Source organism: Hibiscus syriacus, unplaced genomic scaffold (genome assembly GCF_006381635.1).
Source record: "Hibiscus syriacus cultivar Baekdansim isolate YM2019G1 unplaced genomic scaffold, ASM638163v2 tig00110785_pilon, whole genome shotgun sequence".
In the NCBI taxonomy this organism is placed as follows: Eukaryota; Viridiplantae; Streptophyta; class Magnoliopsida; order Malvales; family Malvaceae; genus Hibiscus; species Hibiscus syriacus.
This window is the reverse complement of record NW_024062862.1, coordinates 1,326,595-1,469,004: the sequence shown is the minus strand read 5'-3', so window position 1 is coordinate 1,469,004 and position 142,410 is coordinate 1,326,595. Positions and strand designations below refer to the sequence as shown.

Genomic DNA, 142,410 nt, shown 5'->3' with positions numbered 1-142,410 from the left:
AAATTCTTTTTCTTTTTCTTAAAAAAATTAAACGACTTTGTGGTGCGGTGATAAAAATCAAAATTTTCTACTCAAATATCGAAAAATTTATTTATATTAAAAAATAAAGATAATATTTGTAATAATTATTAAATTTTTAAGTTATTCATGTATAAATATTACCTTATATTTACTCTAAATTAATGAAAAATATAAAATTTTAGATCATTTAGAGTGTGAGCACCAAAATCGAAAGAAAATTATCTTAATTAAAGTTATTATAATTTATATTAGGGTAAAGTATCCAAATGGTACCTCAACTATAAAATACTATTTTGTTGAGTCTAACAACTATTAAAATTTACAAAATAGTCTCCTGATTATAGAGAATTATTTTGTTGAGTCCCTTGACTATTAAAAGTTATAAAATAATCACCCGACTATTCATTATGTTCCAAAATCGTTCTTTTTCGTTAAAAATTAACGATCGTCTGAGCTGGATGTTAACATGCTGACTGAGATATAATAGTCGTTTGAGATTATGTGATCATATTTTATCATATCTCAATCAGTATGTTAACGTCCAACTTATACTGTCATTAATTTTTAAACGGAAAAGGACAAGTTGGAATATAATGAATAGTCGGGCGACCATTTTATAACTTTTAATAGTTGAGGACTTCACAAAACAATATTCTATAGTCGGAGACTATTTGTGTACTTTGTCATTTATATTAAAAGTATATATTTTTAACATCTTACATTTTATGTTACAATTAATATTTTTGTTATTATTAATTTTTATTCGTCTTCCTCGTTAATCTTTTAGTTTTATAACATAAATTATAAATAATTTAAATAAAATTAATATATTTTTTAGTAATACAGATCAGATCGGTTATTATAAAGCAGCGAGAGCTTTTTTGATTGAGTAATACTTTCATTTGCCTTGGAAGAACAATGAAAAGGGTTTCGACTACTTGCTTACCACAGTTAAGATGTGCCAACGACATATCAACAGCTCCATTACGTTGACGTTGGAGATGTGCAATTTTCACCTCCCAATCAAACTGCAATAACATATAAACTTCCTCAAAAATGGCGTTCCCTCGCATCACATTGCTTTACTTGTGTAATATGCGGATAACTTCAATATTATCGGATTCTAATTCAACCTTTGCCAACCTCAAGCGCCAAGCATACTGCGTAATATCGTAAACAACCCATAACTCTGTCATTAACACTGAACACTCTTCTAAGCTTTGAGAATTCAACTGCCATGAGAATCCTGAAGTAGTCCTCCACTCTTGGCCAACCTAATGCTTGTGCTTTCACCTAAAGTGACTAAGGTACTCCTGTTTTTTTTTTCAGGATAAGAAAGGATAAACAAAATGCCCCAAGCCAATATTGAAGTACCAGACGCTATGACGTTTATGTAACCCATGCAACTCCGTAAACGAAAGCTCAGACGAGGTTCAATAAAAGGGTATTTGTACCCGAAATTCACTCAAATGAATAAGTAGAGAATATCTATGAACGTGAGACAACTCTTTATAAGGAACTCGACAAAATAGTCCGTAACTTTGAGTGAAGGGTTGCCTCCTCACAAAGGGGTTCGCTCAGATGTCGTTAATCATTTACTGATGAAGTGTCTGAAGTAAAAATATTCTTTAATAACAAGGCTTAAATATTCAAAATGTGCCCAACGTATGTTCATTTTTTCAGTTTAGTGTCAAATGTTTTTTTTGTTTTTCGTTACTTAAAATGGGTCACGCTGTGACGGACCATTAGTTTTCTCCGTTAAGTGACACATGTCACAATATGATAATTTAAAAAAATTATTTAAAATTAAAAAAGTATATATTTTTTAAAAAAGAAAACACAAAATTTTTGATAACCCCAAAACTTTAAAAACCTTCATTTCAACCCATAACCCCTAAACTGTTCGGCCACCACTCTTCCAAGTTCGTTTTCTCGACGATAGTGACTTACCAAATCGGTTGGGTTTTGGTCGGACAGGCCAGCAAGCTCAGCTTCGGTGGCGGTGAGGCGGCGATTTCGGCCGAAAATTGCAAAAATCGAACGGTGATGGCGACTTTTCGTCGGGCTTTCAAACGCCACTCCTCCACGAACGGCGACGACTGGAGGCGAGTGGATGAATGGGCTATGACCGGCCCGGGACGGCGCTTCCACTGGGCTAGGCGGTGATGACTCCCGACGAGCGGTGGCCGAGGTTGGAGGTGGGCGACCGAATGGTTTCCTTGTCATTAAGCTCGACGGTGACCGATTTTGGGTGCTCTGAAGTCCGGGTTAAGGTCGTCGGTTGCTGCTGAGTTCGATGGGAGCGGCGGTGTACACCACCACCGGTCGGAGAAGGGTGGTTCGGTGATGGGGTTAAAGGTTAATGGGTTGAAATTAATGTTTTCAAAGTTTTGGGGTTATTTCAAAATATTTGTGTTTTCTTTTTTAAAAAATATATAATTTTATTTTTTTAAATTTTAAATATATTTTTTAAAATTATCATATTGTGACATGTGTCATTTAACGAAGAAAACTAACGGTCTGTCACGACGTGACCTATTTTGAGTAACGAAATGAAACGTTAAGTACCAAACTGGAACAAAAAAACGTTAGACACTAACCTGGAAAAACGGACATACGTTGGACATCTTTTGTATATTGAAGCCTAATAACAATGACTGAAATGAAAGTTTTTCAATTTGAATTTTAAATATACAATAATCATCAATGAATCAATGCTTACCCGTAGCAGACCAATACCAAAGACTCTCATTATAGGTATCTTGCATGTCATGGGGAATAAAACTCCTTCTACAAAGTGGACATGTTTTATTATCGTCTCCCATCCAACGGTCCAAGCAGCTCCGATGGAATACATGTCGACAATTCGCCAGCCGTCGAATCTCATCCTCCCCTTCAAAGTCATAGAAACAAACGACGCAGCTTCCCGGCGGATCGACAAGGTCACAAAACTTAACGACAGGTAAAATTTCCCCGAAGAGGTGAACCAAGAGCGGGACATCATAATAGGGCGCAGTGGGAGAAGAAGAGGAGGAAACACCGGCTTCCGTCACGTGGCGGTAAGGAATGTCGGGTTCGATAAAATGCGAGAGACCCAGAAGAAGAAAGAGAGTGGAGATAGATTTACGAAGGCAAACAAGAAGATTGTGTATAGGGATAAATATCATTAGTAGAAGAAGCTGAGAGTAGGCAAATGAAGACGCCACTGAAGTACAATAAGCCATGTGAAAAGCTTTTGATTTCTTTGTGTTTTGTTGTATGAAATAGAGGTATAGGTTTGGACGTATATAAAGAGTTGGGAGTAAGATTGTTATGTTGAATATGCAGTCAAATACTAAAATCATATAATTAAACCTTAAATGAGATATTATTATATAAAAATAGATATAATTAATTAAATTTTTGTTTACACAATACATAATTTTCCAAAATTTTAATATATATATATATATATGGGTTAAATACATATATTTTTAGTTTTTACTCGCTGAATTCTTTTATCCCAAGCAATGCAATTTTCAACTGTTATCTGGATAATATCATATTTCTATTCAACACAAAGCCACGTTGGTTTGAATTTTTTTTAAGGGAAAAGTTGATATAAAACGACGAACAAACAAACAATTTCTAGAAATCTTTTGAAATTTATGGATTTTTTTATATATAAATCAGTTTTTTAGTAATATTTTATTTTTTATATATATTTCGTTTTATTGTTTTTTATACAAAATATTAGTCGATTAATCAAAATTAAATGTTATAAAATTTTATCATGAAAATGACTCTTTTACTTAATTTTATTTATTAACAAATGTTTCACTTTGTCACCTATATATTTGTTCATTTCATAGTTGATAGTTGTTCAAATTATATGATTGAATTAAATTATTAAGAAATAAGAAAAAATCAAATACTTATCAAATCAGTATAGTAACAACTAATGTTATAAATTAATATTCATTTAACCTCGTAAAGAAGTAATGGTCAATTAAAACTACCAGCCATGAAAATTCTCTCTTGTAAGGGATTGAAAATTCTATTTCTAGACTATATTTATAATTTAGATCAAATATTACATAGATATATTATAGGAATTATCATCTTAATCGAATCTTATTTAATGAACCTAACATTTTATCGTGTTAAATTAATTCATCATTGATAACCTAACTTTTATTGTATAGAGAAAACTCAAGATTTTCTAATAATTATGAATAAAATATTATTAAATTTATTTTATTTTTTTAATATTTAGGTTCCTATGATTTGTTAAAAATATTTTATTCTAAAGGTGATTGTTTTGCTTATTTATTATATCTTCTCGATGGTCTTTTGTTTAATTGATTAATATCGAAACGATGCCGCATTATATTAGAATTAGAACGGTGTAGGACCATTAAGATTTGTTAAAATCGACTATGATGCAATTAATTATAGTTATTTATATGCAAAAAATAATATAAGATATAATTTATTGATATCACACAAATATTTTTCTCATACTCAATTTCCTATATTAACCTGTTTTTTTAATAATGGTAATTGTATTCCATTAATAAAAAAAATAGAATGAATTAAACTTAGCACCCAAACATTGAGAGAAAAATGAGAACAATAAAAAAAACTCATATACAAAAAACATTAAACTCAAATATAGGAAGAAAAAGAAAACATTTATTGAGAATGTAAAAAAAACTCATTAACATTCATAAAACTCTGTTTTATGTCGAATGAGACGTTTTACGAGTGATAAAGAAGTAGTGAGCGAACCAAACAATTTGGCAGGCTACTTTAGTACACAAATCTGATTATATCGACAAAAAATATTTTATCAAAGATAGGATATGACAATACGTAATCACCGACAAACCAATCAGAAAACAAATGTCGTGAGAGTTTTTGTGCAAACACTAACACGACTGCAAAGGTATGCGAAAAATGTACAAAAAGCTACAAGAAATATAAACGTGTTACAAGATCATAGAAAAACGTGTCACTAGAACAAAGATTTTTATTTAAAATTAAAAAAAAAACTTAGGAAAAAAAAGAAAAAGGACATAATATGAAGAAAAATAATAATCATTATTCATTGGTGATCGTCAACCAATATTAAGATTAATATCATTGCCGGTTAAATAAAGATCAAAGAGGAAGAGGAAGATGAGATAAAGAAGAAAAAAAAACCCTTAAAAATTAATGTTCTATATAATAACTTTTTTTCTGCTAACGAGTTTATTAATTTCATACATTTCATACAAATATAAGTTATTTATATGATTTTGATGTTTTGTGATATTTAGGGGTGAGGAGATGATTGATTTTTTTAGTTAATTTCTTTAAAACATTTTTAAAAGCTTTGTGGGTCGAAATTATATAAATTATTTATATGAAAAGTAAATTTTCAAATTTTTTGTGGGGTTATTTGACCCACACTTTTTAATGTGGTTCTCTTACTGATTGTATTGTCATTTTATATCATGTTCTTAGAGTTTATAGATGATTGGATTATAATCATTAAATTTTAAGGTTTAAATTGATTAAAATTACGTAAAATTATTATTAAAAAACAGTATATTTAATAAATACAAAAAGTATAAATGTTATATTAATATCAACAAAATGCATACTTGCTAATGTAAAAAGATATTCAAGAAACAATCCTTTGTTTTGCACATTAATTCATAGGTCCCTCTTGTATGGGTTATCTCCATGGGAAAGAATGGTGATATCTAAAGCCTAGTGTATATATATGAAAGGGTCCGTTCGGATTCAGTTGTACCTCCGATTTAAGTCCGGGCTCGGACGAGCGGCGACTGAGGTAAAGGAGAGTGAGGAGACAAGATGCTCGGCGACATGATGAAATCGTCCATTCTTCGAGATAAGCTGAGCTTAAGGCTGGTTCGCCTCCATAATTTGTTCCGATGTGGAATCACGGTCTCGTTGTTCTTGATCATGAAGTTTCTGATCCTAGACAAAGCAACTTCCATGGAGTTATCATCCATGTTAGCAAAGCAAACCCTGAACCACCCCGGTTCATAGCAGTGGAACGAAGATCCCGGCGAAACATTGAGCTTAACATCATTGATGATCACTCGCCACAGTTCCATCTCGGCTTCGAACGTTTTCTCTTTCAAGAGCTTACGCAAATCCATCCAGATAAACAGCCCGGCATTGCTCTTCAATGAACCGATACCAACTTGTTCTAATCTCCAAGTGAAATACTTGTGCCTTTTGAGCAACCGTTGTTTCATTTCGTCGACGAAATCGTCAACGAACTCATCGTCCGATAGCATTGAGGCGATTAAGTGTTGTGTTTGAGAAGACACCAGCCCGAAGCTCGACATTTTGCGGGCACAGTTCATCACTGCGTCATTGTATGAATATACGATGCCGATTCTGAATCCGGGGAACCCCATGTCCTTTGAGAGACTGTAAACGATGTGGATCAAATCACGGTTGCATTCGACTTGTTCGATGATTTCCGATATGCTGACGAACTCGGGCTCCGTGAAAACTGTGGCGGCATATATCTCGTCGCCTATCAAATGGATGTTCTTTTTGTTTATGAAGCTTATGATGTTCTTTAAGGTATCCTTGTCCATGAAAGTTCCCAATGGATTTGATGGATTCGTTATGAGCAAACCCTTGACTCGGAGGTTAGCTTCTTGTGCTTTCTCATATGCAGCTTCCAAAGCATCAATGGTGATCTTGAAATCATTGGCACTCTCACAAACGACAGGAACAAGTTCCACACCAGTTCTCCACCTCAAGTCCCGATCAAATCTGCAAAGGAATGCAATAGATTTAAACCTTAACCCCATTGAAAATCACTTCTCGAAACTCAAACCCAAACTCCAACTCGAATTAAAAGAAATAATGCATTACCCTGGATAATAAGGAGTAGGAATCAGAAATGCTTCACCGGGATCAGCCAAACAAAAGGCAACCATTTCATGAGCACCATTGGCTCCGCCGCTCATAACAATCCGATTCGGATCGAATTTTACTCTATCTCCCCTCACTTTCCCCATAAATTTTGCAACAGCCTGTTGGAAAAGTAATACAGATTAATTCAGTCTATAAACTAACATCTATGTTACTGTAATAATTATAAATTTTCCATACTTGTCTGAACTCAGGCAAGCCATGATAATCCTGGAAAAGTGCCGCCTCCTTGAATTTGTTTACACCTTCAGCAGTACACAGTGAAGCTTCCGGGTGTTCCATGAGCCACTTTTCAATGAAATCAAAGCAAAGCTGAAGGTTGAAAGAGCAAGAACAACACGGGGTTTCCATTAGAGACGAGGAGCAAAGAAAATAAATTGTAGTGAAAACAACTAAAATCCATGGAGATTTCAACGTACCTGATTCTCAGCTAGCCCCATCTGAATAACACCATCTGGTCTATCGACGGGATGAAAAGGGTTGGCCTCGTATGCTTTCCACCCATCGAAATAAGGAGAGTTTTCAGCATGACCATTGCCTGTTGCAATCTTTGAAATGGCAGCCATCTTCAAAAAAAGGAATGTTTTATCCTTGGGGAAGGAAACAAATAGTTAGAGATCAGAAAGAGTAGATTAGTTGTTGGTGTCTTGTTTGGCTGCTGCAAGCTCTATTTATAGTGTGTTGTGATTATCTGTGTATAAGAAAGTTCTATGAAAGTGGTAAACTACAACAGATGCTTTGATAGGGGTCCCCAACCATTAAACAAATTTGCTATTGTCTCTTACAAAATAAAAGTGCATGACAGGGTGTACTAGTAAATGTTTTAAAATTTTAAATATTATTACACAGTTAGGAATTCGCAAGAATAAATAAAAATAAGATGATGTGGAATATTATTAAACACTTAAATACATATTTTAAGAATTAGATTAGTATTAGACAAAGAGGCTATGATGTAATAGTTAGATTAAGTTTCGAAAATATTGATATATAAATTCAAATTTTATCTCCTACAAAGCATGTATAATTTTTTGTTCAAATTTATTTTAACTTAAATATATTGTTGGTTCTCTCCATATTTATATGGATTTTAAATTATACTGTATTATGAATTTTATCTTAATATATTTTGATTATCATATTTGCTTTGATATAGTTGATTTTTATTACAGCTACAGCTGATTATGGAATTGCATCAAAAAATCAATAACAATATGACCATCAGTAAACGGTAAGAGTTTTCGTCTTGTCCGACCATATTTTTGTTGTAATTTTCATGTGTTAAACATGCTCCGTGAACCAAAAGTCCAGCCTCCGATGGCCGTCAGGTTGTTCAAAAAATTGAAGGCTACTAAACACACCAGTCCTGGGTGCTGTCGTCCCTAACCGTTGGACATTCTTCACTTAATTAATGCAAATATTTTACCCTTTTTGTGTAAATAAGACAAGCTCAACAACGCTGAAAATTATATAAAGAAATACAAAGATTAGTGGAATCAACACTTTGAAGCATTGGCTGTAAGCCACGAAAAGAGTGTTCATATTTGCAGTAAGCATGCCGACAATCCGACACGAGGGAGGCAAAGTATTTGGTGTATAATCCGACACTAATCTCACCGACAATATATTAATTAGGGAAAGAAGTCGACCGACTTCAGTTTTTAAGAATCTTTTATGTCAAACTTGCTCGTGTAATATTTTAATCTATCAGATTCAGTACAAAGTCTCAATCTGCTTACCTGCAATGCCCCCTATAATAATAATAATATTTCAACTCGCTTTGGCACTAAAGCGACTTAGTATTTAAAAGAAACACATAATAATAATATTGATTATTTAAGAGGTAATTAACTAATTATGATACTTATTATTACAAGACAAAAATATGTGTCCATTAGAGTGAACGATACCACTTCTTTTAAATTTTAGAATTTCTTATTAATTTTTTAGTATAATATTAATACAATTTATTATTTTTATAAATATCCTTTTTTTCATATCATCTTAAATCAATCATTGATGCAATGTTTGAAATGGTAAAAGCATAAGGTAGAGAGACCATTTCAAAAAAGTTTCTTATAGTGGATGGTGGCACTCAACACCACCACTATATATATATATATATATATATATAATGGATTAGTTGGCTGCTTCGTAGAGTTCTAAAATTGTGTAGTATTTGTTATGTCTAATTATAGTTTTGACAAAAGTTGTCCAATTGTAAAACTGCATCATACTATTATTCTCTTTGTAGTTTACGTGTTGGGAATGGGTATGATTTGAATCGGGTTAAATCTTTATTCCACTCGAATTTGATTTAAAATTTTTATTTTTATTTATTACTCGATTCAATTTAAATTTAAGATTTTACACTATTGGAAATTAAATTCTAATTTTAATGTAAAAAATCGTACTTAATATGATTCAACTTGATACAATTTTATATAATTTTTGTTTTACTAAAATAGGTATCTAATTGGAAAAAAATGCATATATCTATTATTATAATTAACTCTGAATATATAAGGAATGAGTTCGTATCATATATTTTTAACTTTAAACTCGAACTCAACCTAACCTAATTTAATTTTTTTTTAAAAAAAGTTTGATCCTATAAGATCAAATCAAATCACATGCCCATCCCTTAACTCACTAAACTTTATTTCAATAATCATGTGGAATTCATGTCACGCTCCAAAATTAGAACTAAAATATAACCATCTAGTTTGAAAACCGAATTAAAATATTCAGAAAAAGTATAGCTTTTATTTAAACCCAGGAAAAGTTCAAGGACTGTGTGATTTACCCATTTTCCCTTGCATTTCAAGGAATCACGAGAGAAAATGGCAAAAAGGAGAAAAATAAATAAAAACAATTATCGTGTGCGAGAAAACTGGATCACGTGTACTCAACCTTGGCCAACAAGTTTCACAATCGTTTTAGATAAGCACATTTCTACCTCTTTTCTTGCATAGAAAGCCTTCTCCTCTTTTCCTCCCCCCAAAACCCTCACCTTACGTCCGCCGCTGCTATCATCTTCCTTTTCCGTTCCGATCAAAACCTTACCTCCAGTTCTCCATTGCTGGTTGTGACTCCCGTTCTCAAATAGTTCTCAAGATTGAAAAGGTCTTCTGCACCAAATATGAGCACCGCAACTCTGAGATCGGCACCTGCTGCTGCCTCGCCCTTTCCCAATGATACCAAGAGGCTTCAGCATATTAACAGCATCAGGAATGCTACTGTTGGAGCTCAGATGAAGCGTGTAATTGACATTCTTTTTCAGGTTTTTATAACCTTTTTTAATTTAATCTTTTTGTGTTTGATCTGTATAATCAGAGTATTATCCCTTGTTCCCATTTGTATATCATCTTTATTGTTTGCAAGTATCCCTGTAAACTCTTGTTTTACTGGCTCAGACGATGAATCTGTTATGCAATATGCATCAAATTTGCTTTTGTTTGAGAAATTGCAATATGTATTCATTGTTGCATACAAGGCAAGCATTCACACCAGAACAGATCAATGAAGCATGTTATGTTGATGTCAATGGCAACAGAGATGTTCTTGAGGGTTTAAGGAAAAATCCTAAAGTAAATTTCGATGGAAAGCGCTTCTCTTACAAGGTGACATTACTTGGTCGATTCTCCAAACTTGTAATAGGCAGGCATTGCCAGCATTGCTTAGTTTAAAGGATTGCAATTTTGTATATGTTCTTCTTGCAGGCTAAGCATGATGTAAAGAACAAGGATGAGCTTCTTGTCTTGATTCGGGAATATATACAAGGCATCGCTGTTATAGATCTCAAGGATACGTACCCGAATGCGATGGAAGACTTGAAGGTGAAGGTGATATTTTCCTTCACTATCTATTTAATCCTATATCCATATTTAAGTTTCCATATCGTTTTGAACACATTGAACAGATACGTATTGTCATTGAATAGATACTAATTAATAACCCCCAGACTATGCTAAAGAAACACTACATCAAAACAGGTTTTTAGCAGCATTTACTCTCTAAACGTCGCTAATTCTTTGCATTAAAAAAAACTTCACAAATGACAAAATTTGCAGCGTTTGCAGAAATGTGCTGCAATATTTATATACCTTTAGCCGTCATATTTAAGTTTCCATATCGTTTTGAAATTTTCATTTTGTAGGCTTTGAAATCTGCCGATCACATTTGGCATCTATCCGATTTCGACTTTAACGATGAAACCGTCTTCCCCAACGAACCTAGGGTAAATATGGAGGTGGACGACGACATTAAAAGGTTACTCCGGTCAATCGAATTGCCACGAGACATGCTCAATATCGAGAAAGATCTGCAGAAGATTGGAATGAAACCTGCCACGAACACAGCGAAGAGAAGAGCTGCTGCTCAAGTGCAAGGCATTTCCTTCAAGCCGAAGCCTAGGCAGCAGAAGAAGGCCTATTGCACATGATTTATTGATAGAGGGTAACATTTTTTAATTATTCATTTATTATTATTTGAAATTTTGAATACAAATATAATTATAATTTCAAACAGTATATTTCATACTATTTATAATGATATTAATAAAAATATAAGCTTAAATCAAAATAAAATCTCTTAAAATCTCCACGCAAAAGAGTTCAGAACATATATGTTTATTTATTATAAGAAAACAAGGATCAAACACCCAATAATGAGATTTTAAAGCTCAATCTCCCATGAAGGTTCAAGTCTGTAAGTATTTCCATCATTGGTCTTCCCCAGCCGTTTGAGCCTCGGTTTGGGCACTCTCTGCTTCGTGATCGGATTCATCTCTGTCTCCGTCTGCGGTTTTCTTCATCGAAGTTGTTTTTGTGAGGTGAGTGTAACTTCCCTTCTCCTTGAACAACTGGGAGAAATGGTGCTTGCAGTAGAGGAAGCCATCTAATGCAGCATAGGACGATGTTGTAAGAAAGCAACCTCCATGAGCACACCTGAAGCAGTTCTTATGATATATTTCTCCTTCCACGGTCACCTGCAATTAATTTCTCCGATCATATCTTTGTATTCATGTCTAAGTTTATGTCGAATACTTAAAAAAAGTAATCTAAACAGCAGACCTTCTCCAACGGGTAGCAAGTTTTCTTGCAGACTCCACATTTATCTTGAGTGCCAGAGAACATGGCTGCAACTTTGCTTGGAGCCCTTTGCTGTATAAGTAAAATAATATGAATATTTATATCCACATTGGCAAATAATACAAAGTTTTAACCGAGTTTACCAGTCCATTTGGCTTAGGTTTATCTGAAAAATCATTAAAAAAAACCATGGTTAGCCGGAATTTTCGACCGGAGATGAATGTTAAATACAAATATATTTATCTATTTTCTTGATTTAAATCTCACCTTTGGATGTATAAGTGCCGGTCGCCTTGCAGACTTGCTCAAAGTGAGGCTTGCAGTAAAGGACTCCATCCCTTGCACAATATGTGCTCATCTGTTTCAAAGCATAATGAACCGTGATCATCCATTTTCATACCATCAAAGCCTAAAGCTCATCAGATCATCGTCTTCAAAGTATAATCGTATTAATCGAGTTGTTCCATTATCGAATGAAGGGTAAAATATAGATACGTACCACGAGAAGTCCATTGCATTTAGTGCATCTGAAGCAAGTCTTGTGATAAGGGGCTCCATTGGCAGATATCATATCGTAGAAATGAACAGTCTTATCACAAGACGTGCATTTCTCTGTTGTCCCACTGAATGCCATCTTCTTCTCCGATGAAAATCTTAGGCGCAGATGGCGAATAAAAATGGCAATTTTTTTTAAAGAAAAATAGAAAAGGGTTTGCGGAAGACAAGAGGATGAGTTTCTGGAGCTTCATCTCCAAGCATTGATATAGGGAACTGATCTGACTCAGGGCCATAGCATGCAAACTTACTTTAATTAGTTAATGTTGAAAACAGGGAAGAAGCATAAGTGTATGACATGAATCGTCGCTTGTCAAGGGTACGGAATCGAAGGTTCATCTCTAGCTAACACACTAAGAATAGGGTCTTGTTTCCATTGAAGAACGGAGATGCAAGGTTGTATGCTGACCAAGTTTATATATTTAGGATAATTATTTCATATATCAATGGTGGATTTTTTCCCAATAAATCTTTTCTAATAATGTCACTTGTACATCAATTTTTTTATATTAAAATTTTAACATATGTAACAGATAAGCACATTGAATCAGTTAGTCAAATTATTCATATTTATTCATTTATTTTCTCTTAGTTCAAAGTTTATGATTAAGAATAAATTTAAAATTTATCAGGATGCGACTGATACTATCCAACCCATCTATCCATCCATAACTATTTCTATACTTGAGCTGACTCATATGGAATAACACATTGTGTTTACAATGAAGTAACATTTTTGCAGAGGCTTATTCATATAAACTTGGTGATAAAAAATCTTCATATGTCAATGCTTTTCCATTATTATGATACTTAAATTTAATTTATTTAATAATTGTAATATGAAATTTATGAAAACAATTTTAATTTGAATTCTGTAAGATAATAATTAAATTAAATTAAAATATCATTATGGTTAATAGTAAATAATCGACTGCGAAATAATAAAGAAAAATAATACAGATTTTAAAATATAAAAAAATCCTTTTGTAAAGAAACATAGAGAAACGCACAGTAGACCATAAACATGTCATATAAAAGTATCAAACCCTGTCTTAAAACCTAAAAACCATAGATATATATATCTAATACTGTACGTGTATAAAACACTAAATAATAAACTAAAGTACCTTGACATGTATTACATAACCTCATTTTTTTATTTTAATTTATTTCTTCACCAAGAATCATATTATATTTTTTTTTCAATTTAACTAAATAAAATTCAAATTACAATCTTTAACAAATATTTATATTAAATACAACATTGGAAGAACCTATGAACTTGAATGCTCGCCTATGAAACAACATATGAAGCATTGGAAGCACATATGAATTAAATAATAACCAGATCCTTGCCACCATGCAAAGGTCCAAAGAAGTATTCATAAATCAAAATAATGATGAATCAAGCTCCAAATTTGGGAACTTTGGCAGCTGAGATTTGAGCCAAGAAATGCTCTGCCACGATCCTGCGCTGGATTTTGCCGGTGGCGGTTTTCGGCACAAAATCGGTGATGAAAACCTTCTTTGGGACCTTGAAACTAGCAAGATTCTTCTTGCAATACTGCAGGACTTCTTCCTCTTTCAAGCTTACTCCTTCCTTTGGAATCACTGCACAATTTATCTATTCATTTGGAACAAGACACAGCAGAGGAAGAACACTGTGTTAGAGACAAAAACATAACATCAATCCAGGAAAAAAAATTCATATTTTTGCACAATGAGTTTCGTTTGTTCTTTTTAGCATGAAAGAAGATTTCTTTTACCTCTTCCCCGTATTTCTCATCAGGAACACCAAAGGAAACTGCTTGTGCAAGATCGGGATGAGCCAGTAGCACTGCGTCTACCTCAATCGGAGAAATTTTCTCACCTGAAAAATTGAAAAGTGAATAAACCGAACAAAAACCAATCAAAGATTACGAGTCTTTCAGCATTAAATCGTACCTCCACGGTTAATAAGCTCTTTGATCCGACCCACAAGATGCAAGTACCCATCGGAATCGAAAAACCCGACGTCACCGGTGTGGAACCAACCGAATAGAAAAGCCGTTTTGTTAGCCTCGGGATTGTTCTTATAACCCTTTGTCACGTTCAATCCTCTGATGCAAACCTCTCCTTTAGCATCGGCCGGTTGAATCTCTCCTTTTTCGTTCAGAATCGCCATTTCTTGACCCACGGGTTTCCCGACCGATCCGGCTTTATGCGGGCCGCATTCCGGTAACGGGTTCGACGCCATGAGATGAGACGCCTCGGTCATGGCGTAAGCCTCGAGAACCGGTGTGCCGAATGCCGCTTCCAACCGAGCCAAAATACTCGGCGCCAATGATGCGCTGCAGCTCCTGATAAACCTCAGCTTGGGGTAAGACTGTTCCGGCTTGCTCTCGTGGCGGTCCAATATGATCTGGTGTATAGTAGGGACAGCAGTGTACCACGTGGCGTTGTATTTAATCATGTCCGTCCAAAACGTCGACGCGGAGAATCTCCCTGCGGCGGGTAGAGTCACGGCGGCCCCGGATATGAGTGAACTCAGAAAGCCAGCTAACAGGCCATGCACGTGAAATAAGGGGAGCACGATGACTGTGGAGTCGGACTCGGTGAGTTTGTAAACCGATTTAATGTTCAAAACAGAGGTGGCTAGATTGAGCTGAGTCAAAGAGACACCCTTGGGGCGGCTGGTGGTCCCGGAAGTGTGGAGGAACAGTGAGATGTCAGCAGGGTCATTTACGAGTGTGTTGACTGAGTCGAGATTTGACTCGGGGTTAGAGGAGAGAATGATTTTGGAAGTTTCGTGGTGGAGAGTAGCCGACACGTGGGGGATGTTGAGCTTGGAAGCGGCAGCTTGAGCCGGCTTGATGCCTTCGGCTGGGACTAATAAAAGCTTGGATTCTGAATCGTAAAGGTAGAACTCGAATTCCTCCGCCGTGTAAGATGGGTTTAACGGCGCGGCGGTTGCTCGGCAACGAATTACAGCCAAAAACATTATTACAAACTGTAAAAAGAAATGGAAAAATATAAAAAAAAAAAAACTAATTTTATTTCATCACTTAATAAAACAAAACAAAATGAAGAAAGTATACGAACCTCGACGGTGTTCGGGAAAGTAAGAGCGACGACGTCACCGGAATTAATCCCGGAGGCGATGAGTAGAGAGGCAGCGTGATCAACGAGTTGTTGAAATCGGGCATGAGTTAAATCAAATTTCCCGGCCACCGAAACAGCTCTCCTTAAGGGAAACTCTGCAGCAGCTTTCTTCAGTAATCCTGTTAAAGTTACGGTCTCCATAGTCGAAAAAAAGGAGAAGAAATCAACAATTTCGTAATCAAAATTCGTGGATGAATGAAATATTTTGTTTGGGGTGAGAGAGCTATAAAGGAAATAAAGAGGGAGGCTTCAAGCGGGGAAGGTGGCGAATGGTTTGACGGTCAGTTTGGGTGTGCTTAGCGTTGAGAGGTGTGCATGTGTCGGCCATTCTTCAATCAATCTGCACTGTTCGATTCCTTTAACTGGTTTGTTTTCTTTTTGCTACGGTGGTTGATTTGGTCCTCGACTAGAATATCAGATGGGGCCCGAGCTATAGAGCAAGGGAATTATGGGAAGGAAACAAAGAGAGAGGTTCCAATCGGGGGAGGTGGCGAAGGTCAGTTTGGGTGTGCAACGTGGCTTCCATTTTTCATTCGATCTTGCACTGACCGATTCCATTAACCAATCTGTTTTTTGTATTCTTTTAGCAGGGACGGTTGATTGGTTCTCGCGAAGACGATCAGATGGGTCCCGAGCTCTCCCGTGTTTGCCTACGACACGGAAGTTCTAAACGACCATAATAACGTTATGGATTTTTGTCATTCTACGTTAATACACCAATGATCTTTTGATACCGTTTTGTTGAATTTTTTATTATTAGAAGTTATAAAATATTTTTAATTATAAAAAAATTATTTTGTTGAGTATTTTATCTATTAAAACTTATAAATTGTTTATTTGATTATTTATTACGTTTTAAATTCGTCATTTTTCGTTCAAAATATTAACGATAGTTTAAGCTGGACATTAACCTGATAACTAAAATATGATAAAAATTTAATCTCATATTCTCAAACAACTATAATATATCAATCAACATGTTAATGTCCAGTTTAGATGACTGTGATTTTTTAACAAAAAATGACGATTTTAGAACATTAAAAATAATCATGTGATCATTTTGTAACTTTCAATGAATTCAACAAAACAACTCCCTATAATTAGAATTAATTTATAACTTTTAATAGCAGAAGGAAAATTTGTATACTTTACTATTTTTTCTATAAAATTCATTTCTTTTATTTTGGAGAGTGATTATTAAATTTTTGTTAAATTTTAGTAGTAATGGCAATATTATAATATAATAATAATGATAATTTTTTTATATATATTTTATTAATTTGATTTTAATTTAAAATAATTTAATTTTTATACTTAAAAATTTTACCAATTTCATCATTATTTAATTTTAAATAAATTAATCATGAATAATATTATAATATAATAATAATGATAATTTTTTTATATATATTTTATTAATTTGATTTTAATTTAAAATATTTTATTAATTTGATTTTACCATTTGCCTCCCTTCTTACAAAGCGTACTTGAAGCCTGCTATTATTTGCTAATAAGGCCTACGCCTCACGGAGATGAAGACCCACCATCGATAAATCTAGTTTTTGCCTCACAAGCTTGTTAACGATACCCGCTGCTTCCCCTTTGACTCAAATTAGATAAAATTCGATATAATTCAATCATAATAAATTAGATTTTATTAAAAAAAAAGAGTTTATATTAGGTTGAGTTCGGATTTATAATGAAAAATATCAAATTCAACCCAAAAAATAATATAATTATGTTTTATATTTTAGAATAATTACAATAATATCTTTTTATATATATTTTTCAATAAATTAGTTGACTCTATTTTCATATGTAATAGGGTAAGGAAGAGGTAAAATAGTAGGCTGCCCCTAACTCCAGGTTGAGAGCAGCTTCCGTGAGAGACCTCCGACAATCAGAATTATTAATTGTTCACCGTGAGACTAGATCCTACGACCACAATATTAAAAGCCTTACGCTTTTACCAACTAAGATGGACATACAATTAATAATATATATATATATATATATATTTCAGTCAGATCGAGTTAGATTTAAATTTTTATCTTAAAATATGAGTCAGATAAAGTTACCCTAAACCTAATTCGGATCAAGTTTTAGATAAAAAAATATTTTTTAAATCATATCAACTTGACTAAAAACCCGACCTCACTAATTGACAGCCAGTCCTTTTGAATCGCAAGTTTGATTCCCTCGGTGAAAACCCGAAGTTCCACTATCCTAGGGTCTAGACAGCTGCTTAACTGTCTTGTATGACCCGCCACAATCATCTATTTATGATCTAAAAATATTTTTTAAGATAGTAATATATATATTTATTAATATAATTTTTTTCGAATAAACATAAATAAAATTTTAAAATAAAAATAATTAATTAATTGAAAAAAAATTAAATTTGTAAGTTAATACATCTCCGCTTTAAACTAACGCCAGCTGCCACCTGAAAGGCTCGAGCTTTCCCCACCACCAGCACTATATGCTGAAACTTAATAATATGATTTGATATGTCATACAATTTGTGATATGTGAGTATATGATACTGTCTGAATGAATAAATTCGATAATGATTTTTGAATATTTTTGTAGGTGTTGATTCTTAAATATGTGAAACAATAATAATCCTTTTAATTAATAAGATAAATTATTTTGTGTATATATTTTGTAGTTATTTTAAATATATAATTTTACTTTTGAAAAATAAAATACATTCGAATTAATTGTGAAATTGAAAGCCGACAAATTCAATTATTGTATAAAATAATTCATAAGTCAACTAAAATTTTAAATTAAATAATATTTTTTCTTATTAAAATTATATTTTATTAATATTTTGGTACCTCACGTGATAAGTTTCAAGAGTATCACTTTTTTTTTATTAACGCAAATATAAGTAAAATAGCGTGTTTCACGAAAAGAAAAGGTCAGAATGAATAAAAGAAAATTTAGGTACTAGAGTGAAAATAAAGTATAATTTTAGGGGGCAAACTAAACAACCAACCGATCAAACACCGCCAAGGTGAATGTGCAGCTGAAGAAATGAAATGAGTAAGGGGAACGCAAGTCAAACTAAACAAAGAAGGAAGGTAAGCAAAAATTAATAAAATAGAGAGGGAAGTATAAAGATGAAGCTCAACGTATATGCAGATCGCATGTCTCAGCCAGTTCGAGCTGTCCTCATCTTCTGCAAGTACTTTTTTTCCGACCTTTTTTGAAATATTATCCGGGTTTTTCTTCTCATTTGAAAATTTTATTAACTTCTCTCCTTTTTTTTAATTAGGGTAAATGGTATAAACTATGAGGAGGTCAGAGTAGATATCGCGAAGCGTCAGCATTTAACTCCTGAATACGCAGGCCGTTCATTCTTCCCTTATCATTTGAGTTGTTTTATGAGATTCTAGAAATTGTGAATTTTTGGAAGGAATTGACTAACGACAGAGTGTTATTGTTTTATTTCAATGGTTTTGTTGCAGAAATTAATCCCATGAAGCAGCTGCCGGCCATTGTTGATGGAAGATTTAAGCTGTTTGAGAGGTAATTGAAGACCCCCTTCCTGTTCCCTTTGTTCGAAGATTCCAGATATGTTAATTTTTTTTTCTTTTGCAGTCATGCTATTCTTACCTATCTTGCTTGTTCATTTCCTGGAGTTGCAGATCATTGGTAAGTGTAATTGCTTTTTCTTTAGCAGATTATTTGTTATTTATTTTCTATTTGACATGGTGTCTCCGACAATATAGCGGATTGAGGAGATGGATAATCATGTTGAATTTGAATTTCTTACTAGGTTATTTGTTGGAATTTTTGCTCAGCATTTATAGGCACGGATACTTATTTATTAGAATTTGAATTTACGGTGTTATTCCATGTTTTCATATGGATGGCTGAACAACTTCGATGGTATGTCGATGGCTTGGTGTTTTATGATGTTAACATTGGAAGGAGTAACTAACTTATGTGCCGCTATCAGTGTGCTTATGGGTTACTGTGTTACTGAAAATTATGCAGTTCAATCTTGGGACTATTGATATAATTTAGCATACTTTCCATTCAGTTCGGATATGCCACCCTGATTGTTACAAGTTTTTGTTTCTGTGTTTCAAGGTATCCAGATGTTTTCAAGAGAAGTAAGATACACTCCGTTTTGGATTGGCATCACTCCAACTTACGTCCTGGTCCTGGTGTATTTTTAATGCTACAATGGATTAAACTCTTTAAATTTTTCTTGCTTGTTCACGGTTATTAGTAATTGAAGTGGTAGGATAATGTTGTTTTGTATCTGCTTTCTTGTTTTATAGCATGTTTACCTTTGTGGATCAATGCTGTTACGAATAGGGGTTTCAAGCATTAGATCGGTGCTCTTTTTTTCCTTACAACATTGGGATATCAGAGATGCTAAGACCTTCTATTCTGTACTTCTGGCTTCTCTTGCATTACTATATGTGTGCTTTTTTGTAAACATGAATCATTTTTGGTTATCTATGTCGATATGTTAACTTGTATGTAAATATGCTTCTGTTGTGGTTATGCATATCAATGCCTCCTTTCCTCTGGTGAGATATGGCTTTTGAACTCGATGCTTCTGTTTTTAGTCACAATTGTTCGTAATACTGTTCTGGGCTTCTGGCGCCTGTGCTTGGCCGTCCATTCGATCCAGAAGCAGCTGCTGAAGGTGAGAAATTTTTATCCGCATCTTTGTCAAAGATAGTCTATTTGGCTCAAGGATAATGGCCGTTTTTTGCTCGGTGGAAACCAACCATCTATAGCCGATCTTAGCCTTGTTTGTGACATAATGCAACTTGAGGTATATTTGTATTGAATCAATATTTTTGTCCATACCTGAATTCTTTATTTTTGTCATTTGCATTACTTCTTTGGTGAAACATAATATTCTATGATAAAGATTGAGCTGTGCTCCCATAAATATGTTTCTTCTCAAAACATACTCATAATTAACTTTTCATGCCTCTCGTGTGATTTATACAATTTCTTCGGTGTAGCTTTTGGATGAGTCGGATTGGGATAGGTTATTGGATCCTTACAAGAAAGTTCAGCAATGGATTGAGAATACAAGAAATGCTACAAATCCTCACTTTGATGAAGTGCACAAGGTTCTGACAAAAGCCAAAGAAAAACGACAAGCAAATAATGGAGGGGGTGGATCCGACATGAAAAAACCTTTGCTTTCAAGAATCTGAGAAATGAAGAAACTGCATTACTAGTATGTATCATAAGAACTTGTGTTGTTTCAATCATCTTTTTCTTTTTCCTTTAAAATTGAAGTTACAGTAACGGTTGATCGAGTATTGCAGTTGTTTTAACTGTTGTTTTGCTATACCGCGAGTTCTTTGGTTAGCTGTTTTATTCGAACTCGAAGTGAATGCTGGATATGTGTATGCTTGTTCATTGATCAGATCTTTTTAATCTTTTTATACAAATATATGCTACAATAATGGATGATGAGTAACACTTTTTTTTACTCAGATTTGAAGACTAAAAGTTTGACTCAATACACGAAACTCAAAGTTCATCCTAGTTTACTTTCAGATTTCAGGCTCGATTCAAGGTATAGATACAACTTAAGTACATTCGAGATCGGTTCAAGGTAAAGATAAACAGTTTAGAATAAACTACAGCATTAGTTATTAAATAAAATTGTATATCGATTTTAACGTTAAACTTTAAATATTTTAATTTTAAAATAAAGTGCACAAATGATTTCTCGACTATAGTTTGTTGTTTTGTTGAGTCTTCCGACTATTAAAAGTTATAAAATGATCTCTCAAAACATTGTTTTGTTGAGTTCTCTGACTATTATAAGTTATAGAATAATCTTCCGATTATTCATATGTTTTAAACTCGTATTTTTCTGTTAAAAATTGGTGAACTTTTGAGTTGAACGTTAATCTACTGATTGAGATATGATAAAATATGATCTTCAGAATCATTTCATGTGTATTTTGCGAGTTAAATCCTTATTTATATTATATTATTGATTTAGTACTTGAAAGCAACGACGATGTTAATAGAGATTGTATAAATATGGCTTTATTATATTCAGTTAATAAATTAATGATCAGTTTAAACGATCGCCAATTTTATTATAATTTTTAGTAAGTTTTATGACTCAATAAAGCAACACTTTGTAGTCTATTCTTAATTTTAATATTGAGTTTTGGTTTACTTTCGATTAATTAAAGACTTAATATAAAAAAATGTTTAAATTATACCTTTTTTAAAAAATAGGTGTTTAATTTTTTTTATTCATTTTGGTATTTAATGTTACAAATATTATTATTTTATGTGTTTAGGTCTAACGGCTGTTAAAGAACACGTGTCACGATTTGATAATTTTAAAAATTTTATTTTAAAAAAAATTTCATCGTCGGTCGTCTCCAGCCATTATCTTTGTCATCGACCACCAAATTACCGGTAATCACTTTTGTTGTTATCTTAAACTCCTAAATATATATACATATATGTATATATATAACCTTAAATTTAATGGGTGAGAGATTTAATCCCAGTAATCCTGAAGGTTTAAACTGGGGGAGGGGGACTGGCGACAACAGTGAATTAGTAGCCATTTTAATAGAGCCATTAAACTGTCGGTATTTTTTTCCCACCCATGAAGCTGCCATGAAGCAGAGCCATGTAAGGAGGAGGGGGAGATAAGGGGGACGCGGAGTGAGGGTGAGGATGTGGTGGGTCTCGAGTTATTTTTAAAAAAATAATTTTTAAATGATTTTATATTTTTTTATTTTTACAAATAAAAAATAAAATTTTAAAATATATGAATATAACATGTGTCACTTAACATAATTTTTAATAGCCGTTACGGTCGAGATACCTAAGTGATAACTTTTGTAACTTAAGATACCTAGACAAATCGGAAAAAATTACACACTTATTTTAAAAAATAATATAATTTGAATAATTATTTTTTAAACAAGCCTTAAATTTAAAATGAAACATTGATGTGGTGGTTTAATGTTGACGTGGAAGACAAAAATAATTTTTTGTTTTGCCTTATCATTTTCATTTAAATTAATATAGTTTGAATAACTTTTTGTCCGAGTATAACACACTTAACTACCATGATTCAACAATCTGATTTAGTGGGATTCAGAAAATAAATCAACTATTTGAGTTATATTGAAACACTAAAAATTGAAGTGAGACTCTAAAATGTAACACCCCAACCCGTACCCGACCCGAATACGAGTCTGAAGTGTCACATTGACTTTTCAAAACTTGACACTTAAAGAAAAAACCCCGGGTAAATTTAAAACTTTGTTTAAATCAAAATACTTTAATTTACATCAGAGAGACCACAAAATACCAATTTGATCAGAGTACTCATAATTAACGACTTATTACATGCCAACACTCTATGCACAACAAAATACATACTTTGTCAATTACTTCTGATCTGATCTTCAAGTAATAATACTGTCCTTGCTACTTCTATTCTTGCTCTTCACGTTTCTTGGTACCTACGTGTAAATCACTTACACGCTAAGTCATAGACTTAGTGAGGCAATAAATAAACATTTAACAATAAATTCATGAATGTGCATTCATATCATTTGATCACGACATTTCAACATGCATGTATCTATTACATGATAACATATATAAGCATGTCATGCACATGTAACACTTACCTTCTTGTGCCACTTTCACTTTAATTTATCTTTCAATTGTACTGCCCATGTATATTATTGAGAATAGAGGTATGTGAGTACATTGAGGTTGTGCACTAATGCTGTCACCACAGCTCGTATAAATTCCCTCATGGGGCACCGAACATTTGTTCAGTATTCGTCCCAAAGGACTGCTATATATATCACGTAGGACCATTACGTCCCGAATGACTACGTCCCGAAAGACTACAGAACCCTCGACTCTTGGCATGCCAACTATACCTATAGCTCTCGTATCATATACTATGGGCATTTATGATGAATACATTTCTCATCACTTGTTCTTTCTCTTCTGTCACATACTACATGTATGTGTAACCATGTATTTCATATCATATCACATGTATCACATATTGCATATTCATACGTCATTTCATATATTCTCATAGCTTTTCTCATTTCACATGGTCATGTCTCATAACATAATCATGTATGCATGTATATCATGTAACATTTATAAAAATCATGAAATCAAATAACAATTTAGGAGTCACTTCTTACCGTAGTAACTCCATCACTGGCTCATCGCAAGCCAATGTTCGTTCAATAATATAAGTACAATAAAAATTGCACTCACCTTAGCCTTGTTTGATTTGAATCGATTATAATCCTTTGATTATTCCAGAACTTGTTTAGGCTCAATATCTACATAAATATAACATTTCAAAACAACTATCAGAAGCCTAAACCATAAACTTGATGTTAACAACTTAAGCCAGATTATTGAACCCAATTTCATTTTTCCTTTAGGGGGGAATCGATTCCCCCCCCCAGGGGAATCGATACCCCCTGGACATTCTGGAAAAATTTCGTCCAAGAGGAGGAATCGATTCCCTTCATAGGGTATCGATTCCCTCTAACCAGAATTGGTATTTTAACCCCGAAAATCATCAATTCTTCACTTAATTATTCTATTTTAAACCCCTATCATGTCATTAAATTCAACTACCATCACTTAAACCAACTTATATCCATGAAAATCATCTATAACTTCAAAATCCTATCCTTCATATGAAATTCAAGAATCATACTCAAATTTCAATATGTTCTAAATAAAATTCTAACACTTCATATTCCTTAATTAGGATGATGACAAGTCAAATTTAACTTTAAATTCAACTTATCAACTCTTTTCCATGATTTCATATAAAAACTCATTTTCTTTAATCTCTTATAACTTCTTCATCTTTTGATTATAAGACAACTTAAGCTTTCCTTAAGCTTAGTTATCATCTAATGATCAAAACTTAACCTTAAAATCAACAAATAACCAACAAATCAGAAAATCCTTACCTTTACCTAGCTTTCACGGTTGAGAGAAGAATGAAGGGAGAAGAACGAGTTTTCAGATAACTCTCCCCCTCAGCCCACGTTTTTCATTCATAATAGGGAAAGAAAAATATCTTTCATGCTAAATGACCATTTTGCCCTTTAATTCCTTTTATAATTACTAATAACTTTCAGGAAATATTTCTGAACAAATCATTGAACTGTACAAATATCCTACTTAAATCACCAAACTCTGAAGTTTTACAATTTAGTCACTAACCCGTATTTTGGGATGTTACAAATCTCTCCCCCTTAAGAAAATTCGTCCTCGAATTTTCATTGTACAAAGAGAAGGGGATATTGTATCTTCATGTCCTCTTCGCGTTCCCACGTCGCTTCTTCCACCTTGTGATTTCTCCACAACACTTTGACTAATGGAATAGTCTTGTTCCTTAATTGCTTGACTTCGTGAGCCAATATTTGAACAGGTTCTTCCTCATAAGTCAAATCTGATTGAACTTCGATCTCTTCGGTAGTCACAATATGAGATGGATCGGATCGATATTTCCTAAGCATGGAGACATGAAAGACGTTGTGGATTTTCTCCATTTCAGGTGGCAAAGCCAATTGATATGCCACTGGTCCTACTCTCTTAACGATTTCATATGGTCCAATGAACCGAGGACTCAATTTTCCTTTACGTCCAAATCTCAATACTTTCTTCCACGGAGACACTTTCAAGAACACTTTATCTCCAATTTGAAACTCAATTTCTTTCCTTTTTAAATCGGCATATGATTTCTGTCTATCAGCTGCAGCTTTCAGATTATTCTGAATGACTTGAACTTTCTCTTCCGTATCCTGAATCAACTCAGGACCAATAACCTCTCGATCCTTAAGTTCATACCAGTTCAAGGGTGTACGACATCTTCTTCCATATAAAGCTTCATATGGAGCCATTTTGATGCTTGACTGATAACTATTGTTATATGCAAATTCAGCAAGTGGCAAATACCTTTCCCATGATCCTTTGAATTCAATTACACAAGCTCTTAGCATATCCTCCAGAATTTGGATAGTTCGTTCAGACTGACCATCTGTCTGAGGATGAAACGCCGTGCTAAAATTCAGTCTTGTACCCAATGATCCATGTAAAGACTTCCAAAATCGTGACGTGAATCTAGGATCCCGATCAGAAACTATGGAAACAGGTACACCATGTAACCGTATAATCTCTCTAATATACAACTCAGCATATTTATCCATAGAGAAATCAGTTCGTACCGGAATAAAATGGGCTGACTTAATTAACCTGTCTACAATCACCCAGATCGAATCCCTTTTGTTCGGAGTTAAAGGCAACCCCGTCACAAAATCCATCGTTACATTCTCCCATTTCCATTGAGGAATTGAAATTGATTGTAACAGTCCCGAAGGAACCTGATGCTCAGCCTTAACTTACTGACAAGTCAAACATTTAGATACGAATTCTGTAATGTCTTTCTTCATTCCCGGCCACCAATATCGACTCTTGAGATCCATATACATTTTGTTTCCTCCCGGATGCATTGTCAATGGACTACAATGAGCTTCCGTTAACAAATCATTCTTTAATTCATCATCATCCGGAATTACCAATCTCTCTCGATAATACAAGTTCTCATCAGACTTGATTTCATAATCTGTACACTCTCCATTATTTATTTGCTGCAACTTCTTTGAACATTTTTCATCTTTTTCATGCAATCCTTTAATTCGATCTAACCACGATGGTTTAATAGTCAATTCTGCACAAATTGCACCATCTCCGCTTAATGATAATTTAGCATCCATAGCTCGTAAAGCTGCAAACGTCTTTCGGCTTAAGGCATCCGCTACCACATTTGCTTTTCCAGGATGGAAATCAATCACAATATCATAATCTTTGAGAAATTCCACCCATCTTCTCTGTCTTAAATTCAACTCTTTCTGAGTCATCAAGTACTTTAAACTTTTGTGATCCGTATACAGGTAGCATTTTTCACCATACAAGTAGTGACGCCAGATCTTTAGAGCGAACACTACTGCAGCCATCTCCAAATCGTGTATCGGATAATTCTTCTCATGAGGTTTTAATTGCCTCGAAGCGTAGGCCACCACCTTGCCTTCTTGCATTAACACGCATCCCAAGCCATTATGAGACGCGTCACTATACACTACAAAGTCCTTGCCAGACTCAGGTTGGACTAACACTGGAGCTTCTGTCAAAATCTTCTTTAACTTTTCAAAACTCTCTTGACATTCTTGAGTCCAAACAAATTTTATTTCCTTTCTCAACAGCTTAGTTAGAGGTAAAGCTATAATCGAAAAGTTTTTAACGAACCTTCGATAATAACCAGCTAACCCCAGAAAACTTCGAACTTCTGATACATTCTTTGGAACTTCCCACTCCAGAATAGCTTTAATCTTTTGAGGATCCACTCGAACTCCTTCTGCAGAAATTACATGTCCAAGAAATGTTACTTCATTCAACCAGAATTCGTATTTAGAGAATTTAGCATAAAGTTTCTTGTTTTGTAAACTCTGCAAGATAATCCTCAAATGAGAACTATGATCTTCCTCGGACTTTGAATATATTAAAATATCATCAATGAAAACCACCACGAACTAATCCAAATAGGGTTGAAAAATTCTGTTCATTAGATCCATGAAAGCATCTGGTGCATTCGTAACTCCAAACGGCATCACTATAAACTCATAGTGACCATATCATGTTCTAAACGCCGTCTTTGGAACATCTTTCTCTTGAATCTTTAATTGATGATAACCCGAACGTAAATCAATTTTTGAGAACACTGAAGCTCCCTTTAATTGATCAAATAAATCGTCGATTCGGGGAAGTGGATATTTGTTCTTGATGGTCACTTTATTGAGTTGTCTGTAGTCAATGCAGAGACGCATTGAACCGTCCTTCTTCTTAACAAATAAAGTTGGAGCTCCCCAAGGTGAAACGCTTGGTCTAATAAAACCTTTGTCCAGCAATTCTTGTAATTGAATCTTTAATTCTTGCAACTCTTTTGGAGCCATTCTATATGGTGACATTGCAATGGGCGATGTTCCCGGCATTATCTCAATATGAAATTCTACCTCTCTGTCCGGAGGTAAACCTGGCAATTCTGCAGGAAATATATCAGAGAACTCTCTAACGATAGAAATTTCTTCAATCTCTTTGTCTTTGGCTCTTACATTCAACACACTAGCAATGAACCCTTAACATCCTTATAACAGTAACTTCTTTGCCGTCATCACTGAGATCACATTTGCCAATGGATTCCACCCTTCACTAAACACCACGATTTCTACCTCTTCTGGACTTCTCAACGTTACTCTTTTCAGTCTACAATCGACATTAGCATAATAATGATATAACCAATCCATTCCCAGTATCACTTCAAATTCTTCAAAAGGTAATTCCATCAAATTAGCAGGGAATTCAATTCCCTGAATTCGTATGGGACACCCTCGACTCACCATATTTACCCGAGCACTGTGTCCTAACGGATTCGTCACTATCACTTCATTGTTAGTAGCTTCTAATTGAATGTTCAATTCTTTCACTAACTTACTAGTAATGTATGAATATGTAGAACCCGTATCAATCAATACCATAACCCGTTTATCAAACAACAGAAAGGTACCTGTTAAAATCTCCGGGTCATCCCGATCCTCATTGGTCCTGAGATTATACATTCGAGCAGTGGAACGTATCTCTTGTTGAGCAGAGGACTCTGACTAATTTCTTCCTCTGCCTCTACCTCTTCCCCTTTGGCCTGTAGAAATAGACCTCTCTGGCTGTGCAGATTCATCGACTACTCTAGGACAATCCCGAACAAAATGTCCGGTCTCCCCACATCTAAAGCAAGCTCCAGAAATCCTTCTACATATCCCAGGATGATTCTTTCCACAATGTTGGCATTGTCTATCTTGACTCTGGTTAAATCTCCCAGCTCCAGATCCTGCTGATTGAGTTTGTCTGCCTCTCATCAGATTTGATCCTCTAGCTGAGGATACCACTGACTCTGATCTAGCTTGAGGTCGAGAACCAGCATCTCTGCCTCTTTTTGACGGTGTGGAACTCGAAGAAGCACCCGTTCTCTTGACTGTTTGAGTCCTTGAATTTTCAAATCTCTCATTCTGAGCTCTTTCCAAAGCTTTGGCATGATTGACTACCTCTTGAAACGAGGATAGATTCAATACAATCAACATTTCCTTCAACCGAGGACGTAACCCCTCTACGAACCACTCACAAGCATCCTTCTCAGTAGGAACAAGCTCAGCAGCAAAGCGACTCAACTTATTAAATTCACACTCGTACTCATATACAGTGTGATTCCATTGCTTCAGATTCATGAAGTCTTGTTTCATTTGACGAACAAACTGATCTCCGATGTACTTATGTTTGAATTCTTCTAAAAACAATGACCAAGTTACTTGGGCATTAGTCATCCTCAATGTAACATTGGTCCACCAAATCCTTGCTTGTCCTCTCAACAAGGAAATTACTCCATCTAGCTTCTCAGCATCGGAACAATGAAGCCCCGTAAGCATGACCTTCACATCATTAAGCCAAAGGTCCGCAGTAACAGGACCTTCATCGGCTTCCCCTCTAAACTCTGGAGCTCCTAATCCCTTCAACTCTTTCGCAACATTCATTTTTGGAGTTGAAGTAACAGGAGGTTGAAAACGCGTCAATACTGCGTCTAAAGTTCTAAAGAATACATCTTGATCATTCACAGGCACTCTAGAGGGTATCTGTTCTTCACTCTGCCTGGCCAGGGCAGGTGAATTACTGCTTTCAGCGGGTATATCATCTCCCACTTCATTTCTAGAACTACCTTGTCCGGACATCTATAAAAATACAATCATACAGTTCTATTAGCACAACAGTATACTTACTATTCCATCAGATCAGAAGTTTTCACTATTTTGTTGGCATGTATACTTTATAAAACACTCAAGACTCCGGTTTATGCCGAGAATCGACTAAACCTTAGCTCTGATACCATTAATTATAACACCCCAACCCGTACCCGACCCGAATACGAGTCTGAAGTGTCACATTAACTTTTCAAAACTTGACACTTAAAGAAAATACCCCGGGTAAATTTAAAACTTTGTTTAAATCAAAATACTTTAATTTACATCAGAGAGACCACAAAATACCAATTTGATCAGAGTACTCATAATTAACGACTTATTACATGCCAACACTCTATGCACAACAAAATACATACTTTGTCAATTACTTCTGATCTGATCTTCAAGTAATAATACTGTCCTTGCTACTTCTATTCTTGCTCTTCACGTTTCTTGGTACCTACGTGTAAATCACTTACACGCTAAGTCATAGACTTAGTGAGGCAATAAATAAACATTTAACAATAAATTCATGAGTGTGCATTCATATCATTTGATCACGACATTTCAACATGCATGTATCTATTACATGATAACATATATAAGCATGTCATGCACATGTAACACTTACCTTCTTGTGCCACTTTCACTTTAATTTATCTTTCAATTGTACTGCCCATGTATATTATTGAGAATATAGGTATGTGAGTACATTGAGGTTGTGCACTAATGCTGTCACCACAGCTCGTATAAATTCCCTCATGGGGCACCGAACATTTGTTCAGTATTCATCCCAAAGGACTGCTATATATATCCCGTAGGACCATTACGTCCCGAAGGACTACGTCCCGAAGGACTACAAAACCCTCGACTCTTGGCATGCCAACTATACCTATAGCTCTCGTATCATATACTATGGGCATTTATGATGAATACATTTCTCATCACTTGTTCTTTCTATTCTGTCACATACCACATGTATGTGTAACCATGTATTTCATATCATATCACATGTATCACATATTGCATATTCATACGTCATTTCATATATTCTCATAGCTTTTCTCATTTCACATGGTCGTGTCTCATAACATAATCATGTATGCATGTATATCATGTAACATTTATAAAAATCATGAAATCAAATAACAATTTAGGAGTCACTTCTTACCGTAGTAACTCCATCACTGGCTCATCGCAAGCCAATGTTTGTTCAATAATATAAGTACAATAAAAATTGCACTCACCTTAGCCTTGTTTGATTTGAATCGATTCTAATCCTTTGATTATTCCAGAACTTGTTTAGGCTCAATATCTACATAAATATAACATTTCAAAACAACTATCAGAAGCCTAAACCATAAACATGATGTTAACAACTTAAGCCAGATTATTGAACCCAATTTCATTTTCCTTTAGGGGGAATCGATTCCCCCCCCAGGGGAATCGATACCCCCTGGACATTCTGGAAAAATTTCGTCCAAGAGGAGGAATCGATTCCCTTCATAGGGTATCGGTTCCCTCTAACCAGAATTGGTATTTTAACCCCGAAAATCATCAATTCTTCACTTAATTCTTCTATTTTAAACCCCTATCATGTCATTAAATTCAACTACCATCACTTAAACCAACTTATATCCATGAAAATCATCTATAACTTCAAAATCCTATCCTTCATATGAAATTCAAGAATCATACTCAAATTTCAATATGTTCTAAATAAAATTCTAACACTTCATATTCCTTAATTAGGATGATGACAAGTCAAATTTAACTTTAAATTCAACTTATCAACTCTTTTCCATGATTTCATATAAAAACTCATTTTCTTTAATCTCTTATAACTTCTTCATCTTTTGATTATAAGACAACTTAAGCTTTCCTTAAGCTTAGTTATCATCTAATGATCAAAACTTAACCTTAAAATCAACAAATAACCAACAAATCAGAAAATCCTTACCTTTACCTAGCTTCCACGGTTGAGAGAAGAATGAAGGGAGAAGAAAGAGTTTTCAGATAACTCTCCCCCCCCCCAGCCCACGTTTTTCATTCATAATAGGGAAAGAAAAATATCTTTCATGCTAAATGACCATTTTGCCCTTTAATTCCTTTGATAATTACTAATAACTTTCAGGAAATATTTCCGAACAAATCATTGAACTGTACAAATATCCTACTTAAATCACCAAACTCTGAAGTTTTACAATTTAGTCACTAACCCGTATTTTGGGATGTTACAAAAATGTCTCTAAAAATAGCCAATCACTAGGCTATTTAAACGCTAGAAGGGAGAACCAAAGGGGAGATACCGGTAAACACGATAAAAAATACGAGAACGAGGAGCAACCAATTCGAACTTAAGAAAAAAGGAGAGATAGAGAGAGGGAAAATACCCCTATTTCCACCGCCGAGCAGTGTCCTACGTTTTCATTTAGACAAAGCTCTTGACTTTCAAAGCATGCAACCTTGATCGATCTAAAAATTAAGAGAGGAGAGTTCCGTTTTTTACCTTGGCCTTTCGAGGTTTGTTCGTCGAGGAGGAGGTCATCATTCGTCGGGTTTTGAGTGTGGAGCGGCCACCAAGGCAGTGGTCAGCCGTTCGACCTTTGATTTTCCTCTGTTGGCGTTGCATGGTGAGTGATGTAGAGAGAGTTAGGGTTTGGACTTCGGGCATATTGAACAAAGGGGAAGTTTTTTTTAGCTTTGCAAGTGAAATTATAAGAGTGGGGTTGTGTGTTTTAAATTTATGGGTAAATTTGGAAGTAGGTCCCTATTTTCCAGGATATTTCATGCTTTTGTCACCTATAATTACAGGTAAATCACTTTTTCAGTTCTTGTAAGTTGTACTCTTTATATTTTAGCCACTAAATATAATTTTCATCATTTTAATTTGGATTTTGAATTTTATTATTTTTCGCATTTAGTCACTAATTTATGTTTTATTCGAAAATGGCCTAGGAATTTATGCATGTTTTAATTTAGCCACTATTTTCCTTTTTGATTTAGCCACTGTCATTCTAATTGTTTATATTTTGATCCTTTTTTACTTATTTGTTTTTTTCGGTTTTTTGTTAATATTTATTATTATTATTATTATTATTATTATTTTACATTTTTCTTTTTCTTTTTATTTCAAAATTTAACCTGTTTATTGTTTTTTTATTTGGTTTTTAATCCTTTTTATTTTTTATTTTATGTTTTGTTGCTAAACTTTATTTATTTATTTATTTATTTTATTAATATTATTATATTGATATTTTTTATTTTTTTCATATTTATTTTTTTATCATTTAACATATTTTTGACTTTTTTCAGTAGTAATTCCAATCGATCAAATGTAAGCTATTCGAATCGGGCTTTTAAATTTTAATTTAAGTTTTTAATTTTTGCGATTAAGACAACCGACAAATTAAAACGGTAGTTGAAAATATGTTAAATGATAAAAAAATAAATATGATCGGTGGCAACTCTAACCCATTTATTCAAGTCGAAGCCCAATTCTAAGCCCATCCGAAAGACGACCGCGACACCGTAGTTGAAAATCAGTGTAATGTGATATTTTTGTTATTATTTTATAAACTGATAAACTCGTTTCATTGTCTAATCACTTTTTTCAGTTTAGAGATTTTTTAATATCTCTAAAGTTTAATAAATTAAATATAAAAAATATTTTTTTTGGATTTTGAAATTTTCTTTAATTTTAGGAGTTTATTTAAAAATCTAAACAGTAAAAAAATTCTTTTAAGAAGATGAATAATATACTTTAAATTAGTCTTGTTGATCTATTATTATAATATATTAGAACATTTTTTTAAAAAAAGAAAAAGATTAGAACATTATTAAATATCTATTTAAGTTTTTATCAATTTTGAATAAATTTATTATTTGTATCTTTGTGAATGACGTTCAATGACGAATTATAATTGATTGACAATTGTAATTGAAAATTTTAATATTTTTTAATAAAAATGAAGACATTATTATTTTATTGATGATTTATTAATTTATTATTTTAATTTAAATATTTTTTATTAAAAAAGTAATATATGTTTTAAATATTCTCAATATTAAAATTAATACATAATTTAAAATGACTTATGTGTGTAATTTATCCAGCAATTTAATTACTTATTATCCGATAAAAAAAACAATTACAATAATTCCATGATCATAGTATTAAAAAATAGCACATTATATATTGAAAAAATAAAGGTAAAGTTTTGTAGTTCCATTTATTAAAAAAACACATTTTTTAGGATGACATTATGGTAATGTATTAAGGAAACAAGGTTTGCTATTTAAAAACCCCTCGAAAGTACCCGCAAAAAAAAAGCCTTGGTACGAAATGGGAAACCGAAGGTTCTCTCAGGTCTCCACTAGCGACGACGAGGACGAAGCTCCGATACCTCCCCGACGGTCCCGACCCGAAGATACGAGGCCGGAAAGGAAGAGAAAGAAAATGAAGCTACTAGAAGAGGACGATGAAGAGGATGGGAAGGAAATGAAGAAGAAGAAGAAGAATAAGAAGAAAAAGCAGGACGAGGACACGGAGGAAGAAGAACAAAAAGAGGAAGAACATGAGGAAGAGCCAGTTCAAGAGGATGCGAAGCCGATAGGGGATGTTGTTAGGGTTTCCGGGAAAGGAAGAGGGAGGAGGAGTCATTATGAAGCTTTTGAGTTCGATGGCAATCGATATGATCTCGTAAGTTTCTTACTGGCAGTTTGGGTTTTTAGGGGTTTTGCTCTTTTTTTGACTGTTCGGATTCTGAAGTTAGGGTTTCTGTTGATGGAAGCCTGTCTTTTGCGCGGCATTGGTGATAGGTTTTGCTGGAATTGGGGCTTTGGACATTTTAGCTTGTTGGTTCATTTGTTTGAACTTCTTTATATAAACTAATTATCCGATTTGCTGGGTGTTTTTATAATTGTCAGATTGCTTAATTGATTTCAATGTATTGTCAAGTGCTTTTTCCTCTTTGAGTGGGTTGGTGGCTTCCCTGGGTCATTTTTCCAATTTTAATTTTGAAGAGTTCAGTGGATAAGGCTTTTGGTCTTAATATTTCTTTGTGCCAATTTCGGTTTTTGTGTTATTTTCAGTTGTGGTTGGAAAAATGGATACTTTTCTCTTACCATTTTGGACTTTTGTTTATTGATGTTTCCAATCTTGTGAAGAGTGATAATGCTTTCTTTAGCTTCTCAGGGATTGTGCCATTGTGGTCAAAGAAAGCTGAAATGAAATATTGATTCCTGGTATAAATGAGTTCTAATTTTGGTTCTGTTTTATGTTTTTCAGTTACCCTTTTAAATAAGTATAATTGTTATGAATTATGTTTATTTTGTTGCTTTTTCGGTTCATTATGATGACATTCATAGCAGTTGGAACTAATATTTCGTGAATCTTACAAGTGAGTATGCTTGTAGAACTGCTTTGAGAAAAGTTGTTACCGAAGATTATAGTGGCTCATTTTTTGTGGCATTCTGTTTTATTTTGTTTGCAGCTGTAGTTAGGAAATTTGGATATTGTTACTCTTCACTATAATGATCAATTTTGCTATTTTGTAACTTTGCATCCTTATGTCATTATTTATGTTTTCTAGTGCCCCTCTACAGGAAGATCCGGTTCTTTTAGTTCCTGAAGATCAGGAGCAGAAGCCTTATGTGGCAATCATTAAGGTAATTGCATTGTTTGGTATTACATTTTTAGTTTCTTTGTTTTCAAAAGACCTTTTAGTAGCTTCCTTTGCATATAACGAAGCTTTGTTTTTTTGATAGGACATTAGTCAGACTAAAGGTGGGATCATTATGGTTACTGGCCAGTGGTTTTATCGCCCTGAAGAGGCTGAGAAAAAGGTGGCGGAAGCTGGCAATCACGTGATACCAGAGAGATGTTCTGTAGCTTCCATCGGGATGAGGTTCCAGCTGAATCTGTGATGCACAAGTGTGTTGTGCACTTTGTTCCCATACATAAGCAACATCCAAAACGTAAACAGCATCCAGGTTTTATTGTGCAGAGAGTTTATGACACTGTGGAAAGGAAACTTTGGAAGCTAACTGATAAAGATTATGAGGATAGTAAACAGCATGAGATAGATCTACTTGTTCAGAAAACTTTGTCACGTTTGGGAGATCTCCCTGACCTTGAGACTGATGCTGCTGCTGCTGCTGTAGTTGTCGATCAGGAAGAGCAGTTGAAGTCGAAAAGAGCTCTCAGGAAAAAGAACATTTCACCTCTTAATGTTACGAGGAGTGATGAAGGAACTACTAGGTCTGATCAACACCTGAAAGCTGAAACTCCTGGAAGCTGTTGTACAAGTAATACTAGTGAATACTACACAATTTTGTCAAAAGCTAAGGTGCTAACTGGAGTAACCCATCGCGATAAGTGGATGGAGAGGCTTCTCCAAGCTGTTCAATACATGTGTAGTTCTCCTGAACTTGATGACAAAACAAAGGTGGTTCTGATAGCTTGGAACCTGAAAGAGACACCAAGAGTTCAGGAACTGCAAATGGATCTCAAGAGAAGAGTTCAAATGTGTGCAGCGACTTTCTTGCCTATTTTTACCTTTTATAGTGGGGATATCTTTCTCCCCCCCCCCCCCATGTGATGATCAATAGGAGTAGGTAGTTGTCGATTAAAGAGATGCTATGGTTTGCACAATATTTATTGTCCTCCTCCATTTGCAGGGTTGAAAGTCTTTTCAGTGGCCAGATGCTGCTGTTTCTGCTGTAACTGCACTTGAGAAGTCCTCACATGATGCTTTTTCACCTGACATGAAATATAACCAGAAGTTACGGCAGCTTATGTTCAACCTGAAGGTCGAGAGCTTTCTGCTTATGAGCCTAAATGGATATCTCCCTTGTTTCGATTTATGATGACATTCTTGTTTCTTTTTCACAGAACAACTCATTGCTAGCTCGACGTCTACTAAACGGAGAATTGGAACCTTCAATAATACTTAACATGACACCTGCCGAGTTAAAGGTATAATCTATTAGGGTGTTGGTTTCTAATCTTTCATGTCAGTTTAAGCTACCTCATGTAGGTGGAAATGGGTTGGCTCTTAACGTGGTTATCTATTGGCCATTTATTAGCCTACTAACTGGTTTCAATACGTCAAGGACTTGACGAAATTTAACCTTACAGTCTGACTAGTTTTTTTATGCCACTCTACTTGGGTTCTGGGGGCAGCCCACTGTGAAACAGAGTATTGTATTGTGACTAATGTGTTCAACTGTAGGAGGGTTTAACTGTTGAAGAGACAGCCAAAAAAGAACCCGATGAATTTGAGCGCATACAGGTCATTCTCTCCGCCTAATTCATGAAAAAAATTCTGATAGCATTTTTGTTATTATGGTTGACATGTGCTAACTAATCTTTCTATTACTCTTAAAACAGATGACTGATGCCCGGTGCTCAAGATGCAGTGAATTTAAAGTCCGTCTAAGGGACATTATCCAAGCAGGACATGGAGACCGCTACCAGGTTATCTCATATTTTCTTCTCTGATTCCATCACTATTACTAAGAATCAGTTTGGATTGCTATTACGGCAACCAAATTGAGTTAGTACATCTTTGTTTGTGTTTCGCTCTAGCTAGTAGCTAGTCATGTAAATGCACACATTTTTAACTTGTTTATGTACAAGATATTAATAATCCAAACTACAGGTTTGGATCTGTGATCCCTATGCATAATGTTGTCAATTTGATCGTTGTCTTTGTGCAAGATTTCAGACAATGACTAGAAGTTCACTAACAGTGTCAAGTAAGAGGACAATTGTTTTTGGATAGAGATTACATGTTTATAAGAGCATCATATAGACAAGTATGTATCAGGCGTACAAGATGGTATTGTAAATCTTTCCTGCCTGAAATAGATGGATACAAAAGTATCATATTATATTTCTTCTAGATAGTTTAACTTGAAGGACGAGTATTATGACTGTACTTCTCGGTAGGTATTGGGTTTCTCGACATCTTCTGGAAATCTTGGGATAACTGCATAGTGACCACATTTGTTCTTGAATATATATTCAGATATTCGTTTTCATCTATAACCATTAAACCTTCTTTAAACTTCCATATTTCCGTTTCAGTTGGAATGTATTGCGTGTGGAAATTCCTGGTATGCTTCTAGAGATGAAGCATCTTCACTTACAATAGAGCCATCATCGAGTTCTGCCAAGGGAGTTGGCTTGGGACAACCAGCCACGGGGAAGCCTGAAATTCCTGAGAAGAAGTCGGTTAGCCCTTCTGCCAAAGGTGTTGGTTCGGGAAAACCAGCCATGGTGAAGCCTGAAATTCCTGAGAAGAAGTCAGTCAACCCCCGCGAATCAGAATCTATGAAAAATTTGGAGTAGGAAAATTTTGCTGGGGTTATGAGCAAAATTAACCTTTTGTACAGTTGAATGTATGCATATCAATTAGAAATAGTATTAGTTTTCAGTTGATCTAGTGGGATGAGGCATTAGGTTCTTTAAGCAAGGTCAGGGGTTCGAAGCCTAGCGTTTGCGAATAGAGCAAACTGGGTTGGGAGGATTGCCTTCGCCTCTGCAGTATTCGATCTGGATTAGTCGGTCAATAGATCGGATATCAATGATTAATTAAAAAAAATCATATAAATGTATACATTTATTTAGATGAAGGTTAGTATAGCAGCAAGATTTCAGCAAGAATTGTTGGTTTATATTCTCAAACATAAGTTGAATTAGTCCATAGTAGGGGTGTTCAAATAACCGAATTAATTCGGTTAACCGATCGAATCGAATTAGTTCAGTTAATTCGGTTCGGTTACCGAATTAGTTCGGTCGGTTAACGGTTAAGAAAATTTTTAAAATTCGGTTAACGGTTAATTCAGTTCGAATTCAGTTAATTAATCGAATTAATCGAAATTAAATTTTAAATATTAAATATATTATATATAACATATGAGTTCAGCCCAATTAATAATTTAAAATCTAATAATTTTTAAACCTAAATCAATATTAATTAATTAAAAAATTATATAAAATTTTTATTTTATAATTATATATTATTTAAATTAATTGTAAACTATTTTTTTAATTAAAAAATATTAAATATATTATATATAACATATGGGTTAAGTTCAAACCATTTAAAATCTAATTAATAATTTAAGATCCAATAACTTTTAAACCTAAATCAATATTAATTAATTAAAAAATTTATCTGAAATTTTTATTTTATAATTATATATTATTTAAATTAATTATAAACTTTTTTTTAATTAAAAGCATTTAATTTTTATATAAATTAGAAAATTTTAAAAAAATTTCGGTTAATTCGAAAATTAACCGAAATTTATTCGGTTCGGTTAATATGTTTGAAAAAAAGTTCGGTTCGATTAACGGTTAAAGAAAAAAAAAGTTTGGTTAATTCGGTTCGGTTTAGCCCGAATGAACAGCCCTAGTCCATAGTACTTTCAAATATCGCGATTTAGTTCAGTTAAGTCATTCTATACCTGATATATATTTAGATATTGCATATTTGTTCATTCGGATGAATGATACGTTTCATACTACGTAAATGCCACCTCGGGGAAATTATTTGGATCATGCACATCGGATGTGGCTTCATTAAAATCTAAGTTGAGGTAATATGCATTTGTTGAGGGATCTTTTGATTGCATGATTGGTAGGAATCCTCAACAAAGGAAATGTATTATTTTCTCAGGGTGTCTTGGATTTTATCTTTCGACTCAGGGTTTTAAAACCATCTTAATTGAAAAGGGCGTGATTTGTAGATCATGTAGTATTTACTGTGGCTTCCTTTGAGTGCCGAGCTACTGTATGATTCATTCTCCGAGCCGGAAAACTTTGTCAAAGAGCCATGCGGGACATAATTGAATAATTTAGAGACTTGGAGGACTTGATTGATGAAATCAGAAAAGTTGAAGGACAACTTGACGAAATTGAGGAAGAAAAATACCCTGGCGTAAAGGGTTATTTTCTTTCTCTACAATAGCTAAAATGACAGATTGGGGGATGTAATGATGATTGAACGTGGAGTGTGCAGTGGCAGTGTACGATGTAAGGCAGTATTTACCAATACTGATGTTATTGCTTACTCTTTCAACACTTCTTCTGCAGCTCTGTCATAAACCGAACATGTCAGAATAACAAGATCCAAGGTTATTTGCTTTTTGGTGCTTTTACTCGAGACTTCAATACATTTTTCCTGATTGGCCATGGAGATTCCCATGGTAAAAGCTTTTAATTCATGCAATCACTTAAACAGAAGAAGCCATAAGCAGAAACAAGCTTTGTTCAGGCTTAAAACAGAGGATGAATGTTTTGAAATATCAAAGCAACGGTTGATTTAATTTACAGGAGCTGAAAATATCAATGTACAAAAACACAGATAAATTTATGTAGTGAAAGGGTTTTTTCACATGCTGTTGGCCTAAGGATCGGCTTTTCCGGCAATTTCCTCGTCATCGGAGGCAGCAAATTCATCTTCACTCAGCTCTTCATCACTGGACCTGTCTTCTGCTTTTGCTCCAATGTCTTCTGGCTTGGCATATTTCTCGCAATATTCTGAAAAACCCAAAAAAAGACATCAGCATTGCAGATTGATTGGCATATATTAAAAGGCTGAAAACCGATGAACGTTTCTGCAGAGAGAACAATATTTACAATGCCAGCAAGCACGTCTTCGAATCTCGTCAAACTTCGAGTTGCCACAACTTATCAACTTCTTAGTCATCCTATAGTAATCTTAAACAATTGATACTCACTAGAAAATTAACTCATTTCTCTTACGAGAACTTTTTTTACTTTTTTCAATCAAGAACACCTGAGGTTTACAGCGTACGTCGAACCATGAAAAGAATCAAAGATTTTCCAATTTCAAATTACTTTAGGTCACATACGTACCAAATCCACCTACCTCCAAGTTTGCAGAAGATTAAATAAAATTATTGTCACAAGGTCAACAAAAGATTCAATTTGCATGATAGCGATTCTAAAGTAACTTGCGGGTAACGAAAACCACCACTGAAACAAAACCTGCTAACTCGAAAAGAAGAGTAAATGATCCACAAGTATCCCGTCAAATGGAACAAGCAGAAACGAAGAAAAGGATATGACACTGATAAGGAAATGTTGTATGGACATATAAGCCAAGTAATTTTCAAACATCAAGTACTAGTACCATAATCAACCTTTTTGCCTGAATGGAAAACATGTAAATGATACAAAATTATTCATTCAAAAACTAAAACTACAACTAGTTCAGACTAATGATGAAGTTCGAGATTGGTGTCTGCCAACTTTAGACTGATGACAAAGATCAAGACTGTAGAATCATGTTGTTCCAACTCTTCATTTTGCTTAAGTACCCATTTCTGACACATATCCGGACATGGGTGTGGGGACATGAACTAACAAAGAACCTCCAAAATACATAGAAAAACTTGAAAAAATTGAATATAACAGTGTAAAACAAATACTCGTATTTGACACGACCAAGTCCAAGTAACATAATTGTTGACAACTCAATAAAATGGCCATTACTCATTGGTCAACTGAGTAGAGCAAGCAGTTATGTGCTACTTATAAAAACACATTTCATTCTCCCAACATATGAGATTTAAGATCTCATGTAGGTAGCCGAGAAAAGTTCTTGTAAGCTCACTGGCCAGCTGCCTGACTATGGCTTCATTGGCTTTAGAAAAACCAGAAATTGAGATAAATACCTTAACTTTTGAGTTAGGCATTCTTAAAGTGAAATGAAAGCTTACATAACGTATAAAAGCTTATGCAAAAATTATTACCTTTAACTCTTTGGTCATAGGCAGCACGGTCACGCATCATAAGAGCAGCAGCTTCTCCATTCAATGGGTCTGATGGGTTGGGATACAAAAGAAGTTGAGGAAGGAATACTTCAAACACATTTACCAGATCTGAAATTGAACATAAGGATTGTCAAGTTCAACAGTAACATCAACATACAATTAAAGCAAGAAAGAATAAGGAAATCGAATATCGTGCAACATTTACCGAACATAGGGCTCCAAGTCTGGTTGATGACATTCAAGCAAACAGAACCAGACCTGAAACTCATAGCTCAAAGACATCTTAAACCATAATAGATCATTTAAAAGTCAAAACCAGAGTTAATCATTCTAAAATTTCCTCATAATGTTAATACTGCCACTAAAGAAAGCTAAAAACAGCCAAATTTAGAAAAAAAAATAACATATAAGAACCTTACATTTCATCAACATTTGGGTGGTAGATCTTGTTTATAAAGCCAATTGATGGAGATTTATAAGGATAAGCATCTGGGAGCTCCACCCTAATCTTCCACACACCACCATGGTAAGGACCTGTTACATTTCATATCAGATAATACGTATGGAAAAACAATAAAATAATCATCCTTATTTGGCTCTAGTCTAAAAATACCCAGAAACAAAATCTATTAACAAACCCCATCCTCATTTAGAAAATTCAAATAACTAAAGAAAATACAAAAGTGGCAGCTCAGATAAGAACAAATAAGCCAGAAAACACAAATATATACAATTACTAATCTTCAAACTTCAAAATCATCAAAAAAGAAAAAAACCCAGCAAAAATAATCAGATAAATGAGAAAAAGAACGCAACTTTTCAGATAAATAAGAAAACCCAAGAGAAGAAAGCAAAGAGATAGATCACGGAAATAAAAGAAAAATTAAAGAACAAGAGGAAAAGGGCTTAAAGAAACGATGTTTTTACTGTCTTTTGGTCCATTGAATTCAACATAAAATTCCTGCATCCCATCATTGATCATCTCGACCTTGTAGTCACTCATCATCCTAGTAAAAAAATCAAAAAAATTCGTCAAAAAAAAAAATAATAATCACAAAACCAACACAAAAATAATGGTAAAATCAACGAGATAATGCGTTGAAATTTTTTTTTTCACGAGATAGTGGGATCGCCAGATTAATTGCTCAGGTGGTGTGGTCTACAGTTCCGGGGGTAGGTCGCCATGCACGCCCGGCGACCTACTAGGTCGCCATGCACGCCCGGCGACCTACTAGGTCGCCATGCATGCCCTGCGACCTACCAGCACCTCCATGCACGCCCAGCGACCTGGTAGGTCGCCATGCATGCCCTGCGACCTACCAGCACCTCCATGCACGCCCATGCACGCCCAACGACCTCCATGCACGCCCATGCACGACCTCCATGCACGCCCAGGCACGCCCAACGACCTCCATGCACGCCCAGCTCGCCAAAGGTCACCATGCAGTCCATGCTTGGACTGAACAACTTTGGGCCATGCAGGATAGGTAGCCATACAATCCTCTCCACTTGCAGCTGCTCAGGAGAACCTATTCCTCGCGTGATTCCTCTTACATCTGCTCAGGAGACTCATGCATGCAGCTGTAATAGCTGTATTATTGCAGCATGATTTGAGCTGCAAAGTGTCATAGATTCGTGCCCTAGCTTCTAGCCATAGCTGGTCCTCATGCCATAGCTTCGAGACTGTTCACTATTGTTATCATAGCTGTATTGGTGCAGCATAAAATCAGCTGTGTTGTATTATTGCAACGTTCAACGGTTGAAAAATTTACAGCTTTCAACGTGAATTATACAGCTCAAATTGATTGCAGCTTACCTACCAACCGTTGAAATATCATTATATATTGGATATGAGGGGTTTAGGGTAGAATCATAAGAAAGAAAATTTGGCGAGAGAAAGGAAATGAAAGGAAAATAAGAAGAAGAGGAAATGGAGATAAAGGCTCAAACATCGTTTGTGATGTAATTTTTAATTGTTTAATTTAGTTTATTAATATGAAATTATGAAATAATTAGTTTGTTAGTTTAGGGTTTAGGATAAAACAGAAATTTAGTTAATTAGTTTGTTAGTATAAATTATTAGTTTGTTAGTTTAAGTTATATTATATTAAATTGTTAGTTTAAGTTATATTAGATTATATAAAAAATTAGTTAATTAGTTTCTTAGTTTAAGTTATTAAATGTAAAAAATATTTAATTAATTTGTTAGTGTGTTTAAACGTATATTAGGTTGTTTGTTGAAGTTTAAGTTAAAATATTAAAAAGTTAATTAGTGCTTAATTAGTTTGTTAGTTTGTTATTTTAACTAAATTATATTATAATAAAGAAATAGTTTATTAGTTTAAGTTATATTATAATATATTAGATTATATAAATTTAATTTTTTTAATTTATTGTTGTTTAAAGAAATAATTTTTTACACGTACAGAGCATTATTCCACAACATTTTTCCACGTACATATTGATTCGAAGAAAGAAACAATAAAGGAAAGGAAAGGAAAGGAAATGAGCAACAACTTTTTCACGATTGTCCATTATAATGGACAGATTATGGAAAATGAGATCGGAGTAGTTTTTCAGTCTGAAAAACCAATAAATATGATGTTCAAAAAAGAGATCACATTTATAGAAATGAAGCATAAGATAGAAAGAAAAATTCGAGTTGCAGTTGATGGTTTGAGGTATAGGTTTATGATATGCCCCAACCCAGTCAAATATGCTGCAGTTCCACTTGAAGAAGATGATGATATTGGAACCATGGTTCGATTACATGAGTTAACCAATATAGCAGTTATTGAGTTATTTGTTGATGTGCATAACATATGTGATGTTCCTGGGGTCATCAAGAGGTGTGGCTCAAAATCCATCTGAAATGACTTTATATAGTCAGTTTGAGGAGCCGACATACATGTTCCCAAACAGTTTTATGGCACTATTGAAAAGTGTAAATGAAGTCGGGGGGGACATCTGCAACAGAAGAGTGTGAGACGAGAAACATACCGGAATTGGTTGTTGATATTGACGCTGAAAATCGATGGGGAGAAATTCATGATGATTCAAGCGAAGATGAAGAAACCGAAGAACCCGTTTTGGGCGGTGACGAAAATATTTTTGGTGGAGGTGCAATTGATGAAGTTCCGGCACCGTATGAAGCTACTCCTCACATGTACGAGATAGACTATGATGCGATGAGGGCACCTGAATTCCCAGACATGCCACATTTACCTCCATACCAAATGACTGCATCATTCGATAATTCTGGTGAATTTTCAGTTGGGGTGCAATTCAGAGGAAAAAATGAAGCTACGCTGGCTATTAAAGAGTATTGCATCAAATGCCATGTTGATATCCATGTTGCAGAGTCCAACCAGAAAACCCTATACGCGAAGTGTGTAAAATATGGCCTAGAGTGCAAGTGGAAGATCAGAGTGTCGAAAAATCAAAGGCACGATGTTTGGGTCATCACGAGGTACAATGGTCCACACACGTGTTTGCGAAACTTCATCGAACAAGACCACCGACTATTGGACTCCGATGTAATATGTGAATACGTGAAGGCGATGGTTGAAAAGGATCCAAGGATATCTTGTTCAGTGTTAGCTGCATCTATTCGAAGCCAATTTGGATATCAAGTAAATATGGCAAGGTGTGGAATGCGAAAATGAAGGCAATGAAGTTGACGTATGGAGATTGGGATACATCGTACAATGAGCTACCACATTTGCTACAAGCAATGAAGCGATTTATCCCAGGAACTATAGTGAAGTCTCAAACCATGCCCGCATATGACGAAGAAGGTCAACTTCTGCCAGGGAAGAAAATATTTCATAGACTATTTTGGGCATTCAAGGCATGTATTGAAGGATTTCCATTTTGCAAACGTATGATCCACGTAGATGGTACGTGGTTGTATGGTCAATATAGGCATGTACTTTTGATGGCAGTTGCTCAAGATGGTGAGCGAAATATCTTCCCAATTGCATTCGCCATTGTTGAGGGAGAGACAACAGAGGCTTGGGATTTCTTTCTGACCAATCTACGTCAATATGTCGTTCGTGAAGATGGAGTTTGCTTGATATCCGATAGAGGAACGGGTATTTTGGCGGCAATTGAACGACCAGGAAGTCGTTGGATACCTCCGTATGCATATCCAACATTTTTGTATCCGTCATATTGGCAAGAATAGTATCGACCAGTTTCATAACGCACATATTCGTAGCGAGATAGTCAGCATGGGTAAGTTTTATTTTCAATATTTGTGTATTTTTTACGTGGTTTTTTTAATTGCGGTTTAACACAATATATTATGGAACAGGATACGAACTACGTCGACCAAATTTTGACAAGAGATTGGAGAATTTGAAGGTATTTTACGATGATCAGCGTGTTTGGAAGTGGGCTTCAAAAATACCGCGGGAAAAATGGTCACAAGCATATGATGAAGGTCGGAGATACGGACATATGACCACAAACCTTGCTGAGGCCATTAATTCGGTACTAAAAGGTACACGCCATCTCCCAATTGCGAGTGTGATGAAAGAGACGTACTTTAGATTGAGTAAAGTTTGGTCGGACAAAGGCAAAGAAATAGAGAGTCTTATAAATAGAGGTAAAACTTGGGCTCCTACAGTGGTGGAATCAATGGAAGCAAATGAGCGATTGGCAACATCAATGGTTGTTCATAATTTCGACCGAGTTGGTCATACTTTTGTCGTGTCGTGCATACGCCGTAACGTCGGAGGAGAAGACCAAACATTTAGAGTTGATTTACGACATAAATGGTGTGATTGTGGTCGTTTTCAGGCATGGAAATATCCATGTGCTCATGCAGTCGCAGCATGTATGTATGCTGGTGTAAGCGCATACACTTATGTTGATGAGTGCTTTCACTTACGTAGGATATTAAATGTCTACAGCTATGAGTTCAGACAGATACCAAATGAATCATATTGGCTCAGAAAAGATCATGACGAATGGCTGCCAAATCCAATGCTTCGCAAAAGTCCAAAGGGTCGACCTGAGTCCACTCGTATTCATACCAGTATGGATTTCCATGCTAGAGAGAGAGGTCAAACAAAGAGATGCGGATTATGTAGGGGTGAAGGCCATTCAAAAAACAATTGTCCTAATTTACCAAGATATAGGCCTCATCATTAGTAATCATATATATTTCTATGTATTTATTAATCATTATAAAAATGATTTAATAATGATTTAAATAAATAATGATTTGATGATTTAGTAATGATTTGATAATAATCATTATAATAATGATTTTATAATAATTATTTAGTTATTATTTAGTAATTATTTATAATAATGATTTAATACTAATGATTTAATAATTTAGTAATGATTTAATACTAATGATTTCATAATTTAGTGATGATTTAATACTAATGATTTAATAATGATTTGTTACTAATGATTTAATAATGATTTAAATATTTAATGATTGGATGATTTAGTAATGATTTGATAATAATCATTATAATAATGATTTTATAATAATTATTTAGTTATTATTTAGTAATTATTTATAATAATGATTTAATACTAATGATTTAATAATTTAGTAATGATTTAATACTAATGATTTAATAATTTAGTGATGATTTAATACTAATGATTTAATAATGATTTAATACTAATGATTTAATAATGATTTAAATATTTAATGATTTGATGATTTAGTAATGATTTGATAATAATCATTATAGTAATGATTTGATAATAATCATTATAAAAATGATTTAGTAATAATCATTATAAAAATGATTTAATAATGATTTAAATATTTAACGATTTGATGATTTAGTAATGATTTGATAATAATTATTATAATAATGATTTTATAATAATTATTTAGTTATTATTTAGTAATTATTTATAATAATGATTTAATACTAATGATTTGATAATGATTTAAATATTTAATGATTTGATGATTTAGTAATGATTTGATAATAATTATTATAATAATGATTTTATAATAATTATTTAGTTATTATTTAGTAATTATTTATAATAATGATTTAATACTAATGATTTCATAATTTAGTAATGATTTAATACTAATGATTTAATAATAATGATTTAATAATGATTTAAATATTTAATGATTTAATACTAATAATAATGATTTGATACTAAAAATCATTGTTAAGGTTAAAAAAACTAGTCTAATTTCAATAAATAATTTGTAATAAATAGCAAACGAGTTTACAATTGTTGTCGATGCCGGGGTGTTGTTGAATGATAATGTCGGGGTGGACGTCTGATACGTTGTGGCCGTTGTGGCTCAGGAGTATTGTACCCATCCCCCTCATTCATTGGGGGTATTTGAACTGTCATGTGTTCAAAGTCATACGTCGACGAAAACGTAGGAGAATAGATGGGTGCCTCAGGCTGCACAAACTCTGGTATGTATGCCGGGACAGTAGAATCATCAACTGCGTGATGCAATGATTGTGGTGCGCTATTATCCACATCGGTCATTTCCGCTTCAGGTTGTAGAGATGAACTCCCACTCCCACTCCCACTCGGTAGAGAGTATTCAGCTTTACCAAATCTTTTCTTAAACCTCAAAAATTGTCGCCTCTCTACTATTGTTGTGAGGAACGACTTTCCATTATCCAAAAAATAAGCAAGGTAAGCCGAAGTCTCAAAATTAAAGTCGTCGTCTTGAATGGCGTCAAGAGTTGGCATGAATGAAGCCCTATTGTTCCAAGCATTAATGTAGGTTGCATGCTTCTCAACCCAATTAACGCTTTCTTTACGACGACCATCAAATCTGTGCAGGTCGTCATGCGTCTCAACCCAATTCACTGGACGACGACCATCTAAGTTTTGGAGGAGGTCATGATCCCATGGACTTCGCGGAATAGGTTGGTGGAAGTGGAATTGCCTCAGCACTCTATCCCCAAATTGGATCTCAACAAAAGCAAAATTGATCAATGGTGTAACAGCACACCAATATTGAAACCCATCTAAAATATCGTGCGGTATCAACGCAAATAATTCTTCATTCATGTATGGTCTCCAATTAAACTGTAAAATTACAAAAACAATTTAATGTCGATCTTAATGTTAATTTAAATAATAATTAAAAAATACAGATTATGCATACCTCCTTTTTGGCCTTAATGTCGATCTTCAACCTGAACTCTTTAATGTTATTGTGCACCAACCCTGTGCCTTCAATTTTATGCCTCCATCTGTATATCAATCAAAACAAAAATAGAGACATTTTGTTCAATAATTTTAATCAAAATAAATATTTTTTAATTAATATTTATATTAAAATAGAGGATTCATATTACCTTCCGGCAAGTGGAAAGTCAACCGCAGTCCGACTAATCGGTGTCAAAAACGGAAGTCTATGCCAAGCCCATGATTGTAGCAGCAACAGACATCCACCGATTTCTACTGTATTATTATCATTCACGACCAATGACGCCTTGCACATCTCACGATACAAGAATGCCAATATCGTCGAACCCTAGCTATATTGCCTACAATTCTCAAAATTTGTTAAAAAAAGAAGATACTGAGAGTGAACATAACTACCGGATTTATCAGGCATCAAAATTCCCCCAATCAATTGTAATATATATGCTCGTGTTGCATATATAATTTCGTGCTCTGTACTATTTGATTGAAGTTGAAATTCATTCTTCAACCATGACAACCTCACCCGCCACCCTTTACACTCTGGTGGTACGGGCGCTTTCCCAAGAAACAAGTTGCAAAGTTGTTCCACCTTATTAAACTCATGTGACATTACCACCGGCATCCCATTAGTTTGGACCCCGAGTTGCATTGCCACATCCTCCAAAGTTATAGTGCATTCGCCACACGGCAAATGAAACGTGTGCGTTTCTGGTCTCCAACGTTCAATCAACGCACTGATCAAACCTGGGACCAACTTGTAATCTCGCACAAATGTTATATACCAAAATCCTGCCTCTTGCAAATTTTCTTCTATCAGTGGGTGTGGCTTGGGCACTTTATGTAGTCGAAGACGAAGGACTCGCTGCTCGTCCTCCTACAATTAAATATTTCAAAAAAATTATCACAATCATAAAATAATATTCAAATATTTATTAATTATAATTCATTAAACAAATATTTTTTTCACCATTATTCCCAAATGACTTGAAATATGTTCATTGTCAAGCCTCAACAGTGGAATTTGGTCAGCCATTGGAATGAATCTGTAAAAAAAATTAAACAACAATATTTAAAAAATCATTTAATATAATCTAATATAAACTAACTAACTAATTTTCAACACAAAACTTTAATATAATAACTTATAATATAATAAACTAATAAACTAACAAACTAAACTTTTTAAAATATAAGTTAAACTTAAACACCAAACCCTTAAACAACTAATAAAATATCTTTTTATATAACTAAAACTAACTAATAAACTATTTTTTCATATATATACTACTAATAAACTTACTAACTAATTTTTTATATATATATATTCAACAAACAAATATAACTTAACTATTTAACTAACAAAAACTAATTAAATAATTTTTTTATATAACTAACTATTAACAAAACAAACTAATTAATTATTTTTTAACTATATAACTATCAAACATATACTAATTAAATAATTTTTAATTTATGTATACTATAACTTAAACTAACAATCATATAACCCTAAACTAATAAACTAATTAACATTTATAATAATAAACTAATTTAAATATAAACAAATTTACCTTATCTCCCTTTCTTCTTCTTACTTTCCTTTCTTTCTCCCTTTCTTTCTTTCTCGGCTGCAATCTCTTCTCCCTTTCTTTCTTTCTTTTATGTGAGATCTTTCTTTTATGTTCTTGCGATTTGCACACCCCATATATAACCGGCTGCCTCAATTATTTCACCCACAGCAATGGTTCAGTGCATGCATGGTCTCGTGAGCTAGGATCACATGGCATCAATAGCTGTAGGCATGCAGCGGGGAGCAGGAGCACGTGAAGTAATCTTGGCTGCATGTGCATGCATGGTCTCTTGAGCTAGGTGACGCCGGGGCGACCTACAAGGTCGCCGGGACTACATGGCGACCTACAAGGTCGCCCAGACTGCATGGCGACCTCTCCATTGGCTGGCTCGTCTGCATGGCGACCTCTCCATTGGCTGGCTCATCTGCATGGCGACCTCTCCTCGTATAATACTGCATGGCGACCTCTCCATTGGCTCGTGGCTCGTATATGGCTTGTATGGCTCGTATGTCACCCGTATGGTATGTCGCCTGGATTGCATGGCGTCCTACAAGATCGCCTGGATTGCATGGCGTCCTACGAGATCACTGTAGAATTCACCCCATCCCAGCAATTAATCTGGAATGTGCATTATATCGTGAATAAAAAAGTTCGAGAACATTATCTCGTGAATTCACCCCAAAAATAATATAGAGAAATTCATTTAGATGTAGTTTGGGTAAAATAGAATCATTTACAGTTTCATCAAGTCCATCTCACGGCGTTTGCTTGGTGAAGACATTGTTTTGGGATATTTTAGAGAGAACAAAATAGAAGGAGAAAGGAAAAAGCAACCACAGACAAGTTGTTCAGGCATCAATGAGTGTATCCAGGATCTTATATATATGTGCAGCCACCTGTGTACTTTTTACGCTCCAGTAACTTCCATGTGAAAATGTTAAATATATATAATTATTTGAAATTTGTTAAAATGTATTAAATTAAAGATTACATTTCAATATTAATGATTTAGTGATATACTAATAGGAAAAAACAAGAGTTACAGTGATTATTTAATTAAACGTTAGAGATATTTTTATTATAAAATAAAATATTAAATATTAAAATACTCAAAATAATATAAATTAAAATGATTATTTAATTAAATATTATGAGTATTGTTGACATTATACCTAAAATGAAATAATAAAACCTTAGAAAACATGAATTTTGAGACAAAAAATTGTTAAAGAAGTAAACATGTATGAGTTGAAAATTAAGAAAAATACTTAAAATCTACAAAATCTGCTCATTGTATATCTTTATCATTTTTTTAGATAAAAACATCTAATTGTTGAAGATTCATCCGAGACATATCAGTACATTACTCTCACCATCTTTTTCAATAAAGAATTAAACTCGTTAACGTATAATTGAAATTAGTACACAAATGATCATTGATTATAAGATGTTGTTTTGTTGAGTTGTTCGATTATTAAAACTTATAAAATTATTCTTCGATTATAATACGTTATTTTATTAAATTCTCTAACTATTAAAAATTACAAAATAATATTTGATTATTTATATATTCTAAACTTATTTGACGACCGTCTGAATTTGACATTAATCTACTCATTAAGATATGACAAAATATAATACAATGACATTATTTCGTTGAAGCAATACTTGTGTTAGGATCGAAGAGACTCAAATTACACAACCGAAAAATGTGCAAAGGGGTTGAAAATATAAAATTTGTTTAAGGAGTAAGCAGAGAAAAAGATAAGACAATGAACACATGGATTTATAATGATTCGACTTCTCAATCAAATTTACATCCACTACCTTAGCTCCTTACTAAGGATTTTCTAACAAATCTACTAATTTGTTCTTTCTTTTTCAAGGATCAAGAGTAACATTTACAACTCCATATCTTTTGAATTGGCTAAGATAGAACAAAAACCTCTTTACAAAAGGATAAAAGATGTAAACAAATAAACCTCTCAAAGGTAGGTGTTTACAAAAAAAATAAGTTCACTAAAACACTAATATTTACAAGAGAAATGAAAATAAGATTGGAAAACTATTCTCTTGTGTTTGATTGTTTGAATAGTTGTTTCTAACACTTCTTCAAGTATCCTCAACTTATATTTATATGTTAGAATGTTGTTGTGGCCGTTGGAGCCGTTGGGGATCAATTTTCGCGCAAAATAAAATTGCTCAGACCAAGGAGTATCAGTACTCTTAAAGGGAGTATCAATACTACCTTTGTTATATTTAAATTCAACTAGCCGTTACTAGCTGTTGGGGCCTTATGATATTGATATTACTATACAGAGTAGTATTAGTACCCCTTTGGGTATCGGTACCATTTTTGCATTCTGAAATTTAAGCAAAACTTGTAGTATCGACACTACCTAGTGAGTATTGATACTTCTCTTACCTTTGGTATCGGTACCATATGAACAATATCGATACTTGTTCAATTGATATCGATACTATAAGAACAATATTGATACTACTTGTCCAGAAAAACGTTTTGTGCTCAACTCCAAGCTAAGGACTTTGAATTATTTTTGAAAAATTTGAAAAACTTTGAATAAATTCAATTCAAGTCCAAAAACATTTTGCCTTAAATTGTTATATCAAAATATAGTTCAACAATCTTCCCTTTTTGATATAACAAAACATTTGAAAAATTGTTTTTGACAAAATTTCCCCTTAATTAAATATTTAATGAAAAAGATGTCAATTGTTGAAAATATATGAAAATGTTCATCTCCTCCTTTTTCATTAAGAAATTTGAATATTTAGCTCCCCTCTTTCATTAAGAAATTTGAATTTTTCAAACCATATTTCTCTCCCTTTTTGTTAGATAAAAAATAATTCAACTTTAAAGTTTAAAAATAATTTTGGAGAGTAAGTTGTAAAAACTAGCATTAAAAGCATTTAAAAAAATCAAAACTCTCTCTCAAAAAGTGCATTCAAAACAAAATTAACTTTAAAATCTTGACACTTAAATAAATTGATTTTCAATCAAAGAATAACAAACATGTTAGTAGCACTTGAAATTCAATATATCCAAGTCTAAAATACTTTATGAAATACCAATATTTTAAATTAAGTGCATATGCATAAAACTTTTAAAAAAATGTTATGCAATTTAAAAATTTGATATCAATTGTTAGAAATACATCTTTAACACTTAAAACACATGCATAAACATTTAAATTTAGGTTAAAAATTTAAAATTTGTAAAAACAAAGCATTTGAAAATTTGATATCAATTGTTAGAAAGATATCATTTGCATTGAAAATCAATTTTGATCAAAATTCATTATAATGAACTAAAATCATTAAAAAATTTAAAATGTTCATCAAAAAACTTTTTCAACATATATGAGATGAAAAACAAAACATAGTCATTTAAGATTAAAACTCATGCATGCTTAAAACTAAACGAGTAACCAAATAATCAAAATCAAAAGCATTAAGCTTAGAGGTTACACATTCCTTTTCAAGTGTGGCTAGAGCATCTCAATTTATTCACTTTCATCATCATTGCTCCTACACACCTACAAGAGATATTTATTTGAATTTTGGTATCCAAATTGCTTTGGATCTTTGGACGTTAGTTTCAATGCCCCTTGTTCCCTTAGGAACCCATACTTGTCTAATTTTAAAAGATTTTTATAGGACAAACATGTTCCATATGACCATGGAAATGTCAATGTGAGCATTTTTCCATTTTTAAACATAATGAGTTGTTTTGAGAAATTAATTTTTTTTCTTTTGTTAAGCTCTTAAGGTTAACTCTCAAATCAAAATTTTCTTTTTCTAAATAATTGATTTTGACTTTTGAAAACTCTAAATCATTTTTCAAATTTTTATTTTGATTCTTAAAGTCAACTTTTGCTTTCAAAACCAAATCATTTTCAACTTTGAGTTTTGAAATTAATTTCTTATATTTGGAATTCATGGTTTTAAATTCCAAATAAAACTCATTATAAGCATCTTGTAACTCATCAAAAGAACGTGAATTTAAATCATTTGAGTTAGAAGATACCTCGGAATCTTCTTTGATGGCCATGAGACATAGGTTGGCTACTTCATCTTCATCACTCCAAGCCGCTACAAATTCCTTTTTCTTTGATGATTCATTCTTCTTTAGGAGAGGGTATTCATACTTGACATGCCCATTTCTTTGACAATTGAAGCACACTGGAGGACCCTTCTTCTTGGTTGATTCATGCTTCACTTCCTTGGAAGACATGAATCTCTTGAACCTTTTGAAGAGTTTGGCCATCTCTTTTTCATCACTGTCTTCATCCACCTCTTCACTTGAATCTTGATATCTCTCATTGGTGGACTTGAAGGTAACGCCTACCTCCTTTTTTCTTTTCTTCTTTCTTCTTGACATTCTTTTCTTCATCATCTTTCTCTTCTTTCATTATCAACTCATGAGTGAGAAGAGAACCAATCAACTTGTCGAGAGTGAGAGACTTTAGGTCTCTAGCTTCGATAATCGTCGTATTCTTCGATTGCCAATACTTTGGAAGAGAGTATATCATCTTTCTTACAAGCTTCTCATTGAAGATTACTTCTCTAAATCCCTTTAAGCCATTGACAATCACGAAAAATCTATCTGTCATAGCTTTGATGGGTTTCATCTTAAAATTCTCGTAGCTATGGTTGAGAAGACTTATATTGGTTTCGCTCACTTCATCGGTTCATTTATGAGTGACTTGGAGCTTATCTCATATCTCCTTGGCATTGGAACAATAGGAAACTCTTTCATATTCATTCAGGCCTAATACACAAAAGAGAATGTGCATAACCTTAGCATTAAGTTGAAACTTATTCTTCTCTCCATCACTCCAATCGTCCATCTCACCGGTTGGAATGGTGTAGTCTTTCATGATAGAGTTCCAAGCTCCTAAATCTTTGGCTTGATTGAAGAGCTTCATCCTATTCTTCCAATAAGCATAATTTACTCCATTGAAAAAATGTGACTTGTTGACCGGTTGTGAATTTTTAATATAGTAGGCACCGGAGGTTGAAGCCATTTATTTGTCGATTGAGTCGGGAATCGGTAGAGCTTCTTCGAGGATCGTCTCAAGGTGGTTAAAACTTCTAATGAGTCAAACTTTGATACCAATTGTTAAGATCGAAGAGACTCAAATCATACAATCGAAAAATGTGCAAAGAGGGTTGAAAAGATAAAATTTGTTTAGGGAGTAAGGAGAGAAAAACACAAGCCAATGAACACAAGGATTTATAGTTGTTCGACTTCTCAACAAAGTCTACATCCACTACCTTAGCTTCTCACTAAGGATTTTCTAACAAATCCACTAATTTGTTCTTTCTTTTTAAAGGATCAAGAGTAACCTTTACAACTCCCTAACTTTTGAATTGGCTAAGATAGAACCAAAACCCATTTACAAAAGGATAAAAGAAGTAAACAAATAAACCTCTCAAATGTAGGTGTTTACAAAGAATTGACCTCACTAAAACACTAATATTTACAAGAGAAATGAAAATAAGATTGGAAAACTCTTCTCTTATGTTTGATTGTTTGGATAAGTGTTTTTAACACTTGTTCAAGTGTCCTCAACTTGTATTTATATGTTGGAATATTGTTGTAGTCGTTTCTAGCTGTTGGAGGTTGTTTGGAGCCGTTTGGGATCAATTGTCGTGCAAAATAAAGTTGCCCAGACCAAGGAGTATTGATACTACCTTTGTTATATTTAAATTCAACTAGTCGTTACTAGCCGTTGGGGCCTTATGTTATCGATACTACTATACATAGTAGTATCGGTACCCCTTTGGGTATTAGTATTTTTTTTGTATTCTGGAATTTGAGCAAAGCTGGTACTATCGGTACTACCTAGTGAGTATCGATACTTCTCTTACCTTTGGTATCGGTACCATATGAACAATATCGATATTTATTCAATTGGTATTGATACTGTAAGAACAGTATCGGTACTACTTGTCCATAAAATCGTTTTGTGCTCAATTCCAAGCTTTAATGACTTTAAATTATTTTTGAAAACTTTGAATAAATTCAATCCAAGTCCAAAAACATTTTTGCCTTAAATTGATATATCAAAATATAGTTCAACAACTTGAAACATTATGTTCTTGAAGTAGTACTTGAAAAACAACTACGGTGCCGATGAATATCATTAAAATATAATTTTGTCATATTCTTATCAGTAGATCAACATCTAATTTTTTAATAAAAAAGAATTCAAAATATATGAATAGTCAATTGTTCTTCAAGAAGTTTCCAATCAATTCTCCTGAATAGCAGTAGACATTACATATAGCACAACACATTAATTTTCCTTTATAACAAATCTTAAGCAGCAAGCAACAAGAGAATAGAAAAGGAAACGAAGAATGGAGCTGGAATAGATGCGTTACTAACCTTGTTGTGGAGTGATTTCATATTTAGACCTTACATTGCAGTCTTCTACAGCTCTTTTGTTAGATTGTTTTGCGAGAGTTGTCTCGCCTTCAAATAAAGGCTCCCGGTGTTCATGTGGTGTGGTTGCAGAATCCACCATGCTTTCTTTGCCTTCATATATAGGTTCGCTTCCAGGCACATTTCGATTGTGTATTCTGCCACTAGAAGAATCTGAATCAGCATTTTGTAAAGACACGGATGATGCTTTTGTCATGTCACACCCATTCACATAATCTGGAATGTCACCGGCATTAGTTGCAGAAGCGAATTGAATCTCAAATTTTTCAATCGCTCGGGGAACGTCAGTGTTCTTTCCCCCCATAGAAGCAATACTCCCGTTAACCAACGGTGTCATGACATCACTCTTCTTGACCACATCATTCGGAAGAGTTAATTCTCCTGGTTTAAAACAAGATAACTCATCCTGAATAATCACATCAATCTTCGAGGACTCTTCCCTTTCGAGGGTCTCTAAATGTGTCTTACTTCCACCATCATTGCTCAAGTAAGTGCCCATTTTCTGATAAGGAAGGTTCCATCCGCTGCGGGATCGGATTTCCAACACCAACTAAGGTTTGTGAGTCAGCCTCCGATAATTTCACGACTCTCAATAACTCTGCTTCCTCATCGAGATCCCCTTTTCTTAATTTCCGATCAGAAACAGAACGAGGAGAATCGTCAAAAGATTTGGATTTCAAGAGGCCAGGAGAGGGAACTCCCAGAGTGGCAGTTGTTGCAGCAGCAAAATCCACACAATCTCCGGGCTTATTTTTATGTGAAGCCTCCATATTCCGTGCTTCCAAAGCAACAAGCTTTTCCATGATCGCATTATAGGATTTCGACCCGATGGCACAAGCAGTTTCATAGTCCTGGCACATGTGCACCATGAAAACAAACCATAAAATTCCCTATGCACATAACAAGCTTCCACGGGTTACATGAGGAGCTCGGCAGGATTAACACAACGACACAATCCGCACCCCATCGAGCCATAGAAAATGCATTGCGTACAACAATCATACAATCAACAAAGACAATGAAAGCACATAAAAACACAATTCTTATTAGCTTGAGAGTACCTGGGGATCAACTATCCAACCATGATAGAGAGGAATGTCAAGCAGATCGAATATGGCACACTCGGAAGTGAACTCGAAATCATCTGTTCTGTATGTTGTACACATGATTCAATACAGAACCGTAACCGATTCGTCAAAACATAAAGAGAGAAAGAAATGAAAAGGCTAACCTCCTGAATTTGATATTCACATCAATCCTGCTAGCAAGACGCGGGAGTAAATCGATCGCATCCGCTATATTCAACAGTTGCTTTTCGACATATCCGGCATCTTTATTCTACATTGCCAACAACGAAAGGATTCATGATTCATCACTATCAAACAAACTATCCCAGTGCAACAAGAAAAACGAGGCTAAGCATGAAAAGGGTAAGAAATTACGTCAACATTACTGTTCGAATCAATGACACGCTCAGCCACCAATGAAAGTAGTTTCTCCCGTGAAACTTCGGCTGTATCGGAACTAAGGTTCATATTGTTGCTTAAAAGGAGAACATTGCCTATCATAACATCGAACAATTAGAAAATTTATCGTCTTCATAATTCAAATCAATACAATGATAAGGAAATAAATCAAAATTTAAAACCCAGAAATGTAAGAAGAGGCGATGGAGAGTTTCAGATGGCGAGGAGAGGGCAAGGTCCATTGTCGTTTTGGAGAATAATAGGCGTAGTACGACCTAAGAACTGGATGGCCTTAGTCTTGTACGTGCACTCTTTGATTACCTCTTGCTTTTGCTGTTGTCTTGCTTTCACTGCTTCTTCTTCCTTCGATTCACATACAAAAGAAGGCAAAGAAGAAGAAGCAATCGCTGACATTTTTGTTTTCCAAACAATTTGATCATTGAAAGTTTTATGTTTCTACAAAAATGTGAATCAAAAGACGATCGAGATTTCAATCCAAGTTGCAGGCAAAAACTCTTGTATGGGTTGTTTTTGCTTCTGGTTCAGGCAAGCTTCCTCCATGTTTCTCGGAACCCATTGCCAATTAACTAGCTGGTTTAGACTTAGCCCATAGCTTGATGGACCAGAAGCTTGTGAAAAATTAAATCTTTAGGGCCTTGGATACCAGTTGGAACTGGATGATCATTGAAAAAAAGTTCAAATATACAATTGTTTTAATCGACGGCTCTCAGAGAATTATAATTCTCTTGGCCGTTATTCACACCGATTGAACCATGAAGATGCACATGGTTTGCCTAGGCTCCAAGAAGTACAAACAAAAGTTCTCAAAGGAAAAGAGAGAACTAGAAAAGGCTAATGCGAAATGAAAATGTTCATAGGTCGAGCCAGATCGAAAATCGGATCTTTATTTCGGATTAATGGAAGTTCATATTTGTGCTGTAAGTCAGACCTAAATTCCAGTTTGCAGGTGCAACATTCCAACATATGATAGTCTCCTTGGTTGTGTATGAGGTGATCTTGAAAGAAAGAGATTGGCCTCTAAGAGTTGCAAATGCTTGATATGAAGCTCCCCAGTTATGGCTCATGCTAATCCACCCTGTTTTGCTTCCTTTAATCCACATTTTTGCAATGTCGCCGCCGCCGCCTACGTTCATCACATACACCAACAACCAGTACCCGTTTCCTTGGAACTTAAATCGGAGCCCCCCTTTCGTTACACATGGTACCCTGCGAGAAATTCAAATCCATTAATCATAAAACAACGATATTAACTTTCACATAACTATCGCTATTCGAAAACATACCTTCGGTACATGACGGGGACAATGCCGGCCTTCCACTGAGCAATTTTCATGAAAGCGGGCTTCGACATGTCGAAGTGGACTCTAGGAGGGTTGCACCACCCACCGTCGTTGGAATCCTCGGCCCAATTCGGAGGGCAGAGGTTGGTCGCCGTGACGGTGGTGAATTTAACCGTGGGGTAGCACCACTTCGACTGCACACACTTTATCTGATAACAAGTCCCGCAGGCGAACCCGTTGTTGAACAACGTCGTGCTCAGTGCAGCCGTGTCCGTACCATAACCACTGCTAAACAAATTCCCATAGCCACAAGCTCCCCCTGCAGAAAAAAACGCCATTAACTACCAGGAAACATTATATATTCTCATACTCGTATCTAAATATGAATGTGTATAAAGTATAAACTATACTTACCCATAGTCTCGGAGGCGGTTTCGTCCCCGTAAAAGGTGGCATGAGCCAGCGCCCAAGGGCTCGGCCGGTACGCAGCTAAACAGGGTTTGCCGAAGATTGCCAGTGCTGTTAGAGCCATAAGAACAACCCCAAAGTTCCATGAATTCAATGAAAAAGACATGGCTTTTAATTATCTGTTTTTTCCTGTGAGATCTTCTATCGAACAAATTATGAACAAAGCTTGTGTGTATTGACTTTACATGTTTCGTTTATATATAGTTTGCAAACTCACCAACCATGGGATCCTGGAAGGATTCAAAAACCGAAGTGCATGCCTTCTTACACGATCATGGAGCTGAATTCTCTAAAGTCAAACTCAAATCATCTCAAACGGATATTGTTTATCATATTATATTTTTTGAATAGTTCTCGACGTGCGTGCAGGTTCTATCTGTGAGATTATACTAATTAAAAATGTTAAAAATATATCAAGTAATGTAATGGGTTCAGAGGTGGGGCAACTTCCTGTTAGGTATCTTGGGGTGCCTTTGGTAACCGGAAAATTTATAGAGAAGTATTGCTCAGTTTTGTTGGTAAAAATTAAAGAAAAACTTAATCAATGGTCCAATAAAAAGTTAAGTTTTGGTGGACGGTTGCAGCTTGTTAAAACTGTCTTGTTCAATATTTTTAACTATTGGAATAGGCAGCTGATAGGGAAGCGGTGGCGGGTTAATGAACGTTGCTCTTGTTGAAGAATCAAAACCTAGAAAAGATCTAGACTCGATGAAGAACAATAAGGGATGAATCGGGAAGGTGGCGGCAATAGATAGGGTTCTTTAGGGTTTCTTTTTGGTGCTGGAAACAAGATAAAAATAAGATTAAAACAAGATAAAGAAAAGATAAATGAATTGCAAATAAAATAAGATAACCAAGAAATCAAAAGATCTCCCTTATGAAGGTGAACGATAAAGATGATTGATGACGTGGATTGATATGTGGAAAATCGATGGATAATGTCCTATCGAGCCCTCCTAGTCGCAATGAAAAGGCAAACACGATAATATGGCTCTAACCAACCCTCCTAGTCGCGATGAAAAGGCAAATTGGAGTGTGAAGATTAATCTCCCTCACAAGAACTTGAAAGAACTCAAGGAGAAGAAGCTTCGAAGGCACAAGGCAATCAGCACTTGCAAAAACGAACTCTCGTTGTATTATTAATCAAAGAAATCTTCAATTACAAAGTTTAATGAAGCCTCCTTTATATAGGGGATGAGTTCTAAAGGTCCTAAATAACTAATGAATAAAATAATAATAAACTAAACATATCTTAACTCTAATTCCTAATAAAATAATAATAACTAAAGATAATATTTTTAACCCAACCTTAATTCCTAATAAAAAATAATAAATCTAATCCTAAAAGATAATGCATCATCCTATATTAAGTTATATTACAAATAATCAATAAAAATATTGAAAATTCGTAATATTTACAAAATCCAGTATTAATCCCGTATAAGATTTTCTGCATGCACCGTCTTCAGTAAAATAGCCATATCTTGAGTTCCCAATATCGGATTGATACGATTCAAGAACCGTTGCAAAGATAAGAGACAGACGGTCGTATCTACAGAAGACATATTGACTAAATAAGATCAGGATACCATTCAAAAAGTCGTCGTAAGTCTGCTTCTGTTCTGATCTTCTTTTTCAATGCTTGGACGAGTGGATCATTTGGAAGAGTTATTACTTCTTCCTTTGATGTGAGCCTTGTGATGCATGTATCATCCTCCCTTTCTTCAAAAAGATTCGACCTTGAATCTGAAAACATTAAAGGGAACAACATTAGAATCGTTTAATGATTCATTCACATTATACTTACCGAATAGATATGTTTTGAATCTTCGAGACTTTGTTCTTCTAATGGGTTCGAGTAGAAACATTAGTCCAAAGAAGCATGTATTATGGACTCTGGTGCATGTATCATTCCCCCACTCCTCAAAAGGATTCGTCCTCGAATCTGAAAATCCAAGAGAAAGAGATTTAGATGTGTTGAAAAAAAAACTTGTGAAACATTTACCAGGATCAATGTGATGTGTCTTTATGCGTTTTAGTCGAGGTTTCTTCTTTGTAGGAACTGATTTCTTGAAGTCTTGAAATCCTCTTTTGCATACAAGTCTTGTAATCTGATGTTTTGGTTGAAATTCAACATGGAGCCGGCCACTGTTGGCTTTATGTATGATTATTTCAGATAATTTCTCTATGGTTTTATTTGAGTGTGGCGAGAATGAGTGTTTAAAATCCATGTCAACTGGTTTGTTAAAGTAATCCCTTAAGTCTCCTAAGCGGGGTTCATGAATTAATGATTCCCGGGAGGAGCTTTGTGGACTGTAGAACCTGTTTAGTTGGCAAGGAAACTCATATACAAGATAAAGCTCATTAAAAGCACTTTTAAAAGTATGGGTAGAAATATCAAAAGTACCCGAGTTATCGTGATATAAATCTTTGATATGTTCAATTCTCGGAATAGTAGTATGAGTTTGATAGGTAAGAGTATACCTTCGTGGTAGTGTATCGTCTACTGAGTTTTGCTTACCTCGATATGTTACGCACTTAAAGGAGTTGTGTTTAGTATGGATAACAACTTCACGAGCCTTACCTTGTAAGAAGGAGAAGAAGTATGTTACAATGTCATTAAAATGAGTAATAAAATACTTACCTTTGGACTCTCGTAAATCATGACTCTTCATTGATATAGCATAGTGATTAGGGCTTTCAGGTGGTAACCCGTCAGGAGGGTCACCTAGCAATATTCGACAACTCTTGGCGATAGAAGATGGTGTGGGCCAGTCTCGTGTTGCTTTTACTATTTCATCATTTACATGGATTTTCTGTGCACGAACTATAAAGCATGTAGTGTTGTTCAAATCATGTTTCGTCATTAAGATGGCGTCATGACTAAGTCTTTCCTGGATGTAGCCTTTTTGTAACAAATCCAACTCTTTGGTTTCTTCGAGATTGTATGTTTGACGAGGTATGATGGAACCTTGAATTAGATTGGTTTGGCATTGTTTTCCTCTTTTCAGTGGTAGTTCATTAGGTAGATCACCTAACACTTCTCGAAAATCCTGTAAAAGAGATGAAAACACACTAGGCAAATCCTTGTTAATGTTAGAAATCGAAACAATTGATTCCCTAAAGCGAACAAGGATGAAAGGTTGTTTGTAAAGAAGGTTCTCTCTCAATTCTTTTGTGCTCACACATATATTTTGAGTCACTCTTTTCTTCTAACATTTAGGTTCACTCACCTCCCATGGGTCATTATTCTTTTGGCTTTTATAACTAGTGACTTATTTTGCTTTTGCCTCTTTCTCAACTTTTTCTTTTTTTGCTTTCCCTACCTCCTCACAAATTATCATTTGATCTTTAGGGACTGGAAGTGTGTCATTCTTTGCTGGTCGTTCTTTCTCCTTGTCAGGTTTGTCATCTCTTGGCTTTTTCAGAGAAGATGGAGTAGAAGATGAGGAAGGATTTAAAAGATTATCTTGGTAAGAGGTTGAAGTACCTTGGTAATGTTCACTGAATCGAGATCTCCTTTGGATTTGTGCTTCGATTGTCATTGTTTTCTTTAGTGTATCTTCAAGGTTTTCGTACCCTTGTAGATCAAGAAGATCAGTGATGTTTGAGTTTAAGCCGACGACGAATCTTGACACTGTGACGTCTTCTTTTTTGGTTATGTTAGCTCTATTGAGTAAGGACTGCATCTCCTTGTAGTAATCTTCAACTGAACTTCTACCTTGTCGAAGTCGGTGTAGTCGTTGTTTAACTTCTCGTGTATAATGTGTCGGTAGGAATCGGTTCCTCATGGTTTGTTTGAGGTCGGTCCAAGAAGTGATTGTTGGAATTTGGAAGTTCTGGATCTTTTTCCTTGTTTGCATCCACCAAGTTCGAGCATATCCTTCGAATTGTGTGGTGATGAGGTGAACTTGTTTAGCTTGGGGGCAGTCATGGTATGCGAACATGAGATCAACTTTTCCTTCCCATTCGATGTACATGTCTGGATCATTGTCTCCTTTAAAAGACGGGATCGTGAACTTTGGTTTTGAAAAGATTTCGGGTGCTTGAAAACGTGGTTGTTCTCACTCGGGTACCAAAAGTTCAACATTGTTAGGTCTTGGATTCTGGTTTGGTAGATCCAGTTGTGGTTTTTGTCGTCTCTCACGATTTCATCAAATCTTTCAACTTGAGTCGTGAGTCGGGTAAGTGTGGCTAAGATAGCCGTAAGTGTCTTGTTGTTATTGTCGCCCATCCTGAAATCATAACACTCAAAAGAAAGTTTAAAGTAAATAAAAATAAAAGGAAGAAAATTCAACAAAGCAAGAAACCTCACAAGTCACTCCAAGAAAGTAACACAACGAGAGGAAAGTAAGTCGATCTTGTACTCTTTAAAACTCACTTTACCAAGTAGTCTTTCACAGTTCATATCGGAGTTTGATTACTAGCAAAGGCGATAAGAAAAAACCTAAAAGCTCTAAGGCCAAACAAAGGTTAGACTCCAAGAGAACGAGAATGTAAGAAGGAAGAAGTATGCAAATCTTTAGTCCTACTAACACAAGGAAGATAATGTGTTAGATAATGCAAAAGAACAATAACAGGGAAAAACAAAAGAACCTAAAGCACTAAGAGTCAAAGAAAAAAAAGACCAAACCAGAAAACCTAGAAAACGCTGGATCAACTTGAGCAACGTTTTTGAGGGGGTTATCGGTATCCAAAATTTTGGAAAAAATTCTTGAATGTCTTTATATGCGTCAAGAAACCACCTGTAAATTTCAGAACCAAATATCTTCAGTAGTATCCAGTAGACTCGTTGAACGATGAGTCCTCAAACAATCTATTTTTCTTGATCGTTTTGTTCGAAGTTGTTCTTGATCTCCAAAAATTCTGATATTTTGTGTGAATGATCTCCAATATATGGAGTTTCAATTTGGAAATTTTCACCACAAAATTCCTCCTGTAGAATTTTCAAGAAATTCGACATATTCTAGACCGAATCTGCCGATAAAACTTGAATGATGTATTTGAAGGATCTAATGAAGTCTGATAGAAGTAAATTTTGGATTGGAGATTAAATTAAGACGAATATGATATATGGAGAAAATCAGCCCTAAATACCTTCGTTTGCAATTTTTTTTTGAAATTTTGGCTTTTTTTTGGCTTTTTTTTGTTGTTTTAAAAAAATAACAAACTAACAAGAAGGATTTGAATCTAAATTAAAATTAAATAAAAAAAAAAACTAAAATGATGAATCTTCTCTGAACTAGCTCCGTTGGGGTACATTAACGGTGTTGTGTGCAAGAACAAACAAGATTGCTTGCTTCTTTCCAAGAATCGACTCAAATCTGATACCAATTGATAGGGAAGCGGTGGCGGGTTAATGAACGTTGCTCTTGTTGAAGAATCAAACCTAGAAAAGATCTAGACTCGATGAAGAACAATAAGGGATGAATCATGAAGGTGGCGGAAATAGATAGGGTTCTTTAGGGTTTCTTTTTGGTGCTGGAAACAAGATAAAATAAGATTAAAACAAGATAAAAAAGATAATGAATTGCAAATAAAATAAGATAACCAAGAAATCAAAAGATCTCCCTTATGAAGGTGAACGATAAAGATGATTGATGACGTGGATGGATATGTGGAAAATCGATGGATAATGTCCTATCGAGCCCTCCTAGTCGCAATGAAAAGGAAAACACGATAATATGGCTCTAACCAACCCTCCTAGTCGCGATTAAAAGGCAAATTGGAGTGTGAAGATTAATCTCCCTCACAAGAACTTGAAAGAACTCAAGGAGAAGAAGCTTCGAAGGCACAAGGCAATCAACACTTGCAAAAACGAACTATCGTTGTATTATTAATCAAAGAAATCTTCAATTAGAAAGTTTAATGAAGCCTCCTTTATATATGGGCTGAGTTCTAAAGGTCCTAAATAACTAATGAATAAAATAATAAACTAAACATATCTTAACTCTAATTCCTAATAAAATGATAATAACTAAAGATAATATTTAACCCAACCTTAATTCCTAATAAAATAATAAATCTAATCCTAAAAGATAATGCATCATCCTATATTAAGTTATATTACAAATAATCAATAAAATATTGAAAATTCGTAATATTTACAAAATCCAGTATTAATCCCGTATAGGATTTCTGCATGCACCGTCTTCAGTAAAATAGCCATATCTTGAGTTCCCAATATCGGATTGATACGATTCAAGAACCGTTGCAAAGATAAGAGACAGACGGTCGTATATCCAGAAGACATCTTGACTAAATAAGATCAGGATACCATTCAAAAAGTCGTCGTAAGTCTACTTCTGTTCTGATCTTCTTTTCCGATGCTTGGACGAGTGGATCATTTGGAAGAGTTATTACTTCTTCCTTTGATGTGAGCCTTGTGATGCATGTATCAGCAGCTCATCTTCCCTAAAGGGGTAATTAGGGACATTGAGAGGCTCTGTATGCGATTCTTTTGGAAAGGTAATTACACCTCAGCTAGAGGAGCCCGGGTGAGTTGGAGTCAGGTGAAGGCTCATTATAGATTGATTGGTTAATAAATACTGTTTCAGATATGTGGATTATTGGAATGTAGAGTGTAAGGCTCACTTTAGCTGGATCCTGAGTAAGCTGCTTAAATTGTAAGATGAGGTTAGGAGGTTGTTTTATTCTAATGTTAATTGGATTCAAATAAAGGGCAGTTGGATATGGGAAAACTTTCGAGACAGAAAGGAGAATGTTAACTGGCATCGCCTTGTTTGGTTCCCTACTCATATCCCAAAGTTTTCTTTGATTTCATGGATGGTCATTCTTGACAGATTGCCTACAAAAGATACACTTGCACGGCTTGGAATGGCTACTGATAATGTGTTTGGGGTGTGGGGTACTGAGATGGAATCTCGAAACCATCTCTTCTCTGATTGTGCCTATGCGAGGAAAGTGTGGGGTGCTGTTTTGCAATCTTATGGGCTTCGATAGGAGCTATATTGTTGGGATGAAGGATTTCGATGGATGGTTGTGAATTTAAAAGGTCTCTCATAGTGTGTATTCTTAAGTTAGCTTAGACTGATTTTGGGTATTTCATTTGGGAAGAACATAATCATAGGCATTTTAGAGGGTTTATTCGTTCAGTTGATACTATTGTAAGTAAAATAAAGGAGGATGTGAAGGTTAAGTTGTAAAGATGCTGCATGAATAGGCTTGATGATGTAAATAGGCAATTGTGTATATATTGGGGTTGATCTAGTTGTCTAGTGTTGTTATGTTACTTGTAGCAGCTAGTCTGCTTTATTTTTGGATGAATATAAATTTACTTATCCAAATTTTTTTTGTAGTTGTATTTTTATTATTATTATTATTATCATGATGCATGTTACTTCAACTTTTTCTATTAAAAATTTACGTAACACATAATATATATAAATTAATACTTTAATATTCATAAAAAAATCTTTAAAATCTTTAAATATTTCTAAGATTTTATTAATAATTTTAGGATTAAATGATATTTTAACTACTAAAATTATTTCATTATTATACGTGAACAGTTGTGATAGTACAATAGATTATCATGTCAATATTACAATATTCAATGATATTTTTCGTTAATCAAATCAGGCCAGTTCCAAAAAAAATGAATAAGTCATGTGTTATTATTTTTTAAAATGATATTCTTAAAATATTTTATAATAAATATTAATTTGTCAAATTTGAAATAATAAGGGATCTACGAGTTTTTTTACTAAAATTCATCATATAAAACGTTTAAAAATACTATCAAAATCTTTGTTTGTAATTTTCTCTTACACTTTTTTGAGAATCAAATATAAAATTTGTTTTCCCTACGAACGAAATATTGCTAAGACATAAAGGTTGTATAAATATTAGCTTGAGTGACATTTAACCTTAAATTTTGAGGTCATACTATATATATAGATGGGTGAGTCAAATGCTGACATTGACTTTTTTTTTTTAGATTTAAAGATCACATTTATATTTGATATAAAAAAATTTAAAAGTCGCGTTAATTCTTTTAATATGAGTACCTTGGGAACTATTGTACTTACTTTTTTCAACGAACTCTTACTTTTAAGAAATTAATTATAATTTATTTTAGGGTAAAATATAGTAATAGTCACTGAATATTTCTGAAGTTTGTATTTAGGTCCCCCAACTTTTAAAACTTGCAATACAATCTCCCTACATTTATTACGTTTGCAATATGGTCCCCCAACTTAAATCACTATTAGAAAATTAGGGTAAATTATATAAACGGTCATTGAACTTTTTAGGCACTTGAATTTAGGTCCCCAACTTTTAAAACATGCAAAATAGTCCCCCAATAATTTTATTTTCTTATTAAATATAGATGTATAGAAAATATAAATGATTCAATTTATATTTAAATGTATGAATCATTTATATTTTTGATATATTTTATTTTTCTTGTATAAACTAGTATTTAAAATATGTTTATATTTTAATCAAAATATTTCAATATACGAATAAAATATATTTATAAATGTATATTTATATTTAGATGTATAAATAAAAAATATATTCATATATTAATGTATGAATCATTTATATTTTTTGAATATTTTATTTTTAATAAGAAATTAAAATTATTAATTATATTAGAAATACTCAACTTAAGATTATATATATAATCATGAATTATAAATATGAAAAATATAATTATTAAATTTAGTTTAAAAATATATAAATCTTAAATTTATTCTTTTAAAATATTGTATCAACTAATATTTAAAAATATATTAAATCTATCAAACATTTATCAATATAATATTTTTTATTGTAAAAAATATAATATTTCCCATCATTTATTGCTTTCAAATTTTTTGCCGAAGTTCAAATCTTATTATTTCCATTTTCCATTATATTCTTTTTTTTTTGGCATTGGTCATACTATTAGTATATGTATTATTGTATATCTCTTAACACAAACGATGGTGTTAGTTTAGTGGCTCCACCCTGTATCTTTCATTTGCGTGACTCAGGTTTGAGTTTGCCCAAGACCCAAATTTTACTTCTTTGTAACTTAATTTTCTTCTAATTAGGTGGTGACATGTGTCACCAATAACATATATCATGATCATGTGTTAACACATGTCAGATCCTGGTTAAATGATTAATTTATTAATTTTATTTAATTTAGGACCAAATTGATAGCATATAATAATTAGGTGGTGACATGTGTCACCAATGACACGTGTCATGATCATGTGCTAACACATGTCAGATCCTAATTAAATGATTAATTTATTAAATTCTATTTAATTTAGGACCAAATTGATTATATAAATAATAAAGACTGAATGTATAATAATGTCAATTCCTTTTAACTGCCACTTCATCATTTGTATCAATTGGTAACGACTAGTGGCTTAGTTGAAACAGTTAAATAATTATGTTGTATGATTGATAAATTTAAAAGATCGATGACAAAAGTAAAAAGGGCTAGATAGTTAAGTTGTCAATCTAGTAGTTTACACTTTTATTTATAAGTCAAAATAACATTTTATAAATTTAAAATTCGAATTATCTTCAACCTCTTCTATATCCTAACTACTTTTTTTAATTAAAAAATTTCTTCAATAGATAAGAATTATACTATTATATTTATATAAAAAATACGTATCACATGAAATAATATGAAATTAAATAATAATAAATCTGACATAATTGAATTTAATTGAATTATTTTGGAATTTAGGGTTTAGAATGAAATTGAATTACTTTGGAAATTGGGGTTTAGAATGAAATTGAGAACTGTTTTGCAAGTTTTAAAAGTTGGGGGACCTAAATTCAAGTGTCTGAAAAGTTCAATAACCTTTTAATATAATTTACCCTAATTTCTAACAGTGGTTTAAGTTGGGGGACCATATTGCAAACAGAATAAATGTTGAGGGATTGTATTGCAAGTTTTAAAAGTTGGGGGACCTAAATGCAAGCTTCAGAAATGTTCAGTGACCATTACTATACTTTACCCTTTATTTTAAAATATATTTTTATATAAAATTTTACTTCACCCACCTTACTATATGTACCCGTTTTTTATTATTAGTAATAATAATTTCAAAATAATTATAAGTTAAAAACCAAACTTAAGGACTCCGGTTGGGTTGGGCTTTGACCTTTTAGTTTTCCGAGTTTGGTTTTGCTCTCCTGGCTTCCACCCAAAAAACAAAGAATTATTTTTCAGTCTTACTATATAAATAAATTTTCATTTCCCTTAATCAGAATTTTTTCTCCTTCTATTATATTTATGACTCAAATAATAAAACTTATCATCGTCTTCGAATTTCCTGAATTATCTTTCTCATCGTTCGACGCCGTCCTAAACAATTACAACGAGAAGCAAATAATCTACGATGATCGAATTATCGAGGTATGTTTTACGGGTTTTATTTAGGGATTCAATTTTTTTTTTCTAGGTTTCATGTTCGTCGATTGAAGAAATTTTAGGGCTTCCGCTCTTTTTAATTATTAGTTGACTCGTAATTACTGGTGGTTGTTCGATTATTCCGATGGACTGCTGATATTAACTAGGCTTTTTTACGTGTTAATTTATGAGAATGATTGGTATTTTGTGTAGATTTTTCTTCTGGAAATCTCAGATTATTGATGGGGTTTTCGTTTGAATTAACGTTTGACAGACGAAATTGCATATCTTTCTATTTATTTACATTAAAATTGGTATAAACTAAACAGTAAACGTCTTTGTTCGGGTCATTCTCGAGCTCGAGCCTTGAGCTAATCAAGCTATTAGGAAACAATGAATATGTGTGTGTCTGTATTGATGGTCAGCCGAAACTCGTTGGAGTAATTTAACTTCGACTCTTTCTGATATTTGTGAGAATCAATAAGAAGTAAGCTCTTTTCCTGTTTTTCTCATCCTTGACTTTAGAAAACCGAAGCAAAGGTAAACAGAAGAAGGGAAAAAAAGAAAAGAGAAGAGAAGAAACCATGGGTTCTGAACAGAATGAAGGAACCAGCTTCCCGCCATCTGAGCCGAAGCTATGTGCCAACGGCTGTGGGTTTTTCGGCACAGCATCGAATATGAACCTCTGCTCCAAGTGTTATCGCAACCTCCGGGCTGGTGAGGAGCAAGTTGCAAAGGCAAAAGCTGCCATGGAGAAATCTCTCAGTGTTGAAGCCAAGCGGAACGAAGTGGTTGCGGAGGCATTTAAGCGTGTCGAGGAGTCATCTCATGTGGCATCCTCATCAACAGCCGTTGAGCAACAAACAACCGTTGTTGTTGCTGCTGATGAACCGGCTGATCCAAAGCTGGCAAACAGGTGCTTTATCTGCAGAAAGAAGGTTGGATTGACCGGGTTTAAGTGCAGATGCGGGAGTACCTTCTGTGGTAAGCACCGTTATCCGGGAAAACATGAGTGCTCCTTTGATTTCAAGGGTGCCGGACGAGATGCCATTGCCAAGGCGAATCGTGTCGTGAAAGCCGATAAGGTGAGGCGATTCTGAAAGGAACAGAGATAAATTTGCTCAGGTCGTTCTTGAACGAATTTACCTTTTATGTCTTGCTTACTGCCATTCTGAGGTTTCTACTAGGTTTAGGGTCAATGGAAAGTTGTGGGCTGTTTTAATGTTCTTGCTAGTGTTATATCGGGGTTGGGAATGCTGCTTAAGTTGATTCCATTATCAAAATGGATCAATGAATTATGAATGTGTTTACCATTGAATTCGATTTGACGGTTTCCGACTCGATCTTCATTCTAGCCATATTTATTGTTTGTATGTATACATTTTATGCTATTTACTAGTTATGCTTGATGGCTTGAAATCTATTTGACATTTTGATGCAACAAAATCCGACTTAAGAGAGTCCCTGTGATATAAGAATGGATAAATTAAGTTTTAGTCCCTGAAGTGATATAAGAATGGATAAATTAAGTTTTAGTACCTGAAGTGAGGTTTAAGTATCATAATTGCAGATTCTTCCCAACATCCTCCAAACTAAACATGTGCTTATGCCGCGAATTACGGTACGCTGCCATCGTAGATTAAGGGTTTAAAAAGAACAAATTATAACAAAATCGAAATATCGTCTGAAAAACAAAGGTAAGATGTAATCATCCTATACACATATTTGGGCAACAAAAGCGTGAAATCATCGACAAAACAATGTTTTGTTGCTGTGTGATTAGCCAGCCGGTGGGGAGGATGTGGCCTTACCCAAAATCTTTAGTGTCACCCACTCAATCTTAATCAGTGCTCAACATTGTGCGGCAAATCTCCCTTTTCCCCCCCCCTAATGATTTTGTCAATATACCCAGCCCATGATCCTCTACCAGGGTCATGTTGCATGTAGGATTGTGAGCTCCTCAGGCATGCCTGTATGATATTTTAATTTTTAAGTTCCAACTTGATCTTTGTTATTTCTTTATTTTGGTCTAAGATTCTCGTTATTCAATAGACATATGAATCTCAATTATATTTAAATTCAAAGGACATATAATAAGTATTCAGTTGTTCTTCTGTCTGACCCGAAGCTTGGTTTCGGTTTCCCTTTTCATGTGTTTTTTTTTTCTCTTCGTGGTAGAAGAGACTGCACGTCGGGAACCGGTGGACGACACGGTGGAGCTAAACCGGAGAACGTGTTTTATGACTATACTGCACCTGATTTGTAGACAGTGGGCCCAAGATGTAGGTTGGGGAGTGTTGTGGTCTTGACAGCATGTCATGGGACATCACTCGAATGTTCGAAACTTGAAATCCAACAATTAAAAAACTTATTATAAAAATAATTTAAGTTAAACAAAAAATTGCACAAAGCTTACCTCCACGACTACGTCTGAACTCATGCGCGCATTTTTTACAAATTAAACGCCACCACCGATGTGTTTTTTCTTTAGAAGTATCGATGATCGACGAGCCATAAAGAATGGAGGAGATTTTGTATTACTGATCTGGATAGATCACTACCGTTTATCAAACATACTTACCCTTTGCTTTGATTCTCAAAGTCGAAGAACCGTAAAGCATTTACCTAATAGAATAACAGTGATCTCTCCATAACGGCATTCCGAGCTGGACAACCATGATTGAGGATCAAGACACTCGTGGCATCATTAAAACCAACTACCCTGTAGAACTAGAATGTTTCTGTTCTTAACCACCGAAACTAGAATTTAAGAAAAACAGGTCAGCGCGGGCAGACACTGGGCGGGCTTTACTCGCTCCATTTTCCTTCTTTATTACATAATATAAATACTACTAATCAATGCGTAGAATATAAACCTGTTTTGCAATGTAGGGCGGATTTGCCGGTTGTTGATGTGCAAAATTGGACGGGAAGGGGTTTCTCGGTCGTGAATGTTCACTGCAAGGATCGAACCAAGCTTCTGTTCGATGTTTGCACGTCGACAGACAAACATGCAATATGCTTAACCGTCTTACACATTTTCAGCGTCTTATATATTTTCGAGACTACGAGCAAAAATTAAAAAATAGAACTTTATAAAACGAAAGTATATTCTATTATTTTAAATAATTAATTTAATATTATATTAATAAGTTGAGAAAAAAATTAAATTTTATCATACATTATGTTCATTGTTTTGTTAAGAAAATACCACATACACAACTAAGAGAATAAAAAAAAAGTTGAATGTTTGTATGATATGGATCTTGATTTTGAACAATAAATAAAAAACAAAGAATAGATATTATTTTATCGTTTGATTGAGATTAGAGAAGACTAAGAGTTAAAGAATATTTGATAGATTAAAGGATGTGATTTGAAGAAAAGGAGACATATATGATTAAATTTAATTCAAAATTAAATGAATTGATGAGAGAGATGAGAAATGGACGAGAAATTGAGAATTTTATGGAATTGAAAAAATTAAGGGTTTCAATTATAAAGGTAGAAAGTGAGATTAAATAAATTAATGGTCTCAATTATAAGAGTAAAAGTGATATTAAAAAAACAACCACCTCAGTTACAAAGGTAGAAAGTGAAACTGAAAAAATTGTCTCAAATATAAAGGTAAAAATTAAAATTAAAAGAATTAGAAACCTCGATTATAATGATAAAAAAATTAAAAAAAATTAAAAATCTTAATTATAAAGATAAAAGTTGGTGTTAAAAATTAAGAACTCTATATAAAATAAAGGTCATGAGCAATCGCTAAAGGTTGCTCCCTATTAGGCGGCTCTGCGGGATGTTGTGTTTCATGCCTCCATCGACACGGCAGGGGATAAAGCATATCTGATACTAAGTTGTCTCATTATCTTTAAGATTTTGGTTTCATCATTTCAATTTTATTTACTAAAGATTTAGTTATTCTTGTAACAGGAATTCTATATTAGGCACTCAGATGGAACCCCGATTCGTTCGGAACTGGAAAGACATCGAGTAATCCAATGCTTACAAGCCGCAATCGAAAGGAGAGCATCCGAGGCACATGTCTGTTTCCGAACTCTTCTTGACTTTCAATGTTCATCCGATATTCCAAACTTTGATGCATTAGTTCATGTTATTTCAGGGCATCAGGCTGGAGTAATGCACATCGGATAGGCAAGGTTTATTAACAGATGTGACCCGGACGCTCAGAGAAAACTGTCTGAACGTGATGAGGGCAGAAATATCGACAACAACGGGTGTGGCAGTGAACGTTGTTTGTTGAAAATTCAATATTAGCCTAAATGTTCACACCTAAATTAATTTGATGTCATTGCTTACATCAATTTAGTTTTGATGTCATTGCTTACATCAATTTAGTTAGGTGAAAATTAAGTATTTTTCTCATGTTTTAATTTCAATGGTTTAGATTATTTAGTGTTTATTTTAATGAGTGGTTTAGATTGTTTCTTGTAACCTATAAATACCCTACTTGTATTTGAGTTTTATCATCCAATAATCAAAGTTTAATTATAAGCATTTGAAAGCTTTCTTAAGAGTTCTTCCCTTTTGCAATTTTATGAGATTATTCTAAAGAGAGTTTTTTTTTTGGATCAATTAGAGTTTTTACTCTATTTTGATTCTACGTTGTTTACGTATCGGATGAATCTGGGAGCCTAACAAACCCCGAAGTCATTGAATCAGTAAGACATCATATCGGTTTAAGGAACTTAAAGGTGAAATAATTGGCATTTGGGTATCATCAAATGGCTGGAAGAACATGAAACCAGTGCCGGCGTTTCGTTATAGCCCGGGAGCTTGGTGAGAAAGAATCTGTTTGGGGTTGATCAGATCCTGTTCCTGAAAGGTAAAGCTCAAAGGTAGCAATTTGGTTGAACAAAATAGGTCATTATATTATTTGCTTCAGGTTTGGGGATTAGCCTTTATGTACATATGAAACTGGTGGGATTAACCTTTATATATATATATATATAGTTTAAATAATTATATTTATATTAAGCCTTTTTTTTTTTAATTTGAAGTGTATTAGATACTTATTCCTCTCAATCTTTGATTGTAATTTTCTTCCTAATTATTCCGCGCTATAAGCTTCTGTTACTATAAAACTCTAAATTCTACTAACATAACACATTTATGACTACTTTGATATTTTTTTGGGGTTAAAGTATAAAATTAGTTATTGATTATAGGGTATTATTTTGTTGAGTTTTGTAACTATTAAAAGTTACAAAATAGTCCTTTGATTGTAGGGTGTTATTTTTTTAGTCTTTCTACTATAAAAGTTACAAAATGATCACCTGACTATTTATATGTTCTAAACTTGTCAATTTCTGTTAAAAAATTGATGGACGTTTGAGATGAATGTTAACCTGTTGATTGGTCTGGGATATGATAAAAATCTGATCGAAATCGTTTTAGTTTTATTTTATGGATCAATTCTCCATTTATATTATATCATCAAACAAGTTCTTGAAACATTATGCTGATAAGTCAATAAAATCAGTAACGGTACCAGTAACATCATTTAAATATAATATTTTTATTTTAAATATATATAAAATTAAAAGAATTTACATTGTGTAATTTATATAATCAAATAATCACGTTCTCCCAACTTAATTGGAAAGGCCGGCAATTAACCTTTTCTGACTAGGAAAATTAATATAAAAATAATCTTAACCAAATAATTAATAACAAATATATAAAATACAGTATTATTATCTCTCAGCATGAGCCCCAAGTGTTTTTTTAATGAAAAGATTCTTAATTATCTGTTCTTATTTTCCCCATCCAATGAGTTAGAAAACCAAAATAAATAAAGAAGGCATTTTACCGACAAAAATTAATTTAATTAAAGATGGTTGTGAATTCCACAACAGTATTCTAATTGTAATTATAATAATATTTGTCGTTATTAATAATTAAAATAAAGAAAAAAAAAGTTATGGGGGTTAATGACTTAATTTTCATCGAGCTCATTAACAACCTTTTAAAAAATTAAAATCAATTAATTAATATGGCCTCTTTTGTTCTTATCTTAAATTAATATTTAATAGAAATACTCAGTTAATATAATTATTATTTGATAGTTAATGTAATTATCATTTTAACTTTTTTAATATTTTATTATAATATTTAATATCTGAAATTAATTGCATTTTTAATGGGTCAATGTTTGTGGTACATCCATGATTACAATATAAAAATAATTAGGTTCATTAAATAATAATTGCTTCCTTTTTCCAATAAACATTTTATAATATTTTGAAAAAAGTTATTATTATTATTATTTTCTCTCTCATCTCCCTTTATCAGAACTCAGAAGTGATCGAATATTAATTAAAAAAGTTATTTTGATAATACAAATAGAACTAATTAAAATATGATTTTTTTACTTAAAAGTATTAAATTTCCAACCTCACTCTAATTCTTTGTATCGTGGTACATCCATGATTACAATATGAAGTTAATTATGTTTATTAAAGATTACTTATAGGGTGGTAAACGAGTTGAGTCAAATTTGAGTAGTGCTGATTTTGACTCGATTAAAAAATGTAAAATTAAATTTGATTCGAAAACTTATAAACTTTAAATTATTAAGCTCAACTCAAATTTAAAATAAAAAATTAAAGCTCGACTTGAAAGTTCGACTCGAAAGCTCGTGAGTTTAAAATTTTCAATCTCAATTCAGAATAAAAAATTGAAGCTCGACTCGAGCTCGAAAAAACTTGAACTCGAAATATTCTCAGACTTAGCTCGATTGAAACTCAAACTCGAACTCCAACATAAATTTTAAGTACATAAAAATCTAATATTGTATTTTTTTAAAGAAAGAACAACATGTAAATATTAATATTAATACTAATTTAATTTTAAAAATCTAAAAATGTATCAATATATTATTTTTAAGTTATTCGTGGGCTTTTTGAGTCGGACATCAAATAGCTCACTTCCACTCGTTAAGAATTCGAGTCGAGTCTATTCGATTTAAGAGTTGACCGAGTTTTAACCGAGTCAATCTCAAATAACTCACAATATATTTCGTCTCATTTACCGCCCTAATTAATTTCATTTCCCAAAAAACATTTTATATATTTTTTTAAAAATATATTGGTATTAGTTTGTCTCTTATCTTTCATTGCTAGTATTTTTTAAAGTAAGGATATTAGCCGTACGAATCATGCGATTTTCGTAGTTAGAGAGACAATTATTTTCTTTTAAGATTTTGTGATTCAATATGATGTTTATAGAAATGTATGAGTGTTAATTATCAAATAATTTAGAGTGTTTCAAACATATAATACCTTATAATCATTTCGAAGTAATAAAAAAAATACTAATAGAAAAGAAATGTATTCGAATTTGACTCGATACTATAATAATGAAATTAATTTAAAAGTATTTTTTATTTATCTTCTCTTTTAATTTAAATACGATTTAATTCAACTCAAAATTTAAATTTCATTACAAATTTAATTTTATACAACTGAAATTTGTTAAATATGATTTTTTTTCATCTCTAATTAAAAGAGGCAGGTTGAAGTTAATCCAATATTTAGGAATATATTTTTGAAATTAGAGAACATAGATAATAACTAGTAACATATAATTTTTGTTTTAATGATTCTCATTTTCCTCTTGGATTGTTGTGCACCCATAATGACAATATAAATAATTATGTTTATTAAATAATAATTACTCTCATCTTCCATTATCAGAAGAGATAGGTTGGGTTTAATTAAAATATTGATAAAAAGATTATTTAAGTAGATAACATATATATATATATATTATATTTTATTTCATATAAATTTAAATTTTCTATCATTCCACTAGTTGGTTGGATTGTGGTCCACCCATGGTTACAATATAAAATTAATTATGTTCTTTAATTTATAATTATTTCAATTTTAATAAACATTTTATAATATTTTTCAAAATAAAATAGTATTAGTAATACTTTCTCTCTCCCACCTCTCTTTATCGGAAGAGATAGGTTGGATTCAATTTGAATATTATTAAAAAAAATCATATTCTTTTATAGGTATGGTTAGTATTACTTAAACAATTAAGTGGTATGATTAAAAAATTTGAAAGATTGATGGTAAAAATAGAATATGTCAGTAGTTAAGTGGTATGATTAACAAATTTGAAAAATTGATGGTAAAAATAGAATATGTCCATAGTTAAGTGGTATGATTAACAAATTTGAAAAATTATGATTTTATCTAAAGGACAAACTATACCATTTATCATTCAACTATTTTCTTGCTCCTATTTTGGTCACTTAAGTTTAAATATTTTTAATATAGTCAACTTTCAAATTACTCATGTTTTAGTCCCTCTATGACGACATGAATCATTTTATTAGTTTTTTTTCCTTTCACCCGACAATTTATCAGTGTTTTATGTGGAATTAAAACAAAATAAGATAAAATACCATAAACCCAACCCCAAACTATAATTCACAAACCTCAATCCTTAAACTTTACTCTCATTAGTTACACCCTCATTGACCGCACTCTCACTAAACCTAAGCCAAAAGTCAAATTCTTCAAACTCTCGTAATTTCTCAACCCATAAACACTCACTGAATCTAAGCCATCGAAAACTCCCCCAAACAATTTTACAAGAACACGAGTACGGACGGACGCATGATTTTATGTTATGAGATAAATTTCTAAAATTTTAGGAGGAATTGGAGTGCGAAAATAGATTATCAATTGAAATACAAAAAAATATCTAAAATATATATTAATTTAAAATTTTTAGGGAATGACTACCCTACCCGTTCCCTTCGATCCATCCGTGAACACGGACGAGCCGTTAGAGTAACGTAAGGCGTTAGGGTATGTGTTTGTTCAACATGCGGAAGCACACGGGTGTTTGGGGGGAGGGAAGCACACGGGTGTTTGGGGGGAGGGGTTGAGGTTGAAGGCAACGAACCCCTATATTAGATTTGCTCTATTTTTTTTTAAGAGTGAAGCTAGTCGATGATTGAGTATAAGAGGAAAAGGAGACAAACGTCTTACTTGAGGTGTCAACAGCGACCAATGATTGACAACAAATAATTCATAATCGTGGATTAGGGGAGATGACGATGTAGACGACGACAATTAACCTTGTTGTGACGATATTTGATGAGTCTTTTGGTGGTAGGATGGCTTAGCAAGGGAAGAAGAAATGGTTTGAGGATGACGCCAATGAAGGTTTAAGTGTGGTAGGGAATACGATTTGGGGTTAGTCGATGTTGCGGTTTAGGGTAAGACCATCAATGAGGCACCGCTCGCCGGTGTGAGTGTGAGATCGTCAAGGGTGAGGGTGGGGTAGGGGCTACAATTTGGGGTTTGGGATATTGTTTGTGTTTAGTGTTCAAGTTTAAGATTGAAGGGATATATTTAGGGTTATTTTATTTTACTTTTATTACAGTTTTTATGATAAAAATATTTTAAAAAATGTTAAATTATATTTTTGGTGATTAAAACGAGAGCAATTCCAAAATTAAGTGATTAAAATATTTTTTTTGGAATTTTAGTAACTAAAGTAAAAATAAAAGATAATTGATGATGATTGATATAGTTTACCCTTACCAAAGCAGTCAATATTTAAAGATTATTTTAATAATAACCGTATAAACGCCATAATCTTATAAATAGATTTAACATCATTTCATTTCATTTTCTTTTCATAATATATCTCTAATTTAACCTTCAAATTCCATATATACATGCATATTACATTCGTTCTGTATTACTGTTTTTAAATTTTACTTGTTTCCCTCTCAAATTGTTATGGGAATAAAATAATTTAAAATTAGAAAATAAATCTGTCTTTCAAATTTCAAGTTTTTCACTTTATTATTTAAATAATGCGTTACTTTTAAGGCAATAGTGTGGTGATGATACGTTACGTTATATTTCCTTTCCAATGAAATTTGTATAACTTTTGTTTTGTTGTGTTTTACCCATTGTTTTCATTTTTATTTTAATCTTTTTTTTAATTAAAATGAGGTTAGTATATGACTGTTCAAATATATCTCTCAATCATTCGATATTGAACACTTATATCCCTGACATTTATAGTGCTCGAACATGCGATATCAAGAAATAACAACAATTCATTTATCAACAATGTCGTTTAATTCGTGCATTTTAATCTTATGATGTTACCGTTAGAGATTTTATTCGAAAAATTTATCAAGTCGATAAAAAAAATTAAAAAATTATTCACAAAATATTCTTTTAATAGAAAAACACTTATTTTTTAAATAAAATTGTTTGATTATATATATATATAATTCCTATAAATTAACCCTACTTTAAACACCCCTTAAAATATCACCGTGTTTCTTGCTTTAACGCACCCAATATTATTTTTTAATTTTCTAAATAATTTCTGCAAACTTTAGCAACCTAATTTTACTTGGCATTCACTCAATAAACAAATAAAATTAATGAATAATTATGTTTTTCAATATAATTATATAATAATATATGCCCACTATTCATTGTCTCTTAAAAAATTCAATTTTAAAAAATAATTAGGAGAAAACTAGCCACTTTCACATTTTCTTTCAATTTTTTAATTTGCTAGATTCCAACTAAGGACAAATATCAATATCTTAATTAATAAAATAATTATTATTAGAAATAAATAATATTTTATCAAATAATTTCCTTTTCATTATTTTAATAATCTTAAATTCAGACAGATTTAAAAAGAAAGTTAGGAATGCTAAATTACCAAAAACTCAACAAATCTCTTATCATTTTCTGAAAATTAAAAGAAAAATATATCAAAGATAGTTTTTTTTCTTCAAATTTTCTTCTGAAATCTAATTTTGTCTTCCAAAATAATATATATTTTAAAAAAATTGTCTGGTTTTGAACTTTGAAGCTGTACTGTTTTTAATTTAATTTTGTTGGTTTTTTTCCTGGGAAAATTTAACCTTTGTTTTAGCTGGTTGAGCTTACAATCCAAATGAGTTTTTGATAAAAAATTTAGGGGAAAAAAGATAATATTTCTGAAAATTAGAGCTTGAAGTTTTAACTATGGAGCCAAAAGAATTCGAAACAAGTGCTGCTGCTACTGCTGGAGTTACAGTGGTACGATCCGATGCTCCATCGGCCTACCACATAGCTCCGAGGACCGAAAAATCGACCCAAACCCCGAATCCGACTCCGGGATCCGCCCCGCCGCAGCAACAGGCGGCGCAACCAGGAGTGCCTCGGCCGGTTTCAGTGGCGGGGTTGCCGGAGAAGAAGAAGAGGGGAAGGCCTAGAAAATACGGACCGGACGGTTCAATTACTAAGGCGCTCTCTCCTAAGCCTATATCGACAGCTGCGCCGCCGTCTTCAGTTATCGACTTCTCAGCCGGGAAGAGAGGGAAAGTGAAGTCTCCGACGTCGTTTTCGAAGCCGAGGAACGAGCTGGAGAATTTAGGTGAGAAACCCATTCGTTTTGTGTTGTTTTTAAAGTGCTTCTTTGGTGTGGGTAGGCGAAGAAGGGTCGCAGTGGGGTCGGTTTTTGAGGTGGTTAGGTTGTTTTTGGTATATGATCCACTAATTTGAATTGAATACTGTTGATATTTATTTTAGCTGATTTTCGATATAACTTCCTCATTCAAGATTTAAACCATGACTTCGCTCATGAATCGAGTGTCTCGTCCGTGGAATCTTATCAATATCGAGTGTCTGTTGCCACTTGGCAATCGTTTATGGGGAGAATATATAGTGTAAGGTGTCCTGCTTTGAACACCATTTGTTCAAGTCTTTCCAAGTGATTTTGATCTTCTCGTCAGCTGCAGGAGAAGAAAGTTGATTTTTATATATTCGACTCTTCGATTTTCTTGAAATATCCGTATCCGACGTATATTTAGACATACGTGTGAGATGTGGAAGCACAAGCTCAGGTTTGATATAATTGTGTGATATTTTGTAGTATGTCCTCCACTGACTTCAGTATTAAGGTGAATTTATCGAGTGCCATGCGGTTTACATTAACGCACGAAGCGACTTCTAGGTGTCGTGATACACTGTTTTCAAGTATATTGAACTATAGCCTGATAGTTTTCATGAATGTCCCCGGATGATCATTGTTGTCTCGCTGGATTTGAGCCGCGCGGTGAACTTTTGATACATTCTGCTCTCATTGGAATTTACGGATGAGTAGCTCGTTATCGTTTCTCGGAAATTTCATATACATTCTGCAATTCTGTGTGGTAAGTTCTCTAGCAATCCAGTTGCTGATTTTTTTTTTTAACTTTTTTCATTGTAGGTGAATGGGTTGCATGCTCTGTTGGGGCTAATTTTACGCCGCATATCATCACTGTTAATGCTGGTGAGGTATGTTGTAAAAGATAGCATCGAGTTTTCATGATGTTAATACGTTATGCATGAAAAGCTCCATATTTTCTTGCTGGAAAATATGGTTTGGGAATATTGCTGGTTCCATTCTGATGTCTGTTTGGTATTTTAGGACGTCACGATGAAGATTATGTCATTCTCCCAACAAGGGCCTCGAGCTATATGTATTCTCTCTGCAAATGGGGTCATCTCGAGCGTCACTCTTCGGCAACCCGATTCTTCTGGGGGTACATTGACATATGAGGTAATGCGCTCTTTCCCTTTACAGCTGTTCATTCGTTTTGGAAGCTCAAGTCTCTCCTGATGTCAATTTTGTTTATGTTTTTAGCTTGACACCTCAAAAAAAAAAAACGAACGACAAACTTCCTGTGTTATTGAATTTCACTCAACAGTTTTTATCTTATTCTTCACTGGTAAACATCCGATCTCTTCTCAAATTTCTTGCAGGGTCGTTTTGAGATATTGTCCTTGTCTGGTTCATTCATGCCCAATGAAAGTGGGGCAACAAGAAGCAGGTCCGGTGGGATGAGTGTTTCATTAGCAAGTCCGGATGGACGTGTAGTAGGTGGTGGAGTCGCTGGTCTCCTAGTAGCTGCTGGCCCTGTGCAGGTTCGGCTTCGGTTTTGCCAGTTCCGCTCTTTTCTATCTCTTCCAGATTTTCATAGCTTTGTTTTAACCAAACAATTGCCACAACCCTGGTGAAGACATCTTCTAAACTTATTACTTTCTGTTGCTCCGAACCAGGTTGTAGTGGGCAGTTTTCTGGCCGGGAACCAGCACAAACAGAATCTGAAGAAACAGAAGCCACAGTCGATGACCATATCAGCTGCAACACCAATGTCTATTATTCCCATTTCCAGTGCCGATCCCAAATTAAACATCTCCTCATCCTTCCGCACTGATACTTGGTCACCGACTGATTCAAGGAATAAGCCCACCGACATAAATGCATCTGTGCATGGAGCCTGATCTAAACATTACAAGGTTTGATATCCACAGCACAGTTGAATCTCGTTCTCACCGTAATTGTTGCCGTTGTTGTTTATGTGTAAGCTTATCGACTTCTCACAAGTAACCGGCATGTTCATGTCCGGCTCGGGTTTTTACCCTGTTTACTTTCACCATTAGTTAGCCTTTTGAGTGTAGAATATGTTGAGTGTAATGTTTAGTGAGAGAATTGGCCTTTCTTACCAAGTTATGGATTGTGATTTAGAAAAACCAGTGTATTATGAACACCTCAAATTCATCTATTTAACGTAGCTTGAGCTTATTAATTCAGATAAATGATTAAAGGTCCGCACCGAATCGGCTTATTTATCCGACCGCCGGCCCTACGTGATCAAAACGGGGATGAAGACACCAACAACAACGGATCTAGATCTGGAAAATACATTGAAGACGGCAGCATTCTCGACCCGCGCAGGGACATTCGATTTTGGCAAGGAAGCTACAACGGGGAACTTATTTTATTCGTATTAATGTCTATATTTCACATTTTTTCAACTTGGTCCCTAGACATGAATTTCGTTAAGGACTAAAATATGTGGTTAAATCTAAACTCGGGGATCAATTGGGGAAAGTTTTCTACATTAATATGGTCCAAAGGGACCAATTTGAGAAAATTTATCGAATTTGGAGATAATATGAATAAAAAAATAGGGATTAAATTAAAAAATTTCTGAGTTCAAGAGTTAAATGTTACTTTATCGAAAATAAATGTAAAACTTAAGCTTTACACGTGCGAATATAGGATTTAAATTCCCCGGAGTACTCCCATACGTAGCAGAATCCCTATCTCACAAATTAGGCGGTGTAATCATCCTATAAAATAGATACCTGAAAATACTCCCAAACTTACATTTCATCAAAATCCAAGGTAATCTCATTCTTTCTCCACTTTCAGGCTTCAATTTTGATTGAAATTTAGTGGACGTGTTTCGATGACCACGTTCTATCCGTTCACTGATTAATTCTTATTTTTTGCGATTGTTTGTTACAGAATTATTCCTTTTTTAAATCATTTATTATATTTGATTTTTGTTTTTCTGAAATGTTCCTCCAATATTTAGGTTTATGAGTATAGATTGATTTTCGCTTCTAAAATATGATACAGTCGCGGTGGGCTTTTTGGGGTAGTTTCTTTGAAAATATGTGAAGTTCAATAAATTGGAGTGAATTGCTTGTGTTTTTCTATTTGGTAATCGTTTGAATGATTTATGTTATTTTATCTACGTAATTTGAAAGCTTGTGTTCTTTCTTTGAAATTCATATTTATCTTTCCCTTTTCAGAGTTTAGAGGGTTCCAGAAAATGCAAGGAGGCAGAGGTGGAAGATATCCTTTCTGTAATTTTGGTGGTGACCCCTTTGGTGGCTTTGGTGGTCCTAGAAGTTTATTATCCAACTTCTTTGGTGGAAGGGACCCTTTTTTCACTCGCCCTTTCGGAGGCCTGTTTGAGTCAAGCTTGTTTGGACCCAGCCGGAGTCCTTTTATGGGTATGCATCCGACTGGGTTTATTGAGCATCGGGCTCCAGAGCCGAAGAGACCAAGGGGTCCAATTATTGATGAACTAAACTCTGATGATGAAAAGGAAGAAGCAGATAGCGGAATGAAAGGAAATCCAAGGAAGCATGTTCAGTCGGAAGCCGAACCTTATGTTGAGGTTCCAGATGATGAAGCCGAACAATCTGTGGGAAGGAACCGACATTTGCAGTCTATGAATGCTTACAATAGTTCATATCAAAGACAACAGCAACAGCCTCAAACTCATAGCTTCACATTTCAGAGCTCTACTGTCACTTATGGTGGTGCTAATGGAGCTTACCATACTTGATCCAAAACAAGGAGGAATGGAAGTGGAAGTGATGGAGTAAGTTCTTCTGAAGTTTAAAGAATGTTCATTAGTAAACCCTTTTCTCATATGTCTTACATTTTTATGTTCTGGAATAGATTACCTTTGAAGAAAGCAAAGAAGCTGACACAGCCTCAGGTCAAGCAAGCCACCTGGTTTCTAGGGGACTTCACGACAAGGTATCTTGCACATCTTTTTGTTTCTCTGAACAATCTAAATTTCGTCTTTTTACCTTTGATTATGATGAGAACTTTTTTGTAGGGTGGATACAATGCAAACCTTGCATAACTTGAATGAAGGCAAGCTTGTGGTATATTTGTTGATAGAAGTAGATTAACTGGTGCAGTGGCAGTTTAAAGGGTAAATGTTCTGAATTGGTTAATTTTCCAGATGAGCTTACTGGTTTTGAAGAATCTTGGAATGGAAAAGCCCAAAAGCATTTGCCTGGTTGGTCTGGGAGTTTTATTGGCCAAGATACCATAGGAAATATATTTCTTACTATAGTGCTTTTCCCTTGTAATTTTGCTTCACTTAATAAGGAAAAAAGGAAAGACCGTGGTTCCCCGTTCCTTCGATTTTTTTATTATTTCAGTTGATCACTTTACAAATATATAGTTGGTGTGGAGGCCTGAATAAAGTCAAGGCAATGCTTTTTTTTTACATCCTATAACCTTGAATCATATATTTAGCTGCAACTTATGTCTCAGGGGCTAACAACAGTGGACAGAATAGGCAGGCAGGTCAGAGAGAGGATGGGCACTTCCCTCTACTGAGCATTCTCAGTCAAAAGGGAGGGTGATGCCTGAAGCAAGAGATGGGGGAAGGCCCTCACGCGGCCAGCACTCTGCAAGGATGAAAGGATCAACAGATTTTAAAGATGAGAGTTCCCGCACTCAAGGGAAGCGAAGGGCCTAAGTCGGAACACATTGAGTAGATCCTGTGGTAGAGGGCATTGCCTCTTCTCATATATCTAGTTTTGTATGCTTGGCCGTTTCCATCTTTTAGAGCTTATTTTAATCCTTAATTTTAAACTCTTCGGTCACGTATTATATGATGCGTCTGTGGCAGTCCTTCAGCTTAAGGGTAGGTAATGCAGAGAGCTTTAGACAATTACTACAAATACATGTTACGGTATAATCTCGATTCTCCGGATTAAACATTGCAATTTGACATGAGCAAATGCTTTGCTTCACTTCCTACTGAATTTTATTGTTGTGATCGGTTTCTTGTTTTGTGGGTGGTCTGACCGAGTGTATCCGTGTAATACGAATATATGAAGTTGATGCTCACATTGAAGGCCAAATAATATGTGACCTTACATCGTTCTTATCTGTATATATTTTTTTGTCAAATCAAACTAGTTCATCGAATTAAAATAATATTTTTAAAAAATAAATAATTTAAGAGAATAATGAAAATTAAATTCGTATAATTTTTAGATATGAAAAGTTACAGTTATTCACTTGTTTCAGAATAAGATCAAATTAATGAAATTTATAAATTTTAGATATTATTATTATTATATTATTATTATTATTTTATTTAATATTTTAGTAAAATGATTAAATTACAATTTTTATAGAAATAAAATAATAGTTTGTAATCGAATTAATACTTATGACCTCAATTGTGTGTTATCCAAATTCTCAACTTGCATGCTTCTTTGTTCTTTAGATGCTGCACTAGTTACAAAGTGAGAGTTGAACAAGATTTGATACCTGAGATTCAATAATAAAGGAACTTTTAAGTAATGAAACTGGTACATCATTGTCAAAGGAAAACTAGGGTTGTTTGCAACAATGTTTGTATATGAATAAACAACGAAAAGGAACTGCTAATGTATGCTCTATTTACATCAGTTGTCTGAATTTCCAAGCATTATTAGAAGAAATGTACAATGAACCCACACAAAGGGGAAGCAAAGAGACGATAAATAACTCCTGTTGACGAAAACGGGTAAAGAAAACGAAAGAACACGAGAATTTTACGAGGTTCGGCAATGTGCTTACGTCCTCGGTGCCTAGGCGGCGCTAGAAGTTTTATTCAATGATATTTTAGGTCTAGGTTACATCTCTATTTATAATAGAAAACCCTGGTACATAATTACAAAATCAACCCTGTACCGTACCACGGGGGCTGCGCCCCCACACCCCCAACCCACATAATTCGTAACCCCACAACGAGACTTTTTATGAGCCATACATAACAAATCTCCACCTTGGCGAATATCCTGCCCCTTGGAAACTTCAATGTGGGTTGGGTTACCTTGCTTCTTTAACAACTCGAAACATTCAACAAGTCCAAGCAATGCTTGAACTTGTCTGTCGTAACTGGCTTGGTGAACATATCAGCGGCATTCTCATCAGTATGTACCTTCTGAAACAAAACCTCTCCAGATGCAACCAACTCTCTGATCTTGTGGAACCTTACATCAATATGTTTAGTTCTAGCACGATACACCTGATTCTTAGCCAAGTGAATAGCACTTTGATTATCACAAAGCAATTGAACTCCACCTTGTTGAACACCCAACTCCTTCACTAAACCAGTAAGCCATAAAGCTTCTTTTGCAGCTTCAGCCGCTGCCATGTATTCAGCTTCAGTTGTAGATAGTGCCACGACAGATTGAACAGTAGACTTCCAACAAATAGGCCCTCCACCAAGAGTAAACACATACCCTGTCGTAGATCTTCTATTATCCAAGTCACCTGCATAATCTGAATCCACATATCCTACAACCAAAGGATTATCCCGCTGACTCCCAAAAACAATTCCATGTCCCACAGTACCCTTTAAGTACCGAAAGATCCACTTGACTGCATCCCAATGTTGCTTACCAGGTTTAGATATGTACTTACAAACTTGACTAACAGCATGAGCTAAATCAGGACGAGTACATACCATCGCATACATCAAGCAGCCAACAACATTAGAATACAGAACCTTTGCCATATTTTCAGCTTCCTTATCTGTCTTAGGACACTGTTCTGATGAGAGCTTAAAGTGATTCGCCAATGGAGTGCTAACTGGTTTCGCGCTGCTCATCGCAAACCTTTCTAGCATTTTCTCAACATAACCCCGTTGAGATAGCTGCAGTTTCCTTGAGTCTGTCCCTGCAAATTTCCATTCCAAGAATTTTCTTTGCAGCACCTAAATCTTTCATATCAAATTCCTGACTCAATAAAGTTTTCAAACCGATAACATCATCCATGTTCTTCGCAGCAATCAACATATCATCAACATACAGTAATAGAAAAATAAAAGAACCATCATCAAGGCTCTTAACATAGACACAACAATCATACTCACATCGGTTGTAGCCAATCTTGATCATATAGGAGTCAAACCGTTTATACCACTGTCTCGGAGACTGTTTCAACCCGTACAAAGATTTCTTCAATCTGCAAACTAAATGCTCGTTTCCAGGTTGAGTGAAACCTTCAGGTTGCCGCATGTAGATCTGCTCCTCTAAATCACCATGCAAAAAAGCAGTTTTAACATCCATCTGCTCTAAATGCAAATCCCAACTAGCCACCAATGCAAGTACTGCTCGGATTGAAGTGTGCCTGACCACAGGAGAAAAGATTTCATCATAATCAACTCCTTTCTGCTGTGAAAAACCCTTCGCTACCAAACGAGCCTTGAACTTCTCCCCCTCTTTTTCTGTTACTACTGGTTTCTTCTTATACACCCATTTGCAACCAATCGGCTTCTTACCCTCAGGAAGGGGAACTAACTCCCATGTGCGATTGTGATTCAAAGACTCCATCTCCTCAACCATGGCTGCCATCCACTTGTCGTTTTCCTGACTAGTAACGGCATCATGAAAAGTAACTGGATCATCACTGCTAACAGTAAGTGCAAAAGATACCAAGTCTTCAAAACCCAATCTGTTCGGAGGCTTTATATTCGTCCGTCTCACCCTGTCTCTGGCGAGACTATAATCCTGCAAATCATCCGTAGTGGAACCACCAGAAGTCGGTTGAGAAGTTTCTGGTTTCTCAACTGGAAACTGCTCGAAATCTACCACTGTCGTGTCTTGCTTCTGCTGCAACATAGACTGTTCATCAAAAACGACATCTCTACTAATCACAACTTTCTTCGCAACTGGATCCCAGAACTTGAATCCTTTGACACCTTTCTTGTAACCCAGAAAAATGCACTCCTTCGATTTTGCATCAAGTTTGGATCTCTCATCAGCAGGTACATGCACATAAGCAGGACAACCAAAAATCCGTAAGTTATCAAAACTAACATCATAACCAGTCCATACCTCTTTTGCAACTTTCCCAGCCAGCGATGCCCTTGGCGATCTGTTGATAAGGTAACACGCCATGTTAACAGCCTCAACCCAGAAGTGTTTGGGAAGCCCCGCATTCAACCGCAAACATCTGGCTCTTTCATTCAATGACCTGTTCATTCGTTCCGCAACACCATTCTGTTGTGGTGTCTTGCGCACTGTAAAATGCCTCTGAATCCCATGCTCCTTACAGAATTGTAGGAACTGTGAATCTGTGTACTCCGTACCATTGTCAGACCGCAAACACTTGATTTTTCGTCCTGTTTGGTTTTCTACCTCAGCTTTCCACAGCTTGAACTTCTCAAAAACTTCAGATTTCTGTTTCAAAAATACACCCAAACTTTCCGTGAAAAATCATCAATAAAAGTAACATAGTACCTAGATCCACCCAAAGACGATGTCGTGGAAGGCCCCCATACATCAGAATGCACATAATCAAGAATCCCTTGAGTTGTGTGCTTCGCAGTCTTGAAACGGACTTTAGTCTGTTTACCAAGAACACAATACTTGCAAAAGTCGAGCTTACAGCTTTTGACACCATGCAACAAGTTTCTCTTGTGTAATTCTGCCATACCACGTTCACTAAGATGAGCAAGGCGCATATGCCACAATTTTGTCGTATCATCACAGGACTCAACAGAGTGAACTCCACCTGCAACGGTACTCCCTAACAATATGTAGATATTCCCTGCAGTCATCTTGCCTTTCATCACAGTCAATGCTCCTTTAACAATCCGAATGGTTTCCCTATCCTCGTCAGCCTTAGGGATAAAACCATTCTTGTGCAAAGTGCCCAAGGAAATCAAATTCTTCTTCAAGTCTGGGATATGTCGAACACCACTCAACATCCGAACGGAGCCATCGTGCATCTTAATTCTGACATCACCAATACCAACAATATTGCAACATCGATCATCACCCAAATAAACCGAACCAGAATTAACCGGCCTGTATGTCGAAAACCATTCCCTATTTGGCGTGATGTGATAAGAACATCCAGAATCAAGAATCCAAGCATCCGTCAATTGTGTCGTTGAAATAGAAAGCATATCACCCTCACTGCAATCAGAATTATCATCCTCGACCACGTTCACAGACTTGGATGAGCCATCACGCTTCTCATCAGTCTTCTTTTTCAACTTCGGACAGTCTCGCTTCATATGTCCCGCCTCCTTGCACTTGTAACAGTGAATCGTCTTCTTATCCCTGGATTTAGATCTGGAATTCCGCTTCCCGGACCCTGCCTTCTCTGGCTTCCGTCCACGATCTCGATTACCCTTGACATATAAGCTATCGGCTTGAGAGCTTTCCCCTGCATTCTGCTTCCGCTGGTTGTGAGCCAACAAGGCTGCAGTAATCTCCTCAACGTTGATAGTCTCTTTCCCATATGTAAGAGTAGTCACCATGTGTTCGTAAGAGGAAGGCAACGAACACAACAGAATCATCGCTCTGTCTTCATCCTCAATTTTCACATCAAGCCGAGCCAGATCAGAAACGATTTGATTGAAGACATTCACGTGTTGCGCCAAATCGTGATCGTCCTGCATCTTCAGCCCATACAGCCGCTGCTTCAGATACAGTTTTGTCGTTAAGGATTTGGACATAAACTGACTTTCCAACTTCCTCCAAATTTCGTCTGGAGACGATAGATGCATGACGTGATACATGACCTCGTCCGCCAAGCATAATCGTATGGTTCCTGCCGCTCGCTGCTGCAATTCTTCCCAATCTTCCTCATCCATCGACGCCGGCTTTGTAGGTCGCAAAGCCTTCAAGATCCCTTGCTGCGCCAATAGATCCTTCACCCTCGTTTGCCATAATCCGAAGTTACCCTGACCATCGAATTTCGCGACTTCGAATTTTGCTCCTGACATCTGATACCAATTGTTGACGAAAACGGGTAAAGAAAACGAAAGAACACGAGAATTTTACGAGGTTCGGCAATGTGCTTACGTCCTCGGTGCCTAGGCGGCGCTAGAAGTTTTATTCAATGATATTTTAGGTCTAGGTTACATCTCTATTTATAATAGAAAACCCTGGTACATAATTACAAAATCAACCATGTACCGTACCGCGGGGGCTGCGCCCCCACACCTCCAACCCACATAATTCGTAACCCCACAACGAGACTTTTTATGAGCCATACATAACAACTCCCAAGTCGACCGGTGAGGGATTTGAGTGGCTGCATCGTGCCGATTCATCAACATCACAGAATGTGTCAAAACAACCGAGTTTTCGTGATGAGTTGCGGCATTGTTGAGTAGCTGATAATCTAGGCCATGAAATTCTGAACTTTCTGGAGCCGAGCGAGATGCCTGGCTTTCTTCAGAATTACTATCAGGGTTGCCCCCGTTTTCTTTTGGTCCGTCATCATCATCCTTCTTATCATATTCTTTGCTGTGGCTCCCACCAGTGCCGTCTTTTGGGATACTTTGGACCAACTCCGGGTGAGCTTCTAATCCAACAAGTCTTAGGTGCAGCTGCCAAGATTCAGACACCAGATGATATAACAGTCTTCTCGATATAACAACCGCACAATCATGTACGAGTTAAGCCTTTAATATATATCAACTTCATATACCTGAAGATGCAGGTTTACTTCATCCGGATGGGAAAGAAGGGGGAAATCACCTCCTGTTTTCAGATAAGCTCCAGCTGATCTTTGAGTTCTTGAGGAATTGACGAGTAGTCGTTCGTCTTTAGGGCCATGTCAAAAACCATGTCAAGCAAATTTGACATTTTAACAACAAATTAACTAAAAGATACCCACACATAGGAAAAACGAACAAAAACTTTTTAGTCACAAATAATAGAATCGACAGACAACGAAGATAAACCATCTTCTCTGTTTTCTTGTGCATCTTGGTAAAGAAACCTTGTTTCAGAGAAAAAGGATGAATACTTGAGATATGTTTTGTGTGCAAAGCCTGTAAAAAGCAATTTTCAGACAACTTACATCCATTATAGTAATTAACGAATCTGAAAGTAGAAGAGGTTTAACTGAAGCATTGTCAACCGTCAAAGTCAACCTGGATGCCAAGTCATCTCTTGAGAGTGCTTCAACCTGAAATGATTCACATATGATCTAAGATAAAGAAAGCAAACTCTTTCCTACAGCAGATTGTTTTGCATTTGAAAGAGCAAGAGACAGAGTGCTTCATACAAAATGATAATAACTGAAATCCAATAAAGAAAAATGGTGTGGGTGTTTCATGAAATTTACCTGTGAAACAACAAAGTCCACAGAATCAGCAATAAAAGGTTCACGAGGGCCATTACGGATTCCTGTTAAGACGTATCGTTTCAACAAAAAAGAGGGGGCCCAACCAACACTGCATGTGGGAAGTTCATCTTAAGAACTCTTTCATATTTACATGAAATATGTAATATTAACAAAGATCGTGCAAGGATAAAAACCAAGAAATAATTGCAGGAACTATATAAGAAGTTAGGGTTTTTAAAGGTTTTGATTAAATTTGATATCCCGGAAATTAAACATAGCAATATATGTGAAAGCAGAGCAAATATACTTCTTTCATCCAAGAAATGCGAGCATACAAGCAAGTCAATAATTTAAAGGGAATTGACTCATTGCAAGGAAACTTTGATCAACACGATTCCACCCAAAAACTGCATGCATGTGGTTATTTAATTTCAAAATTTGGGTGAATTTACAGCCCACTACTGAAGATATTCATTTTTTTCATTTAAATGTTATTTATATTATTATTATTATTATTATTATTATTAATATATATTATTTATTAATATTACAAAACCCAAATGGTGGCCCAGATCAATGAGCCCATAACAAACTCTAATAGATTAGGGTTTTCCTATTCCTCTAACCGCCATCTTCAATTTCAGCCGTTGGATCTGGTTTGATCCAACGGTCCACAGTTTGCCAGAGGAAACCCTAGTGTATCAATACCCTAGGGACACGTCCCAGCGCCGCCGTAGATTCCAGAAGACCACGCGGCGTTGCTTCAGCCTCGCCGCCACTCCAGCCGCACACATGTCGTCCCAACGGTGAGTCACCACTGGGAGTCCGGTGACTCACCAGACTCCATTCTTTTACCCGGTCTGATGGCCACACCGGTGATGGCTATAAAGCCATCACCCCATCTGCGAACAAAAAAGGGAGAACAACAGAGCCAGAGAGACAAAAACCGAAAGCAAAGATACCAAAAAAGAGACCAACTCACAATAACTAGCAACCAAAAACAAAAGAAAAGGGAGGAGAAAAGCTTACCGAGGAAGCTACGACCACCAGACCTCTTCAAACGTCACCAAAACCTTCGAAAACCGAAGGTATTTTTCTTAGATTTGCTCCGATCGGGAGCCGTTTAGAAGAAAAAAACCATCGGAACCGTCATTAGGACGGTCCGATCTATATTTTAGTATAAAAAAAAAAATTTCCGGCCACCAAAGGCGGTGGAAGAACGCCGACGGATGGCTGCCGGTCGGCTAGCTTCTCTCTGTTTTAGAGAGAAGCGAGAGAAAATTCTCTCTCTCAGAGAAGAGAGAGAGAGGAAAAAAACGAGAAATGAAGCTGGCCCTTCGGGCCAGCCGGGTTTGGCTTTAAATAGCCCTTCCCAAACGACGTCGTTTCGGGGAGGGCTATTTGTGTAATTTTTTAATTGTTAAATCCCGTCCGCCATCCCTCAAATTTGTAAACTTTACATTTTAGTCACTAAATCAATTTATAATCCTTTTAATTCGGTTCTTTAATTTTAATTTTATTTATTTTAGTCCTTTATATTAAAATAATATATTTAGGGTAAATAACAGATTTAATCCCTTAATTTTAATAATTAATATTTTAATCCCGAGTTTATATTTTTAATTTATTTTAATCTGATATTCGAATTTTAGATAAGTTTTATTTTAGTCACTAAATTAATAAATAAGAAAATAGCATGTTTAATCCCTATAATTTTGATTAATTATGAATTAGATATTTAATTTTAATTTTACTATAATTTAGTTACCAATTTTAAATATTTTCATATAGTTCTAATTATATTTTTATTGTTTTAATTTTACTTGTTTATATATTTAAATATTTTTATTATTATTATGTAGTCATAAATATATATATAATAAATAATAATTTATTTTTTCAATAAATTATTTTAATATTTATTTTTCAATATCGAAGAAAAGGGCAGTCTTAATACAACTGGATGTCCTATTCTGGTATTTTAAAATTAAATATTATAAAAAATATTATTTAATTTTATTTAAAATTAATATTTATTAATATCAAAGAAAAGAACTGTCTTAAGGCACCTAGAAGTCATTTTCTGATATTTTTAAATAAATAAATATTTTTTATATAATTTTGAAATAATAGGATTATAAATTAAATATATTTTAAATTTTTAAATTTTTAATAATAGAGACAATTTATAATTAAACAAAAAAAAGAGTACCAATTTTGGGCGTTGTTGGGGTGCTAATCCTTTCCTAAACGTAACCGACCACGAATCCCTTTTTATTATTAAAAAGAACGAATTTTTGGTTATAAACGCAGATCAGTTCATTTTTTAATTGATGTTTTCTTAAAACTCTTTTAAAAAATAATTTTTAGGTATTCGACCTACCTGACCCAACAAATGAAGCAAGTTTATAATAGCCTAGAGTTTATAAGAAATGTAAAACATACATAGGTGCCAAAGGCATTGCTGCTGCAAAAGTGCGTGTCCCCAAAAATGTATTCGAGAGAATTAAGGATTTAACACGTCTACGACGATGTTGAGCAAAAAGTTGTGCTAGGAAGCCTCCAAGGGATGTACCATACAGATGTATCTATCAAAGACATGACACTCATGTTAAGCAAGTCTCAAGATAGACTACTGCAACCCTAACCACAAAAGTAGAGCCAGGAAATTAGTATAAGATCTCTCCATTGTAGTACCATGCAGTCTACTTAATATTACAGAAATAAAATAAATGTTGTTTCACTTTAAGCAGGCAACCTATTCTTTGTTCCAGAAACATATAATAGGAATAATAAATATGAAATATCCACTGAAAGGACAAATAAATGATACAATAGGGAAGGCCACAAACATATTAAGGTCTCACATGATGAACATCGATGGCATCCAAGAACTTTTCAAAACTTTGAATCCACTCTTGATGATTCCAAACACAGGGAATGTCGATAGAAATCACCCGGTAACCCTGAACATTTGTGAAATTTAAATTATTAGGCTTAATGAAAAGTGAACATTCTTCACAACAGCCTCATGGTAAATAGTACTTGGTAATAAGCCACACAAAAAATGAAATTCCACCAACCAATAAATGAAACGGGGAAGTTTCACGCTACCTCTGTCTAAAAGAAATTAGGAACTCTACTTAATAAAATGATAAAATTCGTAACTTGCTACAAGATAATGCTGTGAAAACAAAATATAAATATCCACTATATCAAGCAATAAGAGAGCAAAAAATATAGCCTGTGGAAGCTTCCTTCCATTTTTCTCGTAGCTTTTGAGAGATGAAACATCCTCTTTTTGCTCCCAGAGGACTTCTTCCAAGAACTAAAACAGGAAAAAAAAAAAGGGGGGGACGGGGGAAGTATTCACTTTTCAAATATACTTATAATAGATAGCTTACAACCTTCATGGACAAGGACATGATCTGTTTGTAGTAGACATCTGCTGTCCCTGCAGTTCCAGGAAGACATATAAGTGGAGGTACCACTTTGGGACCAAAATCATAAGTGAAAATCGATCCTTCAGATATCAAAGTGAAATCCAATACAGATCTTTTTCCAATTGAAGAGACATTTAAGCTCATATGGATGGCTAATTTACTAAAAAAGGGAATCAACAGATGAAATTGAATTAAGCAAATTCAATCACAGAACAAAGTGTTGCACTTATGCGATCAGAGTTCTCACCAAAACTCAAACAGTAATAGACCTTAGCTAAAACAAAAACAAACCCACTATCACAATAAAGTCATACCATACACCCATAACCAAAATCTTATAAAAATCAACAAAACCAGATATATATGTATGTATGTATGTATATTTGGGGGGGGGGAACTTACGGGGATCTTGTGAAGAGGGACTTGGGACTTGAAATAGACGTAATCTCCGGGCGCCGAGAAGACGCTTTTCATTGCTGAAATCCACTCACTCTACATTCATTCCATTCGGTGTTTTAGATCAATTAAATCGATCGACGATCTCCCTATTTTTATTTGTTTATTTACTTATTTTTATTTCAAGTTTCAATTTCAAATTTGACGAGTAGATGAGAGAAACAACGTGGATGGCCGTTAACATCAATTAACGGAAACGTTTCCCATCTACTGCTCAGCGTTATCTCAAAGGGGTGCGCAGTATAATTCTTTTGCACCGTATTAGTGCATCTTAGAGACGCAGGCATATTCCCTAAATTATTATCATCTCCTTCCCCTATACACTCCATGAAACAATATTTATTCATCTCCCTCCAAATAGAGTAGATACAAGCACTCCAAGCAATCATTAGGATAAGAGAAACAAAAGACTCACCATTAAGAAATGCAGAAGTCCAAGTTGGCTCTTGTTCCCAAACAAGGATCAGTCTGTGCAGACCATAAGCATCCAAAACAGCCCTTTACGTTCCTAGAGAACGAGCAATTAAAAGTTATGTGCTCTTTAGTCTCTACAGCATTTCTACAAAGTATGTATAAATCATTCACCGTCTGAATATCCATACGAGTCGATTTATCTTTTACAATCAATCATCCTAAGACAATCAATCAAACGATAATCGTATGTTTTACCAGGTGATGAGAAAACTATAGCAGCTTGTGCCAATTAATCTTGTCCTTTTTTATTCTAATTTCATTCTGTATCATACGAGTATTTAATTTCCTCAAGTGAAGATCTTCAAGTTGAGTGATTTGTTACAAATTTTCACGCGTCTTCCTTATGAATCTTTACCCTTGGTAAAAGGGTATTTTTTTTTGGGGTAACCAAGTTGTGCGTCTCATCAATTCAATTTTTGGTTTCATTCGAAACCTTGATGGTCCTCATGTTAGTTCGGAATCCAGCTTAGCCATTCTTCAATTATGTTAGATTGTCCCATCCTCGGTGTGTGTGCGTGTTTTTATCAAAACAAAATTCATTAAATTAAACAGCAGAAACAAGTACTGTATCGAACAATAAAAAATACATAAACAGTATAAATCTCTAAATAAACACATCCTGTTCTAATTTACCATCAATGTTTAAAACCTCTGAAATTCGTAGCTTATGAATTACATTACACGAATACTCTAAACTAATACTCGCTCAACCGATCACTTCAGTACAGTGCTATAGAGATAAAGAGTAAGAAGAAGATGGTAAGTCCAGTCAATGATATCCTGTCAGCACCACCATCTTGATTTACAGCTCCTCGTCCTACCAAAATAACAATCACCACATTAACAAAAGTCTGCCTGAGAATCACCAGGAAGTTCTACGGTGGGGTAGTTTTGTGGGATAGTTTTAATATACGGTTAAAAAATATGTTACCGGTTTTATTATTATTTAAATAACAAAACCGGTAAAAATGACCAAAAATATTATTATTTTTACCAATTTTAATTACCGATATAGGTCAATACAGTAAAAAATCCGATAAAAAAAATAATATTTTAGATAACTCTTTACCAAAAATATTATTTTTTTACCAAATTTTTCTATCGAGTTTACCTATATCGGTAATTAAAACCGGCAGAAATAATAAATTTTCAGTTATTTTTTACCGATTTTATTATTTAAAATAATAACAAAACCGATAACACTTTTTTAACGGTATATTAAGACTGACACTAGTTAGCATTTTCCCAAAATCACCACCAACTCCTTTTTTGACATTTATGAAAGCTTCAATTATGTGCCCCCCCCCCCCCCCCACAAAAAAAAAACATTACAAAAGTCATTTTTAGTCGGTCCATCAGTTCACACTTCACATGTTTTATCCTTCTAATAATTAATGATAATAAAAGATGAAATATATTTTATTTAATAAAGTTCAATATTTCCTCCGAATTTAAATACTAAAACAATTATAAATTTAAGATTAAAATACATCAATGATCTCCTAACTATATGATAATATTTTGTTTAGTCCATCAACTATTAAAAGTTACAAAATTATTACTCAACTATTCATATATTCCAAATTCATCCTTTTCTATTAAAAAATGAATATCATCTAAATTGGACATTAATATGTTGACTAAAATATAATAAAATCTAATCACAAAATCGATTGAATTGTATAATCGTTTGAGAAATCAAATTTATCATATCTTAGTCAATAGCATAACGTCCAACTTAGATAAACGTTAATTTTTAATGTAAAAAGACGAGTTTGAAACATATGAATAATCATTTTATAACTTTTAATAGTCCAGAGACTCAACAAATAAACACATTATAGTCAAATGATTATTTTATAACTTTAAATAATCAAAGAACTCAACAAAATATTGTCATATAGTTAAGGGATAATTTGTGTATTTTACCCTAAATTTAATTACTAATAAATGAACATCCTATATGTGAATTCATTTTAATAATTTATTATCCATACACATCTAGGGATGATTATGAGTATGATCGGATCAGATTTTTTATCTAATTAAAAATTGATTCGAGTATTATATTTTTTTCATCTATTATAACCTACATTTTTAGATAAAGATCTACGTCGACTCAATATAAATATACATAAATAATTATTATAAAATAAAGATTTAATTAAAATACATATATATAATTTTAACCTCAATCATTAATTATTGATTTAAAATTATTCATTAATTATATTTTCTAGTAATAGCAATGAATTTTAGTTCCATCCCTAAAAAATAGCTAATAATTTAACAATTTCAAATATTCAAAAATTGCAAATTCGATCTGCTGTGATCTCTAATTGTATTACCTGGTGGAGACGGAGGAGAGGTCGGAGAAGTGGCTGTAGAAGAAAAAACAAAAAGCATGAGATGAATTAATTACTCTATTAATCGAAACTACAAGAGAATTTAGATTTAGCGTATATTTCAAAGAGGAACAGATTGAATCGAGACGAAACATAGAGGATTGTTAACCAAATCTTCATCCAAAAAAATAAATTATAAAATTGAAGGCAAACTTACAGTTGTTGCAGTTGCTTAGATCAGTACCGACGCCGCATTCACGAGAGACCCTGAGAGCATCCGAGACGTTGATGTGAAGAGAAGGGAGAAAATTAGGGTCCTTGTAGAGATTGCAGAGACAGGGAAGCTCGGTTCTAACAGCTTCTTTGATAGGGTTACAGCAGTCGTCTCCGGGTTTGACGGTGGCGTTGTTGATGTAAGCAGCACAACCCACCAGCTTCTGCGCGCAAGTTGCTTGCGCGTCCGTCACGGTTGCCGTCGACACCACCGCCAGAAGAACCGCCATGATCAGGAACTTAGCCATTTGGGGAATTCAGTTCTACTTTGTTTTTCCTTTTCCCCTGGCTGTTACGTTTTAGCTTAAATAAAAGCAAAACCTTTTTCCGTCGATTTCTTTGATCAGTGGAAGTGATATCCAGGCTGGGCCGGAACTCGGTCCAAACAAGTTTAAAATACTTTTGTCCAAGTTTTACTTGACAAAAAAATTGTTCGAAGGCCGGTCTGCATAGTTCGACTCGGTTCAAAAGCGTTAGTTTTGTGAAACCCTTTGATCACGGCTTTAATCATAATAAAATCAAGGTTAAAATTTACCATTAGTCACTAAATTTCAGATTATACATCGAATATAAATTAAATTTCAAAAAATTTTAATTCTCATAATGAGTATTAGATTGTGTTTTAACTAGGATAATGAAATGTTAAATTATTAATCACTCTGATTATTTTTATCACTCAATCGTCATTTGTCACCTATCATCATTCAAGACAAAATCAATATCGGAACATTTATATTTCCTTTCGTATCTTTTTATCATCAAATTGGGTTCTTATGAAACATATTTAAACTTGATAAAAATTCACTTAAATATTCTATGTTTTAATGCTTTGTTATCATTTGAAGGTTATCTGATAAGACTAGTTTTTTAAGTATTTTATTTATGTTTTCAAAAGAATACTTTTCACTATTTAAAAACCTCAACAAATGATGAATTTTTGTGTTTAATTTCATAAGTTTATAAAGAAGTTTGAAAAAACCTAGCTAATAAAATCATAGAGTGCGATAAATAAATTTATTAGTGTCTAGAACAGTCGTAAAATATATTTGAGAAAGACGATTTTTCAAATACGATTGAAAACAGATAAAAAAAAACACTTATTTTTAATGAAGAAGATGATAAAATAAAATAAAAAATTATTTCTTTATTTCTACACGCCAACACAATCAACTTCCATGGCATATAAGTATTAATGGTTTAATGATCTTATACCTTAATTGAAATGTAAGTTTAATAATCAATTTATAATAATTTAATAAAATTTATCGATAAATTTAATAATAATTCAATAATAATTCAATAAATTTAATGACTAAAAGCATAGTTTAAACGCAGTTCAATGACCTTGTTATACTTTCTTTACCCGTTAACATATTTTAGAAAGCAATCATTCCAACGGATAAGAAGCCAACGAAAAACCAGTAGCAGAGAAAAAGCTTGTATCAAACGACCGCTAACAATGGTCACTCTCTCAATCGGCATCGCCACCCCCGTTGCGACCTTCCGTTCGACAAAAGTAACACGAACCTGCTTCAATTTCAAAGTCTCCTGCGTCCAATGGGTAAATACTTACATAAGATTTTCGGGTTTTTTTTTGTTACGGTTTGATAAAAAGTTGAAGCTTCGGATTGAAATCAATTCTTCTTCTTCTTCTTCTTTTAATCCAAGGAAGGACCCGGAAGGTATTTTAGGAAGACCGCAGACAGGACACTTGGCTCGTCTCGAGTTCAGAAGGCGGCTTGAGAAAGACGCAGAGGCTCGAGAGGCATTTGAGCAACATTTAAGCCAAGAGAAGGAACGTCGCCGAACTCTTCGCGAAGTATAATAGTTGTGCTAAATGTTTTTTTATCACAATTTATTAAATTGGTTTTGTTTTGGGTGTTTTAATCTTCTTCTTCTTCTTCTGGTGGTGGTTTCATTATTAGTCCAGGGAAATACCCGATACTGCAGAGGAGTTGATTGAATACTTTCTTGACACTGAAGCTCAAGAGATCGAGTTTGAGATTGCAAGATTAAGGCATCGGTTAGTCCTTTAATTTTGTATGTGTAGACACCCGTTTTTGTCCGGGTCTTTTTTGTATATTTATTATTATCGTTATTATTATTATTATTTATTATTATTATTTTTATATTTATATTATTATATTTTTACATATTTTTGCAGGCCAAAGCCCAATACAACAAGGCCCAACCGAGGCTTAACCCGAGCCCATCATATGATAACCCAACAAAATTAGGGTTTTAAAACCCTAAATCATCATCAGCCGCCGCCAAGTTGCACTTCCCACCGCCGTCGTCACTGCTGCCGGTCCATCTCATCGTCGCTGTCATCATTAACAGAGGCCGAACAGTGATAGAAACAAAAAAAAAACAATCAACAGAAACCAAATCAATATCAACTTATCATATACAGTAGCCTAAATCCGAAAACCCATTAAAATAACACCCAAAAATCCCGAAAAATCTGGACTTTATTCACCCAAATCAGAGAAATCAAATCCTATCCATAGACCTCATCATCTCACCAAACGAAGCAAAAAAATCAACATGCAAAGCAAGATAAAAGGAAAGAGCAAAGAGAACAGAGTGGAGGCGGTGAGAACAAAAAAAAAAAAAAGAGAGACCATTCGGGTTTTACAGAAAGAAAAGAAAAAAATCAAAGGATAAAAACAAAAGGAAAGAGAGAGAGAGAGAAGGTCTCACCGTGGGTTCGAAGCGGTTGGGAACACCAAGAGTCGCCGGATTCTTGTTGCTTCGAGAGGTAATAACCTAAGATTTAGGGGTCTAGCTAGGTTTTTAGGCTATAAAGTTTAAGGTTCTGGTTCAAGGGAGAAGAGAGGATTCGTTTGGGCTCATTTTCACTTCTCCGGCCGCCGTGCGCAGCCGTCGGCCCCGCCGTGGGAGCCTCCGGCCACCGTGGCCATTCTCTCGTTGTTTGAGAGAGTTGGGAGAGTTCTCTGGAACTCTCTCTCTCTTCATTTGTTAAAATGAAGCAGAAATGAGGGGAGAAGCCGTTTTGGGGGCTTGGGTGGGGAGCAAAACGCAGCTGTTTTGGGCACCCCATTCCCGTGTTTTCAGAGTTTTAAAGGGCTAATGGCGTGTTTAGTCCCTGCAGGTTGAGAAACTCACCCGTGTCTCTCATATATTTAGGGTAAATCGCACTATAGGTCCCTTGCAGTTGTAATCCATTTATTTCAATCATATACTGAAAAGTTTGCTTTATTATATTTTGAGCACTTATGTTTCTGTATTTCCATTTTAGTCACTGTTTATTATTTGATTTAATTACTGTTCGGCCCTCTATGTTTCTGTTGATATTTTAATTTGGCCTTAATATTTATGCATGTTACATTTTGGTCAATCTTACAGTTTATGTATTTTGTATTTTGTATACCATGTTCATATAGTTTGTATTTTGGTCACTAGATCTTCTGTTGCTAATTTTTATAAATTTGTACATTGTATTCTGCAGTTATATATATTTTATTTTAGTCCTATTATTAAATGTAATGTTATTATAGTCATACTTGACTTTGGTCCCAATGTTTGTAATAATTTCATTTTAGTTCTCTATATTATTTTTGGGTTATCTTCATTTTGATACATGTATTATTTAATATTTGTAATTCGGACTTTGGTTTTTACTGTTTAGTCCCATTAGTTTTTATTTCTTTATTTTGGTCCCTAAATTTCTTTTTCTTCTGTTTTTAACCTATTCAGTTTCTGTATTTGCTATTTACTCCCTTAAATTCTTGTATTTACTATTTCAGTACATCAAGTTTCTGTTTTTCTTCCTTTTGATCCTTGTAATTACAAATATTTACCTTTTGATAATATTATCTTGGTTTATAATTTTTTTTTGTTTATTTTAGTCATTTATGTATGATTTTATTGCACTTATTATTTGGGTTGTTTGAAGTATGTAAATGATGTTTTTTAGTAATGTAAATATTTTATTTTGTATTTCCAATTACATTTATTTTCATTATATTTTTATCTATATATGAAATATTCGACTATATTTTCAAGAACACGTATGCATAGAATGGGCGGGGAAAGTACCACTTGGTCGAAGTGGTACGATCCGATACGGCATTTTAACGACATAGGAACTTGCAACAAGTCGATTATATTTTACTAATTAATTTATTTTAATAATGTAATGTGTGTTTTTTATTAATATTTATTTCATTTTTATTTGAATGCAAACGTAAATTTCATTTTTATTCGATTCACATTTTATCAAGAGGGAAATATTCTTTATGGATAAGAAATAGTCGAGTTAACTTTCCCGATGGAGGATTACTAATTTCGATATTTCTTTTCGAGTTAAAGAATTTTCTGTAAATAATTAACTCGAAGCAAATTGATTAAATTTCAATAAATGGATCGTAATTTAACTTTATATTCGATTTATAATTTCCATCATCACGACGATATGTAAGCGATACAGTACCAATTTTGGGCACTGTGGGGGTGCTAATCCTTCCCCACACATGTAACCGACTCCCGAACCCATCAGATCGATTTTCTGGTAAACGTAGACCACTTTTGTCTTTAAAAATGATTTTTCTTAAAATTATTTTGAAAGACGTTTTTAGGTATTCGACCTGCCTAATCTAAAGGTCGATTGGCGACTCTTTTCAATTTTATTCAAATCAATTCAAAATCACCCATTTTTTTTTAAAAAATAAAGTCGTAATCGTTTTTTTAAATAATATTTAATTGTTTCACAAAAAAATGGTTATGACAGCTTGGCGACTCCGCTGGGGAGTTTTTTAGAGAGTCAGGCTGTACGTCGTTTACATATTGTCATCTTGGTGGAAATTATGATTTCTAGTTTTTAGTTAATTTATGATCCGTTTATTGAAATTTTTAATTGCTTCGTTTTTTGTCGTACTAACATTTTATTTTTGGCTTTCAGCTTTGTCAGGATTTTATCATTTTTCCTTGTTTTGTTTTCCTTTTGAGTCGAAGGTAGGTATGTTCCTCCTCACACACATCACTCGCATTGGCATAAACATAAGCTCTAGACACGAGCTTCGATCCAAATTAGTTAGGGTGAATGCTTTACTCTCGTAAGAATTTATTCTTCGTATGAGTTTTAGCAAATAACCCATGGGATACATACCTTATACCTTCGTAGGAATTTATTCCTCGTATGGGTATAAGGCAGTGAATCCCCTCGAATTGAACTCGGTCCGTTTGAAACCTGTAATGGGTAAGGATTGAGGGTCTGGCAGCCCAAGGGGGCACCGACATCAAGGACAATTCGAGTCCCTTTTTTCCGTTATAGCCGAAACCAAGCATATAGTGAGCCGTCGAACGATCACCCTAGGTATAGTCATACCGAACCTTTGTTCGTCGGTAGGTACCCAAAATAGGTGTACACGAAGGAGGAACGACTCTAAACCTTAACCTTTTAAATTTGTAGAATATATTTTTCCGAATAAAGCATGCGAACTAGATACCATGCAGTTAAGACCAATTTCTTGAAAATAGATCATTTTGGGTAGATAGCATGTCCGGGTAGGATTGTTATTTAATTGAAAGCATGTTTGGGTAGATATCATGACGGGGTAGGTGTTATATCCATCTCTGAATTACATTTTTATTTGTATCAATTATTTTACATTTACTAACTTATTTTTCTCTTTTGTTTGTGTATACTAACTTATTTCTTCTCTTTTGTTTGTGTCATTTTGTCATTTGCATTGCATTGCATTGCATCATCATAATGCAAAAGTGTTGATCCGTAAGGGGATATTCGAGAGAAAATTTTCACAAGAAGAGATAAAAGTTTTCAATCAAGCGATCGCATACACAGACATGCATCGAGGGCTAAAAAGAAGTCCAGAGTACAAGAATGAGATTTTCTCGAAGATCGTGCATCATTCGAGACTGATATGATAATCCACTGATCTAAGGAGTAATCCAGCAGTAGATCCTCATCCACAATTATTCCATCGTTAACCATCAGGGAGTGAAGCACAAACTTCAGCATAGCCGAGGCATTAACGGAGTCAGATTACAGAGCGCTTGAGGGGCATCATTATTGAGGACGAAGATCCGGTATGAAGCAGTGATCCATTCCAGGCTCACCATCTAAGCGAAGACATGTCTGTAAAGTGGACTGTCTTGTAATGTGAAATTTTTTATCTCTGGTGGGAATTGTTCTACGGTATTTATCGTTGGGATCCACATTTCTGCATTTGCATTTGCATCGTTGCATTTTGCATAACATTCATTTAAGCATGTTTACATGCATTAATCATACCTTGCTGGAAACTTTGAGGAAGCACTTCTAACTGTGCAATTGCATTCACACAGTACTGAGAATGGATGCAAAATTTGAGGAATTAAAGAAAGAGCTGAACGAGAGTTTGCAAAAGATGCAAGTTGAGTGGGAGGTTAAAATGGAGCAGATGCAAAAGACCACCGTGGATCGTATCTTACAAAACCAAAAGACCTAGTTGACCAAATGGTAGCAAAGATGGCTGAGCTCAACCAAGAAAAGGCAAAGAAAAGATTTCATTAACCCGTGAAACAGTTAAATGTGTGAAAGCACAGGCTAGTTCGCAACCAATTATCTCGCCCAACAGGATTTCTAGTCACCTAGCGACGAGAAGAGCCAAGAACGAGATCCCAGATGATTTGAAACAGTGGTGCAGAGAGACATTACATGGAATGAGAGGACAAAACTCTCACAACGGGATGGATGCAACAGAACTAGTACTAGTTCCTGACCTGGTGCTCCCGCCCAAATTCAAGATGCCCGAGTTTGAAAAGTACAGGGGAACCAGTTGCCCCAATGCCCACCTCACGATGTTTATTCGAAGAATGACTGGATACACTAACAATGATCAGATGTTGATCCACTGCTTTCAAGACAGTTTGATTGGACCTGCTTCAAGGTGGTACCACCAACTGAGTCGTTCTCAAATCCGCTCCTGGAGGGATTTGGCTAGTGCTTTTCTGGGCCAATACAAGCACATGATTGATATGGCCCCCGATCGAACAATGCTTCAGAATATGGGGATGAGGAATTATGAGAGTTTTCGACAGTACGCACAACGATGGAGGGATATTGCATCTCAAGTGCATCCACCAATGACTGAAAGAGAGTTCATCACTCTATTCATAGATACATTACAGTCTCCTTATATCGACTACATGATAGGGGTTGCCACTAAGAGTTTCTCTGACATTGTCATGTGTGGAGAAATGATTGAAAGAGCTATTAATAATGGCCAGATATGTGGTACTAGCCATACTGACATTGAGGAAAGAGCTGAGGTCAGTCTAGTGGATTTAACTAATCTGGGGACCGTGTCTCATAATGTTTTTCGTAAAAAGACATGCATCAATCCAATTCCGATGACATATGAGGAATTGCTCCCAGCTCTAATTGAGAACAACCTGGTGATTCCAGTTCAATCCAAACCAAGAACTGACCATATCCTGAAGGCCATGATATTAATGCCATATGCAGCTATCACATTGGGATCTCAGGGCATACCACTGAGAATTGTAGGGCATTAAAGTGCAAGGTCCAAGATCTGATCGATTCAGGGACATTAACGTTCAATGTGTAATGGGGCATTCTGATCGGAAGTCGGTCGGGGCATCCATCGGGAGATTTTGTTGCATTCTCATGCATGACTCTTGTTTGAATTGTTTTTCTTTGTTCTTCTTATGTTTAAATTTTTGTAAGTCACTTGACGTTCGAACATTGTAAATAAAATACTTCCTTTAAAAAAAAATGACAATGAGCAAATTTTAATCTTGAATTCTTTGAATATCATTTTAATTAAAAGCATTTTAATAATTGAGGTTGTAAATCTTTGACAAATGACAAGATTGAACCCTGCAAAACAATGACCCCTTGATCCTAATCCAGAGGTACACCAGAATACATACCATTTTCTTGCAGGGACCGAGCTAGTTTTCTGTTCACATAAAGAGTCAATCAAAGGGTTTGGCATTCAGGTATGTGTTAGGAGCGGATAAAATGGGGCAACTAGCACATGAGATTGCAAAACTAATTGGTTATTATTTCTGTTTATGACGTTCAATGATGATCATAATCTTCTCAGATGGAATGGTCAAGTAGATGAATCTAGTTTAGGTCAGTTGCTTGGGAATTGAACTCTAACGATGAGATTTTCTGACCTTCAACAAACACCGAGACTATAACAGGTTGTCCTCAGCGAGCTTAAGAAATGGAATCCGTAAACAAACAAACAAAAACATATATATGTATACAATAAAGCTGAGCTATTCCGCTAAAGCAATTGGTAATAGAGGAAACTCGAAAGCCCTGGCTTTATGAATAGAGTACATTCAAACCATGACATTGATCGGGTTATTTGGCAATCCGGTGTATGCTCCACTGTGGTTGTCAAGTCGAAGACTTTGTGACGACATGAATCCTTCAGCTAGCCTGATAAAGGCAATTATAAATATATGTACAATAAAGCTGAATTCAGCTAGCCAAACAATGGCAAATTAAATCAAATTTAATAAATAAGGAGTTTCGATGAATATGGACTAAGGGAGTTGAGGAACGCCTGTTATAGTCGACTTCACACGAGCACTTAGAATTCTCGTTTTTAGACCGATATTCTGCACTACCTTGACTAGGTAAGTCTACGAAGCTTGAACAAATTGAAGATTTCAGAGAACTGAAACAAAAGTGTTCTAAAGAGTTTAGCAAGTGACTATGCTAGTGGGGTCATTTTGATCGCCTTCGATTAAAATGCCAAATCAAGAAAAAGGGGTATGTCATTACCTTCACGAGGACCAATGGATGAAACACACCTTAGAATTTAGGTAGCCAACCTCTAAACCCACCTGTCGATCTTGATATTTGTCAAAGATTTGTAATTATCAATGATTAAAAGAGCATTTGATTCTTTTGATATCTAATGAATTCATGTTTTATGATTGGCTTCAATTGTGAAACTTAGAAGGAGGCAATATTTTTCAAAATTTTGAAAATTTGAGAAGAAGAAAAACATTTTCAAACAAGATAATCTCTCCGGAAATATCTTGGAATTCAACAAATATATCTCCGAAGCTCAGAATCGAAGTTGGGCAAGAGAAGCTATTTTGGGGCAAAATTTGCTGGGGCAAGGAAACAAATTATCTCAGGTCAAGGTGTGCAAGAGTACACCATGGTGGAAATGAAGACAAACTAAGTCAGTGGTAGAATGAAGACTGCACAAACAACCCTTCCCCTCACAAATCAACATACATACATCAATACAAACATATATCAATACATACATACATAATACATAAAATTTGCATCAAACATTTATCATCATATATATTAAAGACATTTTTCTCCTCACTTGGGGACAAATTGAAAAAAAAAAAAAATCAAAAAAATTTCATCTTGACATCCATCATAACATCCAATATAGTCAGTCAAAAATGCATCATTTTGATCTCTCAGGAAATCAAAGCTCGGAAATGACCAGATGTCTAACTTACAGAAACAATGATTTGGGCTTCCTGAAGTCAACAATCAAGACATTTCCTCAACGTGCATGAACAAACAAACTTTTTATCGCCTTTGAGGGTGTTTTTCTGGAAACAAAATTTTTGTCTCACTTGAGATATTTTTTCCACACATTTTGAGAATTTTAAAACAAATTTTTGTCTCGCTTGAGACAATTTCTTTCGAAGCAAATTTTGTCTCGCTTGAGACAGCTTCCTAAAAACAAATTTTGTCGCGTTTGAGACAAATTCTCTTAAAACAAACTTCGTCTCGCTTGAGACATTTTTCCTTTGAGATACAAATTTTGAATTTGATTCACTTAAAACAAAATTAATCTCACCTTAGATTGTTGTTTCTTTTAAAACAAATTTCGTCTCGCTTGAGACCTTTTCCCTTTGAGATCCAAATTTCGAATTTGTTTTACATTAAACAAAGTTGATCTCACTTGAGATCGTTTCCTCAAAAACAAACTTTGTCTCATTTGAGACTATATCTTAAAGCAAATTTCGTCTCACTTGAGACATCATTTTCTCTCATAATAAAAATTTCAAGGTTGTTGTACTTAAAGCAAAATTAATATCACTTGAGATTTTCAAAGCTGATTTGTTTCGCACGAGACAGTTTCCCCTTTTAACAAATCCTGAAATTGTTTCATTTGAAACAAATAAACACTTTTGAAAACACCTTTGAGATTATTTCCATATAACAATATCGACAATCTTTGAATCTTTTCTCTTAAAACGAATTTTGTCTCTCTGGAGACAGTTTCTCTTGAGATAAATCTTTGAGTCTATTCCTTTTGAATAAAAATCTTTGAGTTGTTTCTTTTGAAAATATCTTTGAGTCTATTTCTTTTGAAAAAATTTATCTCCTAAGACAATTTCTTTTGAAAAAAATCTTTGAGTGGTTTCCTTTGAAACAAAATTTTGTCTCTCGAGACAACTTCTTTTGAAACTCCCTTGAGGCAGTTTCTCTAGAAATACAAGATCTTTGAGTTTGTTTCAACTGAAATAAAACCATTTTTGAGTCGTTTCACTTGAAACATTTTCTCTTGAAACATTTTCTCTTAAAACAAGATCATCTTTGAGTTTGTTTCTCTGGAAACAATGTTTTATCCCTTAAACAATTTCTTTTGAAAAAAAAAAAAAAAAATCATTGAATCTCTTTCTTTGGAAACAAAATTTTGTGTCTCTCGAGACGGTTTCTGTGAGAAAAATCTTCGAGTTTGTTTATTTGGAAAAAATTTTTACCATCTTTGAATTTGTTTCCCTTGAAACAAAGCAAACATCTTTGAGATCGTTTCTCTTGAAATGAATTTTGTCTCATTTGAGACAGTTTTCAATGAAACCCCGATCTTTGAGAACATTTCCCTTAAAAACAAATTTTCTTGAGACAGTTTCCTTTAAATCATCTTTGAGTCATTTCCCTTGAAAAGAATTTTGTCTATTTCGAGACAGTTGCTTTTGAAACACATCATCTTTGAGTTTGTTTTTCTTGAAACGAATCTTTGGGTTTGTTTCTTTTGAAACAAATCTTTAATTTGGTTTCTCTTGAAACCATAACTCCTAAAGATGGCAAGCCGTCCTCATCACGTAGGAATCGTGTTATCACCTTTAGATGGCCAGAACTCTTCATCACGTATGAGCTGTGTCATTCCCCAGACCAGATCTCTTCATCACGTATGAGCCGTGTCAACCATAGATAACCAGCCGTCCTCATCACGTAGGAACCGTGTTATCACCTTTAGATGGCCAGAACTCTTCATCACGTATGAGCCGTGTCATTCCCCGACCAGATCTCTTCATCACGTAGGAGCCGTGTCATCCTAGATAACCAGCCGTCCTCATCACGTAGGAATCGTGTTATCACTCCTCCTAAAGATGACCAGAACTCTTCATCATGTATGAGCAGTGTCATCCCTCGACTAGATTTCCTCATCACGTAGGAACCATGTCACCCTTAGACGACAAGAACTCTTCATCACATATGAGCAGTGGCGTCCCCAACAACCAACATTATCCAATTTATAGGAAAATGAAAGAGAACCAGACAAAAACGTGTTGTATTGTCGTCTTTGCCCTATTCTTGTTAACACAAGAATGTGCAAAGAGGGGCAGCTGTAGACACCCGTTTTTGTCCGGGTCTTTTTTGTATATTATTATTATCGTTATTATTATTATTATTTATTATTATTATTTTTATATTATATTATTATTTTTTACATATTTTTGCAGGCCAAAGCCTTAATAATTTATTATCCATACACATCTAGGGATGATTATGAGTATGATCGGATCAGATTTTTTAGCTAATTAAAAATCAATTCGAGTATTATATTTTTTTTCATCTATTATAACCTACATTTTTAGATAAAGATCTACGTCGACTCAATATAAATATATATAAATAATTATTATAAAATAAAGATTTAATTAAAATACATATATATAATTTTAACCTCAATCATTAATTATTGATTTAAAATTATTCATTAATTATTTTCTAGTAATAGCAATGAATTTTAGTTCCATCCCTAAAAAATAGCTAATAATTTAACAATTTCAAATATTAAAAAATTGCAAATTCGATCTGCTGTGATCTCTAATTGTATTACCTGGTGGAGACGGAGCAGAGGTCGGAGAAGTGGCTGTAGAAGAAAAAACAAAAAGCATGAGATGAATTAATTACTCTATTAATCGAAACAAGAGAATTTAGATTTAGCGTATATTTCAAAGAGGAACAGATTGAATCGAGACGAAAACATAGAGGATTGTTAACCAAATCTTCATCCAAAAAAAGAAATTATAAAATTGAAGGCAAACTTACAGTTGTTGCAGTTGCTTAGATCAGTACGGACGCCGCATTCACGAGAGACCCTGAGAGCATCCGAGACGTTGATGTGAAGAGAAGGGAGAAAATTAGGGTCCTTGTAGAGATTGCAGAGACAGGGAAGCTCGGTTCTAACAGCTTCTTGATAGGTTACAGCAGTCGTCTCCGGGTTTGACGGTGGCGTTGTTGATGTAAGCACAACCCACCAGCTTCTGCGCGCAAGTTGCTTGCGCGTCCGTCACGGTTGCCGTCGACACCACCGCCAGAAGAACCGCCATGATCAGGAACTTAGCCTTTGGGGAATTCAGTTCTACTTTGTTTTTCCTTTTCCCCTGGCTGTTACGTTTTAGCTTAAATAAAAGCAAAACCTTTTTCCGTCGATTTCTTTGATCAGTGGAAGTGATATCCAGGCTGGGCCGGAACTCGGTCCAAACAAGTTTAAAATACTTTTGTCCAAGTTTTACTTGACAAAAAATTGTTCGAAGGCCGGTCTGCATAGTTCGACTCGGTTCAAAAGCGTTAGTTTGTGAAACCTTTGATCACGGCTTTAATCATAATAAATCAAGGTTAAAATTTACCATTAGTCACTAAATTTCAGATTATACATCGAATATAAATTAAATTTCAAAAAATTTTAATTTTCATAATGAGTATTAGATTGTGTTATAACTAGGATAATGAGCTGTTAAATAATTAATCACTCTGATTATTTTTATCACTCAATCGTCATTTGTCACTATCATCATTCAAGACAAAATCATATCGGAACATTTATATTTCCTTTGTATCTTTTTATCATCAATTGGGTTCTTATGAAACATATTTAAACTGATAAAAATTCACTTAAATATTCTATGTTTTAATGCTTTGTTCTCATATGAAGGTTATCTGATAAGATTAGTTTTTTAAGTATTTTATTTATGTTTTCAAAAGAATACTTTTCACTATTTAAAAACCTCAACAAATGATGAATTTTTGTGTTTAATTTCATAAGTTTATAAAGAAGTTTGAAAAAACCTAGCTAATAAAATCATAGAGTGCGATAAATAAATTATTAGTGTCTAGAACAGTCGTAAAATATATTGAGAAAGACGATTTTTCAAATACGATTGAAAACAGATAAAAAAAAACACTTATTTTTAATGAAGAATATGATAAAATAAAATAAAAAATTATTTCTTTATTTCTACACGCCAACACAATCAACTTCCATGGCATATAAGTATTAATGGTTAATGATTACCTTAATTGAAATGTAGTTTAATAATCAATTTATAATAATTTAATAAATTTATCGATAAATTTAATAATAATTCAATAAATTTAATGACTAAAAGCATAGTTTAAACGCAGTTCATGACCTTGTTATACTTTCTTACCCGTTAACATATTTTAGAAAGCAATCATTCCAACGGATAAGAAGCCAACGAAAAACCAGTATCAGAGAAAAAGCTTGTATCAAACGACCGCTAACAATGGCCACTCTCTCAATCGGCATCGCCACCCCCGTTGCGACCTTCCGTTCGACAAAAGTAACACGAACCTGCTTCAATTTCGAAGTCTCCTGCGTCCAATGGGTAAATACTTACATAAGATTTTCGGGTTTTTTTTGTTACGGTTTGATAAAAAGTTGAAGCTTCGGATTGAAATCAATTCTTCTTCTTCTTCTTCTTTAATCCAAGGAAGGACCCGGAAGGTATTTTAGGAAGACCGCAGACAGGACACTTGGCTCGTCTCGAGTTCAGAAGGCGGCTTGAGAAAGACGCAGAGGCTCGAGAGGCATTTGAGCAACATTTAAGCCAAGAGAAGGAACGTCGCCGAACTCTTCGCGAAGTATAATAGTTGTGCTAAATGTTTTTTTATCACAATTTATTAAATTGGTTTTGTTTTGGGTGTTTTAATCTTCTTCTTCTTCTTCTGGTGGTGGTTTCATTATTAGTCCAGGGAAATACCCGATACTGCAGAGGAGTTGATTGAATACTTTCTTGACACTGAAGCTCAAGAGATCGAGTTTGAGATTGCAAGATTAAGGCATCGGTTAGTCCTTTAATTTTGTATGAAGAAGCTATAATAGTTGTGCTAAATTATTTGCCGTTTTGCTTCTTTGGGTATTGAAATGTGTTTCTAACACTTGAATTTCAATGAGAAGTTCAATGTATCTGATGAATTCCGGTTTCTGGACTTTAAATTTTCACTTTAACTTCATGACATTGATTTCCTTTGCAAATTTTGTAGATTGGATGAGGAATTTTTCTCCCACCTCAAATTTGAGATCGGGCAGATTAGATTTGCTGTTTCGAACACCGAGGTTTGTTAAAAAAAACAATCTTTTGCTAGTGATATTCATTTGTTTATCTAACATCAGAGAATTGGGAATTTAAAAGCTGATGAATTTCGCAGAATATGGAGGACAGATTGATTGAGCTGGAGGCATTACAGAAGGCCTTACAAGAAGGCACAGGTATATTTTTCGACCATACAATATAGAGAAAATAACTCAGTGACCGAAAATGCCTTATAATATACGATTTTGACTATTTTTTTTTTGATTTGCTAAAATGACCAACAAAATCGTAATGCGATCTCTAAATCGCAACGTGATCTCCAGTATCGCAAATCAGTTTCTAAATTCGCAACGCGATTTTCCAAATTCGCGTTGCGATTTTAGAAAATCGCAATGCGAATATGTAAATCGCAACGTCATTCTGACTATCGCAACGCGATAATACAAAATCGCAACTCGATAATACAAAATCGCAACGCGATAATCACGTGTCGAAGACCACGACCACGGGACGGCGGCGGCGGTGCGCGAGAGTCCCCCTTATTCTCTTCCACTCAACAAGGAAGTGGGAAATCCAAGCCTTAAATATCATTCCCAATAGTGTTTCCAATACTATGTGGGATTGAGCATTGCAAACACTTGGGAATCTTTTACACTATCGCAACACATTCTTTATTGTTTCAAACTAAGATCTTACAAATGGCTTGGGAATCTTTTACACTATTACAACACATTCTTTATTGTTTCAAACTCTACGTGAATTTGGAATAGTTTAAATGTAAACTTATTTTGAATTTTTCACTATCGCAATATTTTTTCACTATCGCAACAACACGTTTTTCAAACTCTCGCAACACATTTTAACTATCGCAACACATTTTTCAAAATCGCGTTGCGAATCTAGATATTCGCGTTGCGAATTTGGAAACTGAGTTGAAAAATTAGAGTTCGCGTTGCGATTTTGTTGGTCATTTTGTCAAATCCAAAAAAGTTGGTTAAAATCGTATATTATAAGACATTTTCGGTCACTGAGGTTATTTTCTCTACAATATATGGTTCAAGAGTTGTTGCTTTTTTTTTTTTTGGTTTTCACTAATGATACTCTGTCCTCTGACCACAGAAGCATATGATAAAATGCAAGCCGACCTTATAACTTCGAAGCAAAGCCTCATCAAGATTTTGACATCGAAAGATATGAACACAACTGTATGTGCCTGTCTACCATTGAGTCCCTTCTATATTTTCTAATTTTATGCAGGCCAGCTGAGTTTGAGTTTTTTGCAGTTGCTTGAGATGCTTGAACGCAATGAACTAAATAGATCCGTATTGACACTTCTTGATGAAAACATAGCAAGTGCAAGCAGGGGTAATCAGGTTAGCATTGCCCTCAACCTCAAGATTCTGTATTTACTTGCATGCATGCATAATCTGGTAAAACACACAAGGTTAGGTTGCTTGAAGAGTGCTACTTTCCAAGTCGAAATGATTCCTCTAGTTTTCGGTTCGTCTTCCAATATTTTGGCTTTCATGTGTTGCTTGTCCCATGATAATCATCCGTCTTAGCTCTCAATGATTTTGCTCAATCTCAACTGTCTATAAGACGATTTCCTTATCATTTTGGAACTTTATTGTTGTCATAATTGGCATGTTTTTACGATTATGATATTAGACATTGTGAATTAGAATAGAAAGAAGCTGATGTGGCTTTCGAATATTACTTTGATGGCTATAAAATTAATATCGGGTTCTGTTATATCGCCTCCGACAAAACCCTGTTAGGCTCTAAAGCCAGTCCAAAGGCATGCTAAGCCTGAAGTTCCAGCAAAGCATGAAGACGAACAAAGAGAACCCCTCCGCTCAGCCAAGACAGTCCGGCTCAATGCCTGACCTCCGATGAACAAATAGGACGTTTGGCCATGAGCTGATACGACAGGACGTATAATGACCCCAGCCAGCCTATATGAAGACCCTACTTAGAGCCATGTGGTACCAAGGGCACCAAATATATAAAGGTCTTCTCACCCTTATCAAGAGGACCAAGAGGGAAAAAACTTGGATCCGCTCTCTATCAATCTCCTTCTTCTCCCCGATGCTGACCATCGAACCTATATCCGGTCAAACTAAACTCCGACGTCCACCTTAATCTGCAGCTCTTCGTCTAAGTCAGAAAGGGTGAACTGCAACCAACACCAACCACCACCTTCCTCCAATGTTGTGACCTCTAGAGGTTCCATGTAGGTTAAATGTGTGCAAACACCATGCTTCCATGTCCATATTTTGAGCGATTGGCAACAAAATGATTTCATCTGGTTGTGGTAGAACCGTATTGCTTGCTATGATTGCCCATTATTTTCTCTCTCATTTTTCCCCCATTTTCATTTGTCACCCTTTAGCTTTCACAACAAAACATTCATGAAGTAACACTTTTTAAATATTTTTTTCCATTCTTATGCCATGTTAAATCCATTTGGCTCATGAATATTCAATGTGTTTCGGTCGATATCTTCTCTTAGAAACCATGAAAATTTTAACCAGGCTTCTCCTAAAACATATCTACATGATTACCATGCTAGAAAACTGCTTTGGATTCGACTGAACTCCCCATAACTTGTCATTTTTTTTCTTAATATGCAGAAAGAAGCAGTTGCTTTCATGGAAAAGGCTCGTTCGGCCATTCTCAAGTATCTGACGGTATAGTATACACTAAACATGTCTGAATGTTTGTTTTGGTCTTGGTGAGTTTGGTTTTAGCAGTTTTTGTACCAACATTTGGTTAAGGTATTTGTACTAAGATCAGGTCAGTAATTACATGTACAATTACAAAGACATGGTTCAGAGAATCAGAGTTACAATTTATACAACGATTTAGTTGTTTTCCGGACAAAAGCAAGAACAGTTAAAAGGAGATTGGAAACAACCTTTTGGATTCTGTTCTCCTCCAATGATTTCGTTATTTTCTTGATATATTATGATTAATCCTTTATAAATACATTTTTCATAATTTATAATTAAATCTTACATGAATAAATGATCAAAACTGTTATACTACCATTGACGCCCCTCCGAAAAAGTCGCCCCGGATGGATTGCTGAAGCCTGAAGGTGGAAGGACCATCGGGACACCAAAATCCGAGGGACTTTGGATTCTGACACTTTATGTGTCCAAATGATGATCTTGAGTCATCTTCTACGGTCTTTAAGTATCCTACCCCTAGTTGACATACAGTACAACATAGAGAACAATGATCTTAGAGGCCGTTTCTTGAGAGCAGGATACCGATGACGACGACAGATGACTTGAGATCATCATTTAACCTAGTGTTCTAGGTTGACTTCTTATCTATTCCTTTATCGGGTCATGTAGTAGTTGTCAATCTCATCTCATTAATTATTGACTGTTGAGGTCAGAAAGTGTCAAAACCGTAATCCGATTCCGGTATTCGAATGATCCTTACGAAACATTGTGAGACCACCTCAACGATCCATCCACGAAGCGCCTCTTCCGAAGGGACGCCATTGGTGATATAGCAAATATAAATATATTATAAATGAGTTATTATTTTAAACATTGACATTAAAAAAAATTCATAAAATATACATATTTGTATGTTATTTAAAATATTTAAATGATTTTAAATCCTATTTCATAACTCAAACACTAAATTATAAATTTAAACCCTAACATATACAGCTTTAAATTATAAATAAAACGCATTAATACTGTACATATAATCCACACATTTTAATAAAACAAAATCTAAAAGAAACTTACCTATCAATAAACATATGTGGAGGTTGTCAAAGTTTAAGCATCGACATAATTGTTTTTAGAATAATATATATATTCATGTGGTCTTTATATTATATAGTTATTAATAATTTAAAATTTAATGTTTCTATTAATTTTTAAGCATACAATCTCTGAAAGGCTGAGAGGAGTCCACTAGGGAACCCTGCTCCACCTTCCTGGTTTTTGCGGGTATATAATTTCGAGCATACGTGGCACCTTAACGGCCGTTGGTTTTCCACCTCACTATCAACTTGTTTTCGTCATGCGCAAACTACAAATTTCACTACTCAATTTTCACAATATTGATGTTTTGCTCATTAAAATTTAAAAAATATCAATTTAATTACTGAAATTTTGAATTACTCTATTTTTATTATTTGGGAGAAACAATAAGATAACTTAGTTGTTTTTATGATGACATGAAAACAACCTATTGGTCACATCAATATTTATCTTTTTCTTCTCACAAAGATTTAGTGAGAAGTATAGTGAAAAATATATAAATATACTTAAAGTTGAGTGATGAAATTTGTAATTTACCTTCAGTTATTATAGATACGGCAATCTTATCAAACACATCAGTGATAAATAGAACATCGTAAGTTATCGTTATCCCTAGCCTCACCCATAGAAGGAGAGAAACAGAGACGAACCGGGAACTCAAAATTTCATTAGACCAAGAAAATGGCGGCAGAGACAACGCTTAGAGTTTCGGGTTCGAGTTCAATAGTTTGTAATCTAAATGGGTCTCAAAGGAGGCCAATCCCTTTTTATTCTTCAACTCGTTTTCTGGGTTTTCGTCCTCGAGCGTCTTCTTCGTCTGATTCAGTCTCCTCTTCACTCTCTCAGTTCTTGGGAAGTGTGCGAATTGGCTCTAGACTTCCCATTGCACGTAACCAAAAGGGGAAGAAGATGAAATTCTCTGTCTCTGCTATGGCCGCTGATGGTAATCGTTTTCCATTTCCGCCTTTCTTGCTTTGGGTTACTTTTTAAGTTGTTTGGTTGTTTTTTTCCTGGAGTAATTCAGTGTACTGTTTATTTGGATTGTCATGCTTTGAATTTTTGAAGCTTGGGATTTTGTTCATTTCAGCTTTAATTTAGTTGTTTCATCGCTTGGCAATGGGGAATTTGGTATACTTGCTTGTGTAAGCTGAGGAAATTATTTGGGTAAACTATCTATTTAGTCATTGAACTGACCACCGAACAATTTTTTTTTACAAACTTTGGGACTAAACTAATAAAGTTTGTAAATTTAGAGGTTAATTTTGCCCAATTATGTAGAATATGACTAAATTGATTGACTGTGTAAATATGGTGTACTAAACTTTTCATTATCCCAATTAATAGTGATCGAAGTTGATTTGACGGCTGTGATCGATGTTGATTTAACGGTAAGTGACTTGATTGACAATAAAACCAAACATTATTGATGTAATTGACTAAACTTTTTGTTCGGTGGTCACAATAGGATCAGCCTTATAGTTTAGTGACTAAATAGATAGTTTACCCATCCGATGTCTGACAATTTTTCATCCGATATGCATTTTTGAATACTATTGTTTTCTATGTATTAGACTCGTGTATTGTGACGAATTTCTTGCTATTTTAGTGTTTAAGATGGATATAATTTTTATTGCTTCACAGAGTCGAAGCGTGCGGTACCGTTGAAGGATTATCGCAATATCGGAATTATGGCTCACATAGATGCGGGAAAGACGACGACAACTGAACGTGTTCTATACTACACTGGAAGGAACTATAAAATCGGTGAGGTACACGAGGGTACGGCTACAATGGACTGGATGGAACAAGAGCAGGAAAGAGGTATCACCATAACATCGGCTGCAACTACCACGTTTTGGAAAAATCACCGGATTAATATTATCGATACCCCTGGCCATGTTGACTTTACACTCGAAGTGGAGCGAGCTCTCAGGGTTTTAGATGGAGCTATATGCCTGTTTGATAGTGTTGCAGGCGTTGAACCACAATCTGAAACTGTATGGAGGCAGGCTGATAAGTACGGGGTACCCAGAATTTGCTTTGTCAATAAGATGGATCGGCTAGGAGCAAACTTTTTCCGGACACGAGACATGATAGTTACAAATTTGGGTGCTAAACCACTCGTGATTCAACTACCAGTTGGTGCAGAAGATAATTTTCAAGGTGTAATTGATCTTGTAAAGATGAAAGCTATACTTTGGTCCGGGGAAGAATTGGGTGCAAAGTTTGAGTATGCTGATATTCCGGCTGATCTTCAGGAGTTAGCTGAAGAGTACCGGGCGCAAATGATAGAAACTATTGTTGAATTAGATGATCAAGCTATGGAGAGCTATCTTGAAGGAGTTGAGCCTGATGAGGAAACCATTAAGAAATTAATTAGGAAAGGCACGATCGGAATCAGTTTTGTTCCTGTATTGTGCGGTTCAGCTTTTAAAAATAAGGGTGTTCAGCCGCTACTCGATGCTGTTATGGATTACTTGCCATCACCTGTTGAGTTGCCGCCGATGAAGGGGACTGATCCTGAGAACCCTGAAGTGACAATTGAAAGGAAAGCAAGTGATGATGAACCATTTTCTGGACTAGCTTTCAAAATCATGACCGATCCATTTGTGGGATCCCTTACATTTGTCAGGGTGTATTCGGGAAAGCTTAGCGCAGGATCTTATGCTCTGAACGCGAACAAAGGAAAGAAAGAGAGAATCGGTAGATTGTTGGAAATGCACGCGAACAGTAGGGAGGATGTTAAGGTTGCTTTGGCCGGTGATATTGTTGCTCTTGCAGGTCTAAAGGATACCATTACAGGAGAAACACTCAGCGACCCTGACCATCCCGTCGTCCTTGAGCGGATGGACTTCCCCGATCCTGTGATTAAGGTTGCTATTGAACCCAAGACTAAAGCTGATGTCGATAAAATGGCTAATGGTTTGATCAAGCTTGCTCAAGAAGACCCTTCTTTCCACTTCTCACGAGATGAAGAGATCAACCAGACTGTAATTGAAGGAATGGGAGAATTGCATCTCGAGATCATCGTTGATCGTCTGAAGAGAGAATTCAAGGTTTGTAGCAACATCTAATTCTGGTCAACTGTGTGTGTGTGTGTGCGCTTTTAATAGCTTTACTGATGCATAAACATTAAATACTTCTAATTCTCATTTTATTTTGATTGCTTGGTGCATATAGGTAGAAGCTAATGTCGGTGCACCACAAGTTAATTACCGGGAAAGCATTTCCAAAGTTTCAGAAGTTAAGTATGTGCACAAGAAACAGTCAGGTGGACAAGGGCAGTTTGCTGATATCACTGTTCGTTTTGAGCCGATGGAGGCAGGTAGCGGTTACGAGTTCAAAAGTGAAATCAAAGGTGGAGCGGTGCCAAAAGAATATATTCCCGGAGTGATGAAAGGGCTGGAGGAGTGCATGTGTAACGGTGTCCTTGCAGGCTTTCCTGTCGTCGATGTACGTGCTGTACTAGTAGATGGTTCTTACCACGATGTTGATTCAAGTGTCTTGGCATTTCAACTGGCGGCCAGGGGAGCCTTCCGAGAGGGGGTTAGAAAGGCTGGCCCTAGGATGCTCGAACCTATAATGAAAGTCGAGGTTGTTACACCCGAAGAACACTTGGGTGATGTGATCGGCGATCTCAACTCTAGGAGAGGCCAGATTAACAGCTTTGGTGATAAGCCTGGTGGACTCAAGGTAACATCAGATAACTCCACCCTTGTTTTGCTTTGAAAATTTGTTATTTTTAACAAATGCCTCGAAAAAGTCGATTGAATACTTCCACAGCACTAGTCGAAATCTCAGATATTTCATCGGATCATTCATAGAAAGCATCCATTACACTAATTTATTACTGAACCATGAGCAAAGTATGCAGTGTTGTGTTCTCTTATGTTTTTACCAAACGATATGTTTCCGCTAGCAGCGCTTTCTGATTCGAGATGGCGAAATATGTTTTTCCTTGTAATCTTATCCTGTTGATGCATTTGGCACCGGATTGATTGCAGGTGGTGGATGCCCTTGTTCCTCTAGCCGAAATGTTCCAATATGTCAGCACTCTCCGAGGAATGACAAAAGGTCGTGCATCCTACACAATGCAATTGGCCAAGTTTGATGTTGTCCCTCAACATATCCAGAACGAGCTTGCTTCAAAACAGCAAGAAGTTGCTGCTTGATGTTGTTAATTATTTTCTTGGCATCCAAACACTATTTTTTGTTCATAATATGAAGTGCAACATTACTCTTATTTTTCCCCTTTCAATTATAAATTTCATGTATTAGTTTTGGAGATAAATGTAACAAGACTCTGAAATAGAAAATGCAAGATAAATCAGAATTTGCAAAGGAAAATTCTAATTTATATCTTAATATCTTATTGGCCAAGTTTGATGTTGTCCCTCAACATATCCAGAACGAGCTTGCTTCAAAACAGCAAGAAGTTGCTGCTTGATGTTTGTTAATTATTTTCTTGGCATCCAAACACTATTTTTTTGTTCATAATATGAAGGCAACATTACTCTTATTTTTCCCCTTTCAATTATAAATGATAGTTTTGGAGATAAATGTAACAAGACTCTGAAATAGAAAATGCAAGATAAATCAGAATTTGCAAAGGAAAATTCTAATTTATATCTTAATATCTTACATGTTAAGAAAATAAATGGTATAATTCTAAATTTTATTATCTTGATGACATCTTTTTTACCCTTGAACTTTTAAAAAAAAAGCATTTTAGTTCCCTTTTTTTTCATTATCTGAACTTTCTATGTTGTTTTGATCTGACGGTTGAATTTGCTGTCAGATTGAAGGATTGATCAATATAATATTAATATTTTAAGATTCATATTTTGAAGATTCAATTAGAACATAATTTAAAACTTAAGGACCAATTTAAACATTGAATGACTGTTTAGGGACTGCTATATACAATTGACCCGTGAAATTCGTTCTTATGTTCGGTTAGATAATTCGAAAAATTATTAATCACCTAACCAAACACCCCTTAAATCCAGGTAGACTACTCGAAAAGCCGAGCTGAAGAAGCTTCGAGAACCACCAGAAGTCCCTGGTCTGCTTTGCTTCCTTTTCTATAAAAATTACATTAATTTCTAATTTTTTCCTAAATTACACTAAACCACAAAAAATAACAATCGTCTTCCCCAAAGCAAAGTTCGAAGGTAACAGGTTGCTCTGCCATGGCCGACGAAGCCGAAGCCAAAGCCAAAGGCAACGCTGCCTTCTCCTCCGGTGATTTCAACGCCGCAATCAAACACTTCACAGAAGCTATAAACCTTGCTCCGACCAACCACGTCCTGTACTCAAATCGATCCGCCGCTTACGCTTCTCTTCATCAATACGATGCCGCATTATCCGACGCCAAAAAAGACCGTCGAACTTAAACCCGAATGGTCCAAAGGTTACAGCAGGGTCGGGACGGCTCATCTCGGTTTGCACCAATATCAAGACGCGATATCGGCGTATAAAAAAGGTCTCGAGATTGATCCTAATAATGAAGCTCTGAAGTATGGATTGGCTGATGCTCAGTCGGCTTCACGATCTAGGGCGGCTCCGCCACCCAGTCCATTCGGCGATGCTTTTCAGGGGCCGGAGATGTGGGCGAAGTTGACTGCCGATCCGACGACTAGGCTTTATTTACAGCAACCGGATTTTGTTAAGGCGATGCAGGATATTCAGAAAAACCCTAGCAAATTGAATGAGTATTTGAAGGATCAGAGGGTTATGCAAGCTTTTGGAGTTTTATTGAATGTTAAGTTTAAGGCGCATGGTGCTGGCGACGAGATGGATATTCCAGAGGCGGATTCACCTCCAACTCCACAGCCTTCAAATCCGACTAAAGAGGAGGTAAAGCAGCCTGAGCCTGAGACGGTACCTGAACCGATGGAAATTTCGGAAGAGGAGAAGGAGAAAGCTTTAAAGGAGAAGGAGGCTGGGAATGCTGCATATAAGAAGAAGGATTTCGAGACGGCTATTCAGCATTACACCACAGCAATGGAGCTTGATGATGGGGATATTTCGTACATCACCAATCGGGCTGCTGTTTATTTGGAAATGGGCAAGGTATGGTCATCTATATTTGTTTGTTTAGAACTGAGGAATTGTACTTCATTAAGTGTAGGTGCTTTTATGATACTAATAAAGTTTAGAATCTGTTGGTTGATTATATACTTTTATAAAAAAAAAATCTTTCAGCTTTGAACATTGAAATTTAGGTGGCCTAAATTAGTGATCTTCATGATAATTTCATATAGAATAAAGTAATTTAATAGACGTTCATTTAGAATGATACTGTTGGGCTTGTTCTGCTCTAATATGGAGATAGATCCTTGTTTTTACAAGCATCTAAATAAGGCTGGACTTAGGAATTTACAATTTTTTTTGCCAGAATAGAAGTACATTTTGAATATAATCTTTTAGTGATCAATGATTTACATTGCAATTGAGTCGCCTATCATACATAAATAGAAGGCTGTAAGGTTTCATTGTTACTAATTGCTAGAGTATGAGTTTATGATGGAATGATTCTGAGTGCTCTGCCTTGCGTATGCTTAATTATGTATCTATTAATGATGTTATATCTGAATTTCACCCCGAACCCGATTCTGAACACAAACACTTTCTTTTATTCTTGTTGTTTCCTTAAAAAGGAAATGGAAGTCTTTAGTTGATTTTACCCTTCCTTTTCTTCTATGTTACATATATCTGAAGGTGTGATAGTTTTTAGTTTGGATAGATATGAACAACTTGTCATTATTATATTTTTGTTTCCTATTTTTATTGGCCAGGTAAGAGAAATTTCTTCACAATTTTTATGTTGGCATTGTGATGTAATTTGCTCTGTGCTAAAAAAAGATCATGCTTTTGGGTTGTAGTTCTTAATTGATTATATATACATCTAACTTCACTTCCTTTGTCTTGCTTACTATCTTTGTTGAGCACAGTATGAGGATTGCATTAAAGATTGTGACAAGGCTGTCGAAAGAGGTAGAGAGCTCAGAGCAGACTATAAAATGATAGCAAGAGCTTTGACTAGGAAGGGGAATGCTTTGGCGAAGATGGCAAAATGCTCGAAAGATTATGAACAGGTGGTAGAGACTTTCCAGAAAGCTCTTACAGAGCATCGCAATCCAGACACTTTGAAGAAACTAAATGATGCAGAAAAAGCAAAGAAGGATTTGGAACAACAAGAGTACTTTGATCCCAAGCTAGCGGACGAGGAGCGTGAGAAAGGTATTCTTCATCAGTTTCTGTTTATTTCTTGCTGGCAACTTCATGGTTCTTTAAATTTCTTTCCTTGTAAATTTCAATTCCCAGCACTATGGTAGTCCAACTCCCATATACTGTTCATTTACTGACTCCAGAAATATATTTGTAGGGAATGAATTTTTCAAGCAGCAGAAGTATCCAGAGGCTGTGAAGCATTATACAGAGTCATTGAGAAGAAACCCCAAAGATCCAAGGGTAAGAAGTCTAATTCCTTTTCTTGTGAGTTGTGGTGACTATTGGCTAAGATACACAAAAAATAGGAATATTTTTTGACAACTAAAATTCATTTTGCATGTCAGGCATACAGCAACAGAGCTGCATGCTACACAAAATTGGGAGCAATGCCTGAGGGACTGAAAGATGCTGAGAAGTGCATTGAGATCGATCCAACCTTTTCTAAGGGTTACACAAGAAAGGGAGCTATCCAGTTCTTCATGAAGGAGTATGACAAAGCTTTAGAAACATACCAGGAAGGGTTGAAACACGATCCCAATAACCAGGAACTGCTCGATGGTGTTCGAAGGTATGTAGTTCTCTCTTTTCGATCTTTTGGTTTTATGTTCCTATATCAGCATACCTTCTACAATCACTTGGTTCTCTCAATTGTTTTGCAGATGTGTGGAACAGATTAACAAAGCTAGTCGAGGTGATTTCACCCCTGAAGAGTTGAAGGAAAGACAGGTGAGGATTGTGGAAATTCCTTTGTTCCTGTTTTTCATTTGGATTCAAACGAGCAGTCTAGGATGCCAATATAAATTTAAATTAATGCGATATTTTTGCAGGCCAAGGCAATGCAAGATCCTGAAATTCAAAACATTCTATCGGATCCTGTCATGAGACAGGTAAGTACTTGTAATGTGAGCATATCTGAATATTTTGCTGGTTGGTTTACTGAGAGAAAAAATGGGGGATTTGGGCAGGTTTTGATTGATTTACAGGAGAATCCAAAGGCAGCACAAGAACACATGAAGAATCCTATGGTGATGAACAAGATCCAAAAGCTGGTGACCGCTGGAATTGTCCAAATGAGATGAAAATGTGGATGGGATTAATTAAGTGCATTTTCCCTTCACCATTGCAGTAAATTTGTGCGTGTTTTCATTTCAGTAAGCTTGTATCGGCTGCTGTGGGTTGGATTAAATTTGGATAAACTATAAATTTCATCATTTGACTGTTAACGAGGTGATGACATGGATTATTCCTTTACTGTGTCAACCTCCTGTTCTAGCTTCCACATCTGCACTCAACTCATGTCCTTCAAAACCATTCATCATTTTCTCTAAAAAAGACGGAAGAAACCAAGCCCTTGACTTCGCCTGCACAATGCAACAAAGAAACTCAGATCAAACTTTGTTTTTATGTTCGAGAGGGGAATTATGTAGATCTTAATTATGTTTTTTTTGGATAATCAAATTTTATTACCCAAGAGCAGTTAACTGCTACAAAATAATAGAGTAAGATATACAAAAAAAACCCAAAACAAAAAGGCAATCAAGCCATCAAACTATACCCCATTGGTTACAAAGAGTAATATTAACATAGTCTAATCTACTAATATTTCTTTCCCTTAGATGAAGACCAACCAATTCCTTAATAGCATTGAACATTTCTTCAACAGTAGAAGAATAACTTTGGAAAAAGCCTCTTGTTTCTTTCCTTCCATATAGTGTAAATTAAGACATTTGAAGAAACTTTCATAATGGTAGTTAGTAGGGATTTACCCTTCCAAAACGCAGCAGCCCATCCTAAGAGTGCATCCCAAGAAGGAAGTCTAAACCGTAATCCATTGAGAGAAAAAATAGCAGACCATAGAGAGGAAGCAACTGTGCACTCGAAGAATAAGTGGTCTCTAGTTTCCATTGCAGCAGCACAAAAAATACAATGGATGTCATTAACAATCCCCATTTTATGAAGCCTTTCTTTCGTAAGAAGACGGTCAAGAAATGCCATCCAGGCTATAAGGCTATGCTTAGGAATGAGAAGAGGGAACCAAAGTAAAGAGTGTCATAGAACTTTAGGATTTTTAACCCTAATCTCATTTCAGATATTACTAACTTTCGAAGTATGAGAAGACAAAATAGATGAGGCTTCAGTCCTCAATTTGAGGATCTGTTTTAAGCTCCAGCTCATAGTTGGTTTAACATCAATAGTTCAGAACTCATTAGTATTGAACATGTAACTCCTTAACCAAGCCACCCACAACGAACCTTCACCATACATAATTTTTTTATGAGAATCATCTTGCAAGCTTTGTTCCATGATTTCATGTCCTTTATGCCTAGGCCACCCTCTGATTTAGGTTGACAAACTTTTTGCCAACTCACTCTAGCACCAGCAGCTGACTTATCAGACCCTTTCCAAAAGAATCTTGAACATAACTGCTCTATCTTTTTAATGACAGAGTAAGGCAAGAAAAGCTGTCTACACCAAAAATTAGAGATACTAAATAAGACTGTTTGAACAAGTTCCAATCTACCAGCATAACTTAAAGTCTTCCCTGACCAAAGATTCAACCGAGCTTTAATGTTGTCAATAAGGGCAAAGCAATCTTTTTTCTAAAATTTTCCTTGTGACCAAAGGAATGCCCAAATATCTAATAGGCAGACTGCCTAATTTAAAACCAGTAATCATTTTCAATTCCTCAAGAGTAGAATGAGAAATGCCTGCAGAAAACAGATCACATTTGGAAGCATTTAATTTAAGGTCAGACATCTCATAAAAAGAATCAAGGACAGAAATGACCCCAATGACAGAATCTACAGTGCCTTTGCAGAAGATTAAAAGATCATCAGCAAATGAAAGATGAGTAAGACCAATACGTTTGCATTTGGGATGATAACCAATCAAACCTTTAGTGGTAACCAAGTTCAAGAGTTTTGAAAGAACATTAATAAAGAGGACAAAAAGGAAATGAGATAATGGATCCTCTTGTCTAACCCCCCTTGCGCCTTTAAAATAACCAATAAGACTCCCATTAAGGAAATAGAGAAGCTTGCAGTAGAATAGCAAGTTTCAATCCATGAGATGAAGAGAGAAGGGAAACCATAGCCTTTAAAACAACAGAGATGAAATCCCAGCTAAGAGAGTCGAAAGTTTTGTGGAGGTCAAGTTTCAAAGAGAAACGAGGAGAAATATTCTTCTTGTTATATCCTCTAACTAATTCCTGGGCCAGAAGAGTATTATCAACAATAGATCTGCGCTTGATAAATGCAGATTGGTTAAGAGTAATAAGGTCAGGGAGAAGTCTGGTCATTCTATTAACCAAGATTTTAGAAATGGGTTTGTACACAACCGAGCAACAAGAGATAGGTCTAAAGTCTTTGACCTTACTAGGATTAGGAATTTTGGGAATTAATGCTATTGTGGTAGCATGAAAAGCTGGAAATAAGAACGATTCCCTAGAAAAATAATTAATGGCAGCAGAGGCATCTTCTCCAATAATAGGCCAAGCTTTTTAAAAAAAGAGAGGGGTGTACCCATTTGGGCCAGGAGCTTTGTCGTTACCTTGACAGAAGAACCCTTGTTTAATTTCATCATGAGAAATGTCTTTGATAAGATCAGACGAGATATCAGCAGGCAGAGAAGATTGAAGAAGGTCTTTGAGAATATTATGATAAGAGAAATTAACCAAAGGATCAGGAGTTCTAAAAGAATTTTTGAAGAAATTGATCACCTCAGTTGACATGGCCTCAAAAGTTTACAGTCTATTCCCTTGATCATCAATAAGAAGCCTAATGGTATGCCTTTTATTTTTCAGGGCAACAACAGAATGGAAAAATTTGTTACATTTATCACCTTCTTGAATCCACTGAACTTTAGTTTTTTGCTTTAAGAACATAGCTTCAACATCTTCAAGAGACTTTATATCCTTTTGCAAGGGAATCTCCAGATCATAACCAGTTTCACCCTTGAGGGTTTTGAGTTGTTGCTGTTCCAGTTCAGCTTTCTTAAGCTTAACCCGAGTGGAAAGGTCCTATAGAAAGAATTGTTGAGGGCTTTTAGGTGAGTTTTAAAATGCTTGAGCTTAAAGAAAAGTTTTTGCATCAGGTTGCCTTTAGTTGAACTGTGCTAAGAATTATCAACAATATTAAGAAAATTTGAGTGATGGGCCCAGAAGTTAAAAAACTTGAAGGGTTTTGGTCTATTAGCTTACACTTCTTTGTGGATCCAGAGAAGAGCCAGACAGTGGTCTAAGATTCCAGGGGCAAGGAACTCAACATGGGAAGAATGAAAGGAATTAACCCAATGGTGATTAATGAAGACTCTATCAAGTTTCCTGGCAAGGAAAGAATTTTGTTGTTTGTTGGTCCAAAAAAGGGGTGATCAAAAATATCAATATCAGATATGACATCCTAAAAATCTCTCATATCTAAGGAGGAAGAAGGACCAAGCAGTTCAAAATCAGAAGACTCATTGGAATTCAAAATAATGTTAAAATCACCTCCTATTATCCAAGGCAAGTGACCTAAGTTTCTGTTCAAATCCCTTAATTGCTGCCAAAGATGTCTTCTGTTTCTACCATCATTGCTACCATACACTGCAGTGATGATAAATGGTATACTAGAGTGGGAGCCTTTGATGGTGATACATTGATTAGAGGCATGGCAGAAAGTGAAGTCTATGCCCTTTCTTCATAAGATCCATATTCTACCATTATGGGCATAGTCATAGTTTGTACAGACATTCCAATTAGCAAAATTGTTCTGAAGAATATTCAGAGACTTGTCAGCTTTCACTCTTGTTTCTAACAGACAAATGACATCAATTTTATTTAAATTAGCTCTTCTAAAAACACTAGCTTGTTTATGAGGACAATTGAGTCCTCTAATATTCCAGAATCCACAGATCATTGAGGAAGGGAAATAAGAGAACCTCCACCTCCATCCACCTCAGAATTTTTTGATTTGACTAACTTGTCTTTCTTTTTCTGTTTCAGGTCAATAACAATGTTGGCTACTCCCAAGGAAGCTTGCCTAATTTTCTTTTGTTGGCCTTCAGGAGCAATAGAAGTTTCATCAGCAGTACTAAGAGCTGCAAATCTGTTATTTGATTCAGATAGACCTAGTTTGGATTTGTTCTTTATGGTCTAACCCTACCTCTCTTTGAGTTAGAAGTCTGTGAGTTAGGTAAACAATCAACAGAATGAACATCAGATGTTTTAGCATGAGTTGAATCATTTCCTTCACTAAAAACACAGATAGGAGCTTCTGTATCTTGAACTTTATCAACAGAATCATCAACAGTAGATTCTATAACAACATCAACAGTATCAATAGGATGTTTAAAGGTTTTTACAACTGTGGTATGTACATTAGGTTCAAACTCTTGCAATAATTCAATGCCTCCAACAACAGGCCCAGGCACTGAAGAAGAGCTAGAGACTTCCTTCTTTTTCCAAACTTGTCGTTTAACAGGAAGTTGATTTTTCAGAGAAATGCAATTCTTCTCGCTATGGCCGAAGACACTACATTTCCTACAAGATACAGGGAACCAAGGCACCTCAACCACAACAGAGGTGGTTTTATCATCCTTAAGAATAACCTCAACGAATTTGGGGATAATATCATTAACGCCTATTTAAACACAAACTTTGGCATATTTCAAATGAGATTTGGCAGCTGTTACAGTATCCATAGAGATAGGGGAACCTATGGCGCTAGCAATATAACTCAAGCCAGTTCTAGAGAATAGTTCGAGAGGAACGTTAAAGAGATGAACCCAAACAGGAACACGAGATAGGTCAAATTGAAGCCTTTTCAAGTTGGGTTCCCACTTCCTAAGAATTAGGGGTTTGTTAAGGATATGTCAGGGTCCATTTTCAAGTACCCAATCTCTATTTGATTCTGAACTAAAAGAAAAACATAAAGGTTGTTTCCTGCGAAACTGACCTGAACTTTGCTGCCCCCAGAGCCCTCCTCCATAGATTATCGACGATGCATTGCATTGAGGCGAAATTGGGTGCAGCGCCGAGGAATTGACCAACGAGAGACAACTTCCATTCTTCAATCCCAACATCAAACACCTCAGAAGGGGGATGAACAGAGATAGCCCCATCCTGAACCCTAGGCGGGTGAAAAACCAAATCATGTCCCTCGGAACAACCGAACAACTTCCTCCAATCCATCGAAGAGAACAGAAAGAATAGAACACCCAGAATAATTGATGAAAACAGTAAGAAGAAAGACTTGAACGTCGGCGAAACAGACGAGATTTTCAGGATTCATTAGCCTGGCCAACGTGCACATAGAGGAAAACCTTATCGTGCGACATGATACTCAGCATTATTTGATTGTGCGTAAATTTCACGTAAATTTCGTGCATGTTTGAATCTGATTAAGATTCCATGGTTCTAGTGATGTATTCGTTCGTGAATTAGAGTTTCGACAATCTCATATCGTCCGATTTTTCTGCATTGATTCGAGTATTAGAAATCTAAATATTTATAGATTGAGTGACAAGCTAATTCGTTTGATTAGAATTTTCATCTAAAAATGACGTTTTAATTTATTATAAAACATCTTATGTTTCACTTTATTTCTATTTTTGGTGCAATATCTTAATTTAGAATTGTTAATGTTGTGCACGAGAATGTATATTTATAAGAATATTTTTATCATCGACAATTTGCCATGTGGAGTAACCAGTTTATACAACTTTATCGAAAGTAGATTTATTGATTGAGATCTTATAGCTTAATGCACAAATGGAAAGATGCTGAAACTATCGTTTTGGCCGCGGAGACCAGTTTCTTTTCTCTGCTATTGATTTCTAACTCGGTAGTAGTTTACTTTGAATCATGTGGTAATCAAACACCACGATTGCATTTAATGGTATTAAGTACTAAAATTGGGTAAGCTTTGAAACAGGATGTTTCTTTGCAATCTCAATTGCAAAGGAGGAAGCCAATAAATTGGGGACAGTCATTGGAATTGATCTCGGTACAACTTATTCTTGTGTCGGTGTTTACAAGTAAGGTCATGTTGAAATCATAGCCAATGACCAAGGTAACCGTATTACCACCGTCTTGGGTGGCATTCACCGACAGTGAGAGGCTGATTGGTGAGGCTGCAAAGAACCAGGCAGCTGTGAATGCGGAGAGAACTATCTTTGGTGAGGCTGATTGATGTCGGTGTTTTCAAGTTTCTTGTTTGATGTTTTTGGGGTAGATTGGGACTTAATGCTTAATGAGACATATTTGTTCTTTGCAGGTTTGATGATAAGGAGGTCCAGAAGGACATGAAACTTGTTCCATATAAGATTGTGAACAAGGATGGAAAGCCTTATATCCAAGTAAAGATTAAGGATGGAGAGACCAAGGTCTTCAGCCCTGAGGAGATCAGTGCTATGGTTCTAACTAAGATGAAGGAAACAGCTGAAGCTTTCCTTGGGAAGAAAATGCAGTGGTTACTGTTCCTGGTGAGTGCATTATAAGAAACAATGTTCTCGTTTTGGAAAAAATGATTATGTTTGTCATCCTTTATGATGCTCAAATCATCTCTGTTTGATTTGCAGCATATTTCAATGATGCCCAGAGGCAGGCCACCATAGATGCTGGCATTATTGCTGGGCTCAATGTGGCTAGGATTATCAATGAACCAACTGCAGCCGCAATTACCTATGGATTGGACAAGAAAGGTGGTGAGAAAAACATTATTGTCTTCGACCTTGGTGGTGGGACATTTGATGTCAGTATCCTGACAATTGACAATGGTGTATTTGAGGTTCTTTCAACAAATGGAGACACTCATTTGGGAGGTAAGCATTGTTCTTGTTTTTGGTTTCTAAAAGTTGTTTTTTATTACGAGTTTTGCTTATGGTAATTTTTCTTGCAGGTGAGGATTTTGACCAGAGGATTATGAAATACTTTATTAAACTGATTAAGAAAAAGCATGGAAAGGATATCAGCAAGGATAACAGGGTTCTTGGGAAGCTCAGGAGGGAGGCTGAGCGTCAAGAGAGCTCTCAGCAGCCAGCACCAGGTTCGCGTGGAGATTGAATCACTTTTTGATGGTATTGATTTCTCCCGGCCACTGACCAGGGCTCGCTTTGAGGAATTGAACAACGACTGTTCAGAAAGACCATGGGACCTGTAGACACTAGTTTTTCATTATATTATTTTAATTATTATTATTATTAAATAAAATATATTATTATATATATATATATTATTATCATTAAATAAAAAAATAATAATAATAATAATAAAAATATTACAAAGCCCAAAATTGGGGCCCGATTATAATTGGCCCAGCAGAACCCAAACCCTTTAGGGTTTGTAACATTCTGCTAGGGTTTTCTAAACCCTAGCTTTCAGACGCGGCGCCACCCCTGAAGCCACCCCGACGACCGACTCTCTGATGCCAGATGGTCCAACCAGTTGCTGCCGACGCTGCTGCTTCCACGACGCCGACCTCGTCGAGCTTTCCAGAAGCCAGCTGCCTCACCAAATCAGTGCTCTATGGTGAGTCACCGCCATAGCTTGGTGACTCACCAAAGATGCTACCCATGGGACCGGCCCGAGGAGTACACTGTGGTGGCTATAAAAGCCACCACTGAACCTGAAAAAAAAAACGGGAGGAAGGACAGAGAGCAACGGAGAACACGAGAGAAACGAGGACATCCAGCAAAGAAAAGAAAAAAAAGAAGAAGAAGAGAACAGAGGAACTTACTCTGTCATCGGAGAACCCCAAACGTCACCGGAGAACCGAAATACCGAAGGTGAAAATCGTAGATTTACGATATATTATAGGGTTTTAGGTTAAAATAACCTTAGATCGGACCTTAGGACGTTTAGATCTACGCTTTGGGGGTGTTTTTAGTAAATTCCGACCACCGTTTACGGTGGCCGGCGGCGGAGTACGGTGGCCTATGGCTGCCGGTTTCCCTCCGGCGAGGGAAACTAGAGAGAAACCAGAGAGAGAACTCTGGTTCTCTCATTCAGAGAAAGAAAGAAAAGAAAGAAATGGGAAAGCTTGGCCCTTCGGGCCAGGCGTTTAGGTTTTATAAACCCTCCCCCGAACGACGTCGTTTTGGGGAGGGTATCTGTGTAATTTAAGAAAGGGTAAACCCTTTCCGCAACCCTTATAGTTCTGTAACTTTGCAATTTAGTCACTGAAATTGACTTTTAATCATTTTAATTTAGTGTTTAAATTTTATTTTATTATATTTTAACCATTAACTGTATTTATATATATTTAGGAAAATATCAAATTTAGTCCCTCATAGTTTATTAATTATTATTTTAATCATTTATTAATTAATTAGGTTAAATTACACTATTAATCATTATCTTTCATAATATTTCGAATTATTATCTTTATTTTTAATACTTTATATTTAGTTTTATAATTTTTTAATTTCTTTTATTTTGATCATTATTTAATTACAATATTATTTTGTTATTAATTTTATATTTTAATTATTGCTTTAATTATTATTTTATTATTATCTTAATCATATATATATATTTTTAATAATAATGTTTATTTATTTTCGATATCAAAGAAAAGGGCAGTCTTAATATAACTGGATGTCCTATTCTGGTATTTTAAAATAATTAAATATTATAAAAATTATAATTTAGTTTTATTTAAAATATTAAAATTTTAATATATTTTTATCAAAGAAGAGAGCTGTCTTAAGATACCTAGAAGCCATTTTCTGATATTTTTGAATAAATAAATATCTTACTATATTAAAATAAATTTTTGTCATAAAAAATGTTTGTCATTTATTTCTTTCTTTAAATATCAAAGAAAAGAGCTGTCTTAAGGCACCTAGAAGTCCTTTTCATATTTTTTTAAATATTTTTTATAATTTTGAAATAATAGTATTATAAATTAAATATATTTTGAATTTTTTAAATTTATAATAATAGAGACAATTTATAATTAAAAAGTACCAATTTTTGGGCGTTGTAGGGGTGCTAATCCTTCCCTAAACGTAACCGACACGAATCCTTTTTTATTATTAAAAAGAACGAATTTTTGGTTATAAACGCAGATCAGTTCATTTTTTATTTGATGTTTTCTTAAAACTCTTTTAAAAAAAATATTTTTTTAGGTATTCGACCTACCTGACCCAAAAGGCCGATGGCGACTCCTAAATTATTTTCAAAACCGTTTATTCACTTCAATTTTCCCGCCAAGTAAAAAATTCGTCCCCGGACGAAAACCGGTTACGACAGCTTGGCGACTCCGCTGGGGACGTCAAACTTTAAAATTAATTATAAATTGTCTCTATTAATTAGAAATTAAAAATTCATTTATTTAATTTTTAATTCTTTTCTTTCAAATTTTTATTATTTATTATTTTTATTAATATTGTTTTTTTATTCAGGTATTAATTATTTTATTTATCTGTTAGAGGTTTGAATATTTATCCTCAAATACAACACTTGCATTGCATAACATAAAACTCTATAATTGAGTTTGTCCCTTTTAAGTGGGAGTGAAAGCAACGTCTTCGTGAGAATTTATTCTCCGTGTCAGACCTAGCAAGTAACTTTCGGGGTTCATATGCTCTATGTCTTCGTGAGAATTTATTCTCCGTGTTAGTCATAGAGAAATGTATCCCCTCGAATTGAACTCGGTCCGTTTAAGTCTGTAATGGACTAGGATTGAGGGTTTGATAGTCCAAGGGGGCATCAACAGGGACAGTTCGAGTACCTTTACTCATAGAATTGAAAACCTGCATATAATAAACCCTAGAAATTCTCCCGATCTGAAACCATGCCGAATTTTTGTCAATAGGTATACACAAAGGAGAAATAAGCTCTAGCTTTTAATTTATTTCATTTTCTTGAATAAATGCATGCGAACTAGAAATCATGCGGTTAGGTTAAATTTTCCAAACAAAGCATGGAACTAGAAAGCATGAGGTTAAGATTTATACCTTGATAGATAGATTTTTTTTTCATTAGTTGGTACTAACTATTTTATTTTTTCTCATTTCTTTTGTTTGCATTGCATGATCATAGCATAACCAAAAGGTGTTTACTTGAAAGACTGTTCATCATATTGGAAAGAAATCGTAAATGGACAAAAAGTTTTATGATCAAACAAAATATGATGCGGCCAAAGAAAGACATTCTGAGGAAACTCCGAGGATAGAAGCAAGCTATGCACCCAAAGATCGTATGACCATTAAGGAGCAAGAGGAGATACGAGAAATAAGAGAGCAGATGTCCAAGATGATGGATAGAATATCTGTGTTGGCCAAAGGAAAAGAGATTCCAGCACAGAAAGAGAGAGAGCTCAATGAATCTAACTCTGCAGTTTCAGATACGCAAGGGATTTTGATTCCTAACCAATTAGAGAAATTACAGACAGTCATCATTCGTATTCACAAATCGTATGGAGATACCAAAGAAATGGTGACGACTGTACAAGCTCCCAGAGAAGAGAAGAAATCATGTAATCAGAAATCATCAAAGTTTGGTCTGCTCCCGACGTCTAAAACTCAGGTTCAATCCAAAACAAAAGGTGTTTCTCATGTTGATGCTATACCTATATCATATAAAGATTTGTATGAAAAGTTACTTGAAGCACGAGAAATAGCTCCATATTACATAAAACCGTTCCAACCTCCGTATCCAAATTGGTATGACATCAACGTTCATTGTGAATATCATGCCGGAGCTCAAGGACATACTATCGAAAATTATCTTGCCTTCAAACGCCGAGTCCAAAGTCTTTTGGATCATGGAACCTTACAATTTATGGTAAATGATCGACCTAGTTTGGTAACCAAGGGTCCTGATAGATTAATACCAAAAGTCTTCAAAGGTAAGAATATCAGTAGGTGCGCCCAGAGAGAAGAAGATTTGCTGAGGTTTGAAGCTCAAATACGTCATTTGAAGATTGAAAACAATAAATTGAGCACCAAAATGGAAACCATACATGAAGACTTCCAGAAGGTCAGTCAAGCTTTTCAGAATGCTGGTATAGGAAACATCCCAGAAGAGTGGATAGCAGGGGTCACCAAACTGAAAAAGAGTTGCAACATACATGAAGATTTTGTCCAAAAACTTTTTGAACACAAATGTTCTCTCGCAAAGGAAAATGATCAACTCCAAGAATTGACATAGGAGATGAAAGAACCCCAGAATGTCATGGAAGAAGTTGCAGTTCAGACAAGCTATATGGTCCATAAGCTGATAAACTAACTTGGTTTTAGAGAATAAAATGGGAAAGTTATTCCCTATATGTAAAGTTTTGTTGAAGTTAGGACTAAAAGTAGTCCCCTACATGTAAAAGTTTTGTTTGATGTACTGAAGCTTTTGTGTTCAATGAAATCTGTTCTAAGATGATCACTCTAAAGTAACACCTTTTCATACATGCATTTACATTTTGTATCTGTGCATTTTCATTTTGTATTTTTATTTTTATATCTTTGAATTGCACATTTTGCATTCTTATTTTTCCATTTATGCATTTTTCACATTTTTATTTAAGTACTGTCATGTATTTTAATTATAAAAACATGTTAATAATTAATGAAAGGTTTTGTAACAGTAAAACCAAGGTCATTCATTCATATTACTTTACTGTCATCATGAAAACAATGGAGCAATCTTATAAGGGACTACAAGATCAATGGCCAGAACAATTGACAAGGTTACCTCCGGATATAAGGAAAGAAATATCAGATTCAGTACCAGATGGATCAAATCAAATTATTCAGTATGTGACATCTGATAAAGAAGAGATAATTGATAAAGAGCAACCATGCTGTCAGATTGAAGAGTCGAAAATGGTAAAACCCTCTGGGGCATCCCAATTGAATCCAAAGAATAGCCTTGTTCATTATTCGCAATATGAGGAAAGATTCAAGAAGATGGATGAAGCAATCAAAAATATGAAATGTGTTGATACTTCCCACAAAGAATTAGAAGCAAGAGAGATTAGCTTGGTTCCAGATTTGATTATTCCCCATGAATTCAAAATGCCTGATTTTGAGAAATATGATGGCACAAGTTGTCCCTTAATCCACCTGAGAATGTTTTGCAGAAAAATGGGAGGATATTTAAATTCTGATGACCTGTTAATTCACTCTTTCCATGATAGCCTTATTAACCCAATAGTAGTCTGGTACAATCAGTTGACCCAAGAACAGATCAAGAGATGGGTAGATCTAGCTGATGCATTTTTGAGACAATATCGGTATGTTAAAGGATTAACTCCAACACGTATGGATCTTCGAAGAGTAAAGAAGAAAACCAATGAAAGATTTCAAGAATATTCCCTAAGATGGAGAGGAGTGGCAGCACAAGTTCAACCTTCCATGTTAGAAGAAGAAATATCACGAATGTTTCGTGATTCCCTTCCAGCGCCTTTCTTCGAGTTAATGCAGGCAAATCCGACAAACGAATTCGAGAATCTTGTGACAAGTGGAGATTTAATTGAGAATGTAATCAGTGAAAAAAACTTAAAAGTCACATCCAAGAGCCCGACTGATCAGAAAACAAAAGCTGATGATATGAATGTATGTCACATCCAGAATCCCCGCAACTGCAAAAGAAAAAGAGCAAGTAACTGTTCGGATCGACCAAAGAAAGTCATACGATCAAGAAAAACTTTGGAAGTGTTCCAAACTTCCATTTCAGACTTGTATCCTCATTTGGTTAAAGGTCAATACATCACACCAAGACTAACTAAAATGACATCAAACCAATTCTGCTCATAGCTATGATCAAAATAGTATTTGTAATTTCCACTTGGGGGTAAAAGGGCATTCTACAAGCAATTGTAGGCCATTGTTAAAAGAAATTGAGATGCTTGTTGACAAAGGGGTTTTGACACAAGAAATGATCAAGAAATGGGAGGGCAAATGAAGAAAAGAACCCTGATCCTATTACATACCATTATAGGAGTAATGAGGCATAATAAATAAATAAGTGGAAGTGTTATCTACCACTGTAGTACTTTTCTATTTTCAGCATCTTGTTTGAACTTGTTTTTTGTTCCTTTCTTCGCTTTTTGTGCAATAAATAAATGTGTGTTGCTTATTAAGGTTATGAGCAAGGAATCAAGTTTTAATCTTGAAATTATTGAGTATCAAGTAGATTAAATATTCTTTTAATTTTTCAAGAGTTATAGATTTATTGGCAAGTGATAAAATTATATCTTCAATATCCCATCCAACACCAATTACTCGACCTTTACCAAAACCAAATCCTGACACTACATTTATCTGAGACTCTGAAGAAATGTCTCTACCTATTTTTGAGACACAAACACTAGATGTTTACCTTCTCGGGTAGAGTCGATTGATTGATGATACTACATTCCACCATATACATGACTTTAAGAGTCACACATTTATCCTTCCAAACACAAAACCATCATAAACCAAAAGACCTCAAAAGAACCAAAATTTCAATTATTCGTGAATTTTACTACAAGAAGAGACGAGATGAGGCATCATGGACCAACTCATTGATGATAATTTCGAGTGAGTAGGGCATACTCAAAGAAGAAGGGGAAAGTGATTGATTGAAATAAATATATCATGCATTAATTACATTTTTTTCATGTAAATAAAGTTAATCTTGAATATTCATCCCCCTGTGGATACCTCTTTTTACAAAGGTTTATGTGTTTGAGATGATGAACGGCATTGTTTCATTTATCCTTTAATATATATATATATCCTTTGTTGTCCCCATTTGAGCCTGAATAATATTTCTTCTAATTCAACCCTAACCAAGGATCACCCTCTACATTGGGGGGCAAGGTAAAGGATATTGGCTCACAAGAATAAAGATTGTCAATACAGTTTTATTACGAAGACAAGTTTCCATGAAGTCATGAAAGCTTTGAACTACAAAGTATGTCAAATACAGAGTGCTTGAAGATCAATCCAATCAAGAATAATGGAAAACCTCCAAAACGCAAAAGGAAAAGGAGGTGCTCAAAGCAATTGAAGTATTATACTCATCCAACAAAGAAAGAAGAAAAAAAAAGAAGAAAAAGGAAAATTGAATCAAGATGGGTGACTTATTGAGCCTCAAGTTACAAGGTTGATCAAGTACGAACAAGAAGAGCAAGAAATGCTGAAGATATGAGAAATTGGAAATGAATCCAAAATTTGGCAGTCTAGAGGGATCCAAATGATGGAAAAATCCCCAACAAAGTAAATCCAAGTTAAGCAAGGCAAGATTGATGGCATCAGAATGAATTGATCCTTGGTTTGATTACCCTTAAACACTTATTTGGGCCTTTTTATCCCTTTCTTTCGTAACCATAAGCCATGGCCTACGTTACGTACCTGAAAAGTCCATTCTAATCATACATGGAATTCTAAGTAAAAGATGATATCTTTAGAATTCATTCCGCCTTCCAAGATTGATTTTTATTTGCAAAAATTGGTTTTTAAAATCTTTAATGCATGATATGAAAAATGATAAAGGGGGGGTTCAAGATGTAAATTTTTAAATAACATCTTGAAACCAAAGGAGGATTCGAGTTGAAAACCTAAAAAAGGCGGCTCGAATAATGAATGGTGCAATAATGACATAAGAGACGATCTTAATGAAACACCGCACATCCCAAAGACGTTCATGAGAGTCTAGAAACGAGAAGTATCTTTACAAGATGAGCATAACAACCATTTCTTCAAATTAATGGAAGCCCAAAGAGACATATATGCTGGACTAACCTGAGAACCTGAGAGACCTTACTTTATCAGAATCAACCTACACCTCAAATCAGTCAATAATTTTGACACTTGCCATAGGACTATGATTTTTGAGTGATTTAAAAGTGTAGTTGATTTATTTGATATTTATTAAACTCATTGTTTATGATCTGATTCTATTGTGAACCTGAGAAGGGCAATACTTTGTAAATTCTTTCATTCTTCAATAAACAAAGGAGGAAAAAACATTTTCAAACAGGGCAGTCTCAAATGAGAAAGGTCCTTGAAGCAAGTTGATGCATGTTCTATCTCTGTTATAGAAAAAGAATGAACGAGGCCATAATAATGAAGCACTTCACATTTTTGAAGGCAAGTGGTCCGAAAAGCCAGAAAGTCTGGAGAATTAAACTTGTGACACTCTCCTATGACATTATTAACAATCCATCAAGAAAGATTATCGTTTATCTCATGCTGAGGGCGATAAGCATCACCAGACAGATTATTTTCCCCAACCATCAATTCATGTTCTCTAGAAGATTACATCATAGAACCATGAACAAGTCACTACCTGCACTCTGGTTATACCGTGATGCTGGCTCAAGTCTTGATACATCATTGCTACTTCTTCTATGTCAATCACTTTCTTTGTCAAGATGATATTCATTATATCCTTCAGAAGATTGCTGAATTCGAATTTGAGAACATATGGCACAGAATAAGACATTGGAACAAATTCTACATTTGTATGCCTTTTATATAGGGTAACATTGGTTACAGGATTCCAAAAGTTGAAGATGTGGAGTTTTACTGTTAACTAAACCATTTCATGATTCGAAAAGAGTGGGATATATTGGAGCAGCTGAGAGAGAGTTGTCGTAGCAGTCATTGCAAGAAAATACACCAACAAAAAAATCTTCTAGTTCATCCTGATGATGTTTATTTCTTCCAGTAAGGTTGTTACACTGGATGCAATCGACAACAAGGTCGAATTCGACAAATCTACTCATCAATTGCTCCAACCGATCATCATTCAGTTCTTGCACATCTGTTTTCAAAAGTATGCCCAAG

General features: G+C 34.8%; 14 protein-coding genes, 2 long non-coding RNA genes and 4 pseudogenes across 21 annotated transcripts; 11 read left to right on the top strand and 9 right to left on the bottom strand.

The window, feature by feature from the left end:
* Window positions 1-2,731: 2,731 nt before the first annotated feature.
* Window positions 2,732-3,245, bottom strand: LOC120140535 (probable E3 ubiquitin-protein ligase RHA1A). Its single transcript, XM_039155504.1, has one exon. It carries the CDS (start codon window positions 3,243-3,245, stop codon window positions 2,733-2,735), a length of 513 nt encoding a protein of 170 aa, XP_039011435.1. The 3' UTR covers window position 2,732.
* Window positions 3,246-5,638: 2,393 nt separating this feature from the next.
* On the bottom strand, window positions 5,639-7,596 carry LOC120140468 (1-aminocyclopropane-1-carboxylate synthase-like). Its single transcript, XM_039155451.1, has 4 exons — window positions 7,386-7,596; window positions 7,147-7,278; window positions 6,907-7,067; window positions 5,639-6,804 (listed from the first exon to the last, which is right to left on the bottom strand). Exons 1-4 carry the CDS (start codon window positions 7,530-7,532, stop codon window positions 5,808-5,810), a joined length of 1,437 nt encoding a protein of 478 aa, XP_039011382.1. The 5' UTR covers window positions 7,533-7,596; the 3' UTR covers window positions 5,639-5,807.
* A 2,377-nt stretch (window positions 7,597-9,973) lies between these two features.
* On the top strand, window positions 9,974-11,410 carry LOC120140534 (general transcription factor IIE subunit 2-like). Its single transcript, XM_039155503.1, has 4 exons — window positions 9,974-10,249; window positions 10,458-10,589; window positions 10,689-10,805; window positions 11,126-11,410. The coding sequence occupies exons 1-4, from the start codon at window positions 10,109-10,111 to the stop codon at window positions 11,408-11,410; spliced, it is 675 nt and encodes a 224-aa protein (XP_039011434.1). The 5' UTR covers window positions 9,974-10,108.
* A 264-nt stretch (window positions 11,411-11,674) lies between these two features.
* LOC120140437 (LIM domain-containing protein PLIM2b-like) lies at window positions 11,675-12,756 on the bottom strand. 2 transcript variants are annotated; one of them, XM_039155423.1, is made up of 5 exons: window positions 12,559-12,756; window positions 12,327-12,417; window positions 12,203-12,222; window positions 12,042-12,131; window positions 11,675-11,956 (listed from the first exon to the last, which is right to left on the bottom strand). In XM_039155423.1, the coding sequence occupies exons 1-5, from the start codon at window positions 12,691-12,693 to the stop codon at window positions 11,690-11,692; spliced, it is 603 nt and encodes a 200-aa protein (XP_039011354.1). In that variant the 5' UTR covers window positions 12,694-12,756; the 3' UTR covers window positions 11,675-11,689. The 2 variants fall into 2 exon arrangements, with proteins under 2 accessions (XP_039011354.1, XP_039011353.1); XM_039155422.1 differs by having other exon boundaries at window positions 12,203-12,225; window positions 12,559-12,755.
* A 1,100-nt stretch (window positions 12,757-13,856) lies between these two features.
* Window positions 13,857-16,281, bottom strand: LOC120140420 (oxalate--CoA ligase-like). The gene is made up of 4 exons (XM_039155407.1): window positions 15,696-16,281; window positions 14,559-15,603; window positions 14,381-14,484; window positions 13,857-14,238 (listed from the first exon to the last, which is right to left on the bottom strand). The coding sequence occupies exons 1-4, from the start codon at window positions 15,894-15,896 to the stop codon at window positions 14,020-14,022; spliced, it is 1,569 nt and encodes a 522-aa protein (XP_039011338.1). The 5' UTR covers window positions 15,897-16,281; the 3' UTR covers window positions 13,857-14,019.
* Window positions 16,282-18,754: 2,473 nt separating this feature from the next.
* On the top strand, window positions 18,755-21,100 carry LOC120140407 (annotated as a pseudogene).
* A 12,828-nt stretch (window positions 21,101-33,928) lies between these two features.
* On the top strand, window positions 33,929-38,342 carry LOC120140555 (annotated as a pseudogene).
* A 1,548-nt stretch (window positions 38,343-39,890) lies between these two features.
* On the bottom strand, window positions 39,891-51,022 carry LOC120140446 (ubiquitin-conjugating enzyme E2 4-like). The gene is made up of 6 exons (XM_039155435.1): window positions 50,919-51,022; window positions 42,365-42,444; window positions 41,857-41,971; window positions 41,643-41,695; window positions 41,417-41,545; window positions 39,891-40,178 (listed from the first exon to the last, which is right to left on the bottom strand). Exons 1-6 carry the CDS (start codon window positions 50,960-50,962, stop codon window positions 40,045-40,047), a joined length of 555 nt encoding a protein of 184 aa, XP_039011366.1. The 5' UTR covers window positions 50,963-51,022; the 3' UTR covers window positions 39,891-40,044.
* Window positions 51,023-57,194: 6,172 nt separating this feature from the next.
* Window positions 57,195-57,998, bottom strand: LOC120140459. Its single transcript, XR_005517725.1, has 3 exons — window positions 57,885-57,998; window positions 57,715-57,802; window positions 57,195-57,504 (listed from the first exon to the last, which is right to left on the bottom strand). It is a non-coding gene; the product is annotated as an uncharacterized LOC120140459 (long non-coding RNA).
* Window positions 57,999-59,033: 1,035 nt separating this feature from the next.
* Window positions 59,034-59,960, bottom strand: LOC120140471 (expansin-A7-like). The gene is made up of 3 exons (XM_039155458.1): window positions 59,835-59,960; window positions 59,424-59,739; window positions 59,034-59,346 (listed from the first exon to the last, which is right to left on the bottom strand). Exons 1-3 carry the CDS (start codon window positions 59,950-59,952, stop codon window positions 59,034-59,036), a joined length of 747 nt encoding a protein of 248 aa, XP_039011389.1. The 5' UTR covers window positions 59,953-59,960.
* Window positions 59,961-70,140: 10,180 nt separating this feature from the next.
* On the top strand, window positions 70,141-71,655 carry LOC120140439 (zinc finger A20 and AN1 domain-containing stress-associated protein 7-like). The gene is made up of 2 exons (XM_039155425.1): window positions 70,141-70,284; window positions 70,804-71,655. Exon 2 carries the CDS (start codon window positions 70,863-70,865, stop codon window positions 71,376-71,378), a length of 516 nt encoding a protein of 171 aa, XP_039011356.1. The 5' UTR covers window positions 70,141-70,284; window positions 70,804-70,862; the 3' UTR covers window positions 71,379-71,655.
* A 435-nt stretch (window positions 71,656-72,090) lies between these two features.
* LOC120140424 (AT-hook motif nuclear-localized protein 1-like) lies at window positions 72,091-83,862 on the top strand. Of its 2 annotated transcripts, XM_039155411.1 has the most exons (6): window positions 72,091-72,101; window positions 81,286-81,723; window positions 82,558-82,625; window positions 82,759-82,890; window positions 83,094-83,255; window positions 83,391-83,862. In XM_039155411.1, exons 2-6 carry the CDS (start codon window positions 81,333-81,335, stop codon window positions 83,613-83,615), a joined length of 978 nt encoding a protein of 325 aa, XP_039011342.1. In that variant the 5' UTR covers window positions 72,091-72,101; window positions 81,286-81,332; the 3' UTR covers window positions 83,616-83,862. The 2 variants fall into 2 exon arrangements, with proteins under 2 accessions (XP_039011342.1, XP_039011341.1); XM_039155410.1 differs by lacking the exon at window positions 72,091-72,101 and having other exon boundaries at window positions 81,205-81,723.
* Window positions 83,863-84,835: 973 nt separating this feature from the next.
* On the top strand, window positions 84,836-86,581 carry LOC120140421. Of its 2 annotated transcripts, XM_039155409.1 has the most exons (5): window positions 84,838-85,513; window positions 85,594-85,674; window positions 85,757-85,794; window positions 85,886-85,978; window positions 86,203-86,581. In XM_039155409.1, exons 1-5 carry the CDS (start codon window positions 85,365-85,367, stop codon window positions 86,292-86,294), a joined length of 453 nt encoding a protein of 150 aa, XP_039011340.1. In that variant the 5' UTR covers window positions 84,838-85,364; the 3' UTR covers window positions 86,295-86,581. The 2 variants fall into 2 exon arrangements, with proteins under 2 accessions (XP_039011339.1, XP_039011340.1); XM_039155408.1 differs by having other exon boundaries at window positions 84,836-85,513; window positions 85,886-86,581.
* A 759-nt stretch (window positions 86,582-87,340) lies between these two features.
* Window positions 87,341-97,048, bottom strand: LOC120140431 (annotated as a pseudogene).
* A 949-nt stretch (window positions 97,049-97,997) lies between these two features.
* On the bottom strand, window positions 97,998-112,652 carry LOC120140440 (non-specific lipid transfer protein GPI-anchored 8-like). Of its 2 annotated transcripts, none has more exons than XR_005517722.1 (3): window positions 112,344-112,652; window positions 112,132-112,164; window positions 97,998-98,211 (listed from the first exon to the last, which is right to left on the bottom strand). XR_005517722.1 is itself a non-coding variant. In XM_039155426.1 (3 exons), exons 1-3 carry the CDS (start codon window positions 100,258-100,260, stop codon window positions 98,114-98,116), a joined length of 435 nt encoding a protein of 144 aa, XP_039011357.1. In that variant the 5' UTR covers window positions 100,261-100,362; the 3' UTR covers window positions 97,998-98,113. The 2 variants fall into 2 exon arrangements, 1 of the variants encoding a protein (XP_039011357.1); XM_039155426.1 differs by lacking the exons at window positions 112,132-112,164; window positions 112,344-112,652 and adding exons at window positions 99,743-99,775; window positions 99,957-100,362.
* Window positions 101,412-102,058, top strand: LOC120140442. 2 transcript variants are annotated; one of them, XM_039155427.1, is made up of 3 exons: window positions 101,412-101,573; window positions 101,685-101,831; window positions 101,938-102,058. In XM_039155427.1, the coding sequence occupies exons 1-3, from the start codon at window positions 101,472-101,474 to the stop codon at window positions 102,046-102,048; spliced, it is 360 nt and encodes a 119-aa protein (XP_039011358.1). In that variant the 5' UTR covers window positions 101,412-101,471; the 3' UTR covers window positions 102,049-102,058. The 2 variants fall into 2 exon arrangements, 1 of the variants encoding a protein (XP_039011358.1); XR_005517723.1 differs by lacking the exon at window positions 101,938-102,058 and having other exon boundaries at window positions 101,415-101,573; window positions 101,681-101,783.
* Window positions 112,653-113,821: 1,169 nt separating the features above from the next.
* Window positions 113,822-117,516, top strand: LOC120140533. The gene is made up of 8 exons (XM_039155502.1): window positions 113,822-113,878; window positions 113,997-114,179; window positions 114,286-114,383; window positions 114,582-114,654; window positions 114,747-114,807; window positions 115,751-115,836; window positions 115,915-116,004; window positions 117,265-117,516. The coding sequence occupies exons 1-8, from the start codon at window positions 113,822-113,824 to the stop codon at window positions 117,325-117,327; spliced, it is 711 nt and encodes a 236-aa protein (XP_039011433.1). The 3' UTR covers window positions 117,328-117,516.
* Window positions 117,517-119,103: 1,587 nt separating this feature from the next.
* On the top strand, window positions 119,104-122,713 carry LOC120140473 (elongation factor G-2, chloroplastic). Its single transcript, XM_039155460.1, has 4 exons — window positions 119,104-119,365; window positions 120,064-121,478; window positions 121,603-122,115; window positions 122,427-122,713. The coding sequence occupies exons 1-4, from the start codon at window positions 119,104-119,106 to the stop codon at window positions 122,592-122,594; spliced, it is 2,358 nt and encodes a 785-aa protein (XP_039011391.1). The 3' UTR covers window positions 122,595-122,713.
* An 822-nt stretch (window positions 122,714-123,535) lies between these two features.
* Window positions 123,536-126,837, top strand: LOC120140474 (annotated as a pseudogene).
* A 6,057-nt stretch (window positions 126,838-132,894) lies between these two features.
* On the top strand, window positions 132,895-133,629 carry LOC120140476. The gene is made up of 3 exons (XR_005517726.1): window positions 132,895-133,119; window positions 133,216-133,458; window positions 133,536-133,629. It is a non-coding gene; the product is annotated as an uncharacterized LOC120140476 (long non-coding RNA).
* The last annotated feature ends 8,781 nt before the right edge of the window (window positions 133,630-142,410 follow it).

Coding starts and splice junctions, on each gene's coding strand:
- LOC120140471 (XM_039155458.1), bottom strand. CDS start 59,952: ATGGCTCTAACAGCACTGGCAATCTTCGGCAAACCCTGTTTAGCTGCG. Junction 59,740..59,834: donor AACCGCCTCCGAGACTATGG/GTAAGTATAGTT, acceptor TTTTTTCTGCAG/GGGGAGCTTGTGGCTATGGG. Junction 59,347..59,423: donor GTCCCCGTCATGTACCGAAG/GTATGTTTTCGA, acceptor AATTTCTCGCAG/GGTACCATGTGTAACGAAAG.
- LOC120140420 (XM_039155407.1), bottom strand. CDS start 15,896: ATGGAGACCGTAACTTTAACAGGATTACTGAAGAAAGCTGCTGCAGAG. Junction 14,485..14,558: donor AGAGCTTATTAACCGTGGAG/GTACGATTTAAT, acceptor TCAATTTTTCAG/GTGAGAAAATTTCTCCGATT. Junction 14,239..14,380: donor ATGAGAAATACGGGGAAGAG/GTAAAAGAAATC, acceptor CCAAATGAATAG/ATAAATTGTGCAGTGATTCC.
- LOC120140440 (XM_039155426.1), bottom strand. CDS start 100,260: ATGGCTAAGTTCCTGATCATGGCGGTTCTTCTGGCGGTGGTGTCGACG. Junction 99,776..99,956: donor TCTAAGCAACTGCAACAACT/GTAAGTTTGCCT, acceptor TTTCTTCTACAG/CCACTTCTCCGACCTCTCCT. Junction 98,212..99,742: donor CTCTCCTCCGTCTCCACCAG/GTAATACAATTA, acceptor TTATTTTGGTAG/GACGAGGAGCTGTAAATCAA.
- LOC120140424 (XM_039155411.1), top strand. CDS start 81,333: ATGGAGCCAAAAGAATTCGAAACAAGTGCTGCTGCTACTGCTGGAGTT. Junction 81,724..82,557: donor GAACGAGCTGGAGAATTTAG/GTGAGAAACCCA, acceptor TTTTCATTGTAG/GTGAATGGGTTGCATGCTCT. Junction 82,626..82,758: donor TCACTGTTAATGCTGGTGAG/GTATGTTGTAAA, acceptor TTGGTATTTTAG/GACGTCACGATGAAGATTAT.
- LOC120140468 (XM_039155451.1), bottom strand. CDS start 7,532: ATGGCTGCCATTTCAAAGATTGCAACAGGCAATGGTCATGCTGAAAAC. Junction 7,068..7,146: donor GCTTGCCTGAGTTCAGACAA/GTATGGAAAATT, acceptor CTTTTCCAACAG/GCTGTTGCAAAATTTATGGG. Junction 6,805..6,906: donor CCTACTCCTTATTATCCAGG/GTAATGCATTAT, acceptor ATTCCTTTGCAG/ATTTGATCGGGACTTGAGGT.
- LOC120140442 (XM_039155427.1), top strand. CDS start 101,472: ATGGTCACTCTCTCAATCGGCATCGCCACCCCCGTTGCGACCTTCCGT. Junction 101,574..101,684: donor AAGTCTCCTGCGTCCAATGG/GTAAATACTTAC, acceptor AATCCAAGGAAG/GACCCGGAAGGTATTTTAGG. Junction 101,832..101,937: donor GTCGCCGAACTCTTCGCGAA/GTATAATAGTTG, acceptor TTTCATTATTAG/TCCAGGGAAATACCCGATAC.
- LOC120140421 (XM_039155408.1), top strand. CDS start 85,365: ATGCTTACAATAGTTCATATCAAAGACAACAGCAACAGCCTCAAACTC. Junction 85,514..85,593: donor ATGGAAGTGGAAGTGATGGA/GTAAGTTCTTCT, acceptor GTTCTGGAATAG/ATTACCTTTGAAGAAAGCAA. Junction 85,795..85,885: donor CTTGCATAACTTGAATGAAG/GCAAGCTTGTGG, acceptor TTAATTTTCCAG/ATGAGCTTACTGGTTTTGAA.
- LOC120140437 (XM_039155422.1), bottom strand. CDS start 12,693: ATGGCATTCAGTGGGACAACAGAGAAATGCACGTCTTGTGATAAGACT. Junction 12,226..12,326: donor CGGCACTTATACATCCAAAG/GTGAGATTTAAA, acceptor ATGATTTTTCAG/ATAAACCTAAGCCAAATGGA. Junction 11,957..12,041: donor CTTGCTACCCGTTGGAGAAG/GTCTGCTGTTTA, acceptor AATTAATTGCAG/GTGACCGTGGAAGGAGAAAT.
- LOC120140534 (XM_039155503.1), top strand. CDS start 10,109: ATGAGCACCGCAACTCTGAGATCGGCACCTGCTGCTGCCTCGCCCTTT. Junction 10,250..10,457: donor TAATTGACATTCTTTTTCAG/GTTTTTATAACC, acceptor TCATTGTTGCAT/ACAAGGCAAGCATTCACACC. Junction 10,806..11,125: donor ATGCGATGGAAGACTTGAAG/GTGAAGGTGATA, acceptor TTCATTTTGTAG/GCTTTGAAATCTGCCGATCA.
- LOC120140535 (XM_039155504.1), bottom strand. CDS start 3,245: ATGGCTTATTGTACTTCAGTGGCGTCTTCATTTGCCTACTCTCAGCTT.
- LOC120140473 (XM_039155460.1), top strand. CDS start 119,104: ATGGCGGCAGAGACAACGCTTAGAGTTTCGGGTTCGAGTTCAATAGTT. Junction 119,366..120,063: donor CTCTGCTATGGCCGCTGATG/GTAATCGTTTTC, acceptor ATTGCTTCACAG/AGTCGAAGCGTGCGGTACCG. Junction 122,116..122,426: donor ATAAGCCTGGTGGACTCAAG/GTAACATCAGAT, acceptor GATTGATTGCAG/GTGGTGGATGCCCTTGTTCC.
- LOC120140533 (XM_039155502.1), top strand. CDS start 113,822: ATGGCCACTCTCTCAATCGGCATCGCCACCCCCGTTGCGACCTTCCGT. Junction 115,837..115,914: donor CGAAAGATATGAACACAACT/GTATGTGCCTGT, acceptor AGTTTTTTGCAG/TTGCTTGAGATGCTTGAACG. Junction 116,005..117,264: donor GTGCAAGCAGGGGTAATCAG/GTTAGCATTGCC, acceptor CTTAATATGCAG/AAAGAAGCAGTTGCTTTCAT.
- LOC120140439 (XM_039155425.1), top strand. CDS start 70,863: ATGGGTTCTGAACAGAATGAAGGAACCAGCTTCCCGCCATCTGAGCCG.
- LOC120140446 (XM_039155435.1), bottom strand. CDS start 50,962: ATGTCTTCACCAAGCAAACGCCGTGAGATGGACTTGATGAAACT. Junction 41,696..41,856: donor CACCCAAATGTTGATGAAAT/GTAAGGTTCTTA, acceptor TATGAGTTTCAG/GTCTGGTTCTGTTTGCTTGA. Junction 40,179..41,416: donor CTATGACCAAAGAGTTAAAG/GTAATAATTTTT, acceptor TGGGTTTTTCAG/AATATTGCGAGAAATATGCC.